We start from the raw sequence: 140,376 nt of genomic DNA on the forward strand, positions 1-140,376 counted from the left end.
CCTTCAGTCTTCAACAGAGTATTTTACAAACAAAAGCTCATGTAAAAAAAAAAAAACAAAAAAAAAACCACACACAACAAAACAAAACACAAACTTCAAAGCTGATACAGTTTAAGACGAGTTGTAAGGAATGATATACAGGGACATACTGAAAGCTATGCTAATAGCCCAAGATTGTCATCGTCTCATACTTCTCCAATTAAAATAATAAACCCATAAAGAAATCACACTGATAGGAAAAAAATGGATATTTCTAACTATACTTGATTTTGCCAAAAAAAAATCCTTGAAATACTTTGTTCATGCCCAGCTGGGAGATCACAATTAACATTCACAATTATAATGTTCTCACCTTTCCTTACAGTGGTGAAATCTAGCTTTTTTTCGTTTGTATTTTACTTGACTTTGCTACTAATTTGTCACCATTCTGCTTTCCCTCCTCTTTTTAGGGTCCTTTTGAAAATATTTTTGCCAGAACAGGCCATTTTTCCAAGCTGTTTTTTTTTTTTCTTACACAGTCTACAAGCTCAGGCAGTAATGATCTTCTTTAGTAAAACTTCGTAATTTCTGATCTTTATTTATCCAGAATCACCTCCTTCTCAAGTTCACAAGTAAGGCAAATTTTGTGAGAAAAGCAGTACTGTTTTTTTTAGACTTGCCCAAGTGTTGAGGGCTGGAAGGCAAGAACAGTATTAGGGGAAAAAAAAGCCTTGAGTATTAGAAAAAAAAACAACCACCCCTTACAATTCTTGCTTTGCTATACCTTTATACCACTATACCTAAAAGATTACTCCAAAATCACCGCATTCCAAAATACAACCCCCCAATACAAGCAGTATAGCCTATAGCTTACATTCTTTCTAATTATATTTAGAATGTCAAGTTCAAAATTTAGGTTCAAAAATAAAGCACAAGTCATGCCTCAAGATACTGCTTTTAGCCAGGAACTACAAAGATGTCACCTGCTTACGCTAGAACGCAATTCTGTCAAATCAGTTTCACTGGTGAAGGTGAAACCTTTATGATCAGCCAGCTCTCATCTACGAACTCTGTATTTTACTTCTCGATATTGTCTTTCATTTCCATTTACAGGACTAACATCCAGATGGCACACCAAGTTATTCAATCAATTTTGTCTCAAGACCTAAGTCTCAAGTTACCATAGGGAGAAAATTCTACGATAAATATGGAAGTCTGGCTTCAAGATTAAAATATGATTTTTTTTTTTATAATGTTGTAATGATGTTAAATGGAAAGTCTACAAGGCCAACTCAGCAAGTAGGTGACGACAGTGAATTTACCTGCGATGAAAATAAATTCAGAATCTTCAGCGTTATTACGTAACAGACATTAAGACTCATATATTATACAAATGCACATGCAAGATAGTAAATGAAGTGGCAAACATTTTTAAATAACATCTTTAATTAAAGTTTTTGCAAAGGCAAAATATTAAACTTAAAATAGGTCTTAGTACATCAAAATACTAAGTTCTCTAATCGTATTCCAAGCATGGCCTTTGAAACATAATATCCTGTATATCACAGAGGAGCAACCTTGATCTGCAATTGTACAGAATGAATTTTACAAACATAATAAATATATTTACCCCCTTACACATAACAGTATATATGTACAACAGCAGTTGACAATAGTAGCTCAGAACAGCAAAAAAGGATATTCCCCCACTCCGTAATCTATTGGTACCCTACGCACTCTGGAACACGTCTCATTGGATGACTGTCCATATAGCTAACCCAAGGTAGTTCTTCCTGTTAAAAAAAAGCTCCTTTTGTTCCACAAAGTCTAATCCACCAAATAATAACTAAAAGACACACTGCATGAACTGCCTGAAAAAAACTAGACAACAGGGAAACCAACGGACTGGTTTTTACACATTTCCCAACCAATTACAGCAATGGGAAAACGAGACTTTAAATGCCAGACACCAATACATAACAATGTGCAAGTTTCTTCATCTTGTATAGTCGTTAATCTCAAAGTCTGAAAAGGAACTCTAATTTCAGTTGGGGGTGCGTGTGTGGGGTGGGGTGGCACACAACTAACCCCACGATGCTATGCAAGGCAGCCCAGTATCGATCCAGTGTGCATTACGTTATTGCATTCTATTAGGAAGCTTTTGCTTTGGGGGAAATTTTGGTGGGCCTTCTTGTTTTTAAGGGAGCTTTTACAAATTGAAGAAATTGAATCAAAATGAACTTTAGTTAACAAGGTCTTTAACTCCTTCACTGGAATTAAGAAATTTTACTCTGGTAGTGTTATGTGGTGACATAATTACTGCTAACTGTCAAGAGGTGGAATTATTTTCACAGAACTCAAGAAATTTTACCTTAACACTTCTAATTGTGCAGCAGAAATAGAAAAAAATATTTATAAAAAAATCTGTTACATGACACAACATGTTCTTTGCTCTTTTCTAGAAACTGTGCTTCAGAATCACATATCATATTCTTGGAAATAAACTCTGACCACAATTATCACGTTAAATCATGTTTAGGAAACTGAAAGATGTTCAAATGCAACTTGTGAGTACAATGCAGGAACAAGGAGTATGAAGCCTCAAAGAAATCTTGTCACTAACCAGCAACTGAGGGGGAATAAAAACATATTTTATTTAAATAGTCCAATATAAAGTTCCTTATGTGACTAAATTCTCTATTATCTCCTTAACAGAAAACATATTTCAATTTGTTTTCAACTTAGATGTTTTTAAATGATTGCACACACTAAAACCCAACAGAATTAGAGAAAAAAAAAGTTGCTTTTCTGATTGAAGCACTGCAGGAAATTTACTTTCTCAGGAATCAAAAAAAAAAAGTGTTGTCATACTGGCAAAACAGGTATTCTGCAAACTGAAAAGGCACGAGACTCCCAGTTTTGCCCAGTTGCTCTACAAGTTTCCATCAGCCATCATGGTTATAATTATGAAGTTATCTTTCCCCATTTTTCCATCATAAAAAGGTGCTCCATTATCTGTGCAAATTTTAACATAAGCCCTCTTGAAATTATTATTTGTTTTCATAATACTGAACTATTTAAATGGGGTGGGGCAACCAAAAAACCTTTTTTGAAGGGGGGGGGGGGGCGGGGGGGGGAACAATCATTTATGAACTACGAACATGGGAATCCCTTGCCCTCTGAAAGGAATGGTTTCTTTGGAACCTAATGAAATGGTCTGTTCAGTTACATTGTTAAAACCATGATTAAAAATTCAAGTACAATAATAAAATTAAGCAAACTACATTCTTACAGCAAGCTGCTACAATAAAATGAAATTAAAACATGCTTTTTGATTTAAAAAAAGGAACACTTGATGTAGCAATAAGAGCACAGTTTGGTATGTTCATGTTTGACTGGCTTTCTGACAACTTCACAGGTATTTGTGTTTGAAGACAAAACTTCGTATCTGAAGAGCATACCATACAATTAGCTCGCAAGAAACTGTGCAAGTTCAGAAAGCTTCTAACATCCTTCAGAACAGGCTAAGCTTAAGTTACCTTTAAAGTTCTGCTATCCCTTAAAAATAAATAAAAAGGCTATGCAGCTTCTAGTATATGTATGTGGGTGAGAAAAATCACTAAGATGTACAAAACCGAAGTGTTGTACAAGTAAATCTGGGTTCCAGTAGTATAAACAGGAATCTATAGCTAAAGGGATTTTTTTTTTTTCCTTTTATTGGTTTGGTTGTGCAGCGTTACGGGAATTTTTCTGAAGTCCACTACTTAAGACTTACTTGGTAACAGATATGGAGAAGATGAGGGAAGGAATTAGTTGGTACATTATTGATTTCATTGCAGTTGTACATAGAAGTGTCAACAGTGGTAAAAAAATAAAAATAAAATATCCGCTTTGTTCAGAAGAAAGCAAACATCGATCACTTTGAGATACCTTGAAGCCCCAAGCCAAAAATGCACTCTAAATGACAATTCTATTACTTAAGAATGAATTAGAAGAAACATCAATTAACTTTTTCATAAAGCCTATGTATGTGGATGGCTTACTAACAACCATATGGCTCTAGACATAGCCTACAGGCAGTTTTAGTCTGTATCAATGAGAGCACAGGTGTACAAAATCACAGCAGAAAAAAAAACCTCTTTACAATGTGTTTTGAGTTTTCTACATACTACTGAGCCTATGAATGCACTTGGAGGCAAGTAAATCAGAGAGAATGAAAATTAGAGCAGTCGTTATATACTGCTAAAATACACTTGTGACTTTGTTAAATAATGTTTAAAAAGTTTCACTCAAGCAAAACAAGGTCAGAAATCATGGTTCAAATGTCTGCTTCTGAAAGTCTTTCCCAATTTAGTTAAAATTATCTTTGCTGTGTCCTTTTTTCATCATCTTTCCAAGCACCTAATGAAACAACATTATTTTGAAATGGTGAGCCACATGAACATTCCTTCCTCAACAGTTTCTGAAGTATAATGCCCATTCCCTCTCCTCATTCAAAAGTAACTGCATTTCCAAAAGCAGGGTTTGCAAGAATAACCTATGCATGAAGGAAAGATGTCCACTTCTCAGGAGAGGAAGGGAAGGAGGGGGGAGCAACTTTGTTGCTTTTCACCAAAAAAAAAAACCAACCCACCACAAAACCACACCTCTGGGAAAGGCAAGTGAAAAAGTGACTACACAAGGTTTAGTGCATCTGACTGCTTGATTTTTTGTTACCAAGACAGCCTAAAGATACTCTAAGAAAATACGTGTTCTCAAAGCTGTGTAGCTCTCTTCATGAAATTACACGCCACCTGGAAACTTTAGAGATATTAACTGCTGCAGGTAACTTATGGCTATACTTTTTAGTAAAGCGGATCTTTAACAGATTTGCAGCCAGGATGTTAGAATTTTTATGTAATTTTCTATATTAAAAATTCGGTCCTTCTTGTGGTCTCTTGAATTATTTGTGGCTGTCTGGACTACATACGTAGTAAGCAGGTGAAGGAATGCATCTTTTGTGCCATTACCTACACATTTGATTCAAAAGGTCTCCAAAGCCTCTTAAAAAAAAAAAAATCAAGGGAAATTATATTATTTGTTTCAGTTCAGTGATGCTGAACCACCACTAAACCGCAAGAATATAACTAACAAGTTAAGCAATCTGACTTTCGCGGGGGTGGAGCTACAGGTGCTTAGTATTTAAAAATACAGCCCTAAATAAAAGGTATCACACAAAATTAAAATAATTTTGAAATATAAATGATCATTTTACCATTTTGTAACTGCTAGGAACAACAACCTGTTTATGGGGAACTGAATTGAAAACAACAAATAGATATAATAATTAATGAGCATATCAGAATTAAAAATATTTTCCTTATACAAGTTATTTAAAATTTAACACCTTAATTCTTACCCTTCTGTACAAAGCTTGCACGCAGTTTAAGTAACATTCTGACCATCCTCACTACCAAAAGGAAGTGTTCAAAGCAAAGATTTGTACACACAATAAGCATTTTCAGATTAATAACCTATCAAAGGGAAGAGTTCCTTCAATCAGTGGAAGAAGTATTTTAAAATCTTAAATCAAGGGAAGAAGGGGGGGGAACAAAGCCTTACATGCTAAATACCAGCTGTAGGTACCTGTATGTAGAATTGATAATTAAGGTATTCCTAACACACAAAACCAGCTCCCAGACAATGCTATATAGCTGCTACAGTCCATGGCTTGCTCATCTGAAGTAGTGTCTTTGTTGCCACATTTTACCTTTGTTCCAATACTTTTGTTTATTGTTTATTTCTGATGTGCAGATACACATTTTGATTGGAGTATATGTCCAAGTCTCAACCTTTTCTGCTTTTGATTTTTTTTTCCTTTTACAGGAGTTTTTTATTTTGTTTTGTCTTTTAAAACTTCACCATTCTGCGTCCCCAATGGCTTTGGAAAATACATAATCTCTTCCATTAAGATTCATGATGCCATCTTTGAGATGAAATTTCCATTTGTTTTTACTTCTATGAATCTAAAAACAGGAAAAAAAGTTGAACTATTACTCTGCATCAGAAATAGGTAATAACGCGTAAGTAAATCATAAGAGCAAGAAAAAATGAAAATAAACTACTAGAAATACATTACTAAATTACTACAAATATCCTGCAAATCAATTTGGCATTTAGCTATGAAAAACAAAAACTAATTATGCATATAGCGGTTTTCATTTTTTAAACCAGGGACAGCAACTGGCACAAAACCATGCAAGAACAGGGGCATTCCAAAATCCAAAGCATATAGCATATTTTTAGAGGTGGTTGGAAAGGAAGAAGGGAGATACATCCACCTGTGCTGCTTTAATTTGATTACATTATCTTTGATTATGACAGCCACGACACTCCACTTTAAAGTCAGAAATTGCCATTTCAACCACTGTAACAAAACGACTAACATTTTAGAAGTAGCCCTGAAAGGGTCAAACGCTGTTTTATTATTTTCACCTCTTGTCTAAACTCCATTCTGCATGAAAACTAGTTTGATTATGTTATGTACAGATAGAGAGATAGCAGGCTATTCAACTTTCTACTTCTAATATTAGAATTTGACTCTGGGTTTCCCAAAGTTAAGTTTTAGTTAAAGGGCAAGTGAGTTATTTACAAGGTTTTCAGTCTGAAAATCTCTGTGGTACAAAATGCACAAGCTGGTAGAGAATATACATACTGGTCTTATATGCTATAATTTCTCCTTAACAGTGAGTCATTGTATATGATTTACATTCCAATTCTCATTGTAAAGTGTCAAGTGAGAAAAGTAACATCTCCAGTATTAAGGATGATGGCATGAAGCTTCAACTTTAACCTATAGCCTTCCCAGTTAAAATATTGGCCCTTATAAGGCTTTGTTTAAAAGCCTTATGGGAAAAATTACAGGAGCCTGTGACACAATGGATCTTCAGGTTTTAATTGATATTCCTGCTGACACAGGATAAGACAGAGAATAAAAAAAACAGTTTTATTCATATTCTCTTTACAAAAATATTCCATACAGAAGTAACTCTTCATTCTTCATGCCTATTGCCAAACAAATACTACCTAACTAGAGGAAGCAGGTTGACCAATACGGTGAAGGACATCAGAGAAGATAAAAGAAATAGCTGTAGCATTGGAAGACTTCATTTATCTTATGCCTACTGAGTAATCATCAAAGTGCAGCATGGAGGCTATTATACAGTCAAGACCTACTTCATGAAGGAGCTAAGTCTGGAACCCACAAAACACACAATCCTTTTCTCAGTTCAAGACAGTAGAACTAACAGCAACTACGCAAGACAAACATTTTCCCAGGGTTAATAAGAAGTCATTAAATCCAGTAGAAGAGCGTTTAAGTAAATTTATGTTCTTATGTTTAATTTAAAACTGAAGGAAAGTGAACAAAAATCAGTCTAAAGGTAGAAGAGTAAATTTTGAAAAAACAACAAAAAACCAACCCAAAAATACCCCCCAAAAACCACCACATACCGTAAGCACAGAGCAGATAAGTACCTGCCACCTATCAAAAAGGCCATCAGAAAGAGCAAAAGATCATATTCTAAGAAAGCAAAGATCTTTCAGAAAGCTGAAATGCTGTCCAAAAGAGAAAAAATTATCACAAACTGTTGCAGATAAAACATAAGGATGTAATTAGGTGATGTACCAAAAATTTAAGAAAATTTTACAAGAGGCATAAAAAAAAAAAGGAAACCCCACTGCAATTTTTCAATTTCCATCAAGGACACGAAGTCTAATAACCTACTACCAGTGCTGTAGAAACACACATAAAGTAGCACCAGAACAGATATGACCATAGCACGCAATCAATCTATTATTGTTTGGTTATTGTACTATAGTTGTCTTTTGTGTCTATTACTGTACTATTGTTGGCTCTGTGTTCACTTTAAGCTAAAAAGTCAGTGGCAACTGCAAATAAATGGTCAAGGAAAGGTCTGGCTTATACACTTGCCCTTCCAAATGGCATTCAACAAAAATCCCTCATCAGAAACACGTGAGCTGCCACGAGGTAAAAAGGAAGATCCTCAGATGAATAAATAACTGAATAAAGATGGGAAAACAAGGGTAAGAACACTGTTTTTACAGTGAAATGAGATCATTCCAGAAGAGTTGTGCTGGCTGGAGTCGGCATGGTTTAAGAATTCACTAATCATCTGAAACATGACAAAACGTCACTGATGATACAAAAGAATGGTTACTGAAGAGCTGCAGAACAATGCTACGGCCCTAACTCATTGTGTAATAAAACAATAGTGGCATTGAATGTATATGATAGTAATGACGGAAAAAACAATTTCAACTTACATGGATAGAAAAAATGATGGGTTTGAGTTGACAATTACAAGTCAAGAATGAGATCCCAATGGTCTAAGACTTTTCCATGAGAATATCAGTACTGTGTTCAGTGAGGTCAAAAGCACACATGAACTATTGCAGAACATTGCTACACCACTTAATGAATTGAGTGTTCACCTGTGTTATGAACAGCTCTGATCCCCCCTCAACCTCATCTCCCTGTATTAAATAAGATACGGAAGAATAAAACAGATCTGGAAAATGGAAATGAGAATAATAAAATGTTTGGACAGCTGTATGAATAACAACCAAGCAAAGAGTAGCTCTGATTTCAAAGACATGACTGAGGAGGGTTATGATGGTCTGCAACATCATGAAAGGAACCAAAGAAAGCAAAGAGGAAACACTCTTCTAAATAAAGAACTAGGAGGTATCATATGAAACCAATGGGTTAAAAACTAGGTAATTCTCCACACATCGCAATTCATTTATGAAACTTCTTGTCGTAAGACAAATTTTACAAGGATCCAAAAAATAATCAAATTAATTTCTGACAAATTAAGGAAGAAATCCCCTGCTAGCCATTTGATACAAAGCTGATATCTCTCCCTCCAAAGACAGTTCACAGAAGGATGGTAAAATGCTCTACATGAGTATCGCTACCTGTTTGCCCTTGTCTCATTGTTCCACAGGCGCCTGCCATCAGCTGATGCAGGACAATGTGCAAGAGGGAACTCTGCTCAGAACAACTGAGCTAATCCTGTGTATTTTATAGAGACAAACTGAACGATGATTGTTTGATAAGTGATGAAGCCCTTTCAGTGCACATGGCACTAGAGATTAACAATGGACACTGCTCCCTACTGAGTTCACATGCTGAACTTTTAAGAGGGTGAGGATTTCAGAGTAGTTCCTGTTGCTCAGCTTTCGTAGCTCCCAACAAGCTTCTCCGACAGCTATTCTGAGATCCCTCACTATCCTCATGAACTGCCTCGAAACTAACAATTTTGGATTACAGTCTGGAGGAGACAGATGGCTGGGACATAGATACTGATACCACTTTCTTCCATCTTACATTCTATGTTGAATCTGACAACAAATTTAAGTACAGTCTGGGCATAACTGAAGATTTTCTAACCAAGCCATTCTTCACAATGGAGAGGTTTTTAGTCAACAATCTTACAGCTTTCTTTCTGCTTTAAAAAAGGACCCTTATTCATTGCAGTCCTATTAATCTAGCACAGGAAAAGAAAGAAAATCCACGTTGAATAATCTTTGTGCATACTACCTCAGTAAAAAGGTTTCCGATATCCTTTGGACACATTTAAAACCATTTCAGACATGGATGAATCCTTGCATATTCCAGGGCAAATATGTAAGAAGAAATTAGTCATTATAGAGGAGGCAAGAGAGTTCAGCAGAATTTAAAGCAAAATAAGTAAAAGCATTCCACATTGCCATTTCAGTAAAGAATGCATAGCACAGAAAGGATGTTCTCCTCTGATAACCATTAACTCATCAAGAAGAGATATTTTTAGTGATCAAGGAAGAGTTTTCCACAAACCTAAATCATAAGGACAACTTCTTCCACTCATGGCCACAGCAAATGTACAACTTACAATAGTTCCCTTCTGAGCTCAGAGGACTGACCTTTTGTTAAAGGTTACAAAAAGACATATGAAGAATAAGAAAACACAGCCAAATTTTTCTAAGCTTTGCTAATTATGAAATTTAGTACAAACCTGTCACACAAACCTGTTTAAAAAACAAACAATAGCTAATTCTTACATTAACATTCACATTAAATTCTTTATAGATCTACCTGTCCTTAACAGTCACAAAGATATTACTTAAAAATTATGACTTGATAGGAAGAACAACAGGGAAAGCAGAATGTTTGAATTCTGTTCTATAGAGATTACCTTATCATACTGGCACACAACAACATTTTCCGTATCGAACAGTTCTTGTCCTTCCTCATCGCTCACATCATCTTCACTGTTAAGAGGCTCCTGAAAGAAACAAATGCAAAAAGTTATGCTGTTTAGTAAGATCAGAGTAAATCTTACTTTGATTACTCACACAAGGCTACAGTCTGCCCATGAACTACAGGACCTAAAACGTATTTGAGGTGAGGAATAGTAGGCTTTCCAGCAGGAGGCCAATATACATATACTTCCTTCCTACCCTCCATCCTGAGAAGATATCCTTACCAATTTTAGTCTGGAACATCAGCATCCAGGTACTGTAGCCTTTTGTCACCACAACTATTCTCACTCCTTTACTGTAAATGTTCTGTAAATGTCTTTTAAAAAAAAAAAATCATTATGCAGATTTTCTAAAGCATCTAAGCAGTGGAAAGGCAACATTAGTAACATCACTCCCTATGTGCCATTAAAAGTAAAAACTCCATGACTCCATCGCGTTTGATGTACCATAAACAAAACCAGACCTGAACACATACAGAAAGTTTTTACAGGAGGGGGAAAAAAAGTGCTTTAATATTATCTTCTATAGATACATACAAAATAACTTCTCCAGACCTTCTAGAACGTATTTTCGCATCTCTTAAAAATTACTTTCATTTTTCCCTTTTTCTGCTAACAGTCTGTTCCAGCAGAAATTTGGGCTTTTTTAATCTCATGTATATAACAAACATTTTAAAAGCTAAAACAGCCTCTAATAAATGCAAAACACCTTTTCTGAAGTGTTCTGTAAAATCCTCATCTTCCCACCTCCCCAAATATATAATCTAAATAGGGGAGATGCTAGCGAAAGAAGAAAAAATCGTACTAGAGGTCCTAATTCCTTCCGAAGTAATGCTATATTTAAGTGACTTCAAAAGCTTTAAGGAACTGGTCCACTCATTAAGTAGCTGCTGATGAACAAAGGTATTAAAAAATAACAGGAGATCTCTGGTACACTGATAATAAAGTCTCGATATATAAAAAAAAAAATCCACAAGAACACTAGCAAAGGCACTATTAAAGAGCACTTAATATTTAAGCATGATGACCTATACTTAAGAAAACAACTATTAAAACATTCAAACTGACATCAATGGAAAAGTGATGTAAACCCAACCTGTAAGTCATAACAGAAAAACACTTTTAGACACCACTGTAGATGTATCACAGAAAACCTGATTTAAATCACTGGTAAATGCTACATATGCCTCTCATACGGCCATTTTAAATGGAATCTTAAAATAATTGCAAAGGTTGCAGAGAACTGTGGAAGTGATCTGGCAGTTCAAAATGCATTTTAGGCATAGATTTAGGGAGTACCAAGTTTCCTGTCAGAGACTGAAATAACAGCACTTTTAGCTCATTAGTATCCCCCCCTCCCCTTCTAATTCTTGCGCAGCTTTTTGGTGCAACACACCAAAACTTAGTAAGAACCACTGGCTCAAGTCCAAATCCAAGCAAATTTAAAGTCTAAATTAAGCACATATTGTTAAGAAGGCAACAAGTTACTGTCCTGGTTTGAACAATGCAGGATTAATTTCTCTTTCAGTAATTTTACTTTTCAGTAAGGTCACTTCTAATGCTAAGAAAAACTGCATTTTTAGAAGACTCTGGTGCCTGAATTTGTGAAATTATTTACTTTATAGCCAGATACAGTATGTGCGTTTCAAGGTCTCAGTGTTTTTGAGCTAGCCTGGTGCCGGGACAAGGAGAAGCAAGGCCCGGGCACTTGACCAAAGCTGTCCAAGAGAATGCCGAACCCCTGAGCCCTTCCCTTCCTCCCAAAGCCGTAGGGCTCGGAGTGTCTGACATTTGCTGTCCACTGCTGGGAGTGCACAGTTCTTATTAATATAATTGGCTGAGTATAATCCTTGTATATTTTACATTGGTACCAGGTTCTTTAGTATTATTAATGTTAATTATTTAGTCTTATTCTATTAAATCTGCTTATATTTCAACCCTCAGGTTTCCTTGGTTTTTTCCCCCGATTCCCCTTCCCGGGTGGGGAGGGGTCATCGGGTGAGAGAATAATTGTCTAAACCACAACAAATTGCTGTGGATTCTTCAAACCATAACAGTTACGAATAATATTCACTTCTGCTCTTATCTCCTGATTTCATTAAGTCAAGGCCAGATGTGTTTCTCGAAGGTGCTTTATAATCAAATTTGAGTTCTCAGGCTTGGTCTAGGGTAATGGAAAGCAATGGAATAGTCAGTAGGATACAGGTCAGACCACATCTATTGGTCCCCTCAGTGAACTAAATATACGCTCTCCTTCTTGTCAGTCTTCCTGAGACCTTGCTTTTGTATGCACTCAGTCCCAAGTGGAGTTGACTATTTCTGTTTTCTTATGAAGGTTTCATAATTTCATGGCTGACCTCTCCATAACATCAGAAATATTACCTCTGAAGTTTTTAAAAGGGCATTGATGACAATTAATAGGTTTTTTGCTGTGTCCCCCACCTGCATTTCAAAGTGCTTTGCTGATATACACAGTTTCCACAACTTTAATATGGGAGATAAAGAACTTGAAGTACCGGGATAAAAGTTATTTTCTCAAAATTATTGGAATATAATATTATTTGGAGCATATAGTTTTCTTTCAAATATTGAAAAAACAAACCAAAAAACCCAAACACAAGCACGCTGCAGTCTTCTGAAATAGTGTTAAGTTTACCTCTTCAACTTGGCCATCTTCACCCCCATCTTTTTCTTTGTCTTCTTCTTCATCATCATCATAGTCTTCTTCCTCATCTTCTTCTTCTTCAGACGATGTGTCCCCTGCTCCATCAACTTGGAGAACAAGTGGTGCTTGTGGTTGTGCCTGTTGCTGTTGTGGTTGCTGCTGACCAGCTGCAGGAATCTGTGCTTGAGCCGGTGTAGGGGCAGCCACTGTTGTAGGTATGACTTGTGTTTTATTTCCTGTAAACAGGATCTGCTGAGGCTGAATAATCACTCCTGTCTGCTGGGAAATCCCTCCAGGGATAGGAGCCAAAACCTGATGGAATATCATTGCAAGTACTGTGGCTACTTCCATAACAGACTACCACATCACTTACTCACAGAAAACAATTAAATATCAATCTGACTTGCACTAATTAGGAGAAACGAGTTACAAATATTCCACCTATATCAGATACATAATTTAATCTTCAATAACATGCCTTCTTTCAGTACTCCCATATTCATTTTCTGCATTTTGCATTGCTAAATCTAAGAAAACCTATTGTCTTTCCATTCTAAAGTGCCAGTACTGCCACCACACTCGAGTTCCAAGCACAGAAGAAGAATGTCTAAATTCAAGTAAAAGATTATTTTTAAACCTTCTCTATAAAACATTTAACTTTAAACCCTCTACAAATTGTTATTCAAGCTTAAACTGCGCAACTGTGACACAATGCTAAATTAAATGCTTACACAGTCTGGACACACAGTTGACCTTGTAGCTAAACAAAATCCTCATAAAAAATACTGTATTCATTAGTAAAATAAAAGAAAGGGGGGGGGTGGTGTTTGTTTTAGGTATTTTCTTCTATATGTTATGTGACAGAATAAATTTTAACTGATAAACACATATTTAAAAGTACGTAGACTAGCATTATGCACAAAATATAATTGTCATCAGGGGACATACAAAAGAAATTTTAAACTGCAGCCAGTCAGAATTTGGCAAGAATAAAAGTGACACTGAAAACTGCATTTCAAAATTGTTCATTAAAAAAAAAAAAAAAACCAAACCCACCACTTTTTAACAGAATTCCCTTTTTTTTTTTTAATATATTGATTCTGACTTTGTATTCTATTTCAATTTGCTCACAAAAATGCAAGCCTCTTCAGTAATTACTCTATCTTTTTTCTTTCAAGTGTACCCATTCAAAAATTTTCTTTACCTGCTGTATAACAGGTGCTTGTACTCCACCAGGCTGCATTTGTGGTATGACCTGCTGCTGTAGAACAACTGGCTGCTGTGGTTGAATGATATACTGAGCTCCATTTGCAGTTCTAACTACTTGGAGGATCTGGCCTATAATAAAATAAATATCAAATTAATCAAATATAGAAATTCACTTTTAAAATTATTTTCATTTAGAAGCTTGTTTCCTGGAAGCACATCAATGACAATTAAAGGAGAGCATTTATGTTTCACTTTCATCAGTGAGAAGACACTATGCTATAGCTGTGTCAGAAACAAAGAACTAATAGGGTTGTTTACCATCTAAATATGATAGTGAGCTATGCAATCCAAAAATAAATTTACATATGCAAGCCAGAGTCTAATCCTTTAACGCAGCACAGTGTTTCAAATATTAGTTCCCACTTATGAACATACCTCGTTTCAAAAGATAGATTTTACAGATGGAAAGACACATGAACATACACCAAAATAGGAATACAAGTATTTACACCACAAAAATTCTATCCACTGCTAACACTGCGGTATTTCCAGGGTCCTGTCAGATGATGTCCTTCCCTCAGACTCTTTTCCCTCCGATTACCACATTACAAGAAATTCCTCTGTGCATAACCTTCTTTTCAATATTAGTGTGCAGTTGCCTTTTTGAAAAAAATCTATTCTTACACTCATTATCCACCTCTCCTTTCTGTTCTCATAATGCCTATATTCAATTTTATTATCTTAAAGCTTTATCATTTTGTACCTTTTCTCACTTCACAAAATACGTCTAAGACTCACACACCTTTGGACATGGTCTCCAACTCTGAAAAGCAAGAGCTAAGATATATTCCAACATAAGTTTCTCACATTCCTAATCAGAAATATGGAGGAAGAAAAGAAATTAAATAATCCTGAAATTCATACATTTCCCTCAAAGACTGATTTGATTCCCTGTTCTCCCTCCACAGCAAATGCAAAGCCCTAATTACTGAAATAACTAAGTATATCTGAAAGCAGAGACTACCCTTGCCCCTTGTTTAAGAAAACATACTATAAATATTTGTAACTGAAGACAAAAAAGTTATGACCATAACAAAATTAACAAATGTGAGCCGCAGATTATTCTACGCTATGACAAATATAGATGTGCTTCCTTAAAAATTGGAAATATTTGAATTTCTGGAACAGCTACACATTCAAATTTTATTTCAACCACATATCTATTAAACATTCAAATGTTTAAAGCAGGGAGATTAAGTTCCAGGTGATTCTGAGCAGACTAGATGAATTACTCTGGCAAAAGCAGCAACTGATTCTAGAACACAAGCTTTCTCAGATCTTTCTTTACTCTTCACATAAAACAGATCTAGAACCAAGCTTATAAAATCAGCATAATACAAAAGTACATGAAGCATCAGATATGCTGTTCATAAAAGTGACATTATATTCTAAATGTACAGCATGACAGTATTTAAAAATGATAAATCTGAAATAAAACTAGCATTGCTAGAAAATTCCACTGTGTGTGTTTAGCCAGTACAAGAAACCTTAAGACATTCCTCATCTGAAGTCACAGATGAAGTGCTCTTTCATAACCAGTCTAGTATCTGTACTCAGATCATGCATCACAAAGCTCAGAAACACGCGAAGTGGAGAAACGGCAATGCCTGTCGTCTTGCTTCATGTGCTTCTCTAACAAATGGGGAAAAGATACACAGAATCTAACCTACATCACTGTTAGGTCAGAACCACAGGGTTCGTAAGACTACAAGTCAGTGAGCAAGAGACTCCAGGAGTCTAGTGAAGAGATTACCCTACCTTGTAAGGGCGGATGCCCAGGTTCTGTTTTGTAACTATATATAGCAGGGAGGAAAAACCCATAATTTCTCCCTCCCAAGCAGCCTCAAAACCATTGTTTGATCTCAATGTTAAGACAGTTACCTGAATTTGTAAGTATCTGCTGAACAGGAGTAACACCAGCAGGGAGAGCCAACGTAGCTGCAGTGGCTGCAGCGCTCTGAAATACAAGAAAATCTTTTTAACAGACGTTGTTGCCAGTGTTTCATCTCACAACATACTGCCTGAAAATATGTACCTTTTTACTGCTGTTTACAGTGTTTGCACACAAGTTTCTGCAGCTATTGAAATGCAGGCATTAATCAACTGTACGTTATACTACATATAAAAATTATTTTCCTTCTTCCTTAATAGGAAGAAGCCTGAAGCAACAATCACCGAGCATCACACCTTAACCCAGCTCCACGTGGTTTCTTGGTTTATCTGCAAGCTCAGCACATTTTTTTTTCCTCCTCTGCCTACTCTGCTGAGTACAACACTGCATCGCTCACATGGCAATTTTACTTACACTTTTTTCAAAGAAGCTAAAAATATGGGCCCACTAATCTGAAGAAACATAAGGTACTGATGCAACGATCAAGTTTGCCTATCTTGTTTTCACAAGGAGTAGTAATCAGGTTTGCACTTTTCTTCATTCTGTAAATGATTTGTATTTCAAGTCCCACATAACATAGCTCTTGTAAGTGAATGTACTCATACAGTGCACTGACTGTTTGCAGAATGACTATTTTTCTCTCAAGACAGCTGGTTAGAAGAGAAAGCCAAAGACTCTCAATGGGTAATGATTTAAGCTTACAAGAAAACTGAATTCCAACACAATTATGGGACCTCCGAACACAAAAATCTGTATTAAGTCCTTAACTCACAGAAGGAGATGGACTTCTCCAGAGGCCTCTCCATGTCAAGGGTCTAACTTCAGCTGCCTACAGAAAAGCCTCCCTTTCCCCGCTATAAAGGAAGCATGGCCGATTACTCTTTGCTACTGAAAGGATTTAAACTTTATTACTGGGTAGAGTGCATATTTCCTGTTTATAAGAAATATGATCTCCCCGTACTGGCTGGTCAATATAGTAGTTACTACTGCCAAAATTAGAGTTCACCAAGCAAAACTGAAAAATGCTCGTCTGCATCCTCATGTCCCAGAGAAAGGCAGATGAATAAACTCTTATTACTCTCTGCCTTCTAACATATTCAAGGTCCGTCAGATCCATTCTTTAATACCAACTTGTATCTTTCTACTAAACACACACCACAAGAATTCCAAATCGATTCTGTAACTATTTACTGAACAGTAGTCTTTTGCAGTATACAGTTCATCTACATTTTGACAGCAGCAGAGTTCTAATAGTATGGCATACTCATTTTTGCAATACCCATCAACAAGATCTAACTGAATGAGACAGGAAAGTGTTTAATTGTTGGACTTGAGAAGTTAGAAATCACACCGAAATGGTTGCAAAACATCTGAGAAAAAGGTAGACATTAACGTGCTCTTGGCCTCTACGTAAATCATACTGTTTGAATAACAAACTTCAGGTTATTTTCTGTAATAAGGTCACTAGGTAATGGAGAAGCATTTAAAGCAAGATAAGATAACCAAAATTAACCTATAGAGATAAAAACTGCAAGAAAAGGGTAAATGACCAGACTTGGTTTTATATGCTATTACAAAATTAGTGAATCAAAATAATATGACCATAAAAGATCAATGTGATTTGCTAAATAATCTCTCGTTTGATATAGGCTTAAGTTTCAGAGTGTTCTCCTGCATCTAGCAAATTGAATATGCTTGCATCAGTTAATAGCCTGGTGTTGGTATATGACGACCACATCATCATGCAGATTCATACCAACAGTACTCCAATTTCTGATTAAAAAAAAAGTTTTGGTTATATATACTTAAAGCAGAGGATCAAGGTAAGAGTCCTAGATTTTTTTATCAAAACTAAAGTCCTGGATTACTGTTTCTAGACTGCCAGTGCAACAGGAAAAACTCAGGAAGATGTCAGACAGCTTTACAGTGTCCTAAATTACTTTTATGCATCTGATGACTAATACCAGATTTGTGGTTACTATTTAATCAAAACAGCTTACATAATGACAGTACATGCATGGAATAACTTCCGCTTTTCTTACCATGCCCGATGCATTCATGTGCGGTATCAGCTTGGAATCTGGCACAATAACTTGCTGCTGAGGTGCTAGAAACAAAAAAAAAGCAGCATTTCATGAAAACTACACACAGCTCAAAGTAACATCCAAGCCAGAATAACTTAGAAAGAACATCACCCAAACATCAGCTGAGCTTTGTAACAAAAACAGCTAGTGAGCAGTCTCTGATCTTATTTTTACTCTCAAGACAATATACAACAGCAGCTGGCTATTTGTGCTTTCCAGATCTTAATTTCAATGGCTTCAGTTGCCTATTCTGACCCTAAGTAATGCAAGACTTAAAATATATTTCTGTAATTAAATGTTATTAGTGATACATTGATAAACTTGCTGATGTCCAGTATCAAGAGTTCTCCAAAAACATCAATGTTAACCATGACAGTTAACAGACTTAAGCAAGGACTGTTGCAAGATGAAGACTACGTTAACAGGATGCAGCAGTTAGCTTGAGTTAGGGCTCACTAGCATAGCTGTTCGCATAAGCTCAGGATCTTCTGTCTTTCTAATGTAGCAGAAGCAGATGAAATATGATCAACCACTTGTCCCAAACAACAAAATAGTTTTGGTGTGCTAAAGGAAACAGATAGCTAAACTATGCAAACAATCTGGTGATCATCTAGAAGAGCAAAAGTGACCAAGTCTATGGAACAAGCAGGTTATCAGCAACAGCACATTGGAAAACGACAGAGCAATTTGAACAAACTAATCATCAACAAGGTATTCTCTATCCAGTCTTACAACTAAGAACACTTAAGAATACTGGGGATAACTGAGAGTTTCTGGAAAAGATTCTGGGCTGGGAAGCCCCACAGCCTTGCACCAGGATCTGAGGCCATCTCTCCAACTTTCAAGGAACCCAGGGATGGCAAAAAGTGCTGCTCTAGTTGAACCTACTTTGGAAGGGGGGCTGGGCAAGATTGATCTCCAAAGGTCTCTTCCAACCCCTACCATTCTGTGATTCTATGAAAAGAGCCCAAGGAAATCTCGTGACCCTGTGCCAGGACCACACACAGGACAGCAGGAATCGCCATGCTGATCATCCTGATATCTCTCTAGGACTGCACCAGGTCATGCAAGGAAGTATTACGCCATCTTCCCCATGGAACAGGAAGTCAAGTAATTCATAAAATTGCATGTCTGTGATTAAAGTGCTTTGATATTCTAAATTTATTTAGCCTCCACACTGCCATTTGGTCATAAGCCACAACATTGGGCAACAATAAATCAGTTTTAAGTGTATTACTATAGGCAGGATCTCATTCTACCCTAAGGCACAAACGGGAGGACAGGGACCTCCATATTAGTGGAGGGAAACCTGGTCAGTAAAGTCACAGATATTCAGCTACAGAGCCACTACAGGTCTCGGTGAACAGACTTTGGAGGCTCTGCTGACCAATTTGAGCTGAGACACCTGGATCATTTGAAGCCACGTGTATTTAGGGGTCTTAATCTCAAAATGAGTTTTATCCCAACAATCAGAACTGATTTATGTCCAGCCAAAATACAAATAGTACTAGAAGAAAACAAATAGAAGAAAACAAATAGAAGAATAGAAACAATAGAAGAAAACAAAACAAAACACAACACCAAAAAAACACACCACAGAAAAAAGCCCCAGCAACAGGTTCTTGTCACACTATTGATCTCCTGTGGGTTTGGGGGTTTTTTTGGGGGAAGAAGCGGAGGGGGAAATGAACTCATAGCTATCTTTTGTGCCTCTAACAACATAGGTTCTGATCCATGAAAATCTAATAGAAAGACTGAGACTGACTACCCACAGATAAATATTTTAGGCAATAATTTTAACAGCACACTGAAAGCTCAACTCAAGCATTTCACAGGTGGCAGATTTGTTTACACAGCATATATGCAGTAAAAACCAGTAGTATTTATCTTAGTTTTCAAATGAAATTGTAATTGGTGAAAATGCTTTCCTTAAATTATTAATGGAGAATACACAAGACAATTATGACAAGAAACACTACTGTTACGGCTAGCTAAAACATACCTTGAACATCCCCACCTAGACAGTGTGCAATCTTTTAAGACCACAAAAATACCCTGCCATTATGCTTTTCACTTGAAACTTGTTCCAACATGAAAAACCATCCCGTACATATACTCAGACTGTTTTACAAGTATTTTTCATGTCCTAGCACCCACTTATACTAAACAATAATACATTTTTTTAAATGAATTTGCCCCTAATGACCTTACTACCTCATGACTAAATTGTGGACTGCATATGTACATTGGCTTGAAATTACAGAGCTGACAATGGATTTTTGACAGAACCTGAAAGGCATATACTCTGAAAACATACGTAGTAGAAAAGACCAAGAGAAGAATTCAGCCTTTCCAAAAATCTTCTGAAGAATATGACTAACACAGAGATATTTCTCACCAAGACAGCTCTCTTGGCCCATTAAATAGGGGCAAGTAGAGACAAAGTTTAACATAGAGACACAAAGTTATCCATCAGATAAACACCTTGCCCTAGATTTAGAATACGCTAAGGAGCTGGTCTAACTTGAAAGTCTCTTGCCAGAGAGATTAGAGAGTAAGTCTGACCTTGCTGAGATGCTGGAATAAGGACCTGTTGTGGCTGAGACTGCTGCTGCACAGTCTGCTGCGGCTGAGGTTGTGTGTGATGGTGGTGGTGATGATGCTGCTGTTGCTGCTGCTGCTGTTGCACCTGCAACAAAAGCTGCTGCTCTTCTGAATGGAAGCCATCTACAGCTTTGGACTGCATCAGCTTGTTCTCCCACAGCTAGTTTGGAAAAGGAAAGAGAAGTCTCTGTTTACGACTTTTACTTGACAGGATTTGTAACGATATAAAGACAGTACTCCAAAATCAAATTTGTTTTCACTGTTTATCTTGTGCAGTCTACTTAGCCAAAAAGCCCTTAGGCAAATACAGACTTGAAGAGACAACTCCACAGAAGTAATGTTTTAAGATGAGGAATTAAATATCCCTTAAAATTGCCAGTCCAAGCTTAAGCTTGAACATTCGTTCTTTCTTCCAAACGTGGAAGATTCATAACAATCCTATTAGAAGCATGAACAGAGATAAACTGGTAACTTTCAATGAGCCATCAAGATTTCACTTATCTATTTTATTTCTTTCTTACCTTGTTAAACACAAACATAATTCTGTATTACAGCTTTCCCCAAGCCATTTCTTCTGGGAACTCCTCAATAAAAGTCGCTTGAAGACTACTGCCTCATAACACACTTCAACAGGAACTACCAGTATACCTAAGATAATACCTCTTTATAATCATTTACACAGTTTCTACAATATCAAATTCAGCTTCTCTAGCCCTTCAGTTCTTGACATCAGCTGACACATCTCCCAAGAAAAGCCACAGATGCAAAAAAAAAAACAAAACCCAGCTCCTGCAAAAAGATAGCAATGCCAAGTATTTTGTAATACATCAGAGTCAAAAAGACTACAGGCACCCAGGACTCCTGATTTCAAATCCTGCTCAGGGCTCCCTTCGTCTTCCTCTTCAGGCCTTCATTTTTCTTCTCATCTCTTTCCTCATTCAGTCTTTTCTGACATCATTTGCTGAACACATCTGTGACATGAACATCGAGGTGCTTTTCTTCTAGCACTCACTCTGTTTCCACCAAGCCAGGTCACAGTTTCATGGAAAAAAGTCTTCACCTGTTTATGCCTAGCCAAACTCAAAATTCCTTTCTCACTCCATCCATTTTTTTAACACTTCAAATATACTAAGACTGCGTGATGTCCTGCTTTGTGAAGAAGTCCTTATTCAACAGCTGAGATAAGCAAGCACCTACTTTCCCAGTTTCCTTTATTTCTTCCCCCCCCGACTTTTCTCTTTCCTTTTGAAGGGCTGCTTTTACTCAGGAAGGATTTGAAGAAAGCCATAGGAAACCCATTAGACCTCAGGTCAACATCCTGTGTTTCTTTTGGACTCTTGGTAACAGTTCAAACCCACTGTAAAGCAATTCTGAATCTGAGAGCTTCAGAAAAGTGGGATGTACACAGCGCAATTTATTACGTACCACCCCCCAAAAACAATACTTCTGTGAACTACAAACTATACATGCAAAAATCTGACAATGCAACTCCTCTTCTTCAGGAAAACAAAAACATCAAGCAGAGCAGGCGTTTTATTTTTCCTGCAGAGAAACCTTAAGAATTGTCTGCCTCTAAATTAAACATATTCTGTCCTTTATTTTTAAAGATATAATGTGTCGGGGACTGAAATAACACAGTGAATTTGGATGCCTGCTGTTATAGTTTATGTCCAGTCTGACATGCCAGATTAGTGAAAGTAAACAAGGTGAGCAGATCTCTCTATACAGCAGTGTAATTCAAATGATATGGGGCTACAGATATGCAAAATACTACAATGCTTAGCTAACTAAAAATTAGTATTTTTACTGTGTACAACAGTAAGCAGATCTGGAAGCCAAATGCTACTAAAAAGATCTTTTAAGTTGCAACTTACTGTTTTGAGTTCCATAAGAACTTGTTCATCCACTCCTTCATCCAGAAAAACTTCTCTAACATCATTGATGACATCTTCAATTACAGACCTGTACAATTTAGGCTTTTAAAAAAAAAAAACCAAAAAGTAACTAATCAGCATTGTTTTGAAAAAAACTTATCACTTTAATGTTAAAATAAGATTTCCCCCCACAAAAAAAAACTCTTAAAACTGCATTACAGAATACATTGCATGTTTCCAAGTGACTAAAATATCCAAGGAGGTATAAATCAAGAACAGCTCAAACAAGGTGAAAAGGGAAGGGGCTGTTTGCTATCTTCTGTGACATAACTACAGCACAGGAGTTTTCAAGCCATGAGGAATGTAATTCAGAACGGAGAAAAGGAGATTGTTTTCAGTAAATTTGTTTCCTGCTTGCCAATGTATATACTGAATATGCAAGAAGATTTGCACGTGTGCAAAATATTCATGTCAAAGAACTTTAAAAGTTCAAAAATATATTAGATAAATACAGAGAAAAGAAACTTGTTAGTGCTTGCTAGTTCAACAGGAGCCAAATACAGCTCAGAATTATCTTGATCTAAAAAACACTGAAGGCTCAGAAAACTGGAAGTATTCACATGAACGTCCTGTTCTTCCTTACACATCTGTTTACAGAAACCATAGAAGACAGGATTTTAAGCTAGACAGACTTCTGTTTTCAATCGGTACTTATGTTTTTACATAAGAAATTTTTCAGGGTGCAATTGTACAAATACATTATTATTCTAATACGCTGATTTCATGCCTAAACTGCCAATAATAAAGTGAACCGTCAATTCACTTTAGGTTGCCAAAAGAAGTTGTGGAGTCTCAATCCCTGCAGATACTGACAAGCTGTCTGGACATGATCCTGGGCAACCAGCTCTCAGTGGCCCTGCTTGTGCAAGGGGCTTGCAAGATGACCTCCAGAGGTCTCTTCCAACCTCAACCATTTAGTGAATTTTAAAATGCAGGTACAATTTTAAAAAGGGAATATAAATACTTAATTTTATCATTTAAAGCACAAAATTTAATTCATAGGACCATAGGACAACTGTACTATGCACATGCTGTACCTCTTAAACAGCACAGCTTGGACCTCTCTACACACGTTAACCTAAACGGCACTTCCGTTGGGTTTAAATATCTGTGCTATCTAATTACAAGGTACCACTACAAGTTCTAAATTAGGGCTGATCAATCTGCAGCCTGTGAACCATATATACTTCATGGATCAAGGCTGTTCCTTGATCTAGGGGTAGACCAATTTTAAACTGATCTGAAAGTAGCTACAACTTTCTGTAAGCTGACATCGTCCTCTACCCCATTCCGTAACTTCCTTAAGCCATAAATCCCAAATGATGCCACACACATCAGAAATGCTGAATATATGCAAAACAATCATTGTGTACTTGTGCAGTGGGTTTGGCACCCCAAGAGGGCTGTGACTCCAACAGACATGCAGAAAACCTGCATCAGGCATGTGCAGCTAGTCCAGCAGTGCTGGAACTACACAAATTTACTGCACACACTTGAAACATTTCTTTTATACATAAGCAGTTGCTTAATGCCTCCCAGAAGTGTTGAATTTGTTACAGATATGCTACAGATTACATTGTACACTTTACAGAATTGTTATGCCTATGTTATGGAATACTGAAGGGAGAAAAGCAGTACATGGTTTACTAGTCCAGGAAAAAGATGAGTGGCCCATAAGCACACAAAGAAATTTAATATCTTTGCTTTTAAATGTTTAAAACAAACAAACAAAAAACAACCCAAAACTTTAAAAATTGCACTGATATTACAAGAGGAGAAAAAAATCTATTTGGAAGCCTGGAACTAAGAACTAAGCAGTCTGGTGGCTGCTTAGTGCATTATGCCCTTAGTGTTTAAAACAAACTTTTCATTGGGACATACTCAAGTGATTTTCTTACAAAAAACACAAAACCCAAACAAATAAAAAAACCAACATATTACTCTGTTATTGACCACACGTCATTATTTTGGCAAATGGCGTGCTATCAGCACCCTATTTTTTTCTTCATTTTACATTTCATCAGTTTGCCACTTTTCAGCTTTAAAACATGCTGCTGCAAATCAAGCAGCTGAAATGTTAGAATTCACCCTTCAGTTACTTGTCTCTCTCAAAAAAAAAAAAAATTATGGCCTCAAGTAACAGGCTAAGTTTGCCATCCTTGAAAACTACATTTACAGTACCTATATCCAAAACTTAACTTCTCCAAAAGAAACAAAACATACCAGACTACTTCCAGATTTTTTTCTTTCAAAACAATACTGCATGCTCACATACCCAGGCTTCAAGTTCAGCATTAACTGTGCTTATAGAGACATTTGAAAGACTTTCAAAACCAGAGTACTTCTGAGCCCCAGTATTTTAAATCTGCGTAGTGAGTAACTTAGAAATACCAAGCATCATTAACAGGATTATTTTCCCGCCTAGATTTAATTCATAGCAGATGCAAAAAGACATTCTACTTAATAACATTAAGTCCTATTATTTCTATAATTAAACAAATTGTATAAAGCTTATACAATTCAACTGGCACAGAAATGCTACCTAACCTATTCCGTATATTGTTCCTTATCGTATTAAAAGCATCTGTTTCTTTATGCCAAAACCACATTCTGCAAATAAACATACTTAACCTCAGGCATGTAAGTTACTTTACTTAAATCAAGAGAACTAACTCTATGTCTGAAATGACAATAAAAATTCTTGCAGGATGGAGACTGCATTTTGTCCTTAAATCCTCCTCTCCCTCAATCATCTATTAGGTCCACTTTTCTAGTAAAAGAGATTTTACACAAACAGGCCTTAAGAATTTCCACCAGCAGTTACCACCTCCTATCTCCCCAGTCAGGCATTTTTGCAAGGTTTATTTACAAAGCTTCCTCAGTCTATAAAGCCCTAGGAAAAAAATATCAACATTCAGATACAACAAACTGACCCTACAGCCCTAAAGTCTGCTTGGGAATGTTTCCTTTTTTCCCTGTGGAGTAAAGGAAAAAAAAAACAAATTCAAAGAGCAGGATACTGGTTTCTAGTGTCCAGCATTAGTTCAGCAAGAGAGCAGAGGCAGGTTAGGAGCACAGATGTTCGCTCTGCCATTGACACAGCATCCTTCTGCACAACTTCCAACAGCCCAAGCAAGTGGCTAAGGCCCCCAAAAGGCAATGGCACCACAGGGGTGCAGTGAGCTGAGGGCAACACAGGTTAACGAACCACAAGCAGTTTGTACAGGCATGTATCTCTCTGCATGAGCCACATAGTGCACTGGATCTAAAAATGGGTCAGAATTTTTGGACGCTGTTCTAATCACACAGTGTCACGATATATGATAGACTCATGGCTGCATGATTAGAAGGCAACAGAGAAGAAAATAGCTGCATGCTTATAATGAAACAGTGTCTGTCTGATTTTACCTGTACATGTTTACATACTACTCAGAAAACTCCTGAACGGTTGAAAACATTCTCTTGTGTACACTCCTATTGAACGTGAAGCCCAGGTCTGGGCCTTCAAGAGCTATCCATAGTGGAATTTTGAAGAATTTCACACAACGTTCTTCTCCTACCAACAGAGGCAAATCCAGCAAGTAAAATTAAAAAATGGCCTTAAGCCCAGTCTTTAAAAGGAAGTACACTGTATTGTTTTAGATATACACTAAGTTGGCTTTAAGCATTATATATACGATGTTCAAGCTGTTTATACCAACCACCTAAGACTCGAGTTGAATGACAAAATTATTTTCATACACTGCTAACTCAAAAAATAAACATGGTAATACAATTACTGAACAAATCTAAAGATGGGACAGCAGGTGAGTTAAGCTTTCCAATAAATTTCTGCATTCAGTCAGAGAAAGCAATGAGAACATAATGGAAACTTTAAAGATTGCTATTAAAATAATCATGCTTTCATCTGGTTTATATTAAAGTGCCTCCCTCATAAAGAATACATTGCTGTAAACTTCAAGCTCTTTTAAGAGCAAAATACTCAAATCACTCTTCAATAAACACTATTCCAAACACTTACTATAGATTAAAGACAACAATTAAAATTCCTGATTTATTAGATACAACCACAAACACATAGAAAAGATTTGAAATCTAGTACTTCCCCCTCTGGGAACATAAGGAAACGATTATATTTCACTTTCTCTGTGCATCTTGTAAAGAAAACTCCAAGTATGGTGAGACTGCTACACAGACGCACACACACTCCAAATCCAAGGAGCAACCAGCAAGCTATTTTAAGAAATGCCACGTGCCTTTGGGGGCTTACACTTCCTACATTCCTTCAGTTTCAAGGGTACAAAAAAAATGCATCTCTCTGTAATTATTATCACAACACTTGGGATTTTCAGCAGTTTGGCTTTCCAATAACCAACACATTATGGAGAGATATACCGCCACACACTTTGTGCATTTGACAGTAGTTTGTTCCTGCTTGCTTCTGCAGGTATCCCTGAAATGTCGCTAATCTTTCTCCTGTCTGTGCAGTTACAGCTGGAAGCTAGCTATGGGACAGCTACAAGAGCACACTGTAAAGGTAACTAGTTTTAGTCACAATTACATCAAAGGTGCGTAAAAAGAAGTAACACATAATCTACATTGTAAGCATTAAAATTAGAGCTTTTTTTGTTGTCACGGACTTTTACAAATAAATTACCTCTGTCACCTACAAAATCTTCTATTGCATGTAACTGTTAACATCTTATATTTGTCCTTTATTAGGAAACACAGATTTCTAGCAATTCAGATTTGATCGGATACTGACGTGATCCTATTGACGCATTAGGCTCAAAGTCTAGCTTCCTAAAGTTATCACCTGGTTGCCGTATTTCAAAATGTTACTATTCATCTTTGGTAACCCTAGGGTAAGCAGCTATTGAAGGAGACCCAAATTTGATGAAGTTGACCATGCACTACTGCCAGGTTTCACTACTCTACTGAAAATTTGCCTATTTTACTGAAAATTAGCCTAAAGCATACCTATTTGAAGCAGGCTTATTTTAAGCTTGGCTTCTGCTATTCCAAACACAATGTTCAAAGACAGACACCTTCCAAGAGAACTTTACAGAAGTTACGCCAGTGCAGAAATGCAGCTGAGAGAAAGTGAGTCTTAGTAAATTTTTGAATCAAAGATATTTACAAGTACTCTGGAGATCGTTCAGTGTATATATATAATGCTATTTAGTACTACCTTGGTCAAAAAAGAGAAGCAAAACCTCTAATTTACTATACAGAAACATAATTTTCTTGCAATCGAAAAATAAAGCCAGAAGTTTATAAACAGAAGGACAACTAACAGATTCATATCACACACATTTGATGCGCATCCTACTGAGTAACTGCCCTGCATGTAATGGCTGACTCCTTTCCTAAAGTTTTCTGATACAAAATTGGACAAAACATCAAAGTAATGATGCTATTTTGCAATTGCATGACCCTAACTCACAGGCAGGTCTGTAAAATTTCAGCTTTGGAAAGGAAAACTAGGATGCTTTGCATTTGTTTCTGTATAATGTTTTGCAGTATACCAAATACTGTAATTAAACCAAGTATTAGTGAAAATCCTAAAACCTTTGCTCTGCCTGGACTGTAGTAAAATATTTGTACACCTGTTGGCTTTAGTGACCAGAAACGCACAGAAATCACAGAGTAGTATCTGCAGCCCACCACTCACGGACAAAACTTTAATACCGATATTACTTTTAGGGCAACAGCTGTAGTCAGACCTTGGCAAAGAGCCATACAGTAAGTACCACATCTTTCCTTCACGTCGTGGCTAAGGGGCCATTTAAACTCTTACTTTCCCCACCCAGCAGAAAAGGTATTTTGAAGAGGTTGCGGGAGGCACAGGGAAGGTGCGGTAGCTGGATGCTACGGACAATAAGGACAAAAATAAAAAAAAAAAAATAAAAAAAAAAGGAGGGGAAGAAAAGGAAGAAAAAAAGGTAAACCGAAAAAAATAAAAGGTAAACCAAAAAAAAAAAAAAGGCAAACCGTCCCAAATACAAGAGGGGATGAAAACATGAAAACTGTCTTTATGCGATGCGTAACAGCAAGGGAAAGTCCATTTACACCGGCTAAGAGCCGCCCCCGCCGGATCCGGCAGAAAGAAGCACCGGGGCTCCGCAGGCCGGTGGCGGCGGAGGGAAGGGACGGGAAGGAAGGGAAGGGGAAACCCGACGAAATCCCGGCCGGCATAGCAAGGAGAAAGCCGAGCCACCAGCCTCCCCGGCGGAGGCATGCACCTCCCCGCCCGCGCTCGGCGGCTCGCTCCCTATTTAAAGGCTGATGTGGTGTTTAAATGGAGAGGCGGTGACGTGGGGCTGGAAAGCACCTTCCCATCCGAGCAGAGTCTATATTAGAGAGCGGCAATAGCTCTATATAAACAGGGCAGCCACAGGGAGGAGGAACACAAGGAGCGGGGAGGCAGAAAGGCAGGGGGAAGCCATGATGGATCTGAGAGCCACAAACAAGGGGGCCGAGCCCGCCGCCGGGACGCCGGGTTTGTCTCCTCCAGCGCTTCGGGGCGGGGGGTCGCGGCCGGGGGGGCGCGCAATGGGGGAGCGGAGCGAGCGGCGGCCGAAGGGGGGCCCGGCGGCCGCGCAGGTCTGTGTGACTGCTTGTTGCAAACCTCTGTGAGTACAAGTGCAGCAGCGAGCCACCCGCCAAGGTGCAGAAAGCACGAGAAGGGAACGGGGGGGAGAAGGTTGGGGTTTGGGGGTTTGGTTTTGGTTTTTTCCTTTTTTTTTTTTTTTTTCTTTAAATAAATACTGCCTCGCTCGCCAGTGAGGAGTTGAGGGCTTTCGCCCGGCAGAGCCGACCCGGCCGGGTTGGGAGAAGTGCTTTTCAACCATCGTCTCCTTCTTATAAAAGCAACATAAAATGGCTCCAGCGGAGCCCGGGCGGGCTTCGCCGCCACTGACACCGCAAAACCGAAACCTGTCTCGGGCGCCCGCTTCCCCTCGCCCCGGGACGGCGGCGGGGCGGGGGGCGGCGGCGCCCGCGCTCCCCCGCCACTCGCCCCTTCCCCGGGCGGCTCCCTCCTCCTCCTCCTCCCCCCCCCCCGCCCGCCAGCCCTTCCCCTCCCCGCCGGACCCCCGGCCGGCGGCGCGGTCCCGGCCTCCCCCGCGGGGCTCCGCCGCCCGCCCCACCGCCCCCGGGCCGCCGCCGCCGCCCCGCTCTCACACACCCACCCCCCCCCACCACCACCCCCGCTCCCGCCGCCCCTCTCCCGCCGCCCTCGGCTCCGCTCTCTCTCGCCGGGCGCCACAAGTTGGCTCCCCGCCGCGGACGGGGGAGGCTGCCCCGCGAGCCCCGGCACCCCCCCCTCCCCACACACACCACCACCCCGCCGCCCCTTCCCGCCGGTGGGGGAGGGGGCCGGGACCGCTCGAGGCGGGCGGCGGGAGGGAAGGGAGTGCGGGGGAGGGGGCGGCGGGCCCCGCCGGCCCCCTCCGCCCGCGCTGCCCCCGGGGCCCCCCTCGCCCCCCGACCCGGTCCTTACCACGGGGTTTGTGTTAGTCGAGCTCGCCATGTCCCGAGCCCCCCGGGACGCCCCCAACCGCGGGGGGGAGTCGCCCCTAAAACAATAAAACCTGCCCGGCTGCGTCCCCCCAGAGCCCGCGCCTTCCCAGCCCCGGCTCACGGGCGAGACCCCGCGGCCTGGCCCGGCCTGGTTCGCCGGCCCTGGGGCTGCAGCCGCCGCCGCCAGCCGCCCGCTCTGCCCGCTTCGCCCCTTTATATAGCGAGAGCCGAGCAGCTGCGCGAGCGGCCGGGGCGAGAGGGGGACGCGGGCGGGGGGGGGGGGAGGGGGGTGGTGGCGGCCAGGCACCGCGAGAACTGCGCGCGAGACCTCGCCGGGCCGGGCGCCGTCACGTGAGGCGCCCGCCCAACTCCCCTGCCGCCGCCGCCGCCATGACACCTACCGAGGCGGAAGTGAGCCAAGCAGCTTGCGGGGAGGTGTGCGTAGAGGGGACGACCTTACCGAGGCGGAAGTCTCCGCGCCTCGCCGTCCGGCGGCGCGGGGGCCCCACCCCCTCCCCGCGCGTGACGCCACGGCGCCCGCGCGGCGGGCGGCGGCGCGAGGCGGTGGGGCTGAAAGCCGCCTGGGCCTGCCGGCGCCAGGCTGTCCCCGGGCCTGGGCGGGACGCGATGTCGTAGATGAGGCGGCAGCCTTGAAGGGGGAAGACGGGAACCGGGACCGAGGAGGCCCGTGCTGCCGGTCACGGCCGGCGCCGGGCTCGGGAGATGCGAACGCACCTCAGTTCTGTGCCCAGGAGCTGCTTGCTCCGTGGCGATCGAGAGCTGCGGCCGCCTGATTCAGGGCAAGAACGGCTCTTCCTGGCCCGCAAGAAGCGGGTCTTGAGCCCTGCCTCGCCCGGTGAGCGCTGGGGCCTCCCCTCACAGGCGGTTAAACAAAGGCCCCACGGGCCCGGGGGCCGCTGCTGTAGGCCGCAGGCCCTGCAGCATTTGTGGGCTCTGTGCCACCATCCGGACTGTTAACTGAGACAGGAGGTGATGAGGAAGAGGGAGGTAGCAAAATCTATGAAATTACTGATATTCTCCATTAGGGTCTCGCTATGGCCCACGGGTGCTCACTGATTTGCAACACTGTTGCTTTTAGCAGTTCCACACAGAACTGGTGGCAATAGGATCTCCCAGCTGTGCAAGGAGTTGTCACAGCCCTGCCAGCTGGCTTAACTTGCATTTTCCCCTCTTATTGCCTTCTCTTCCTTTTCCATTCTCTCTCTTTATCCCCTTTCTCTATGGCAACCCATGAGACGCACATAATACAGGAAAATCTCAACCATGAGTATTGTTCCATCAAAGTTAACATCACTGCTGGCACCACTGCTCAGTCCTTCTTAGCAAAACTTCTCAACCTCATCCCTTAGATCTCCACCAGTAAGTCACCTGTGTAAGTCCTGCTCAAGCATAAATGAAAAATAGCATTGAATTCTGACTCAGCATACGCAAGGCATAGCAGGTTACATGTCTTCAGTAAATACTGTGGTGCAGACTACACTTGTTACGTTACCTTCAGCCTGAAGTCCTACCTATTTATCAGCCCAAGTAACAAGTTCAGGAACCCCTGTCTGGTATCTTTTGACGGGAAGGAGTTTGTTAGTGGGTACAGGAGACCTTCCCCTCCCATTCTTCAAAACTCTTCACTTCTACACTAACAAACACCTTCCCTTCTGGAGTGCAGACTGCATATAGGGTCATGACTGGTTTGTAGTGGGCCAGCTGATAAAGCCACTGTTTGCTGTGCATACTGCTGGAGCCCTGGATAAATTATAGCGTAGTTTACAAAGTTTTACTATTCTCAGCTGTCAAACTCCAGCTTTTTGCTGGAGTTTTCCACCTGCATAGCACAGCCAACAGGACTGAAGGGGGTCTGCCTCCTCAGAAGCCATAATTCACAGTCCGATGAATGAACTACAGGGATTGATTGAGCTGCTAGTGTTATTTGACTTCCAGTGCCTCTGATAAGAAGGTAGTAATCTCTCACAGAGAGTTTGTACTTCACTGTGAAGTGAAACTGCTGAAGTGACTGGCATACCACCAAGAAGGAATCAGATTGCCATTCATACTCTTGCTCTTTTTGACACGAGGCACTGGATAGCTACAGTTTCCTTCTTTCCTAGTCCCCCCTCCCTGTTTTTCAGAGTGGCTTACTGAATAATTATGAAATTTAACGTATGGGCATGATAGCAGTAATGGCTCAGTCTGGTATCATGCTCCTTTCTGTAGTTTGGCAGACTGTCTTCCCAGAAGGTAAGACCTGTGTGCGTAGCCGTGTCACAGTTTCCCAGGCACCAATATCAAGTTGTGGTGCAGCACTGCAAACCCCCTGAGTGCCTCTAAAGAATATTGTTGTGAACAAAACCAAGCCCTCGTGAGAAATGCCCCATTGAGTTAGACTAATGGTCCATCTAATTCCTGGCAATTCCGCTGCTGCTTGGGGAGAGCAAGCGAGGTAGCCGCCTGCTGAATGCTGTTCACCTTGGTTTTGCCCAGCATCACAGTTGCCTGCTGTATCAATGCTAGGGGATTCTCCTTCATTTAGCATTTTGTTAGACTGGAATAACGTACATGTTTATGTATAGTGCAGTAGCAACACTAATATTCTGGATAGCATCAGTAGGCATAAGCAACATAACAGCATTACTGTTATAGTTAACTGTATTTATCTGCCACCATTCTCTTTTGTTTACTAGTCAGGCATGAATCTCATTAAATTTGTGTGTTATCCTGTCTGCTTTCTCCCTAAGGTTCTACCACTGACAACTCAGGGTGGCTTCACCAGGTTTAGCAATAATGTCAGCTTTACTCTTGGCTGGACACTATTGTTTTAGCCATTGTACTGTCCGGGCCTGAACTCCACAGTGATGATGGACATTATACCCAGAGCAAAGACGATGACATTTGGGTAAACTTTCTCCTTTGCTGCAAAAATTGTGCCAAATATGGGATAGTGTAGAGAAAAGCACGTTTGTGCGCAAGATCAAAAGCTGATCCTTGGGTGTCCTAGAGGAGGAAATAAAATAAGAAAGTTCCCACTGAGTCCTAGGCACGATCATCTTTCTTTTTCTACCAAATGTTTGAGACAAAGACAAACAAATCATCTTTTATAACCAACATTCAGAGGCACACAGTCTATATGGAGTGCCCTGGATGATTCTGTCCTGTTAGTACCAGAAGCTTCCTTTGCTTCTCCTCAGCAGAGCAAGTGACTTACTACTGCAACAGTAGTTGCTAAGTTAATATAAAGGGTCTAGGATATGGAGATGTTTTTAGTTCATCAGAGAACTACATCTTTTAGAAGAGATCTCTGAACTTGTGAGTAGGAAGCTGGGGTGGGGAAAGCAAGAAATAAATTTTCTTCAGTATGATTTTTGGGTTGATTGCACTTCCATTCTAAAGTTCTAAGCAAGTACTAATGCGTTGTTCTTCACAGCATATCTTTTAAGAAGGTATTCTGCAAAGAGATAACTGATGGTATAAGTATTTGCTAATGGGGGGAGGGATGAGACACATTTGAATCTAGAAACTCAAACGTGCTAAGTACCTGTGATTGCCACTGAAAGCCACCAGCTAGCAAGTCAGCTGAAAATAAGAACCATGAAATCTTGATGCTAAGTCAAAACACATTAAAATTGTGATCTTCAGGTTATATTTTAGGTGGTTGGGTTTTTTTTTTTTGCTTATTGGGGTTTTTGTTTTGTTTTGGTTTGGTTTTGTTATGGAGGTTTTTTAGTTCATCTGAAAATGGTAAAAAAAAAATAAAATAAAAAAATCCAAAGCTACTCTTCTGCCTCCCAGACCATGCCTGATCTCCTACATCTGGAGAAATCAGTACCCAATCAGTGTCAGTGTGCTCTCATTTTTCTTTTAAAACGTTTCTGGTCATACAGCAAACCATAGAGTACCTAGTATGAGGCATCGCTGACACAGTGGTTTATAATTTCTTCAGAAAAGCTTGTTAAGTATGATCATGTCAACTGGTTCACCCCAGGGGGTGTGGGGGGGCGATTAAGCAAGGAAAACAAAAGTTTGTCTTAACTATATTCCAGGACTGCAAATCTTAAGATGACAGAATGAGGGTGGAAGCCTACAGAGGGTGGAAGCAAGGACAGGTAGCCTGGGAGGAACACAGGGAAATTGCCCGAGCAGCCAGGTTAGGAAGCTAAAGCCCTGATAGAATTAAATGTGGCCAGGGGCATCAAGGGCAACAAGAAAAGCTTCTACAGGTATGTTCAGTGATAAAAGGAAGATGAGGGAGAATGTGGGCCCTCTCTGGAAGGAAACAGGAGACCTGGTTACCCGGGATATGGAGAAGGCTGAGGCACTCAACGACTTTTTTGCCTCAGTCTTCACAGGCAAATGCTTTAGCTACACAGCCCAAGTTGCAGAAGGCAAAGACAGGGACTGGGAGAATGAAGAACCGCCCACTGTAGGAGAAGACCGGGTTTGACACCTTCTAAAGAACCCAAAGGTGCATAAATCCATGGGAACCGATGAGACCCATCCGTGGATCCTGAGGGAACTGGTAGATGAAGTTGTTAAGCCACTATCCATCATATCTGAGAAGTTGTGTCAGTCTGGTGAAGTTCCCACTGACTGGAAAAGGGGAAACATAACCCCCGTTTTTAAAAAGGGAAAAAAGGAAGATGTGGGGAACTACAGGCCGGTCAGTCTCACCTCTGTGCTTGGCTTTTTCATGGAGAAAACCCTCCTGGAAACTATGCTAAGGCATATGGAAAATAAGGTGATAGGTGACAGCCAACATGGCTTCACTAAAGGCAAATCGTGTCTGACAAATTTGATGACCACCTATGACAGGGTTGGAGCCTTGGTGGATAAGGAAAGAGCAACTGACATCATCTACCTGGGCTTGTGCAAGGTATTTGATACTGTCCCACACGATATCCTTGTTTCTAAATTTGAGAGACATGGATTTGATGGATGAACCACTTGGTGGATAACGAGTTGTGTGGATGGTCGCACTCGAAGAGTTGCAGTCAACAGCTCGATGTCCAAGTGGAGAGCAGTGACAACTGCTGTTCCTCGGGGGTCAGTACTGGGACTGGCGCTGTTTGACATATTTGTCGGTGACATGGACAGTGGGATTGAGTGCACCCTCAGCAAGTTCACTGACAACACCAAGCTGTGTGAAGCAGTTGACACGCTGGAGGGAAGGGATGCCACCCAGAGGGACCTGGACAGGCTTGAGAGGTGGGTCCGTGTCAACCTCATGAAGTTCAACAAGGCCAAGTGCAAGTCCTGCACCTGGGTTGGGGCAATCCCAAGCATAAATACAGGCTGGGCGGATAATGGATTGAGAGCATCCCTGAGGAGAAGGATTTGGGGGTGTTGGTTGATGAGAAGCTCAACGTGACCCAGCAATACGAGCTCACAGCCCAGAAGGCCAACCACGTCCTGGGCTGCATTAAAAGAAGCGTGGCCAGCAGGTCAAGGGAGGTGATTCTGCCCCTCTACTCCACTCTGGTGAGACCCCACCTGGAGTACTGCATCCAGCTCTGGAGCCCCCAACATAAGAAGGATGTGGACCTGCTGGAGCGAGTGCAGAGGAGGGCCATGAAAATGATCAGAGGGCTGGAGCACCTCTCCTATGAAGACAGGCTGAGAGAGTTGGGGTTGCTGAGCCTGGAGAAGAGAAGGCTCCAGAGAGACCTTATAGCAGCCTTCCGGTACTTAAAGGGGGCCTACAGGAAGGATGGGGAGGGACTCTTTATCAGGGAGTGTAGCAATAGGACGAGGGGTAGTGGTTTTAAACTGAAAGAGGGTAGATTTAGATTAGATATTAGGATGGAATTCTTTACTGTGAGGGTGGTGAGACACTGGACCAGGTTGCCCAGAGAAGTGGCTACCCCATCCCTGGAGATGATCAAGGCCAGGTTGGATGGGCTTTGAGTGACCTGGTCTAGTGAGAAGTGTCCCTGCCCATGGCAGGGGAGGGGGGTGGAACCAGATGATTTTTAGGGTCCCTTCCAATCCAAACCATTCTATGATTCTGTGATCATGAGGCTTACCGTCAGCACGCCTTTCAGATTTGTCATTGTGAGTGTTGTCCACATTACCAATCTGCTATTCTAGTTGTGGTGGCAGGGTCTCCCACTGTGGGCATGAAAACAACATACAATTTTCACCCAGTATATTGCATTTGTTCCTTAAAAACAAGCTAAGCAATTGAACACTTTTTAGAAGCCTTTGGTGACATTGTATTATTATTAGTCAAGGAAGTAAACTTTCTGCCCCAATCTCTGAAATGGTTTTTCCAGAAGAATGAGGAGAAACACATTTAACTTTAAATTACAACAGCATGCTTTGAAATGATAAACAGGAGCATACACAGAACCAAGTCACTCTAGAAAATGTTTACAGGAAAAAGCTGCTTGAAGTTACGCTCACACATTGTGAGTTTAGAGCTTATGTTCACCTCTAAGTCACTCTTGCTGCTTCCACTCACTGTACCAAAGAGAGAATATAACCTTAAATAAAATTTGAGAAAATGTTTTTTTGTTTGTTTGTTTTAAGTGTCCTTACAGACCTCAAAAAAATGGTAAGTAGCCCAAGCCACAATCCAAAGTTTTGAGCATAGGCAGAAATTACAACAGAGACATCATACCGAAGCTTTTCTGGATGCAACCAGCCCTCAAGAATCAGAAGACATGCTGACACATAATGGAGCTTATGTGATAATAATTTCAGGCAGTGTTCAGGTGTTGTATAAACATTATTTCATTAGAAGGCATATAAAAAAAAAACAAACCATATATTGAGGGACATTTTCCTTCGAACAGCCTGCTTGCCATGATCTAGTAGCTGGAAACAAAAGCCAGTAAACATACCCTTCTTGCCTTCAGTACTAGATTTCCTCCCAAACATTTTTAAGCAAGGCAGAAATGGAATGAAATAGCTCCCACCACCCTTATTCCAAGGCATCTGTATTTTTCTAGATGGATCTACTCTCACATCTAGAATTTGAAGCACAGCACCATGCTTTCCCAAAGCACGCTAATACCATCTTTAAGGGTCTAATATATGCACAATTCAAGTGCCCTCCTCACAGCCCACAGAGAACCAAACCTTGTCACCCTAGAGCAATGTGGTTTGTCTCTAGTTACCTTTCAGAGGGCAGATATTAACGTGGCGGCAAATTCTCAGCTTGGAGTGCAAGAGCAGGCAAGGCTTCAGGCAAGCTTGCTACACATTAAGCTTCTATTTTACAATTAGACTTTCAGGGTCCTAGGCTTGCTCTGCTCTTACCAAGTGCTTACTCAAGCAAAGTAGGAAGCACAAAGAGTTTTTCTTTAATATAGAGTGAGACTGTTAGAATACATATAGTTGTTTGAAAACAACTTACGTACACACACCTTTCTCATTAGGGCATGTCTAAACAGGACAATAAAACTATGCGCTTAGTTATACAGTCAAAACCACATAGCTACCAACATTAGAAAGCCATCTTCCCTCCTCCAAACAAGTTGCATATAATGTAGAAGACTACGTTAGCAGGTGGCCAGCTACTATAGTTCTTTTGTTACCGTAACTCCTTCTGCCCCCATATATCTCCAACAGACCACTCAGGCCTTCAAAGACTGAGGAACACCACCACAAAACCCAGAGGCCTGTACACCCATCAGAAGACTTTCTTCTAAAGCTGCCACTAACTGCTAGACCCACTCCTCTCGACACTGATTTCTCCTCTAGCAGAATCACAGTTCCCTCTCTGTTTTATACACAAACTCCACGGAGGATAGGCTGAGAGAGTTGGGGTTGTTCACCCTGGAGAAGAGAAGGCTCTGGGGAGACCTTATAGCGGCCTTCTAATGCCTAAAGGGGGCCTACAGGAGAGCTCGGGAGGGACTTTTTACAGGCCATGTAGTGATAGGACAAGGAGGAATGGCTTCAAACTGGAAGAGGGTAGATTTAGATTAGATATTGGGAAGAAATTTTTCACTCTGAGAGTGGTGAGGCACTGGACGAAGTTGCCCAGAAAAGTTGTGGAAGCTCCATCCCTGGAGGTGTTTAAGGCCAGGCTGGATGGGGCTTTGAGCAACCTGGTCTAGTGGGAGGTTTCCCTACCTATGGCAGGGGGGTTGGAACTAGATGGTCTTTAAGGTCCCTTCCATCCTAAACCATTCTATGATTCTATGTCAGATTTTGCAAAACTATTTCTTTTCTAGGACCACTTGTGCCTCCTCTGCTTAGGGAATTGCCTTTCCTCAGCCTCCCTCAGCCCATCACTCCAAAAATCACTCCACACAGCTGCACCATGGTCTTTAAAACAGTGGTTTCTAGTAAATGATCAGTTACAGCAGGAGGAGGCAACAAGCTCTTTTCATGGCTGTTGCCATGTGCTGCATTTATTTACACCTTAGCAGAGGTTTCTGCTGTCATAAATTTGTGGATGGGAGATTGTTTCTTTCATGTCTCTTGTTGACAAAATTACGCTTAGTTCGCAAAGGCAAAACTTAATTGAGACACTGACCCCATCGTTCCCACGACCCCCGAGCATTCAGTGATAATGAGGATTTCAGGCATTCGTACTTCCTTCCCATACCACTGTGTGCTCCTTCCGTCCCCGTGCCACCACGCTCTGCTTTTGCAGTTGTGCCAGTTCCTTGCTGTGCCATTTTTATTTTTTTTTTCTCCTGTGCTGGCTAATTTTTAACCTGGATCGGTTTCCTGATCTGGTTCATAGGGCAGCCCCACAAAAGACGTGTTAGTGCGACTGAAAGAGCTGACAGGAGTAGAAATAAGTGACCAGAGGAGGAAATGCTTCAAAACAACATTGTTGCCAAATGCTTTGTCATGTAGAAAAGTCTCCAGGCTTCCATTTATTGAAGAAGAATTGGCCATTACTAAAATGCACACCCCGCTTGCCCTAAGCAAGCTCTAACGCTTGTAGTGGGAAGATTCCTGGTCTTAGGGCAGAGACCACCCCTTAATTTTTTGCACGTGTATACACGTTTGACCTAATGCTTAGGGCTCTGCAGACTGAATGAATCATAATTGGAATACAGAGTACTGATTCTTAAATAACTAAAAAAAGCCCCTAAAATTCTGAAGGCAGAGCTTCTCTGCAAGGGTTGAGCTAGAGGAGTGCCCTCAAGTTACACACTTGTAATTACTACCTTGCTTAAGGGCTTTTTAAGTAGTAACATTACTCACTGGGACCGCGACTGTTATGTCACAGCTACTCAGCTGTGATGAGGTTCTGACAACAGCCAAAATATTGCTGGCTCTGATCCAGGAAGCCAAGCGGCAAAGAAGTCAGATAACAAAAAGTCTGCACTTAAAATGCCAATTAGTCTCCCTACACACGATGTCCTACATCACTGATCTAAAGCAAAGCTTTATGCAGCAGGCTGATAAATGTTTCTACTGATTACTGCCGTATAATCCAGCCAGCGGCTATGGTGTGCAGAGGTCCGCAGCAAAACTGAGTTCACTTCAGCAAAGTTATTCCCGATTTACACACAGCCATCGGAGAGTGAAACATTCGCAGAGAAAAATTTGCACAGAGCGACCCTACAGTGTGCCTCCTCAAACCTCACGTACCTCAGGCTCCATTGGGTGACTGAGGATAAAGAAATCGCCCCAGAGCGTGCCAGAATACAAGTACGCAGCCTGTAGCGATGGCATGGTGCTGGTCTGTGCGCGCGATAACCCCGCGATAATCCCTTGGGAGCCCGCGTGCGTGTCTGCGTCGCCTCGGCCGCGGCAGGGTGGGAGGCTGCGCGGGGGCGGCCACCGCCAAGCACAGACGGGCTGCGGTGTGTTCTGCTCAGCGGTTTGTCCCACCGCCACACCTTCACGTGTCCGTGAACTAAAAATGCTTTTGTGCAAGGCAGCTTTGCTCCACTTCGGCCGCTCACTGCCTCCCCATTAGTGTGTCCCTTCCTCTGCGCCCAAGCGAGCGGCCTTGTAACCACCCAGGCTTCTGACTTGCTGAGGGTCTTGTAGAGCTGCTTTAAGGGCAGAGAGGCTGCAGCTTTCATGGAAAAACCATGGGTGTGCCCTACACTTTACAGCCTATTCAGAGGTGATCCTATGTCCCCTCTGGGACCCAGCATGAGAGGCATCAGACAGACAAGAAGAATCTTTGCTTTTGTTTTGGTTTGGTTTGGTTTGGTTTGGTTTGGTTTGGTTTTCCCCCTAGATGACTCCTAGGGTTGTTTTTCACAGGACTGGGTGGAATTTGCAGGAAACTCCTCCAGTTCAGTTTTGGCTGTGTTCAGCCTTCCCACTGAGGAACGGTGAACATGCACTCAGTTGTGGCCAACCTATGGCTTATGAGCAGTTAATGCGCAGTTCCCACGCTGAGGCTAATTACCTAACTGGCAAAGCTGTGCTAGTGTGAGGAGTGCCGGGCAATCGGAGTCCCTGGCTTTGAGAGAAAGGGAAATAGCAAGAACGAGCCGGCCCAGTTCATCCTGTAATGGAGCTGTAGGACCCTAGGCATTTATTGCCATTTCTAACCTGTGACCCATTTCCAGAGCTCTTCTCCGCTTGAGCCTTCGTGCTGAATGACGTGCGACCTGGGAGTCTTGGGCATACAAAGATTTTGACAGCTGCAAACGTGTAAAAAAATGCGAAGCTGTGCTTATAGATGGAAGCTCACGTTTTCCCTCAGCTGCTTGTTCCTACTCCCTGCCTTGCTGCTTTGGATGAAAGATTGTTTTTCCATCTTAAGCATCATCTTCCACTACACATCTTCCTAGATTTGCAATATGACCTGCTGTCATCAGCCATCTCACTTCTCCCACAGACTGACTCTAGGCAGATTAGTAGTCAGCACGTCTGTGTCTCTGTTGAAAGAAAACATTTCTAGCGAGGCACCCCATCGCACCCCCTGTACCTGCAATTTTGCTTGCACTCTGTTTTATGGTCTGGGCAGAGCACGTGATGAGCAGAAACCAGCACTTCCAGTGTATAGTGTTTTCAGGCAGCTACATTTGTGCTGGAAGGGCCGATCCACGCTCTGCCCCATCTGGCCAGATGCAGACGCAGTATTAGCAGGTACAGGGCGAGGGCCCAACACTGCCTTTATTGGATGTGGTCTGTAGGCACCAGGGATGATTTTTCCCAAGAAGTTCTAGCTGTTGCTGCTGCCAGCCCCTGGCAGAGGCTGTACGGGGCTGGGCGCAGCTCCCGTCAGCGTTTTCACTGGCCAGCTGCCAAGGAGGTGCTGATGGGTATCATCTAACGTGAAGCAGATGGGAGTACCCTCAGAGCCAAAGTGATGATATCTCTATCCACATCACCCGGACGGTTACATAAATGTACGAGCGGTCCAAGCAAGTCCCTTGCCCATCTGCCAAAGCCAGCTGAAACTGGAGCTGAAGCTGGAGGATGCAACCAAGTAGCAGTGGTGGAGAAATAGAGAGTCACTTTCTTTTAGACCTAACAAAGCAAGAAGACCAGCAGTGGTGTTTAAGCTGTGCAGTTTACTCTCTTTCCTTTACTGTAGAACTCCGCTACAAATTTCCAGGTCCCTCCTGCCCAGTTTCCAGCTATGGCTTTCAAGACACAATTCACAAGTCTTCCTGAATGTTGCGGCAGGCAGTGTGCTACACCATTGGTATCAGTGTAAATTGCTAAGGAATGAAGAATACAAGGGCACAGAGCAGAGACACTCAAGGTAAACCATGCTACAAATGCTGCAAGTCTGCTAAGGACCTTGGAAGGAGATGTTCTGCTGGGTTAGGGAAACAGTGGAGGGACATTAGACCTGCATTCAGCTGGGGCTGTATCGTTCCAAGGCTGTGATTTAAGGCTATCTTAGTTTTCTTATCATCTGAGAGGTACAGTCTTTTACTTCAGCTAACTGTTCAGATAGCTTAATTTCTGAATTGGAAAAGGACTATGTGATATTTAAATGTAAGGTGATAGGAAAGGACAAAGTGATAGCCTAAAATGTATGGGCCATGAGTTTTTGCACTACTTGAAATTATCACATCACCTGGAATGTACCTTAAAAACTCCTAGGTGGAGCACGTACATTTGGCTGACTTGAATCCGATCATTCAGAATCAATTACAAAAGGTAACCAGCATGAATTACCACGGATTTTATCAAACATGTTCAGTTGTTCCCACATGAAAGTGAAAAAGAATCTCTCTGTTAGGTAGAAAGTTTTTGTATGGGAGATTCCCGACATAATGGGGCTTTTCTAGCAAACTTTCGGAGGAGGCTTATATCGGGAAGATAACTATCATGAACTTTGTGGCTGCACTGTAAATGTTTCTTTCCTGAGTCAAAAGTAAAAGATGTAGCCACAAGAGGGAGGCAGAACTCCTGTTCTGGTATAGTAACCCCAGCAGAAAACGTAATAAACCAGGGAAATATATTTTCAAAAGTTCCCTCTTTTGTGCTAAAATAGCCCAGTAGCACTCTCCTTGAGAGCCATGACTGCTGGCCGTAACTTCTCTAAAAGTAGGTTCATAATGCGTAGTAAATATTAAATGCTTAACGGAAGCTGAAAATTAGTAACTACTACATCTTTTTCTTAAACCTAAAAATTAGGTAAGAAATTACTTGAGAACAGATTGAAAGCGATTTTCATGTGCTTTTTGTGGGTGCTGGGAAGGAAAACTGTCCCCGTGCTGCACGGGATTTATTTCAAAGGCATATAGTTGTATTCTTGCCAGGCTCTAATACAGAAGGATCATTTTGGTTCAGGAAGGAGGCTTTTTATAACAAATTACTGCTTAGAAAGTACAGCACAAGGATGTATTTAAACACGTCTATTTCCATAGCACCTCAGCAAACAGATAGGGCAATATCCTCAAATGGTGCTGTTACTTATCCTATAAAGGACTTCCACGGGGCAGCAGGCTGCCGAGGTTCAGCGAGCTCAGCAGAGAAAGAAATTTGTCTGGAGGGAGAGGGCAGGTTTGGTGTCCAGTTCCTGCTCCAAGGACTATCTCTGTAATTTACTCAACATCATTTCAGACGCTGCAGCCAAGGGGTGACGGACCTGGTCAGTACTCTAAACACTCAAAGTCTTCAGTCCCTCTTTTCAGTCTTGAACTCTCCCTACCTGTGTCGCGGCCCTCTCCGTAGCCTCGAAGAAGGAGGCGTAAGGAAGCCAAACCCCGTTTGCAGTGCAGTGCTCTGCCCGGTGAGCGGGTTTCTAGCACACAATGCTCCTTCTGAGCCCGGCAGCGGGTTAGAATCCTCGAGAGAGGGAAGGCAGGAGAACGCTGCCAGCTTGAAACCCCAAGCTGGACTGGGCTATATAACCGTCTAGGACTGCGGTAGTTTGAGGCACGCACAGGAGCGGTAGGCGTGTAGACATCTTTCATGCAAATTTATGACAGCTCTTGGGAATTTTGGTACTTCCAGAATGAGGCACGGGGGTTTACTGGCTGGGAGTAGTGGGCTTGGCTGCCCAGACTTGGGCTTGGCCCCCGTGGTGTACCTCAGGGCAGTGGGGGGTGTCTTGTCTTTTAAGAGTGGCCAGAAAATACAAAAGGTCAAACTACTGTTCTTTCCATCCTACAATGCATAATTGTATCGGCCTATGCATGCCTATACAGCACACGGGCATGCTTTTGTTTTTTAATAGACAGTAGTTAAAAGTTATCCTTTTACAGCATTTTCTGTTGGAGGTATTAAAAGTGCTTTATGGATGTTTATGTAAACTGAATTCTGTGCATGACTGTGCAGACAGGTAAGGACTGCTCGGGTGAAAAGAGCGGTCCGCATTACTGAAAAATTAATTTGTCTGTTGGCCTTTTCTCAGCTGAACGTGGAATCAATTGAGGTAGTCAACTCTTACACCAACTGTAAACCAGTTGGTGAGATCCGACTGGTTTTCAGTACGTCAACAACGGGCCAAAGCTCGCATGGCGTTCACAGCCCTGAAAACCAGTGAGACTTGTGTTTCCTTGACTCTGCCTGATGCAGCCGGGCAGCGGTCCAGGCAAAAACCTGGCAGCTTCCAATGGCCACTAGAGAGCAACAGTCCCTTTGCTCGGGCGAACCCGGGCAACCCCAACACACGGCTAAACGCCGCCTCTTTCCACTCTGCAGTTCGCTTCTCTAGGTAGGACCCATACCACAAAGCAGAGCTTACCACGATGCAGAAACATCACTGCCAACTCACACTTTCATCATCGCGTGTCTTTTAAGTCCTCTGGCCCTGTACAATTTGAGAGCTGATTTTGACAATGTGCTTCAGTTCCAAATCCAATTCTATTTGTTCACATAATATTCACACTGAATTTTTTACTATTTTTTTCCTTTGTTCCCAGGACCAGTGTTTGTAGACTGGGATTCCCCACGCCACGTATTTTTCTCTGTTGAGACTGTAACTTCAGCGTACGCTGTTTTGCCACCCGCACTCCCCTGGTTTCTCCTCTTGTGCCAACTGTCGCTTCCCGACTGCCAGGGACATTTCTTCCTCCTGGGCAAAGGGTATCTATAACAGCTTGGGGGAAGGGGAAAAAAAAAAGCCTGCTGACTGATGCAGTGCAATTTAGGCAAGATTTTGATCAGGGACGGAGGATGCCGTAGTGATTGAGCTCTGCTCATGTCTTAGTTGAAAACTGTCTGCAATTTTGTTTTTGTTTCTCTTGACCAGAAGCCAGTACTCTGCGACAGTTCTGCCTGCATCTCTGCACTGACAGGAGGTTTTCCCGTTTTCCCATTTAATTCCTTTTTAATCTGAGTACTCTCTGCATTAATACAATTGCTGAACTGACCATGCCCTAACAAATTTCTTTGTGTCCACACAGAGGAGTAGAGCTCTCCTCTTCTGTTCTGCGTAAGGGAAACCTTTACAAAAGAGGCTCTTACCTTAGGACATTACTTTCAGCTGTATTCCTCCTGTATTTCACCCTGTATTCCTCCTATCCCTTCAGAAACTCTCCAGGCTAAGCCGATTGCTCCCAGTTTATCCATGGCCCCTGGGGCAGTAGCAACTGGGAGACTGTGGAAGCTCCCTGACCAGGGAAGGACCAGTCTGCCCACACCCCCTGAACCCCAGCACGTGTCTGCCGCACTGTGGCACCCCAGTGCAGCTGCGGGCAGTGGTACAGTCACCCCTCTCCATCAAGCTTTGCGGTCCCATCATTCAGGGTTGAGAAAGACACCTTTCATAGCTGGTGTTTAAAACACTATTCCAACTACTTTTTTTTCTTTTTTTTTTTTTTAATATATATATATATATATATATATTTGGCAGTTGCTGTTAGGCTTCTAATACTGTGACCAAAAGGACAGGAGTTTTTTTCTGGGAATAGTGCACTTTGTGTTTCAGACACATCTGCTGTGACACAGACCTGTGCCTAACCTGAATCAATGAGCTGCTTTTCTGTCTTTTGCTTTACCTCAGCTGACCTACAGCAGCTTTTGTCCTCCTCATAAATTTACAACCTATCATCTGCATTAGGTGGTAAAGGCAATCATGGCAAGTAAGAGCACTGAAAGAAAACTGGTGTTTTTTTCTCTCCAAATTGTGCTATCTCACTCTAGTGGTGTCTTTTGTTTGGGTACACATTGCCCTGGCACTCGAACTTCTCCATCTCTTGTAGGGTGTTTTGGCTTGTCTCGAAGGGCTGCCCTATTGCCAAGGAACTTTGAGCTCCCTGGTTTCAAACTTTCAGCTTTTTCTGCAACTCTCTCTTTTTAAAACCACGTTGCATATTATCAAGCTATCGTGGTTAATATAATCCTAGCCTCCCAATTTGATAGTACCATTTCCAAATGTCACTGAATAGCTGAGTTGCAGTACTGCTATTTCTAACAGCCCCTGAATCTTTCTATGTAACTTTCCTTCTTTCTTCTGGCTGACCTGATTTGCTCTTGAATAATGACATGAGGCATCGTTCCCCATGTACCTCCCTTTTCTTATACTGTAAAATGATTGACTTACTGTCAGTTGTACTGAGGCATACTACAGAGACTGTGCTGGGCTTGGAGCAATAGCCTGAGCAGCCCTTACGATGGGTATCTGATTTTCTTTGGTCAATGGGACTGCCCAGCTCTTCAGTCTGATTCAGGGAGTGCTTTTGAGAAAAAAATATGATACATGGCTTACTTGAGTTCGAAAGAACACAGAGAATCACAGCAGAGGACTCTGTAAATAGTTCAGACCTTATCTTTACACTTCCTTTGCAAACAGATGTTCTGATTACAGGAAGACCCTGCCCTTGCACGTACTCCTGGCTTTAGTGGTCAGAGAACAGAAGTAGAAGAGACCCACTAAGCAGAAGCTTCAATTCTCAATTACTTTGTTTCAGGAAGGCTTCATTCAAGTGTTGGATTCTCTTCTATACTATGTCAGCGCTGCTCCACATGTCTGTTACATGGCTCAAACTCTAGGACTGCTCCATCTCCTATTGTTCAGTCTGGATGATCAAATGAAATGATCTCTTTTCAGTATATAGTCCCATTACTTCTAATTTATGTCCTTCTTTATGCCATTTGAAACACTCCCTTTTCCTCTTCTGAATTAGCGACTTCTGACTTATCAGAATGTACAGCACATACGACTTCAATTTCACAGTGAAAATATGGATATGCTGTTTCATCTAACATTTATTTAAGTTTTCCCATAGTTCAAACAAAACATGACATCCCATTTCAACCGATAAAATAAAAAGAAAAAAAATAAACCACTTCTACAAAGTTAGCCAGTGTATAGACTCTTATTTTACAAAACAAAAAGGTAGGAACATGTTACAAAATTATCATCAAATCAACCAATGTCAATAGTGCAAAGAATGAACTGCAAGTACAGGAGAGAGAGGGATGGAGGGTAGGACGGATGGGAGGATGGATGGATGGATGGATGGATGGATGGATGGATGGATGTGTGGGTGGGTGTGTGGCTGAACAAAACAGGAAGGCTAGGAACAGCTAGGCCTGCTATCACACAAAGTTTCATATCTCAAAACACTCACGATGAATATTTAACTTCAGTGGCAGAAGAGGGTCAGTATTTCATCCATAAGTGATCTCTGTGTGCTGCAGATTCTTGCACTGGCCGGTTCTGGAGATGAATACAGCTCTAAACATGAGCTGCTAAGAGTCACTGAAAGGCATTTTTCACCCTCTGGAACAGAGGTGACCTCTCAAGGGCTTGATTAGTTTGTGTGCATCCAAGGGCCAAGGCAATTACTGAGAATTTCATGCAAGCAACAGAGTTAAGTACCTCCAGGCTTAACTTTGTATACCTTTTTCTCGTGCTTTCACGCTCTTTTGCGTGCAATTGCTCTCTATCCTGGGAGGTGACTGATCAAAAGGGAGTTTTAGCAGTTACTATAAGTCATGTGGAGAGGTAGACCAACAGGTCTTGGACGTACTGTCAAGCAAACATGTCAGCCAGCAACCCACCGGGAAAGGTGAATTATTTCTGCAATGTTTCTTATGATACTGCTACAATGAAGAACCTAAAAGCTGTCTCCTTCACAGGATGACTAAATTTGAGTCTAAATAAAATAAAGGACAAAAATAACATCAGTCGGTTACAGTAATTCTCCGCTGAATTTGCCCATTTTCCTTTGCTAGCAGAGTGTCCATAGTTAATAAATGTAAGAGGCATTCGCTAGATTAAGCTCAGCTGCCCAGAGATGTTTTTCATCTTTACCCCTTGTGATCAAAGACTGTTTAAGTTTACTTTTCTAGGCAAAATTCCCTGCAATACCTCAAGTCTTACCACAGTACAAAAATGAAACAAGACAATGAGAAATAGAAAGAAGGTTGAAAGTGGGAATAGCTTCAGGGAGTAACTGTATGCTTACCTTGAAGGCACGTTTCCTGCACGCAGTGTTTGAGTACTACAGAACTTTCAAATAAACCGAAGGACTGTGATTATATTGTTCTCAAAATGAGTACTAAACTAAAACTATTCAAAGAGATTTTTTTCTCCCCCAAGATAAAAAAAAAATAAATCATCCCGACTACAGGCATAGCTTGTATCAAAATCATTTCTACTACTCTAAAACTGACAGAACTGAGCTCTTTTCCCCTCACTCCTGTCAACAGTCTGTCCAAATTACTACTGTACCCCTATAAATGAAGAGTATATGGTTCATGTAAATAAAGTTCACACAGTGACAGTATCTAACGCTGAAATATTGGCACTGTTTAATCGAACAAGAACAGTGGAAGCCTCAAAAAGATCACTTAGGATCTCGGTGTTCAAATGCTCAGTGCCTGTATGGGTGCTGGACTGAAAAGAGAATTCAGTGGTGATGCCTGGTGATCCCAACACTAGAATATCGAAAAGATTTTGGTTGTTAGTGCTCTTTTGAAAAATCAAACGACTTACTCTATTGCTTCAATAGGAAATAAGATCTTTTGAAACTCTGGCCGAGGTATTAATCCTAAACTCTTGAAAATCCAGTGGCAAGTACACCTGAAAGATATTCTCCAGAGATCAGAATGGATTAAAATAGCTGTTTTACAAACCAGAACACTTTTCCAGTTTTGCCTGCATAACTCCATGAGGATTGGAAGAAATACGTCTGTCATATAACTAACTGCCTAAGAGAGATCAGTGTCAGGCCTTTCTTTCATGCACTTTGAATAAAAAACAGGACCAGTGATGGAGAGGTAGAGAAATTAAGTAAATCCAGAAACCTTTAATATGATCATCTTTCAATTTTGGGGGCATGAAATATTCTGTGGCTGGAGTATGATAGAGACTGAATAGTTTAAGAATTCAACAGAGATGGAAAATGACATGCCTTTGAATTTCTCCCCTCTTTAAGGAGTACAACATAATTTTGTTTATTTGCTATTACTTATTTGTGTTTTCCAGGGCTGGGGAGCAATAGGCAAAAAATTCAGACACCGAGCCTGCAGATCAGAGCAGGGGCTCTCCTGACTGTTTCTTTCACAAAACTTTCTCTCACTTCCTCAGCAACATCTCAGCACTCCTTCAGCTTGGTTTTGTTGGATTTCTTGCTGAAACTGTACACTAGGAGCTGCAGTGAAAAACAGGGAAAACACCCAGAAGTTCTCTGAATGCCTCTGAAAAGAAGAGTGAATTTCACAGAGAGGAGTTGCTGTGCAACTCATCACAGCCAGACTGTAACAAAGCTCAGAATCACTCATGAATTCAGCCCCGTGCTCTCAGATATTTCACAACCTATACAAGTTATCACCTAATAAATAATGATTCTTTGCCCTTGATCAGTAATTTTAATCCACTGATCTCGGAATCCTTTGTAAAAGTTAATAGTGTTTCTCCACGTACAGAGAGATGTTGCAAATGCTGAGTACTAACTGGCGTGCTCCGAGCGAGGAGCTCTCAGTAGGACTACCTGTAACAGATAAGTACATGCTTATTAAGAAGTCTTAGAAGGACTGAGACTTTACATACTTACAGTGGTGTACCTGTGTATATATAAATCACTAGGTTGATCTAGGCCTGGAATTTAGGTGCATATAAAAAGGCATTTAGACGTTCCCTATAATTTGTTTTAAATTCTACCACTATAATTAATCTCATGTTTTATTTGGGATCTTAACATTGTAGTGATTTTGATAGGAGTCACAGTGCACGTAGTAATTTTCTGTTATATGAAATGTAAAATAAAATAAATTTATAAATCTATTAAAAAGCGCTTTATTTTTAATTCCTTATGATTTTAATTTTCATTGGCAAGGCTTTCCAAATGTATGACTTTAAAGTCAGCAGTAACCTTTCAAGAGATGAACGATTTAATAAATTACTTTTCTTACATTTAAAATTCCCTGGAGACAAAATATTCTGCAAGCCATGGAAACAACTACGAAAAATGTATTTTGAACACTGTTTTATCTGAAAATATATATGAAGGAGTAGTTTTTGCCTTCTGCATTTTTATTTAGAAATAAGGTTTAAGACTTGCTGTTACTTTCAGCTAAATGGAGATCAAAAAATCTCCATGATGGAAGCTTGGTTTTAATTTTTGAAAAAAGATTTTGGGTCCCAGTTAGGGTGGGGTTTATAAAGACACAAGTTACTTATATTGTAGGTTCAAGATAGAAGATGAAAGTATTGCACTGCAAGCAAGGACAGGCTTCCAAGGAGTTTCAGGAAGGCAAACAACATTGTCTGTTAAGGTAATCATGTTCTGACATTTTCAATAACCATCCACCTTACCCATCCAGAAAAACATAAAAAAACCTACCCCCCCCCAAACCAAACCCCAATGTTTTTCCCTTAAATATCTTTCTAGGCAGGAATGATCTAATATTATCAAAGTCCCTCCTGTATCACCTCTATTATAACACACATTCCCTGTTACTAGCAGCTATAACCATGTTCAGTCAAGATAACAGAACAGCCCAGACTCACAAATAAAAATTTTAAGAAACTGCAGAGATTTTCTTGTAACTTGTGCAGCCCCCATGAAAATGGGCACAATGACATGTTGTTGTTTAGAGGATGAGACAGGAAAGGGTGAATAGAAGAACAGCTACATAATTAGCTGTCCTGCCTGTAGTTCATCTGCTTGCCCAGCTACTATGTTTAAGATGCAGAGTTTGCTGATTCTCCAGAATGATGCTCAGGGTTTTCACTCTGTTGACAACTTCAGAAATGAGATTTTGTATCATTTGTCACTGGATGCTCCCCGAGTTTTATTTGGCAGTTCAGCAGGAAGCGAATCTGCCAATGACCAAACCAACAGGCACACAAAAAAACCGCTTAACGTAGGAGGGCAAGATTGTAAGTGAGATAAAGGCTGCTTTCTGGTTTGGCTGTGGTGGTGGCCAGACCATACTTCAGTGCAGAACCTAGACAGTGAAGAGGCAGAAAAGGCAGGCTTGACTGAAATACGAGTCATTCTGTCTATACTAACTGCACTTAAATCATTCCAGCAAAAGCCCATGGGTCCGTTCCAAACAAACCACTGGCGAGCTTCTTCTCAAAGTATGGATCATCTCAAAGAAAAATAATACTCTTCAGAGAATTATTTTAAAAGTAGTACTCCATACTTCTTAAAGAAAAATACCAAAACCCTGCAAGTCCTTTCTTCCAGGTCTTTAATTTGACCACCCCTCTTGGGACCAGCAGACTGATCTTCCTTCACTGCGTAGCACATTCATTGACATTTGCAGTATCTTCTCCCTTCAGATCCTCATTCAAGCTTTTTTTCTGCTCTATTTCGACCTGGCAGAGGAAAAAAAGGGAGAACATTTGTAATGAGAAAGGAAAAAAAAAAAGATTCAAAAATCTTCCTTAGTGGTGATTTGTGTCCTGCTCAGGTGAAGAAACTCTTGGTAAACTGAAAGGGTTGTGAAGAGACACAGACCGAGGAAGTAAAACTGGATTTGATGTACTATAAGTGTTTTCAGTCTAACACAAACGGTTTTATGATTTAACAGTGTCGCGACATCATTTGTAGAAGAGATAACGACATGCAGAGAACCAGTCTCACATGATGTTATATTCATTCCCATACCCAGCTGTACTCTGAATCCAAACCCAGAACCAAATCTGCAGAAGATAGGTGGCTTCCTAAGTGACAGCAGACGACCAGCCTCAGTTTTAAACTCTGCAAAGACTGATGTATAAAGCAAAGAGATTAATTTACAAAATGTACATCTACATTTGTGTTCTAAATTTCAACACCTCCAAAAACTCATGGATAATCCAATGTTTAATTCTTAAAAGGAATACTTAGGAAATTCAAATACCATCTCCAGGGATTTTAAGAGACTACTAAAAATGGAATTACAATTACCATTAAAAATATTTGCCATGAGAATCTTTTCAGTATCTCTCATCATAGCCCTTAAAGAAGGCAGGTAGGATGCCAATTTCTCTGCTGAGTGATCAGCTAACATGCAAATGTTGGCATACTGAGATTCTTGGCAGGTATATACATACTGCATTTTCCCATCTGCTCCCCTCCTCAGGGCAGGCAGGAAGAAGAAATATTTAAGCACAGAAATAACACGATCCTTTTGTCTGCTGTAGCACTCCCACTGTAGTACTCCCATGGTAGCTGCTATGAAGTGCAGCAAAACTCCCTGTTCAGACCGTTATCATATCAGCTAATCCCCAGTAGCTGGCTGGGTGTATGTGTGCACTCTCTGTCGTGGTTTGGGCTGGGCTGGGCACTAAACGAACGACAGATGCTCTCTTTACTGCTCTCTCCCCCTTCCCAGAAGAGAAGGGAGAGAAAATAAGGGAGGGACTTATGGGCTGAAAACTAAAACTACTTTAATGAAATATTAATAATAAAAATAAAAGATAATAATATATATATAAAAGAAAATAATGAAATGTATACAGTATATACAAAACCAGTATGGAGCTCCCAGGATGACGATCACGTCACCAGCAGGTACTGGGAAAGTCCTAGACTGGACTCAGTGATGGACGGGAGCTGAACTCAGGATCTGGACTCAGGAATGCACGGATCAGGATCAAAGGCAGTTGAACAGACATGGGTAGGTACTGCACAGAGCCTGGCACGTGCCACATTCACACCTCATCTGCCCATGGCATTTTATTTGTCTGCCCACACTCTTCCAGACAGCATAGCACGCACAGTAGCCCTGGCAATTGCCACATGCTCAGTTTTACCTTGTAACTGTAGTGTGCTGAATAGTTGACCCACTTCCTCACATCGGTCTTGTCCTCAACAGAGATGGACCGAACAGTGGCTTTGGACGCAGAAGTGGTGGGCATGTCAAATTCCACATCTACATAGCGGACAAAACTGGAAGGCACTTCCCGGTCAGAGCCAAGCTCTAGGTGACAGAAGAAGCAGTGAGGATGGCCAGAAACTGGAAAAAGAGAGCAGACAGACATGAAAGTTGTGCTGGATGGATCAAAAAAGACAACATCTAGGAGGAAGCAACATCACAAAACTGCAGGAAACCCAGAATCGGCCTAGGTGAACTACTTTGCAGCAAGTGACAGTATCTTACCTGCTTCAATAATGTTGGACTTCCCAGAGGAACTGAACACAATAAACTGCAAAAAGGACTGATGATCACTCTAGTTTGCTTTTAGTGGGTGAAAATACAAGATGTAAATCAAGCATCATGGGGTAAAGGTATTTCCCCTCTTCTGATTCCCCCAGTGTACGTAACATGCTAAGTACGTTGTGGCACATCCTTCTGAAATGTCATGTATTGACAGCAAGCAAAGGTGGGATTCAGCAGACATTTCACATTTATTTGAAACTGTTATCCCCATTTTTAGCAAAAGAAATATACTGGAAAAGGTTAAATATTTTTTCTGGTCTCAAAAAGCAAATTTGTGCACAGCTTGGAACTAACTGTTTATTCCTTACTCTAACTCACGACAAAGTGGCTAGTCATTAAAGATGGCACGGTGAGGCAGTAATCGTATTCATCTCTGTCATCTACAAATGATAACCTTTGTCGTCATTTTTTTCCCATTTGTTTCGCTGGACAGCAGCGATGTTTAAAAATTAGAGTAGGGTCTGCAAGTCAAGCTAGGTTGGTTTTATTTCTGCCTGCTGCCAACTCCCTAAGCTCTTGAGCAAGTCATTTAAGGTCTGCGCCTCAGTTTCTCTGTCTGCAAAATGAGGATGAGAGCCTTCAAAGCCACCTTGGGCCTCCTCATTGATGGGATCCTAATATTTAAGTATGCGTAAAAGAAAGTAAGGTATAAATAAATGAACAGAATCCTTGTCTGCCACTGTTCCAGCCTTTAGGATTTCTGACTACTTGTTCATTGGGAAAGTTCTTCTCCATACAGCTCAGCAAGGTGTACAGGACAGAGAAAAGGAAGGAGGAAGGCAAGCAGAGTGAAAAGAACTGGATGGGGAAAGCCCAGAAGCTGCCCCTGGCAAGAGGAGGAAAACACTGCCTGTGAAGGACTTGCAAGCCTGGGCCTTGAAAAGGAAGTCAGCTCCTCATCCAGAGCTTAGCCCAAAAGTCAGCCTGGTCGAGCTGAAGCTTGAAAAGCAACATGTGGGCTTTGGAGATGTTACTTGTCCCAACAGGATGAAATGGAGCAGTCTTCAGTGGGCATAGGCATTGCAACATCCCACTTAACCTCTGAAATAGAGCTGGAAAAAAATATCAACATGGTGTAAGTCTGGGTAAAAATTTCATCTTGAGTCAGCCTCGTAGTTCCAAACAGTCTACCCAGAGTTTTCTCACAACTGGAAAGTTTATAAACTTATGTCTGTGCGGCAAATCCAAGGAGAGGCTATGCAGTTCAGCAGAGACCACAGAGATATGCAGCACCACCGCAGAAGCCAAGTTCTGAATGAGTGGGTGCAGTATCAAGCAGATATAAAAGCTTGAGTTCTGCAAGCGTTAAAATACATCACTCGCTTTTCATCTGGATTAATTATCCCAAGCACAGTTGCCCTGGCTCTAAAGCGAGATGGGATCTCTCTCTGACAGTACTTCCCACCTTTTCATACCTGGCGCACAGTTTTTCTGGATAAGAAGCAGCGATGCACAGCAGACCTTCAAGATGATCCCACCCACCGTGGGCTAGCAGCAGCCCCATGTGCTCTCATGGAGAACATTGTGCCCTCCAGCACGGCAGGGCTTTTGCTTCTGCCCAGTTCTTGAGCTTGGCTGTGGTGGGCACACCTGTGGTGGCAGTGCCTTCAGCCCCTGCCATGGGATGCTTGGGTGCTGCTGCACACACCTGGCAATCACTGCTCTCTGGCATTGTGTTATGAAGATGTCTAAAAATGAATCATCCCTGGCTCAAAAATTCTGTGTTCAGCACCCAGTACTGGCAACCAGCTCCCAGTCTCAGGCTCCCCATCCATTCCTTTCTCTTTCCTCACCCTGTACCAGTCTCAGCAGACTCCTCATTGTAACCCTGCCTGCTCATCTGCTTTCCTGTGCTTTTCCTCTGGTTTCCCATGGGTTGCTCCCTCCTTCAGACTGCCTGGCTTGCGGTGGAGGCCCACGGCAGCCCAGGAGAGGCGGCTCTGTGCCCCATGGCTACAACATGTTCAGCTTGTGCCGCTATGCTCCTGAGCTGGTACGTGCTCAGTTGCTTTGGGGATGGATGCATGCGAAGGTAACACTGGGAAGCGTTTAACTGGGCTTGAACACACCGTGTGACAGCTGCTTTGGAGATCTGAGCTTTTAAACTCTTCATAATTTCAACTGGACAAATGGAACCAGCAACCACTCTTCTAACACATCTGAATGTTGGTGGATATTCACAGCCTCCCCCCCTCCAAAAAAAAAAACCAACCCAAAAAGGAGGGGGGGGGAATATAGGGAAAAAAGGCAGAAAAACAAAATTAATGCAGTCCAATCAACAAAGCTATTTTTCAAGAATTTAATTTCTTCTAGTAGGAGTACCCACTAACAGAAAAGACCATGCACAACACTAAAAAAATTATGGACCATATTAATTTAAACCAGCTCATCATGGTAGGCAACAAGATGAACTGATGAAGAAATCAGCTCCTCCACCAAAGCTATAGCAAAAATACCAAGCATATCAGGCTTCATTAGTGTCCCGAGCATAAGGCACACAACACACAACTTCTGTAGACCTGTTTGCTTAACAGAGTCATTCAGAGCTCTTTCTCTAATGGACAGGTACGCTTTTGAGTAAAATTAGGAGGAAATTGACAGACTGCTTTTGTTTTGCATCTCTTGCTTCCTTGAGCTACTAACATTTCATTCTGACAATCAAGGATCTGAGAACATAGTTTTTATGTATGCACAGGTTACCATGATTGGAAGGAATCTGTTCCAAACGACTCTGATGTCCCAACATGTTTGGATTAAAGGATTTCATTTACTTCACAAAGTATACCAGGCAGCATGCCTGGGATCCACAGCCAAACCAGGCCAAAGTTCGAATAACCAGATCCAAGGGTTTGTGCAGGGGCTACATCCGTGCTCTGCTGGAAGAGCGTTTTCCCACGATCGAAGACCGGGTGGATGTTTTCCTAATGTTCTGCTGGAGGATTAAAAAAACCCAAACATGCGGAGCCCAGCCAGCTGCAACTGGAGCTCTGCAGAGCCTGTAAATAGGCTTTCTTTATCAACTGCTTTGATCATATTAATTGTGGATATGAGAAGGGCAATAAAGTTTAACAAGCTGTTTTGGAAAGGATTTCAGCAATGTGCTCAGCAGAATCCTGTCCATAGATTTTTTTTTCTAAGTCAGACCATAGTCAGAGTACACACAGTCCTTCATTTGTCTTATGCTTTTCCATGCCCAGTCACAAGCAGATGCTTTGGCTACAAAATAATACAGCCAGCGCTGATAACACGTTCCTAGAGTGAGAGTGCAAAGGGCCCCATCCCATTAGAAAGCACAAAGAGAAAATGTTTGGATAAGACAGCGAAACTGCTGAAATAATTCTTAGCGATCTGGGTGCTGGGATACTCCAACCTGAATGCAAGCAGTGAGCTACGGGAGGGACCGACTATCCTCTCCGCTGCGGGGCTGTGGTGCTGCCTGCCTGTCAGGACAGATCACAGGCAGGGCTGATGGTGTCCTGCACCTCACGTCCACGCAGGGCCCGCACCCGTCTGCATACAGGGAACGAAGCGCAAGAGGTCCAAGTGGCTAGCTGGAGACCTCTGGAGATGCTGGGATCGTGTTTGCAAGGGGTGAGGTGTCAGGGCACACAACGTGGATGAACAAAGGGTCCCACAGTAAGTCTGTGCCTACGTATGTACTTCTTTGGTAGGCACATGGGGCGGGCAGATGGGCACGTGTGCTGGAGGCAGTTGTGCAATGCATATGCCCCAGGTTGCGTAGACAGGTTGTGTGGCCTCTGGAGGCAGGGCGGAGCTGGAGGCTGTGGCTACCTGTGGCATTTCTCACCAGCCACAGTGTGATGCCACCACCTCTCTCCTGCTGTGGAGTCCCAGGCAGCAGAGCAGCTCATTAGCAGACCAGACGTTTACAGAGGAACCAGAGTGCTGTTTGAGGTGCCACAGTAAGAGAGCATGAAGTGCGAGCCAGGGGAATGTTTTTATACTTAATGCATCACTTATAGAGACTTCTGCAAATAGGTGGAGGTAAGTTATTATATGACTTGTGGGTAGGGCTAGATACAGCCAAGCATGCACAAGGTTGGGAGTAGACCTACACACATCAGTATCATGGGGTCAGAAGTGTATGTGGTCCATCAGGCAAATCTAAGGAGTGGGAATCAATGCTTTTGAGTACCATCCATATCCCTCTTTGTCTGCCATATACTTTGAGTAAGGAAAACCACAGGACAAGTACTGTCAAGAAATGTAAACAGTCATTGAGAGGCAAGGTCAGATTCAAACGACACCTGGCCTGCCCAGTCATCACTTTGGGATTCCGTCTCTCTCATGTACCTCGTGTGTCCTGGCCAAGGCAGTGCTTGCAAGGCCCTTCCTTTCCCTGAAATTACATCTGCCCTGACCGAAGGGGTGAGGACACTCTCTTCCTCTCAGGATGTAAACAAATACTAACTGCCCTGCTTTCCGCACAGTGACACTGATGGATGGATGCTCTGTGGCTGGGCTCCAACAGCAGCGCCAAGTCTGTGATGCATTTCCCCCTGACACAGGGCATAAAAGCCTCACGCTGGGAGAGACGAGATCCAGGAAACAGGAGACATAGATCAACATCTGCCTCAAAGTCGCCATGGGTAAGGGAGCATCACCTCGCAGGAGACAGTAGAGCCAGGACTTCTGCCTCTTCTCCTGGTTTGCTACTGGTATGTTCTGTGATTGTGTTAAAGTTTAGAGGCTTTCATTTCCCCAGCTGTAATGTCTATACGGTATACAGAGATCCTTGGAGAAAAGATGCCACAGAAGGCCCAGTTTCACAGCATCTCGTTCCCAGAGCGCATGCAGATGGCATAGTGAGATTTTCCTCACAAGCCTGTTATTGCTCATAAACAGCCCGAGGTTAATTTTTCATTGTGATATTTCTCTCGCGTTCCCAAGCTCTCTTCTTATGCCCTGCACTACAGAAAACACAGAGCCTTCACTTTTGTCAATGATATCCCTCCAAATTTCTAACCTATGGTGTAACCTGGCATCTGTGGGCCGAAATACGATCCAAAAGATTAGAAGACTTGGATCACTGTTTTGCTGACACTACAGTTCAAACTCAGCAAAAACATATGTCCTTAGAAAGTGCCAAATCTGGTACAACACTGAACTTTCAGGGAACACTGAATACAGAAACCCACCCAGTCACCCAGCTGCATTACTAAAGCATTAATACTAAAAAGTGCACCTCATTTGTAAAAACTAGGCTAGAACAGAGAAATCAAGAAGCAGAATTCAGTATGAATAAAAATAAACCCGAGTTGTCTGGCTTTATTCCCCACCATGGATGAAAGGCAGGAAGTGGAATGACTGGCAGCGATGTCCAAAGGGAACAGTAGCTTGCTCATATTATTTGAATGTTTAATTATGATCACGTTTCTAGAAATACAAACACTTGTGGGTTTTATGTTGGTATTCTCTCTTCAGGTTTAAGCTGTATTTACCTGTCTGCACTGATTATAGGAACATAGCCACAAACTGGTGTTTGGAATTTTTATTTTTTTAATGGTTGCACAATGTCTTCTGTCCTTTTTCAGTCCCCATTCCAGACAGTTGGGAGGCTTTGGTCGTGGGATACACCTTGAAATATATAGCACTGGCTCAGTATGCTTGGCAATACATGGAAATCACATGTGCTGGAACTACAGCAATTTATCTGGTCGTGTCATTCAGCCCCGTAGCAATAGTATCTTGCCTTTGCAAGTTACCTGAAAAAGCCTGCTGCCAATAACAGTGCTAAGCACACAGAGACGTTTGATGCCTAAGTCCCACAATGTACTCATAAAAGCAGAGACAGAAGGCATATTTTGGCATCAGGAAAACCTAAACCTGTTTTTATCATTGGTGATGTTTGTAGGATATGTGAAAGTACTGCAATGAAGGGCCAGACAAATGCTCCATGCAACTAACTGATGTCCTTTGGTATACTACAGAGGGTGATTTATCCCTCACCGTGTAAACACAGTATTCCCTATCTTCCCAAATACATAACTCCTTTCACTTTACTCCTGCAGAGACGGTATGCGCCACTCACCTGAGTTTTTGTCAGGCAGTCGGTTTATCCTCCATACGATGGAATTAAAGGCATGCTCGTATTTGGCAGTTCCCAAAGTTACTCTCATTACTGGCTCAGAACCAGACAGACTGGTTGATCCAAAAGTGGCCCCCTTGTTCACCTTGGCTTTCAAAGATTTCTCCCCCAGGACACTCTCCCTGCGGAAGTTCTTCACCCACTCGTTTGGCACTGGGTAGCGGATCATCACATTTTCACAAGGGACCTGAGTTAAAGGGTCACGGTTGGAAGAGAACCCAGTGGACATCATCAGCCAGCTCTGCACCTCCACCTCCGCACCATTGATGCTGGCAGCTGTCCTCAGAGTAAAAGGCAAAGTTTTCTCAGCAAAGACAGTTCTGAATCGCATCAGTTCAAACCGGCAGGCATCCAAGGGGTTGAACAGGATAATACGGGAGTTATTAAACATATCCTCATCTACACATGAATGGAACCGACAGCTATATAATTTAATCCACTTAGTGGTAGTAGTGGGCATAATATCCTGCCTTGCAACTATTTCATTCCCTTTGATCAGAATATCATTAAGGCCCAGTCTGCATTCTGCCAGGCCAGAAAGGAAGCTGAGAACATAGATATGGGTCAGCACACTGTGCTGGAGAATCACACTGTCTCCTTTGGCCAAGATACCACGAAACTCATCCCTGACATCAACTGTGATTTCTTCTTCTTGATAGTTTAGTCCCACCGTGCTCAGATCTGTTGATGAGGCTGGCAAGTTCATCAGTGTGTCCTGCACAGCATTGATGAAGCTAAGGAAGTCTTCATAATTTGTAGTCCCGAGCTTGATAATTTGCTCTCTCTCTGCTGTGTGAGCAATGGCTGGCTTAGGCTGATACTTCTTTTTCTCCTTGTAGGTTGTGCGGTCCAACCGCACACTGTGTATCCTTCCATTCTCATCATAGTTCTGGAGTTTGCGCTCTGAAATCTCATGATTGATTTCAAGTTTGAATTCCCGGAAAGGCTTCTCCAGTCCCTTCTCATAAAAAAGCTGAATACATCCACTGTCAGTCAGCTTGACGTATATTGGTCCCCAGTGCCTGGATGACATAATATTCTTCTTCTCTGGGATCCTGAGCATCATTGGCCATCCATCCTTTGGCTGAGCTGGTGCCTGATTAAATAAGGCTGCATCCAGATCATATGGCATCATGGGGTCATCGTCAGGCAAGGTAGGGCTGCTCACATGATCTGGGTCTCCAATCTGGAGTTGCTTGAGCTGCTCTACAGCATCTGTGTGGGTTACACTTTTGTTTGCCTCATGGAAACTGATGGTATCAGGCTCTTGATGGAGAATAATGAGAGAATCTCTTTGGCTTTTGCCTGGAGCACTGGAGACAGAGGAACTTTTGGAACGCCTGTCTCGCTCCTCGAAGAATGAGCTGAATGGATTGATGGGTGAAGGCTGGACATCTCGCAGAGATTCGTCCAGGAAGGGATTAGTAGCACTCCATGGTGGTGTTTCAACAGAAGGCAACTTGGTTAAAGAGGAGAGATCTAGTTTTTTAATTTTGGAGAGGTCACCCAATGTGCTTTTAGGACGTTCTCTTTTCTTAAAGGATGTAGTGACGTTAAAGTTAACATCTGGAGTCTGTGTTTCTGCAGGTGGGGTGTCTGTTTTCAAGGGAGAAAGGTTCTGCGGTGAAAAACTGACTTCATTGTCATCAAAAGTCACCCAGCTGGGAAAGCGAACTGTGGTTGGGGTAGATGAATGCCCATTCACAGAAGTGTTGTTCAGCTGCCAGTTGACAGCCTCCATATCTACCTCTTCATCTTCCTGGAGAGACGAGGAATTGTCTTTAAAAAAAGAGGGGAGGGGAGGAAATTTCAGCTAATTATTCTGAAGTTACCTAGTTCTCTCCACTAAAAGAAAAACACAGTCTGCATAATAGTTTGCATGCTCAAGAAAGGCCTATTCATATGCTGGGCAAGAAAGATAATCAAAAGACTTGACTAAAATGCTGAAGGGTCTGGCAAGAATGAAGAAATTGGTTCAGCCAGTTTTAAATGGACAGTTTAACACAGAAAAGGAATGCAGGAAAAAATATGAAAGGAATGACAGCAATGATTGTATTGCTCTCACTCAAACATAATGACCTAAAAAAGAAACTTAGCCTCCGTGTTATAGTTAAAAAGCTTCCCTCTCTAAACTTTCAGGCTGCATTTCTTCTCTCCGCTTATCTTCTGTCATTTGCCTGTTTTGTTCCCTCTCTCCCTTGTTCTCATTTTTTTTGCTTTCTGTCTCCATACCCTTTTTCTATAGAAGAATCCAGTGGGGAGAGGGAACGAACATTGAGGAAGAGCACTTCTCCACTGTCCCCACATACTTGTCTGCACATTCTCCATTATCACAAAAGCACACGGGGGTATGGTGAAGGCACCATAAAAGGTGCCTAGGTGGCATTTTTGCCCAGGATGCGTTTAGCAAAGAGACTCTTTGGCTTACCCAGTGGGAAAGAGTCTGCCAGTCCTTGAATATCTCCAAAAACTCTCTTGGAGGAGGCTGTGATCTAGGCATGTATGTTAGGATAAGGAAAAACATATTTTTGACTTGTACTGTGGAAGATGTCCTCATCCTCTATCAGGACATGGCACCTGATATTTTCCCAGTCTCGGGTTTTGCCAAGACGCTTCCCAGAAGCCTGCATCATACTGTGCAATTTCAATCCCAGCTCTATCTGGAGGAGATAGAAGCAGTGCTAATAAGGTGTTTTCCAAAATGTGCACAAATTCTCAGAGTTCAGAAATTAAAAGGTTTTCTTCCCATTTTCTTCCTGCTGGGCTAATGAATCAGAACGCTACTCAAAATGAGCAGCCAGCATGAAATTATACTCTGCATCTGCACCATGGGTTTGTCTACATATGATACAGCAGTGCTAGCACTTCTGCCTTTTGTTTCTGATAAATCTATAGATCCCGTGTTTTACACAAGTCACTGTTCTTCAGTACAGGCAAAATGTGAGTGTAAAATGTAGCCCTTTGTTATGGTTGTACACCTGTGAAGTGAGCATATTTTACAATATTAACAACAACAAACTATTTCAAGTCATTATTTGTAATTGCTACTGGTTTGCAAAAAAGATGAGCTTGATTTCCATTCTGCCTCAACCATAACAGACAATTTGAATTTTTATTACAGTTACCATTTAGAATATGAAATAGGGAATATTCATGACAGCCAAAATCCTGCCGTTAGCTCATTATAATTTCTTGGGTAACTGGATTTTCTGGGCCCCTCAGCCCAGCTGTATGGAAGTTCACCCGACCTTTTAATCTAAGGACAAAACACATCAGGCAAATTTTAAGGGTTATTATAATTGAGAATTATATATGAAACTGAATGATACCAATTTGTTTTTCAGGCCACAATAATAACAAAGCAAAACCAAAACCAGGTAGCTTTTACAGACTATCCACGCATTGCAAGGTGTATTTGAAAGGAAGTGGCACTACCTCAATTTCTCAGTTTTTCTTCTCTACCCTGCCCTTTCACTTTTCACTCCCAGCTTTGCATGATGCCTCTCTGGTGTCCCTGCTACTGGTTGCACCACTGGGTACAGTGGTGGGTCCTTTATCTATTAAGTTTTGCCACAAGACTATAAATAGATTTGGGGGGGGGGGGAGAACAACACCAACAAGCCAAGCGATTATCATCCACAACCACACCCTAAGAAAGAAAGTAATAAAAAACCCAACAAGAATAACTTATGACATTGTTTTGATCCTCAGGTCCGCACCAATACCTTCTATGTTGTCTCATGCCTTTCCAGTACTTTGGTTAGCAAGCACGTAATCCTCTGAAGCAAAGTAAAGGCAAAGGAAAGATGTGATAAGAACACCACCTCTTTGCCATCTGCAATTATAATTTTCCCTTTTTCTGTATCTTAGTTTTTGAATTGCAGAAACCAAATCTGATTCCAAAAATAAAAGTATTAACACTTATGGTAAGTTTGAGAGAGGCAGATGAGAAGACCTCCTTGAGAGTCCCTGTGAAAAGAAATCACCTGACAAAATTTCTTTCTAAACTGAACGAGTTTTATAAAATAAATTGCTTATTTGATCCAGATGCCCAGAAATACAGAAGAAACATTAAGAGAAGCTTTATAAATGTAAGCATTTTTGTAATTTTATTTTCTAGAAACATCAATAAACTGTTATTTGATTTGATATGTGGAAGTGTGAAATCTAAGAAGTGAAACAATCTTTCTTTCCTGAACTAAAATCAAAACTACATTCCTTCTGCTGCCAAAGAACCATATAGTTGGGTTTACAAATGTTTGAAGAAAACAGAGGTGGTTCTGGAAAAGACAGGTTTTTAGCTTTGTCTGTAAGAGAATGACTAATAGCAGGGAAGATAAAAATAACAATATGCTAATGCAGCTAAGCATCCAAAGAAAGTTCCTAAGAACTAGATGAAATAGCATGTATATTCCAAGAGAAATATTGGCACCTCTGCTGCAAAGGCAAACACAGCATGGTGAAAAATCTTGACATTGCTGGAGGTCGGCTTAGACAATGATTTGAGATTTTTCCCTTCTTGACTTTTGATGAGTTCCTGAACATGAGTGATAATGTTTAAAATGTGAATGTCTTTCAATTTGGCAGCACCCCAGTAGGTCTGGGAGAGGACACTGAAGAAAGTGATTCCCTAAATGAACGTTAAGTTCATTATTCTACTTCTTGCTTTTATAACTGTTTTCAAAATTCCTTCCTCCAAAATAAATCAAGACAATAGCTTGCTGATGGGGTGCAGACAGTCTTCAACCCAAAGTGACTCCTGACTGAGAAAGACTGATCAGATTTAAAAAAATTATCAGAAGGATGGAACACGTCTCCTATGAGGACAGGCTGAGAGAGTCGGGATTGTTCAGCCTGGAGAAGAGAAGGTTCCAGGGAGACCTGATTGCAGCTTTTCAATACTTGAAGGGCTTATAAGACAGGGAAAAACTTTTTATCAGGGCCTGTTGTGATAGGACAAGGGGCAATAGTTTTAAACTAAAAGAGGGTAGATTTAGACTAGATACAAGGAAGATATTTTTTACGATGAGGGTGGTGAAACACTGGCACAGGTTGTCCAGAGAGGTGGTAGATGCTCCATCCCTTGGATGGAAACATTCAAGGTCAGGTTGGATGGGGCTCTGAGCAACCTTATCCAGTTGAAGATGTCCCTGCTTATTGCAGGGGGGGTGGACTAGATGACCTCTAAAGGTCCCTTCCAAACGCTGTGATTCTGTGACTCTATGAAAGACTAGATCTGCATAAAAAAGGAAGTGATCAAAACAAAGCACTTGTTTTTTCCTTCTTGACCGACTGACTTTGTTGTCCTAAGCAAATTACTTTGATAGGTGTTTACTTTGCAAAATTAAAATATCTTTTAATTGCCTGACCTTGCCAGATTCCAGCCTGGCAGGTTGCTCCAGCCAGCTACAAAAGATTTACCAAGGAGGTGAAGGGGACAGTAGAGGACAGTAGCTCTGTCTTCTTTCCCAGTGACACCAGCAACATGTGAGTTCAGGGGCAAGTAGCCTCTGGCTGCCCACACAACTATGCATCTCTGCATTCATTCCCCCACATAAGTGGTGCCTGCAACCAGCACTGGCCGCACATTACTACATACGTGCCTGAACATCATTACCAAGCCATGAAAGAATTTGGAAGCTTAAGTCCCTGGTGAACAATAAAATGCCATCCTGCACTGGATGTAGAACATCTCATTATGATCAGCCTTGTGACTCACTACAAGGAAAGAAGGCTTTCGTTCTCTTTAATCGTTTCATCTTTTCTTTTTTCTGTTTAAATCATTTTGGCCAAAACCACCAGTTAATGTCATGTTACTTATGCCTGCGGGAAAGGCAGCCATCCAACTGCTTAAGGACACTGATATTGCAAAATGTTCATGACCAAAACTGTACCACAGAAGTAGGAAGAAGATCTGAGAGCATTACGCACTTTCAAAAAGAAAGGCAGATAACAACTTTAAGAAATGGATCTGAGCAAAAGCCTGGATTTTGGAATTTCTGAGTACTCATCTATTTTGCCTCTTGACAGAAATTAGTTCAGAGCTTCATGGTGTGACTGTTTCTGTTACCTGAATACATTAATTTACATTTAATTCAGATAGCACTACTTTACACTTCAGTCTGTAGTACAGGCATACCCGTAACATGGTCACACCTTCCAATGGGCTTCTCCCTTCCTGGATGTAGCCAACACCAGTCCCTCAGATTAAGCATTGCTAAGTTTTCCATTGGCACAGCTGCATCTATTCTAGGACACTTGCTGGGAAACTAATCTACATAAAGTCCAGCAGACGTTGATATACAGGCAGGTAGTAGTACTTCAGACTCGGCCTTTAAAGATCAGCCAGGTCAAGAGGATGCCAATTACAAAACCTGTAGCGCCTCTGTATTCATAAGCAGTGATAGAAAAGCTTTCTGCGCAGGCAGACAGAACCTGGGGGAAATCATGGACTAGGCTGTTGTGCCGTTATCTCTCCATGACAAAGGTTATACTTTCACATTCTTTCTGTGATGTCCATATCTGGTCATTTCCTTGCATTTCTTTTCCATATCCAAGTCACAACAACTGTCTGTACACTTTTTTTTTTCGGTGATTTGTCATGTTTCTGATCTGCCCGAGACAGATAGTGTAGTTTAAAGTGAGTGGGCTATTGTTCTGAAGTGATCCAACCGGACTCCTATTTCCAGCCTGGCCACTGACCTGCTATGTGGCCCTGAGAAAAATGCTTCATTGCTTTCACTCTCACAGCTTCTGGTTCTCTTCCCGCTTTTTGCAATTTTTGACTGTGAGAGTGTTAAACGTGGAAAAGTGACTGTTCCTCTGTATCCAGCACGTTTCTAGTATCTAGCATGTTTCATGACTCTCACAGAACACTGCACAAGTGTGTAAATGTCACAGAATTGGACAGAAACCTATAAACTGATTCAATGAATATTTCTGTTATATCTATGCACCTTCAAAGAGTTTCAAGTTTGGTACAAGCCATGAAGCCAGGCCTGGTTTTGCAAGCTTTCCTGTTTATCACAGCTCTGTTACTGGTGGAAGGTCAAACCTGTTACTGCTGCAGACATCAGCGTAACTAGCTAAACAAAGCTACAGCAGAAAAGTGCCAGGGAAATCAGTTACAAGAATCTGGAATTCAAAGCACAGAAAGCTTCTTGTCTATGGGAAGTTACTACCTGCTTATTTTGCATAGAGGATATCCCTGTGAGGGTAACAGTTATTATCTCCACGTGCTTCCTGGGTACCTATGGTATCAACCAGCGTATGGTAACATTAAGGGAATACCTAGAAAAGTCCAGCTTGCAGGACCCTTTCTTCCCATGAGCTTGAGAACAGACTTCAGAGACAGAAAAAGAGGCAATTACCTTGCCTCCTTGAAAGAGGATCATGGGTAGGGGCTGGAAAGCCCTAAACCCCTTGAGCACCAACACCCGACGGGCTGGAAGGTACATTTATAAGCATTCCTGCAGATTTTGAGTGTCTCTGCAAGATATGACGCGTGGAAGAGATGACTGCTTACACAGTCCTTGCCCTCTACTCCTCCCGCTCAACACACCACGTACAAAAACCTAACAGCAATCTAGTTCTCCAGCATGTTGAATTATTAACGTAAAAACTAAGATTTTAACTTTATACTTTATGGCACAGCCAACAGACATTTCAAAATCATCACAGACTAAGCAACCAGCAGAAGGCACAAGATGAAAGACTGAAGTCACAGACGTGATCTCTATGGTTCCCTTTCTTATTCCTTCTCCTTTTCCCACCTGACAAGCTTCTCAGATCATGTTGAATGGATGCATCCTTAGATAACTTTTGAGTTCATCATATTTTGTCATATTCTATCACTACATCCCTTTGAACTTGGGTATCTAAATTTAGGCCACATAAATCAGTGGCCTGATTAAACCTAGTCTAGTTTTATCCCAAATCTGCAGTAGTTCTAATCTGAAGTACCAGTCTGTTCCCAGCAGTGGGTTAATGACTACTTAAGTATGACTCCTGATGCTTGGTTAACTATTGCAAATTCATGATAGGTCCTAAAAGAAGTTTAATTGTCAAAAGAAGTTAAATCGTCTGAAGTTACAAAGAAGTTATATCACAGAGCTTCCAGCTCTATTTAAAACACAATGCATTTCATCTACATTCAATTAATTTATCCCCATGAGTCTCTAATCTTTATAAGAACTGCTACATTTCATTTCAAATGGAAGTCATGCAGATCTTAAACTGAAGATGAAATACAAGCAAATTATGACAGCCCCTCACATCTCGATTGCAGCAGCCCTCAGATTGCAGGAAAACTGTTGAAAAGGACTGTCCTCCATGTACTATCCTAAAGGACCCTAGAAGTTTTTGTGGACTTTTTTTGTTGATGTTTTGACATTTTCTTATTATTCTATAGCTACACAAACATACGTATTTATAAGACGGTAGGACTACTGCATTTCAGGCATCGGTCCTCACCATGCTTCATTGCCCTAAATTATTTGCCTTGTGCCTCCTTCACTGACATTGCCTCTTGCTGCTTGCAGACGGAAGAGAACATCTTCCCAACAACCAAGCTTGACCTAACCATTAAAAAACTGTCATCAGAGTACCCATAAGAACAGTAGTAGTTGCAGCTGGAAGTTTCATTGCAACCAGCTATATATGATGCTAACTGAGTGCCTTTTTTTTTGTCTCACCTGTTTTCCACTCCTCTGTTTATCTTTATTCAATTGGAGAAGCTAATTAAATGAAGCTGAGCCGTGTCATTATTCCTTGAGTAAAGAAAATGTTCAACATAACAAAATCAGTTTGCAACTTAGAACTTTCCCGCATTATTGAGTTTAAAAATACTCAATATTTTTACTGTGTTATGTTTATTGAATAGTTAAAACTCTGGCGTATGAAAAAAAATAAATTCAGATGTGACATAGAATAACTGAAACAGTATTTCAGCAACTCATAATCTCTGTACAGTTAACGCTCCTTTTCCTTGTACAGATCTCACCTATGCCATCTGCTCTCAGCTATAACTACAGTTTTGTAAAAGTTTCTTAGATGTTCTTCAGTCTTTACTGTGCAGTGGATTAGGCAATCAGAATGGATCTGGCTCGGCTTAAAACAAACCCAAGTATCTGTAATACACCTCGTGCACAAATCTGGTAAATTGGATTCCTACAGCAGATGTCCGTATTCAGAAAATGTGCTTTCCAAATATACTGTTTAGGTTTTAGTCTGTAAACGCTTAGAAGTTAGTTTGCTAATACTCTTAGACAGAATTACAGTCAAGAACAAACACACAATCTATCCAGAAATCACCAAAACATTGCAGCAAAGATAGATATATAGCTTTGAAATGTAAGTGCCTATATGCCTGGGTCTCCAATTAATACAAATTTATCATTTGAACAACAGATTCAAAATTAGACATAGTTCATGCAAGTCATGGACAAGGTTGTTAGTGTCTTGAAGAAACCGTTAGATCTTCAGGTCAGGTAGGAATTAGGTGGCAATAAGTTAGAGGCAATAATGAACTTTAAAAGGGCATAAAACTCTCCTAGCTATAGCTAGAAGACATTAGGTACTCTAAAAAAAAGCATTATTTATCATTTAAACCCAGCTTGCTTTGATTTTTCTCAGTATAGAAGGCTACTTTAAAAAGAAATTGAAGTAAATATATTTTGTTCTTGTAACATACTTACAAAAAGTGGAGTTCTCTTACATGTTAAATAATGGTAGTGAATGTGTCCCAAAAGGATTACACAAAAGAAGGCTTTTTGATTTAAACCCATTTGAGAGTCTCAGATCTAAGAAAGCGCGTGTTTTTCCTGAAGATCAATTCATGTGCTTCCATTAGCTGGCCAGAAGGTGGTACATTAAGACTGATACAATGAGAGGAAGTCTTGAAGATTTTTACAAGATTTAGACAAGACTATGACTGTTCAAAGAATTCACAATATATATGTGACATAATACTTTTGCTTTATAATTAGGAATCACTTGAGCCAAGCTGTGAACAGATCTCAGGCATGCGGTGGAGAAAGCATTAAAACCTGCTTGTTTATCCTTAGAAATTAATTCTATTAAGCAAACATAATATACTCATACAGTAACCATCTTGGCAACTAAGCATACCTACATGATTCATTACAAAGCAATGCTATTTCCACCCCTGAAGACATAGCATAGATACGACTGACATATTTTTACCACCATGTCGTCTAACTATGTTCTCAGCAAGGTGTGCTCTGTGCAGAGGTTACCAAGACTATGACTACACCCCAGCCTTAGTCACTGTTACTACCAGTGGAGTACTGACGTCCCCAGTTTGGCCAGGCCAGACACAGCCTGTGCGTGAGGGGACAGAGCAGAGCTGGGAAATGCAAAGCCGAGCCTGTTCCAGCAGAGGAATCGGTAAGAGAGTGACAGGTTCTCTGGAGAAGAATGAGTCCCTCTGCTTCATCTTTTATCCAGAAGGAGAACAAGGAGCAAACGAGAACAACGGAAGGCACGCGCATGACATTTTTCAAAAGCGGTTCCTTTCAAAGTACATGGGCTAAGATAAATGGAGTCAGTTTGCCTCTGAATGTACTTTGGACTTTGCTTCCACCCACAGAGGTCTGCCTCCCTCTGATTTTAATCAGCAGTACATAGAGCATATCCTTCAATAGTGGAACTGCCACTGAGACAAGACCACGGAGCTCGTGAAGAAATATGCTGAGAGTAAATAAGGAAAGAGAAATGGTCCTGCTAGCCCAGGCCCAGGAGGTTTCAGGAAGTTCATGACATTTTGAAAGCAGAATAAATCTGTAGCCAATCCTACAAAAGCAAAGGCAATCCTGCTCCATCTTGGAGGAGCTGATACTAGCATGGGCTGTTGAACAAGCTCTTTTGCAAAGAGCAGTTACATAAATCTCTTACACACAGAGAATACGCTACTTCCTTATGTCGTAATTTTACAAGCAAAACATAATGGACTGGTAGCAAAACGCACACCTCTCAGGTTTTGTCTTCAGTGCTTGAGGTAGTACCATGTGGAATAGGCCTGATATTTGCAGTGCCCAGCTGCAGGTGGAAACGTGCTAGCTGGTGGACCCTCACACAGTTTGGGATCCCATTAAGCAGCATAACCTTTGACTGCAAAGCTACACACTATGGCCTCACGCATCAAGTTATGGATCCAAAAAGGCAACTGTAGGATTGCATGAACATGGGGATCTGGCTCTGTCGAGTAAATGTGAGAAATGTTCCCACAGCCATAGGAAAGCTGAAAGCAGGAGACCATCACGTGCGTCAGATGTCTGAAAGAGTCTGCGTTTGCTATTGCTAGTCCATCAATTCAGAAACCATACTGGTAGTGACCACAAATGGTAACACCAGCTGATGACAACCTGGTAGTGGGTGCAAAATAATTGGCTGATCTCTGATTCCTACGTGGGCAGTTCCTGCGTGATTGTAGCCAACATCACCCCAACTATCTGCTCAGTCTTGATTCTGTAGCAAAAAAAGACAAGTCAGTACACAGGGATGTCAAATAAGCCTGTTCCAGTGCCCAATTCACTGCTAACAAAAATAAACACTGATGTCCATACCTGCACATCATTTAGGAGGAGGTAGGACAAGGTATATCAGGGAGAGAAGGAATGTATTTTGCTCGATGACTGACATAAAGAAGTACAAAATTAAAATTTATATTGATAGAAAAAGATTTAAACCTCTATACTGCAGAGAAAAAAGTGATGGGGGAAAAAGGAGAAAAAGCAGACATTCGTTATTTTACATCTTCAAAATGCACTATTGCCCAACACTTCTGGCTCCCCACAACATTTAAAAATAGTAGCACTAACTTCCTCATTCCCGCACCCAAGGCATTTCCCAGGATCAAGTTTTATGTCATATCAAGTCAGCAGCTCACATCCTGTCTGCCAGATTTGTCTGCATATCTCAGGTTATCCGGGCAAGAGGTAATCTCGTATTTATACTACTTTTACCCTGAGCAATATCAAAATGATTTACAAGTTATGCCACTGCTGTTATTTCAAAAAACCCAAAGACTCACTTCCCAATTTCTAATGTAAGGTTCTGCGGAAACTTCAACTTCAGCCACATATTTTAATAATTCAGTTGCCTGATTAACTGTAAAGACAGATTTGTTCCATAGACAACACAGCTGATACATACTTATAAATTATGGAAGTTAACAGTGCTCCACTTCTACCTGAAGCTTATGTTCATTTTTCATCCCTGTAGCTTGCCATGAAAACATTGTCTGTTTAAAGTGCGGAGACCATGTAACTGTGAGAGTAGCCAGTCTGGCCAGTCCTTCTTGACTCAAAGCATGTGGGAGCTCCAGGCTACAGTCAAATTTTATGAATTAACAAGTGAGGTGCTCAACGCAAAGGTGAGAGGAGCTACAACAAAGCCATGTGTAGGCAACGTTAATTTTTTTTTTTTTTTTAATTCCTGGAGGGATTTATGACACATACCATGAAGGACTGAAGGAAACTAGCTGGAAATAGTGTGAAAAAAACAGAAAGGACAGCCTGATCTACATGTAACGCCTGACCCATGTAGACGTGTCTGAGGATGTACCTGCCAAAGCAACACCCTCACCCTCAACAAATAATGATGATTACAGGTGCCCGAGAAGCATCATGATGCAAAAGATCATGGAATAGGAATGCGCTGCAAAAGGCCTAGGTGCTAACCTGAACTATGTGATTGTCTAAGTGACCTTCAGCTAGCAATTTACGCCCTCTGTTCCACAAATCTTCTCTCTGTAGCAAAGCAAAAATACTGATGTAATGCAAAGTGTTAACGGCTGTTGTCAAGTGTGTTTGATGAATTGGCTATCATAAGTCACGTGAAAGCTTGTGGGCTTTCTGGGGACCGTGCAGGATAAATGGAATAAGCAAGGGAGCTCCTGTAGGGAATAAAATAATCAGAGACAGTAGAAGCTGTGGCCCATGGCTGAGCAAAACTTAACTCCGTGGCATGGAGTTTGCTGGTGTACTGGCTGCTTGCGAGTAGGTGTATCTGGAAGAGAACAAATAGAAAGGTGGAGGAGCTGCAGTAAACAGCTAAGACTGGATGCTCAAGTAGAGGACTGGTTGTGAACTGCAAGGAGAAATACTGGGACTTCGCTTCTTTCTGTTTGTTCCTCCCATGCGCTGAAAACAGAGCACTGTCCACATTATTTACAAGCGAGAAGGATTCCACCAGAAATACTGGAGCCAAGCCAAAAAGGCCTCTAGTACCAGTCAGCAACACTCCCTCCTGAGATCCAAGTATGACAAATACTGTTTTTTCTAAAGAGAGTGTGTGTGGCACTGCTCCCCCTGCCAAGACTGACTTGATATTAACTGGGGGAAAACCTGATGATGGATAGAAAGAACATTTCTTACCAGCTCTCAACAGAAACTAACATATGAATTAATGATTTAAATTACAGTTATTTTTAATGCATTTGCCTTGCACAATGTTAGACCACTAAAAATTATGATCCGGCAGATGTGTTCTTATACAAAAATAAAATACAGAAAATACCCCTACGATTTTGTTAGAAAAACCAAAGTCATGCCTGATTTTGCTTCAGGTAGGCAGCAATGACTGGGACAAAGAAAGGCCTGAGACACTGAGACCGAGTGGTAAGGTGCACTGGAGAACATTTATAACATGAGAAGAGATTTGGGAGTTTTTCCAGGCGTGTAAGGTGAGCATGGGTTTGATCCTCACTCTGTGACTATAAGGACATGAGGACTACTTACACCCACTCTTAAACTGTGCATCTGAAAGACCTAAATATTTACTCGGGCAGAAATTGGGATGACAAGAATAGGGGCCGTGGGGTTGCTCAGACATCACAAACAAGAAAAGCTTTGCATTGAGTGAAAATACTGAGAAAAACCCTGGAGTTTCCAAACAGTTACCGAGACCTTGGAAAGCAGACTCCGGCTGCAACAGATACTGAAACATGCTTCTTACAGCCAGATACACACCACTTTATTCTGGAAATAAACCGAAACTGTGTCTTCAAAATCCATATTACGCTCTTGCTAAAGCAGCTGCAGGGTTGAGTCAGGGTGCTGCATTGCTGTTTCTCATCTCTTGACGCCTTCAAAGACATGGTTTGGAGATACACTGAGCAAGATGGTTTAGGGAGACGGGACATAGTAAGAAGAAATATTCCCACCAGTGGTAACCTAACATTAGCCTCCTTTACAGTAACACTTAAAGACTGTTCTCAGGTTTTGCCTGTCCAGGAAAACTACAATAGTGTTACAAAGGCTGGCTTGGAGAGTGTTTGTAACAGCACGGCTGTACCAGCAGAGCACACCTGCCCTGCCAGCCTGCCTAGCACAACCACACGAAATGACAACTTCAGCCAACCTCGGAAATGAACGGAGATGACCCAGCTCACCCTTTGGATGCACGTAATGAAAGGACTCCAAAGGACGGCAGAAAACAGAAACCTTGTCATGATGTTCATCTAACTACATTTGAGCTAACTGCTCCTGCTAGAAGGCCTCTGACCCAGTCTGAGGGTCTTGTCATCATCCCATGGTGCTATCAGCACCTCATCTCCAACCTCAAGGCAGCTGCTGACCAGCCCGGGAGGCTGTTATGAAGGAATGGCTTGTTTTACAACCTACTGCTCTGATTGATGAGGCCGTTTCCACACTTATCTGTTCCAGGTCCGGGACTCCCTTAGCGCAGCCTTTTCCTTCAGCCCAGGCTCCCACCATAAAAGCCCAGCTGTTGTGCAGCTATTCACAATTGCAGGAAATCAACAGAACCGAATACTGGGCTGTTATCTTTTTTTTATGTCATTTGGAGTTTTGTTTTTCCTTCTTTTGTATCTGCGTGTGGAGCCACCACAGCACACGGGATTATTCAGGGTCACTCCACAGAAGCAGCCAAACTGAAATGGTCCAACGAGCCGTTTCTTCCTCTTTCCCTTGGGCCACGCTGGTGTGATTACAACAAACAGAAAGGCAGGGGCCTCACTGTTAAATGGGAGAGTTTGACCAATAGAGACCCACGTGTGAAGAACAGAAAGAAGTAACTCAGAATGTTATTCCAGTGCTCTGTGGTGAGAAGCGAGAAGAGGAAACCCACTCCTCTCCGCACAAACTGTAACTTCCCATCTTCCCATCTCTAGCAGGCATCTTCCCTCCAAGATACTATTCTGCCTGGGGGCAGAACACAGGGTATAACAGGGCCCAAATTCCCTTATGCTAGTCCTGCATAACTTCTCAGCCACGCTGATTTCTTTTCTTACTGTGAAGTTTTAGCTTCTGCCATCACTGCCTAGTCTTAGCTGAATGTCCTCTTTCTTTCCCAAGTGATGCTCCCCATTCTTTTGCTGGGGGTGCAGAGGGGAAGGAATTCAGCTAGTGGCTTTGCCAAGTCATTTCTTTTTCTTTGTAAGATAGAGACAAAGAGTGGAAAACGTTACAATAATCCTGTGCAGAAGTAAAGAAGAGGCCCCAAATGTCAGCCATCTCAGTTAGTGAGCCCCTTGCCATATAAGTGTATACACACACGCACGCAGACATGAGAGAATAATTTGCCAGCTTTAAAGGTGATGAACAAGGAATCCTGAAAATTTCTGTTCTGGCGTAGCAGTTACTAGGAGTTACAGGGGCCGGGTGGGATGAGGTTCTGTTAGTGTCAGGGCAATCTGTCTACGAAATACACCACAGAAAGCTAAATGGAAATAAACTTCTGCATTGTTTAAATGTGGACAAGACCTAGCAGGTCTTCAGGGTCCGGGATAGGATTAGGAAAAGAAAAAAAAAAAAAGGGACAATGCAATAGGAAACCTTACTGCCTGTATCAGCAAAGTGCGTAGCTGGTTTGGTGGCAGCTGAGAGACAAGAGCTGAGCACTGAATGTGACCGATGTGAAAGAAAACAACAGGGGCCTCACAGCTGCTGTGCCCTGTAAACAAAGCCCGGCTTTCTGGACAGCCATGTGAGAATTTGCTAAAGAGCCCTGAAAGAACCGAGGTCTGCCCGAAGGAAACAACGGGGACTAGAGAAATGAGGAAAATGGGATAAGATAATATGAGGACTTCATTGAGCTTGAAAAGAAAGGTATTCAGACTATAAAATGGAAAAAAATAATTATTAATCTATTTCTATAATCAGATCAAATGGACATTCAAGAAATTAATAGGCAACAAACACTTAACAGGTAATTAAAGTACCCCAAAACAATATCTTATTATACAGTGGCACTGACTGTTGCAGGAGATTTGAGAGGAGCTGCCTAAGAACACCACCACTGCTATGGACAAGAATGGCCACCCCAGTTCACTAGTGAGCGTTATATTCTAACGTTTCAAAAAATAAGCTGATCACTTCCTAGGAAAAGAGATTTTTTTCCTTCATGAAATCATGTTGTAGAATTGTTTCAGTATGTTATGGAAATGGAGGGTGGAGGGAATTTTTTTGTGCCCACTGGCTTACTCGGGTACAGTGGATAAAGTAGTCAGATAAAGTGTCAGAAATAGAAGTCAGATGAAACTGTACCATCAGCTGACTTCTACTAGGTTAAGAAGTCTGGAAGAAATATCTAATGGAGTTTAGGAACATTATCTAATCTGATCTTTTGTGCTGCATCTCCCCAGTTCGCAGGTTTGTACCACTCATCTGGGTCACACTGAGGTCAAATAGTGGAAACAAAAAAGCCAGTCATGTGGAGAAGGACATGCATCTTATGGAAAGCTTCGAATTTAACATCTTTTGTGAAACGGCATTTCTTGTCGGATTTGTTAAGGAACACGCATATGAGAGCTTGAAGTCACAAAGCAGAATTCTGCCTTCGCTCTGGCTTAATGAAAGTGTGTTGCTGCTTGTGACAAGGAAAGAAATTGCACTGGAAGGAAGCGTGTTTCTCTGAAACATAATTTTAATGCTCTAGAAATGCTGACAACTTGGAAGATTAAATCCTGTATTTACTAACTCAGCAGTATCCTCCCCCCTAAATTTCCCCATCATTGGTGCACCACAACGTAAGGGGGCAACCTTAGAAAACAAGATATCTAGTTGACACGTGGCGAAATCCATGCTTGAGCTCACCGAGCGGGATGTGAACAAAACCGCTCCTTGGGTTCTGCTGGTGATTTTAGATGTGAAAATTGGTTCACCTGTAAAGCAAATTGAAACCCAACTCTTTTATTATAGGATCTGGGCAGCTGTCAGCAGCCTGACTGTGCTGGGGTAGAAACTGTGACACACAGCCCTGTGGGCCAGCCAGCCTCCTTGGAAAGAGCTTCACCAGGCATCAGGAAGCAATTACCAAATCCCCGCAAAACCTAATTATGTCCCCTCCCCTCCTTCACGAACTATCATTTAGGAGAAGCCAGAATGATTTTTTTTCCTCTCTCCCCTACAGCTAAAACATAAATTACGGGATTTTTTTTTTTCCCTCCCCCCCTTTAAACTTTTAGCCCCGTTTAGTCCCTTCTTTGTGTCGGGCCTTTTGTCTTCAGGGATGCGGCTGCCTTCGCTGGAAGCTGATGGAAAGACAACTGCCGGCAGACAATAAAGCTGTCTGCAACCCAGCCGTGTCTGAATGGAGGCAGCCATGGCCGAGACAGCGGCATTCCCACCCTGTCGCTGTGGCAGCGGGGTGAACGGGGCAGGACTGCCTGGCCAGTGGCTGTGTCCCCTGTGTGTGGTGTCCCCTCGGGGCTGCCCCACCAGCCACGAGCATCAATGAGTAGGGAGAGATGTCAACCCCTGCTTGCCCTCTGCCAGCAAGGGGAAGGAGGCAGGGCTGCTGTGCTGGGGATAAACGGTAGCTCCTCTAGATGGGGAAGGTAGGGGGGAAGAGCGGATTTGAAGCTGCTGGTGCAGAGTGGGTGCAGGGTAGCTTTCATGAAAGGCGTACCTCTGAAGTATTTGCTTGTACGGACAGGCCTTGGTGCTAATTACAGAATTTGAAAGAGATCAAAATAACAAGCAGCAAACAGGTGAGAAACGTAGCATGCCTGGAACTGGCATCCTTCTGGGTCCACCAGCAAGAATAACAACGTGAGTGGAAAAAGGCACGATGTCCTCGGACGGAGTAATTTTCCAGGAAGCTGTGGCTGATCAGGGATGCTGACTGGTGGGTTTGCAACTTTAACAAACAGCTATAACTAACCCTGCATATTTTATCTTTCTCCTGCACAGCATGCTACAGTGTGAACCATTAGCAAGTCATTTAATGGAAGTGGCAAACACTTCTCGAGCAGAAAGAACAAATATAGATAGCATTGGTAGCATTATCCTCTGTAAATTCAGGGTAGAGTTTAATCGGAGGGCAGTTACTGGAATCCCGGATGCTTTAACTCGTGGCTCTCAGCATCAAGTGCACATACCTCTGGTGCACGCAGATTTATAAACTGCAGAGCAAAGACTCCCTGTCCAAACTGAAAACTTCTGGTGGCTTTTGTGATAGGCAAGACATTTTTGATGATATTTGTTGAAAAGAAAAAAAAAAGAAAAGAAAAAAAGATAACTGTTACCCTCTTATTTCCCTTTTTATTCTCTGTAATGCCTGGGTACAGAAGTGGAGGGAACAACTTCCAGCGGAGACAAAGCAAATCCCTTTTCAGCCAAGAGCAGCCTTACTTTTGATTTGGTTGGAGGAACAAGGACCCTGCCTGCAGCAGCTGTCTACTCCAACGGTTTGCAAACAATGTTCATCTAAGTACACCAAAGTCTGGGTGTTTCTTCATCATCTTTTTGGCCTGCAAAGCAGACTAAAAATCTCCTGAGAACAGGAGCTCTCATGAGAGTATCTGAACTTCAGGTCAGGACAGAAAGTCTCCTGGATCAGCATTCCTGACAACATTTCAGTGATTCTCTGTTGGTCCCAGCTGGAACCTGTACATGCTGAGGCAGCTGCAAAACAGAAAATAAGCTAAGCTCAACTGAACAGCTTCCAGCTTCGGGAAAGCTCTGGAGTTCAGCTTAAATTTGGGAAGGAGAAAGTTCAGGCTGATTCTTCTCATCTACATTACTTCATTCATTTCGTAGGAAGGGATCACCTGGAAAGGGGATCGCCGTGTCTGCCCGTGGATGGCCAGATGCCAAGCAGATTTCACTGCTCAGCGAACAGGCTCCTCGGCTGGTCAGGCTGTCTGCACTCTGCACGATGCAGCAGATAGAAGAGATGTAAAGCAGAATTGCAGTATATTGTAAGCAGCAATTTTGCTAAAGAGGCAACAGGGAGCCTCTCTTGCCACATGGAGCCAGTAGGACCCACTTTTAGATGGAAATAATACTGTACATCTCATTTACTGTTGCCTGGAAATGTGTTTTACCGTGAATGGTGTGTTCAACAGTATGTACTTTGGGAAAATGTGCATGGATTTCACTCAGGTAAGGAAGCTCAGAGGAAAGTAGGGCAACATTGTGGGATGGAGGGCACCTTCAGAAGCAGTGATTCTGGAAAAGATTTGTATGATTATCACCTCCGGTGCAATCCTGAGGCTAAAAGAACTGATGCAATATTAAGATTTAGGAAGAGAGAAACATGAAGCACAGAAGAGAAATCATTTCACTCGCAAATGTAGCATGGACTGGTTCCCAGCAGACCACTATGACCCCATCTTTTGTCTGGTATTCAGGGATGTAGAAAAACTGAGGAGGGTTCAGAAAAGATCCACAACAACTATAAATTAATAAAAACCTTACCACACAGCAAAAGACAAAAGCTCAATCTATTTAATCTGTGCCGCAGGAGATTCAGGAACAATCAGTCTGTAAGCACCTACACAGAAAATTATAGAAGAAAAATTGCTGTGATCTAATAAGTGAAATGCGATAGTTGGAAGACAACATGGAGAAACTGAGGTTAGAAATCATGCAGAGTTTTAACAGCAAGACCAATTAACCACTGAACCAATTTACCAAAAACTCTGTGCAGTGAAGTCCCACGTCACGGGAGTGCTTTAGGCAGGTAAGATTATTCTAGTTCTCACAGGAACTAAGTCAGGGATATGCTATGGTTTGCGATACGCAGAAGCTCCAGCTACATGATTGCTTTAAAGCTTTTTGACCTTTTAATCTGCATGGGAAAAAATACAGCAACGGTTATTTAAGCAGCTCCATCTCACTCCCCTGTTATGTGGTGAATTTAGAAATAGCTGAATGAATTTTAGTGCTGCTCCCTCACAGAAAAACATTAATGTAACTAGATTAAGTATGGAGAGTTGATGTCGAATTGAGCATTTTGGAATTGGCTGTAAGGAATGGAAAATAAAAGTTACAAAGAAAGCCAGGCCAGTATTCAGAAGGCCAAATATAATCATATCTGTGAGGATGTCCTCGCACAACCTGATCTTGAAATGCTCAGACATACATGCTCCTACACATCATAATACCGTATTACAAACTGCTGTTCCAAAATAACAGAGCAACAAATTGGTTTCCTGTAGACCACAACAGTTAGCTGAATTTTGCTTTTTTCACTTCAACACTCAGTTACAAATGCACGCTTATTTGTAAATCCAGCTGCTTATTCCTGCCTACATGAGGGCAATGCATTTCTTGTGTTTTCAACAAATACCGAAACACTGAAGTCCCCTAACAATGCAGCGCTTGACGAATATGAATTGCTCACTCACCCACTGAAATTCTATACAGAGCAGCTCAGAGCTGTTAATCTCACCGCAAAACCTACTTCCAAATTTTCCCTTTCTTGAACACCTCAGCAGGCACAGACACAGATTTCCATTACCCCTTCAGTAATATTTGGAGAAAATTAATATAGCTCTTTTTTTTTTAATGTTTCAGTTTATCTTCTTATACCACAGAGAAGCTTTTATCAACAAGGAAACAGCCTACTTTTCCTCCATCTGATCAGAAAAGAAATAACCTCCCACAAAAGTTCACGAACCAAACTGCCCTCCTCCCCCACATCCTCCTTGACTTTAAAACACGGTGCATTTGTACCGCTGCAGCAGGCACTATGAATAAGGTGCAGGAGGACGTTACATGCTGATATATACAATTTACAATCCCCCTTTGAATCACTTGTTCGCGAAGGACCAAAAGTCAGCCCTCTGCCTCGTCCTACCAGTGCTCACAGCGTCAAACTCTTCCCGTAAATAAAACTTTCCCAAGTCAGCGGTATCGTGTTAGAGGTTCCCTCGGACTTTGTGGGTTGCGACATTTCTTCCAGTCTTCCCTCTCTGTAGCTCATCCATCAGCCATCCTTCCGTCCACCCACCCGCCTCGCCAGCCACTTACCGGCCCCTGCTGCTACAGCCCCTTTCTTCTAAATGAAGTTTGTACGCTCCTCCTCCCACCCGTATGAAAACCCAAATCCCAATCACTCAGCTGAATGGATTCTCTCCTCGCCACACTCACCCGGGGCTCGGATAACTTTAGTTTGGCGGTGCCAGCGGCTGGCGCGTCAGTGGGGCTGGCTGCCTCTGCCTGCGTTTGTCCATGGCTGCCTGCTGTGGGAGCTGAGAGGGGAGGTATGCACCCTGCGTGCCGGAGCAGGATCTGTGGCTCGCCGCCTGCCAATCCGCCCCTCTCCGCCGGGTGGGCAGGGCGGGGAGACGGAAGAATGTACAGGTTACTGTTCAGATTTGGCACACCCAGCAAAGCGGGAGGTGGGAGACGGGCAGAAAGGCTGGGAGCAGCAGGCTCAACGGGTGAGAAACTTCATGGCAAACTCTGCCAAACAACAAAAAAAACCCCTTACGTTTTGGTTTTTCCTCTTTGGTACGAAAGCTCCCTTTTGGGTGGCAAAACTAAACCAAACCAAACCCAAAAATATTTCAACTGATCACCTTGCAAGAAACGAAGCAGGCTGCTCCCTGTGTCAGCCGCTGAATCACCGTGTCCAGTTAACTCTTCAGACACCAGCTGGTTTTAGGACTGGGATTTTCCTTTGTCCCCTCAGGTGAACTGTTTTGGATTTCCTCCAGTTTGAGTAAACACAGAGATAACTTTTAAATGCAAAGTACTTACCGCATTTTAAACTAGTCAGTCAGTCATTTTTAATCTCTACTTTTGCACCTCCTTGGAAATATTTTCCTATGACTTTCTCAAACTAAAGGACAGAAATTAGAGGGCAGTCTCGTGTTGTCAGAAGTATGAGAGATTCTAGTGCAGTCTTACAGAAGGAAAATGAAGAGCATAAAAATCCTGTTTTTAAAGACCAAACAACAAATTTAGGACAATGATAACAGGATATGTCCACTTGTGATAGGACTTCACGATCCAGGAAGTTCTTTGCCAGTTCTTCCCATAAAAGCCAAATGAAAGAAGGAAACCTAACCTACCCACCAAACAGCCAGGTCCACCAACACGGAGTGCTCCACCTGCCAGATACACCTCTAGGTCTTCCCAAGAGTGCCATTTCAGCCTACGTCGTCTCCGTCCTTGCCCTCATCCCTGCCCCAAGCAGTTCGGATGTAAGACTGAAAACCACAGGGACAATCTGTCAGTGCCTCTGAGCAACAGCCAGCATCCTTCCGCTCCGCTGTGACATTTCTAGGGTTACTCAGGTTTTTCTCATTTCCCCTTAGTGGTTACTATGGAGAAACAAAACGTATTTGGGATTTTGACACACTAAGGAAAACAAACAGATTGTTTGAAGGCAAGGTTATCTGGATAATTTGGAAATTATGCCAGAAAGTATCTGGCTTACAAATAAATCACTGATTTGACATTTAACCATTAAAATAAAATCATTATAGAAATTATTTTAAGGATGCTGAATTAACTGCAGAAGGTAAATGGCTTTATGGTTTGCATGGTGGAATGTGATAGTGTGCAGAATCAAGAACGAAAGACCAAGCTATGACTTTTGGGTTTTGGTCTAACAGATTAAATGATGAAGGGGAGCCTACATGATGGAATGAATGACTATGTGATCAGGTACTGTAGGGACAAGTGTGTTGTACAGGAGTCTTTTGGGTGGGAAAGGTGCAGAACAGTATGCAGCAAAGCCGGTGCCTGCCAGCCTGCAGAAAGGACATGACTGCCTTACTAATGGGGTACATTTGTGCTGGCAGGTGAGGGGGCAGAATCCGTGGTTAGATGCCTCTTCTCAGGAAAAAAACCCACAAATTAATAGTGGCCACATACTGTCTCCCCTTGTGCCAGCTTCTCCATCTAAGCCTTTGCAAATCTGAGCCTATACTACTCATCTGAAATGAGAGAATTAACAGCAGAACAGGAACGTTTGTTTTCTAATACCCCCAGGTCTACCAGCCGTGAAGCTGTCCCTTGTGCAACGCCTTCACTGCTCACTCCCCTCCTGCACCTTGTTGTAACTGTAACAGCTTCGCATAGCAGATAGGACTTGCTTCATCCGTGCAAGAAAAAAGCACTTTTTGTTTCACAGAGGCTAAAAATTCCCAGGCTCGTAGCAAGTTGAGGCTACGGCAGAACGAGATGGAGAAATTAGCCCAAGGACAAACTGCTTGAACAAAAACTTTTAAAGGTGTGGGGCTTAAACAAACACGCTGGCTGGAAAAGATGGAAACTCCGATCTGCTCTCGTGACTTTCCAGATGAACAATGATCCTTTTCTCATTTTATCCTTCTTCTCCTCTCCTCAGTCAAGGGAAACCTTTATGTAGATAATTTTGTCTGGTGTTCTGTCTGTTGCCTTGATCTTTTTTGTGTGAAACAGCAATGTAAGATGAGCAGGGAGATGAAGTCATCTTCCCTTAGACTCCCTCTTTTGTTTCTTGTTCCCAATTAAAGTCCATAATTAATCTGGCCACCACGACGGAGCACTGCATGGGGTGTTGGGATGTTGTGGATATACTGAAGCAAATTTGTTTCTCAGGAAACAGAGCTTTTTTTTCCTCACGTGGTATTGACCCTTTGTCTGATAAAAAAACTTTTTAAAGTGTGCACAGCAATTAACTCAAATTAGGAGCAGAATCAGATTTGTGGAAAAAAACCCAAAATCTGCTTTCCAAAGAGTACATGCACTAAAGTGCTGTTGTTATCTCTAAACTGAACACCTCGAAGACTCTCAACAGCCTTTGTAAAAAATCAGAAGGATAAACTCACTCCAAAAAGCCCGTTAGGCTGGTGACTCAGGCTTTCTGCTTGGCTGTGGGAAACCTAAGTTCAACTCTGTTCTTGTTCACACAAGACCTTCATGCCCTTCATCCTAGAGAAGGACCCTACCCACCCTGCTGTTGCCAGTTTGGGTCCAGTCTGACAAAACCCCACCTGGGACCTCGATGGAAGTTCTGTCAAAACCAGTAAGGCCACAGAACTTTTCCCAACAACCCCTGCAGAAAAACTAAACCCAGCTGATCAATATCGGGTGTCTAGTTCACCCCTTCCAAGATTGTCCTTTTGATGTTTGACACTTCTTTGGCAGACATTGTTGTAGATAGCTAACCAGTGGAGCTTCTGCTGTTACTGCTGGGGCCTGTTTGATACCCTAACAGATCTCATTGCAGAACAAATTGCTGAAGAGCCCCTAAGCTCTCCCATTACCTATGACCAGGTCTATTTTTCATCACACCTCACCAAGCGTTATTCATATTCACCCTTACAAAATATGAAATGTGGATGAAAGTCTGTTTCAACTCTCTTTCCTGAGGCATTTGAAGCATAGATAACAGATAAGGACTTGCTCTTCAGCAGTATCTTGTCACTGCTGGCCTGTGTTCAACCTGCAGCAATTGAGAAAGAGAGAACAACCAAGCCCAGCCTTACCATTCAGCTGAGCACCATCCCCTGTCAGCCGTGTTTGGCTTGCGTTTATAATCTATCTCGCAACCAGCGACTTCTGAAGAGGAGCCATCCCAAGATCCTTTTCCTGGGAGAAAAAGATGGCAGAATTAAAGCTCAGCGGCCCGGAATGTGTTTATGGAGGACCATCCTGGCAGGACAAGACAGTTTAGGCCAGGATATATTCAAAGCAAAAAAAGCACATAAGGAATGAAAGGCATCAGGATACACTGGGAGGAAAGATTAACTGAAAGCCAGATAATCCTCAGCTATATAACACATGGCTCAATCCAGGCACTAGTCAGAGCTAAATACAGCTTCTCATGACCGAAAATATGAACAGCCAAACCCACTAATATCCGGGAGCTCTATGAGACATGGTCTTAAATGGGTTTCTGCTTGTTACATGTTTCCACATGGCTGAAGCAGTGTTTTTCCAGTAAGCGTTCAAGGTCTGTGAGAAGAAGAGTGTGTAGAGAAGTTCATAGGCCACAGACCACCGCCCAGCTGGTCCAGTTCTCATGCTGGGAAGACTCAGAGATGTATCCTTCACTCCCAAGGGTGCCCTAACCATGCCTGCCATTCAACTCCACGCCAACCTTGCCGTGGCTAGAAATAGATTTTCCTTCGGATGCACCTCTTATCACATGTAAAAAAGCCCCTCTCTGACTCCAAGTTGTAGGCCGGAGCTCTGTCCCCCTCAAAGATGAGGCTGGTTCAGAAGAGTTTGAGAATGTTTGTTTTCTCACACACTGGTTGGATAACACCTGACCAAAAACGGTTCTCCTGGTGCTGTGAAGCAATCTGTGCTCTGGGCTGAGAAGACCGGGATCTGTGTGTGTAGAGTGGGATGGAGATGGGCCAGAAAGCCAGGGTGGGACAGGGGTATTATTTGGAGCACCGTTAAGACCTGTCTGATTCCACAGCCGCTTGGTTGGGTTTGTCTGATGCTCGCCCATCCCTTCCAACAAAAAACACAACTTAGATTCTTGTTTGATGTCCTGCAAGTATCTACAAATAAGAGCATGTATATATGCACACACTCGCATATATAAAAATATATATAATCATATGCATAGACAAATAGAACGAGGGAGCACTCTGGCTCACCTGCTGCATGCTTCCACCGCCTTGTGACTTTAAGGCACAGAAAAGGGAAAGGCTTCGAAGCTGTGTAAGCCATCGCCTAGGGGAAGAAACCTGAAATCTTACCTCCTGACCATAATGAATGGAAATCATACCACTCCCTCCAGTGCAGTAACACCAAAGGGAAAGGAGACCTAATTTGAAGAAGCAGCAAAACCAGTGCCAAAGTAAATGCATCATCCTCAGGATTTATGATGAAGAAATACAGTGTAGAACTCTGGCCTTTCATTCTTCTGGAGCAAAGCAAACTCCGACATGCTCACGGAATTACATACTTGTGAAACAACTCGTAAGGCTTTAATGACTATTACAAAAAGCTGTCTGCTTTATTTGGTATTATTTGTAGTAACTTTATCTTGAAGTGGAAGGTGAATTTTAACCAAAGACTTATGTGTAGTCTGCCATGCTACACAGAATTCACACCTACTGTAACTTACTCACGGGTGAAAAAAGAGGTGGGAACATCTGGACCACAGTGTTTGGAAGTGGAGAAAAGCCTCAGTCACCCTAATGACAGACATATTGCATAACTGAGTTTCTTTACACCAATTTGAAGGAAGTTTTGGCCTATTACGTTTCCTAGCAGGTTGCCAGCACAGACAATACAGAGTGACTATGACAACGGGGTGTAACCAGCTTTATCCTCATCTGCCACTCATTTCCATGGCATTGGGAGTTATGTGGCTAAAATCACATGCTACTGAATCAATCAAGGGATACTCCAACTGACTTACCTTGAGAGCAGTAGTTACACCAAGGGACAGCGTCACCCCACCTTGTCCAAGGAGATGAGCTGCAGAGGTACTAATTGTGTTAAGAATGCGAGAAGCCAAACAAAGGCTTTTCACATCTGAGGCATCACGGTTGATTTGTCCAGGTCATGGTCTGAACGAATGATGGGGCCAAATAAATTCTCCAGCCCAGCAACACGAAGTTTAATGAAGACTTGTTCAGTCAGCCTTATTAGCAAAGAACTCTGCAGTGTCTAAGGAGGAGGGGCTGCTCTGCTTTCAATAGGACACAAAGGGTGCTAATTTCTCATCTCTGCTCCACTTGATGCTCTTTAAAATTCATAGCCAAATTATAAAGTATGAGAAGCTGAAGAAAAGAAACATGCAGTTGATAAAGGCAGTCTTTGTATTCAAACTTCTGCCAGAGAAACCACAGAGTAGGAAATTATGTTGGAGGATCTTCACCGTTCCCACAATCTTACCTCATCACAAGAATTAAAAATGACTTTATCCTTATGCTGCTAGTAATAAAGAGAATTATCAACAGTCCTGCCATTCATCACAGAAGGCAGTGAGATAGCAAGGAACATACTGTGGCTGTTCAAGTTCTAGTTCATTGCCTTAGTGATTCTAGCAGTTATTTTTCAACAGTATTCATATTTTCACCGTTTTCGCTATTTGTTCACCATTTTTTTTTACAGGTGTTAACCTGAAATTTACTTTAAAATAAACTATACTGGCAGATTTGGCACACACCTTGGAGACCTTCTTAAACATTTCTGTATATTCACCATTGGGTCCTCCTCTTTTTAAACATCCTCCCTTTTGGTTACACATACCTAATGTGGAAACTGACTTTGTTAAACACATCGCAAAGCCAACTCCATTTATATGGAAAAATACAGAAGATAGAAAATCGCAGCTACGTTTGGAAAATGCTGAGTTGAAGGCTTTTAAAACAAAAAACTAAAAGGAATATAAAGGGAGTGTTAGGTTCTTAAATTTTTGAGGAAAAATAGCAAGGAATATTTACCTACTGACAATTACTATGCAATTAAGAGTAAAAACGGCACAAGAATTTATTTTACAGTTTCCTTTTGGTTATATGACAGGTTTGGTGCGACTCTAGCAAATTTGCCTGCATTATGTGGCTCTCTAGCATGCTGCATGGGGCACTGTAGGTGATCACACTGTTAAGCATAGTGATCAGTGGCCTCCAAAACTTGTTCACTGACTTGAGTGACATTTTCCCAATTTACGCTAATTTAAGTGGAACTAGAGTCATGGTGTTAGTATGTAGGAAATAAAGATATTTTTGGGGGTGGGGGAATTTTGAAAAATTAAAATATCCATACCATTTTCACCCAGAAAATTGAATTTTAAAGACAACACATTTTTCTTATGCAAAAGCAGAAATCCAGATACAAGAGTCAAACTCCTAGAGCACAATACGGAAGGAGAAAATGGCTAGAAAAACACTGCAGTTTCAGATTCCTGTGAGATGCAAAAATTGTCATCATGGATGAAATCTAAATGACACTGCAGGGCACTTCAGTATAGCATTAGCTATACTATACACTAACTGCCTGAACTGGTACGTGTTTTCTCAGAGAGTACCATTACTCCATTAGTTTGCCACAATGCTACTGTAATTATCCAGTCAACGAACAGCAATTTAAGTTCTTAAGTGGAATATGAAGAAATTCTTCTGCACGCAAAGGGTCTTCTGCCAAGTAAAGGGGAATGACAGTCCCTTTACCCATTTTACCTTCACTGCCAGAAGGCAAGATGCAGCAGGTTGACCCACTAGGAACAAGCTGAAGCCACCTGCATCCCACTTCTTAAACATTTAAGTTATTTTAAATTGGAAAGGAATAGAAATAACGCAGCATCCAGAAGAGGAAAAATGGAGGAAGAGGGAAAATCCTGAGGTGGAAGAAGGGAAAGGGACCTTGTGAATAAAAGAGCATTTCTTAGAGGTAGGCAGTGGATTTTACAGATTTCAGCAATTGAAGGCAAAGTTTTATCTCTGCCCAGAATCTCTCTGCATCACAGGTGTATAAAAGTCACATAACATAGCAAAAGAAATCCTGGACACCACTAGAAATTTGGATGAAGCCCACAAAGGTAGAAGTTTTACCCGGCTTTGTTAAGATGGCGTTTCAGTGCGGTTTGTGCAACAGACAGGCTGTTGGGCTGTTCTGAAATTGTACTAAGAGTGCTTTATTAAAATCTTGTAAATGAATAAGGCTGGCAATTCTGGAGGAAAAGAATGACCTCACTTACGATCTTATCTACATAAAATACAGCAGTTTCCAACCAAAACTTCACTAACTGAAGTATAAGCTTTGTATTGTGAAAGAACAGTCACCTCTGAGAAAGAATACAAAGTCTTTCTAGAAGTATACAAAGATCAGCAAGTGAAAAATAGCTCTTTCTCCTTAAAACAGCAAGAAGATGGAAGGAGGCAGTATCATTTACAATTATCGTACGCGAAACAGAGCTGCCTTTCACCAGGAAGCCTTTGCTGGCTCCCTTTTCTCTTCAGAAAGTACTGGCAGCCAGGAGGCTCAAGAGCCACCTTGAAACTTTTCTGTGAAGCAGGGGATGGGCTGGAGCATGTGGATTAAAGCTGTTCACTACTTAACAGAGTGAGAAAGAATTCAAAGTCAGAAAAAGTATAACCTAGCCCTCCATCCTCATATTTCCTTCCTCTTCATGTCTTCCCTGGAAAAAGAAATAGAGAGGCGCTTGTGCTGGGTTTCCAGGTCTGGGGGGAGAAGCCTGATGGGACCTGGTCCCATGTTGTTTGACTTGAGATCTCCTTGGAAGCGAGCCCCGGGAATTAATGGGTTAATCTCAAGTGTCTTTGCTCACTGCAGAGCAACTCCTCTCCCTGCCATCTGATGAGGGATGTGTTGATTCCTACCGACCTGCTTTTCCTTTTATCCAGCAGACAAGGAGCTACTGGCTCAGATAAAACCCATCCTCCCTTTACACCTGTTTGCTCCATTAGTTCAGCCTTTGGGTCGTCCAGACACATGAGACAAACTGGTTTTGTTCTGTGGAGGCAGCTGGGCGGTCAGTCTCAACAGAAGGCTGGGCGCAGCTTGGCAGGAGGACGGAGGGCAGAGCGGGACCCTTAGCTGCAGGCAGCAGCCAGCTCCGCACAGGGCCAGGGCAGCCCTGCAGGGCCGGGGACACAGTCGCAAGCGTGCCCACAGCTCTGCGTTACAGCCTCTAGAAACCAGCTGTGCCTGGCGTCCCTCACTGCACAACTTCTGCAAAATGCAGGCAGCCCTAATGTCAGCACACAGGAGAAACCGCCCGGCTCTTCAGTACCGAAGTCTCTCGCTAACTGAACCGCCTGGTGAAAGCAGATCACACTCAAGACACCCTCGCTGTATTTCCTTAACCCCCTCACCCTCCCAGTATCCCCCCATTACCACCAGCATCACTCTCATGGGAAAATCCATGTGCCTTGCCTCTGACTCTGCTCCCTTATTGAGATGCCATCTGGTGTTGATGCCTTAACTACTGGCGGGCTGACCTCTCTTAGCTAACCTGCCTTGACCTTTATGGAAGCTCAGTTCATCTGACGCTGCCCATCTCTGGACACATAACATGACTAATCGGGAAACAGAGTGCTTTTCACGATGTTTTAACTATGCTGTGACAAATAGGTTGGTCCCTACAAGTCCGGGACACAAATCAGCCAAAGGAGCTGAAGCAGATTTCTGAGGAAAATCATTGTGTCCTGTAATTTCAAACTGCGCAGAGATGGAAAGTGTACTTCCAGGGTTTGACCACATCCTGGGGAGGCTCTCATGGCCCTCATTTATATCTAAAGAATTTGCAGGGGCACAGGTTTTAGCAGAGACGCATGATCTTAGCAGAGCCCCAAGCACGTACCCATGTTGTTAGTCTATGTCACTGTGTCTTCACTGCTTTTGTAGCCATGCTAAATCAAGCAGAAAGCTGCTCATGAATGACACGATCTGTATTTACCTTAAGACCAGACATACCCAGAAAGCCTGAATTCTACCATCAGCAAGGACTGACCTGTGTATACAGAGATAACAAGCGCACAGCCCTGCTGAAACCTTCTCAGCTCAGCATAGCAGATTGCCTGGTTTCAAATACAGCCTTTAAAGCAGTGCAGCTCAGTGGCTTTACCAAGAAAAGTATGTTCTACTGACTGAGACGAAAGAGCAAGATGAAGACTGTGGAGTCCAGTTACAGCATTTGCTAAAGAGACACACCAGCATTCACAGGGGAACAATGTACATGCAACTGCGTCGACAGAGTGAAATGCCTTTGTGTCTCTCCCTCCTTGGAGACCAAGAACTGAAAAGGTTTGCAGGGAATCCTGCAGGTCTCCCAGGATACACCATAGTTCATGCGAATAATGTGTTGCTGGAGGCAACCAAGCCTGAACAAACAAATCAATCCGAGGCAGGCGGCATGATGGGTTCATGAAAGCAAAGCCCCCAGTAAAGTCCCCCTACCTCTTTTGTGTCAAGCTTTCCCACCCAGATCCCAATTCTGGCCGGCTGGCGAAGGGCCGGCTGCAGAGGAAGCACAGCCAAGCACCCTGGGCCAACCTCGTGTCCCACTTTTGGAGCCAACTCGCTGTGTGGGAGACGGGGCTCTGCTGCCCTGAAGCGCAGCGAAGCAGTGAAGCTGGTGTGCCAAACGCACCAGCAGCCTCCCGTTGTCTGCTCTGCTGCATGAACCACGTGCCTCTTGGTACCCTGCGCGCTGGCACGTGCTCCCTTTCCATCCCCATCCCTCCGGAAGACTCTTGTGCCTACCACGCAGCGCACAAATGCACGATTAGGCAGAGGCAGAACATAAAGGGCGCAAACATGTAGAAATCCTTTTGCTTTTTGCACTGAAGAAACATTTCCCTTGGGCGTCTCAGGAGGAGGAGCAGGCTATACGTTTTGATGAGCAGTCATGAATATTCTTGGTGCTTATGCAAGAACATGAATTTATTTCACTTCATTCAAAACTGAAACTCTTCTTACCACATGTTTCTTGTAAGAACATGTATATCTCAGCATCACACTCACCATTATGAAACTACATAAATTTCTTTCAGGAAAAGAGGATTAATTCCAAATTTGGGACATAAAAAACCATATGGAAAATTACCTAAAGCTTGGCATCAGCCTGTGCTAGGTACCTACTTTTTGTGTAAAGACAGAGTTGTGCAGGTAGTTGTACAGATTATTTTAACTACTATCAGACATCTCCAGTTAATGACAGTGTGGCATATACCCCATCTTTTCCAAAGACTCACAGATCTACCAGATCAGTCTGAATCCAGACTCAGAGCTACCCTGCTCCCCCCGGCTACATCAGTGTTGCTGTGAAGAGTCATGCTCTTCATGTCACCAGAAAACCAAGACTTTTAAAGGTCCGTTTTAAGACAACCTGAAACCTGGGAAAGCGGCAAGTCTAAGCTTACACATTATCTGCATTTCAGATAATAATCAAAACAGCTACTTGCTGAAACACCTACTTCAACACGCCCATTTTATATTATGTGTTATCTTTGTTATTAACCACTGATCTTCTCTTGTCCTACACTTCTCACATCTGGTATGGAGCATTGAAGACACCCAAGTGTTAATTTATCTGTGTTTATGCTCCTCATACATTAAATTATTCCATTGCTCCGAAATCTGCCTTAGGATGTTTCAGGAAACAGTGTACTTTGTAATTACCGTGTCTGTGAAAACAATCAACAAGCCCTAGGGTTGGAGCCACAGGGTGTCTATTACAGGCACCTTACCTTCTCAAATGCTATCAACACAGAGATGTCAACCAGTGAGGAGGTTCCTGCAGGCAGCTGCACCCACAGAGGTCACAATCTCACAGCCTACGCTCGGGGAGTTTATGCCTCTTCCGAGTGCCACCGTACACGTTTGTGTCTGTGTGTGCAAAGCCAGCTAAAAGCAAAAACCAAATGGCAGCCAACGGCAGGGGACTGCCACCCGTGGCAGATTGCTGGCTGCCCTGTGCCAGCGATGGAGATTGCTTGCTCTGCCTCCAACAGCTGATTCCGACCTGCCGCAGCCCTCTGGCCCTTGCCCCAGTCCTGCCAAGGGTATGGCAGGTTCTCCTGCAAGCAGCAGTTCCCACACCCTTAACAGGAGGTGGACCAGAAAGCCTCCAGCTCCTGCTCTTCTCCTCGTCTTTCCTGGCCTTGCTTCTCCCCTTTCTGCAGTGAAAACAGACCCTGGCACCAACTCCCTTCATGCTGCCACCCTCCATTATGAGGGTCCAAACACGGGATGCTGTGGAGATGGGCCCTGTATCCTCAGGCGTGGTGAAGCAGAAGGCAGTAGGGAGGGGAAGAGAAGCGGAGGAAGAGCGAGGAGGGTCTCCTGACCACATCCAGAGCTCCCTGGCACGTCAGGCCTCTCATCTGCGTGCAGCCCCTCTTCCCCACTGGCAGCCACCTCTGCCCACACTGCCCACCTCCAGCTCCTCTCCCTGTGTTCCTCACCCAACCAGAGTGCACAGTGTGCGGTAATACAGTTGTGCCACTGCACTAATATAAGTGTTGACGATGCCTTTCTTTCCTTCACTCCCAAATGTTAGTTTAGTTATGCACATAAACCTGACAGAAAGGCATCCTGCCCTACTCTTTTGATTTTAAAAGCAGGTTGAGCTTCATCCCTGGTCTGATGTTTAAGCCACCAAAATGAGGGACATTTTTGTTTCTTGCAGAGATGACTTATTTTGTCAGTCCGCCATTTAATTCTCCCCTACAACTAGAACGCTTATTGAAGATAAAAGCTGAATAAAGCCGACACAGGACTAGTCAACCTGGAAATCTGGGGCTCAATGGGCCTTACCTTTCTCAGAAATAATCTTTGGTGGTAATGTTACATACCGGAGCTAAAGCAAATCACACATATCCATATGTAAAGAGCAAGGAAGTGGGGCTGTGGTGATAATTAAACATTAACACACCTAGACATTGTGTCAAAGGTAATGAATACTTTGCCACTGCTCTTTAATAAGAACGAAGATGAAGAACACAGTGGTATGTGCACAGGAGGCAGGCTAGACGACCAAAAGGAGGGAGTGAAAATGGAAATTAACATCCATAAGGTAACAAAACATTTTGGAGAGGTTACTGTGCTCAGATCAGGAGGTCTGATAAGCTCCATTCCTAAACTCTGAAAGAACTGACATATTTAAGTTCAGCTTTCATCACAAGGATTTTAAAAGAACCAGTTTAGATGGGGATGTTACCATACAACTGGAGAATTGCATATAGAGTAATTATATTTATAAGGGGTGAAAATGACTTCGGAAAATATAAGCTGAAAGTCTGACCACAATAGTATGCAATACTTTGGAAGGAAAAAGTGAAAAGCATAAGATAAAAAAGGGGATGGAAGCTAGATTTAAAAGAGGTAGTTTGTTCCAGCCAAAGCTAACACGTTTCTTGACAACTAATTTTCTAAAGAAAAAATAAATCTGTCTGTATTAGAAAAAGAGTTTAATGTGGTGCCATCTGGGAAGGAGTTAAAATGTGATCTGATACCAGTATTAAGAAAGAAGTGAAAACCAAGCTAAAATGAAGACAGCCATTGAGTTTTAAGAGAAATATTAGGTTAGAGCAGCTACAAGTAGAATTTCTTGATTAAGACTACATGACTAAGATTATGTTTATCCATATTTTAAAATAACGATCATGGTAGAGAAATGAACATGCTAACGGTATTTGCTGAATGCACAAAATTAGGAGGAACAGGGTATATAAAGAAAGCTCTGAACAGCATACCGAAAGAAGTGGTTCATCTTGAGGAATGAGGTAACAGAAATGAAACGAAATGTAATAAACAATATAAATTTCACAATAAGGCATTTAAAGACAGATGCATTTGTTATAATGAAGGAACTCATCAATTATGTAGGAGAGAAAGTGCTCTAGGATATAGATGGTCAATCTGAATAGAGTGAAAGGGTACTTGCCTGATGCACTAGTACAAAAAGAAGTAAGATCCTGGGATGTATCAAGGAGAGAATTCAGAAGATGGGGCAACAGTAATATCTTGATATCAGGCTATGGTGAGACCTCAGTCTGTGCACAGTTTTGGTCAACCACATCCAAGAAAGATTAATTCAAACAGGAACACAAGCTGAGAAGGGCTTGCTAGCATGAGGAGAAAAGAGAACTAGAATATTAAGACCTTGTCTCATTCGGTCTAGCAAACTAAAACAGAGAGGGATATAATTACACTGTATAAATATATTAAAGGGCTTACACTGGAGAGGGCAAAAAGCTATTTGAAATATTGGCACAGGAACACGTGGATAGGAAATGGTCATGAATACATTTACACCAGTGTCCTGGGAAACAGCTTCCATTCCTATGAGCTTAAGTGAATCACGTTTAAAGCTCTCTGAAATACACGTGAAAATACACCAGCTTCAATAAACCGATGATTAAATCTGCACTTAAATGGCATAATTTCTACAAAGCCTGTAACGTGCATGAGGACACAGAGCTACAGGACATACATTGAAAGGATCTCTATTCTCCTTCTCAGCACTAAACTACATGGCTAGATTTGGAGAGAAGTACACAGAGCTGCAGCTATTTGAAAATTTTGCTGTGTCATAACAGGGACAGCTGGGAACCTGAGTATTTTAGAAGCAGTTTTAGGTGCCAAACCTAGATCTGGACTCCTTCATGATAGGCGCTAAGCACTTGAAGAGCTTTTCATAAAAGCTCTACTAATCCTAAGTGATTAGTTCAAATCAGTTTCCATGAGATTTAGTGCCATATCATTAGGAAGTTTAGGACAAGTAAATCAGGCTGGCACCCACATCACAAAATCCAGGATCACTCTTGGTAACCAAGATCAGAATGAAGAAAGTAGCATGAAGTCTCCTCTTCCTCTCGTGTAACAAGCAAGGTCACAATGCAAATACCAGTTTATATCTGTTCTAAGATTAGGCAGAGGATTTTGGTCTCATCTGTCAAACGTAAGGACAATTAAGACCAAATTGCTTTTAATAACTGATGAACAATCTCATTATGCAAGATTTGTGTCATATCTGTGTTCCAGCACCATTTGGTTTGATCAAGGGTAGATAAGCTAGAGATCTACCCTTCAACATCTCAATGGAGATGTTGAAGTAAAGGCATACATCAGCAATCTCCCTACAGTACTCATATCCAACTCAGTTCATTTCTGTCTTAAAAGAACAGTGTTACACCTTTTCCCTAACATTGGGGCAAAACAGAAGAATAAAGGAGGCAGAAGTTCTGATAAAAATGGACACAAAAAATTTCCAAGTGCACACAAAAGAATAAATTGTCACCATAGAAGCTAGAAGTTTTGCTTAAATGATTCCTACAGTCTTCTTGTTTTTAACAAACCTGATTCCCATTTTATCCCACACTGTTCTTTGAGAAGGCAACTCTATAACTGATCCCCTAAAGGCATTCAATCAGCACTTTTCCAATTCTCGTGCTGCATAGTCCAGTGATCCCCTGAGCCTTTCTTAGGTTTCAGATGGTATCACAGTAAGGGAAAAACAAGCAAATCCGTGCATTTGGGTATCATGAAATTTCTCATTCTTACTTGCTGTCTGCTCCTGCCAGCCTCCTCACCTGCTGATTTACACTGCCAATTCTATTCAGCCGCCTTCGTATTCAGACAGGAAATTCAACACAGGACTGGGATCTCTAATTAAGGGCACACAAAATGATTTACAGCTCCTGTTAATTAGTACTACCACTGAAACCTTGCTTACTTCTCTGCCACGTTGAATTAACAGTGAAAAATAAGAGTTCTCAGGTGTGTAATTTCTCCATGCAGGGAACCCCACTGCTGTCAGAGCTGTGGAACTGGGTTCCCTGGGGTGCAGCCAGCTCCACGGGGCACCAGCTATGTCACCATGCAGCACGGAGCTGGGACAGTGCTGCACCACTGCTATATGGCTATAGCGCCATTTTCACCTCCTGTCAGTGGTACAACACAACAACAGTGGCAAGCTGCCAGGAGCTGAACGCAAGAGGGGAGATAACGCTGCTGAAGATTGCTGCTGATGTTTTCTGCTTCCGAAGAGCTGGATGTGGGGAGATGCCTTGATGCTTTTCCCTCCCAGAGGCTTTAAGTCCAGAAGCTATTTAGCATCCTACAGAATTGCTCCAAACCAACCTAGTCTTTCAACACAGCAATCACAGATAGCTGCTGCACTTAAGCATTCCATCTCCAATTAAGCTTCAAACTGAAGTGTCCAGCTGCAAAATCTCTACTGAACTGCTCTGGCTTATCACACAGGCATGTGGCTTTCTGCACTGCATTAGAGAGCAACTGGAGCCAACGTAAACACCGTGGCTGAGGAATCACAGCCTTACAAACACAAACAGAGGGCTTCATACCTCCTAGTCTGCCTCACTGGCATGAGATAAACTACAAAGCATCTACCCTACATCTATTCTCTTGGGATACTGCCTTCATAAAGGGAGATCAGCAGGTCAGTCCCATGACTGAGGCTGGAATTCTGTATGCTTTCCTTTCAGCTCATCTGTCTATATAAAACCATCAGTGGATAGGTGTGGAAAGAGTGAAATTCATTAAGAACACCATGTAGGCACAGCGGTCAGCTCTTTTTTAACAAAGTCTAACTATTCTACAAATCCACAGTTCCTACATCCTGCACTTCAGAATAGCCATGAGGAGAAAATGCAGCACCTCAACTCAGAGATGCTCCTTAAGCAGTCTGCAGCACACGGCCAATGACATGGATGAGATCAGAACTGATTCTATGCTGACATGTGGGCAAGAAAACACTCCAATTTTTTTTTTTTTTTTATTAAAACAGTTCTAAGCAATAATGAAAATCAGACCCAGTTCTTTCAAGTTACCACTTTCTCCTCTCACACTTTGCCTCTTCCCAGTCTTAGACCTGGAGCTCTCAGAACGCAGAGGAGCAAGGGAGGCCTATTAATTCACACGAGTAAGCAGCATAAGACTCAGCCTAGTAGAAATCAGTAGGAGCAGATCCTTTTGAGCTTTCTTCTAATTCCTTTCTTACTATGAGGGCAATGTTATATCCCCTCCTCCAGTGCCCTGAAATTCCTTATCATTGCGGAAGAAAAAGCAAGAATCTGATAGTCCTACAGCAGCTTTAACAGCTCTTCTTTGGGCAGTGGAGTAATAGAGAAGATATCTATGCCCCAGAAAATAACACTGATTAGTTGAGGCAGATATTGAACCTTTTGAGGTTAGGAGAACACATTTAGTCTCAGCTGAGGACACAAGAGCAGGCAGAGCTGAACTCAGTGACAGCTCAGTTCTGCTTTAAATATTATCACTAGAACAGTCCTTTCTAAACCTGAAGTTTTGAAGGGTTAGAGATGGCTGAACAGGGACAAACTGCTGCAGTTGGTGTTAATCAGAAAAATATTATGGAGATACTTGCTCAGGATATGCTGTATCTTGAACTGAAGTTATGGGTTTGGTGCAGAAATGAGTGGGTGAGGTTCTTTGGCCTGAGACATGCAGGAGCCCAGATTAGATGATAATAATGATATCATAGTCCTCCCTTCTGACCTTCAAGTCTATGAATCAGATGACTGCAGACCAAGCTTATTTTGTAATTCTCTCTACTGAATAGACAGAAATAAACTTTTGCTTCCTGTTTCACCTGTTCTTTCCTTGCTCTAACATTTCCCCCTTCCTCCTGACAGATTTTCTGTGCCTTTCCTTCCTGCCATAAGGAGGGACTGAGACAGTGACTCTGGTCCACTTCTTATACCTGCAATCTTCAGCTGCTTCAGAGAGCAAGACTGCCAGAATATACAGCAGAGACCATTTCTACTCCACTTAGGTCCCACTCGCACAACTGAGCTGCAGGCTCGCCCCCTGCAAAACAGGGATGAGGATTCAACACTGCTACAGAAGTCACTGGGATACTGTGGATTCCTTTAAAGCATCAATGATGCTTTAAAGTGTTGAAGAGGAGCTGATTTCCAGTACACAGGTCCAATCTGGGATCAAAACTTTTCTACTGCTGTGAATTATCTAGACCTAGCTTCCCAGCTCTGCCCTACTAATGCATTACTCTTAAAGAAGTTAGAAACGCCTTGAGAAAATATGGGATGACAACTAGAATATAAAACTCCTGAATTGCAAGCTGCTGGCTGGTATCGGACATGAGGAAGAAAAAAACACCCTACCTCTGGTGCTGAATTTAGCCCCTACAGGTTGGAGTTGTACAAGAACACATTTTAGGTGCTATTTGCTCATGGTATTTTGGAGTCCCCTCCTCTTTAAAACAAGGGTTTGATGTTCCTCTCTGCAGCCTCCCCAGCTGGCTTTGGCAGGCTCTCACGTACAAATTTTTTCATGTGTCTGGGACAAGTTGGTTAATAGTTACACAGCATAACTGAAGTGCAGTTACGGGTGTTAACCATCAGCATATGCTATTTTCCCCCCTGCTCTAGTAATTAACATGGAATATCTTCAGAGTTTGTAGCCTGTTTCTGGCATTTAGTGCAAACACACTATGCAGGCGTATAATCTGTTCAAAGTTGCTCTTTTGAAACCTACAGAACGCCATTTCTGCAATCATCAGACCAGGACTCAGTATCTAGCTGGCTACAGTCAAAACATCTGTAAGAGAACTACTGCAGACAAGCGTTGGGAAAAGGTTTGAAAAGTTAGCACTTGACCTCCATTACCTTCAAGAAATAGCTGGACCTGAGCTTGCCAGAATTGTCATTTCCAATTTTTAAAATAGAAGCAGCAGAACCCCCTTAAACCATACAATTTACTTTGAAAATAACAACATTCTCAGAATTAATTCCTTGTGCTATTTATTAACTTTCTGGATTTTGAGCAGTTAGGGGTCACACATGCAACCTTCCATCTCCAAGCATGCAGATGTTCTCAGAAAATAACAACATAGTGATTTCCTCAGTATCCCAATAGTCCCAGAGCTTCAGCAGAATGTCAAACAGAACAACCGGTCAGCAAATTGAACCATCAACATCAAACATGGCATGGCTGCAGCTCTACTAAGATACAAATCAGAACAGCAACAGAACTAGCAACAATGCACCTAAAATAGCTATCAGAGAACTTATGTCTGCAAGGCTGATCAGCTTTTTATATATATACACACACACACACAGAGCATTATTATATAGCATAGATAAATTCTATTTTAAATTTAAAAGAATATATAATAAAATATAGTTTATATGTATATATAAATGCATCTTATCTATTTTATTATGTATGCATTGAACATATAATTATTTTAATTTTGTGTACAAGTCAATATTTAATTTTCATTTCTATAAATAAAAATTATTTTAGAGATGAATAGTGAAATGCAGAAAACCAAATCAAGCAGTGAGGTATCTGTGCGCAATCTCAGAACAGATCCCAGTGCTTCCAAATCTCAGCTCAAATTCTCAAATCACTGCTACAAGAAGGCCTCTCCCTTGCTCCTCTGACATGTAGATATTTGGCCTTTTTTGAAAGCTGAGACAGGCATCTGCTTCAGAATGAATAAATACTTGTATTGTATCAGTAACAGAGATGTCCTGTGTTACTTATCTTGCAGAGTAAGGCACAACTGCCAAATGTTCCCGCTTCTTTCCATGCTCATTGATCCAAGCTGAGCCACACGGCGATGCATGGTAGGAAGCTCTGAGGCAACAGGCCACTTCAGCAGCACCAAATACACCTTCACACACACTGTGAAACCCCAGCTGTTGTAAAGTGCTTGTTGTTATAACCATGTCAACATGCACACTTTAAATGGGCAGTCTGCTATCACTTGACCCAAATTTATTGGCTAGCTGCTGCAGGCTAAAATAGCCCCCTGTGCCGACAAAGATGAAGATAATATAAAAGGCTTCTTGGTGCCAGAGTTCAAACTAGCACAGGCAATGAAGTGCAGCATCTTCTAGTTGCACTTTGATTGAAAAGCAAGTCTTTTTCAGCTCTGCTCATGCAATGTTTACCTTCAATGCCGTGAACTCCACTGCCTTTACAGGACATCACTGAGCTTATCCTGAGTCTATCAGTCAGGAGGTTTTCTGCAGTCCCCCCACCCTGTTGTGAGGGTATACTCTCAGGTTGGGATCATTCAGGTCTCTACCATCTCAGATTTCTTCCTAAGCCATATCTTACATAAACACATGCACTAGATAAAGCTCAAGCCCATGCAATTGTTTTCCATTCAAATCTTGTGTTAGCTGTGAGAAAGTTGATTCCTGGCCAACTTCATCTGCTTGGAGCCTACCAGCCCTGGACACCAAGTTGTGCCTTCTCACTGCTGGGACTCGGCTCCATCTACACCTGCAGTCAGACCTACCTCAGGCTTGCATCTGCTCCCATGCAAAACCCCGTGCCCCAATCTTTGACAGGCAGCTGATGCTTAAGCATTTCACGTGTAGGATAAATTCAAGACAAATGGTGAAATTACAGAACAGAGTATCCTGGATTCTCTTCTATGCTGTTCAGGCAATAAAAATTCACAATGGCTATAATAGTTATTTTACTCAGTGTCTGACCACTGAGTAGCATTTTTTACGCTTTTCTCACCAATAGGTTTTCCTTGCTTGAAACAATACTAAACCTGAGCTACTCTTATAGACCTGATTCTTTACCAAGTTGATCAAAAATTGATTTCTTATTTTCATTAGGTGTTTTAGCAGTCAAATGAATCTGATTTCCCCCTCCCCCCTCCATCAAGCTTGACCTTGGTGTCAACATACTGGCTAACAGTCAACCATCACATAGAGCGTAAGGATTTCTCTCTTTTCCTTCATGGAAGGAATGTTATTTCATTGCCTTGATGGAGCCTTCAAACTCCACTACAGATGGAGGCAGCCAGTCTTTTTAGAAAAGAAATGCAAATCAAATGCTTGAATCAAGTCAGGTTTGAATAACTGAATTTCTGGAGAGGGGCCGAGAGGATGGAGAGCAGGGAGGGATCATGCTTTTTTGTCTGCTTATGCACTGTGAGGGTGGGATGAAGGAGGAGCAAACAACAGAAAAGCAGCCAGAACTGCACAACAGTTCCATGGCCACCAGGCCCTCAGCTCCCGCACCTCCACAAACCTTGCCTGATGCCGGCAGGCACCCCAGAGGTAGGTGGGCTGTGTACCATCCCATGAACGGGAACAAACAGATGCTCTTTGCTCATGCTGCCCTTTTGCAAACTCCACACCTGGTGGTAGGAAAACTCAATTTATTTCTTACTTCAAGTTCCAGCACCACTAAGGTAGTGCCTTATGTTTTAGCTAATGACACAGCTTTGCCTATATTACCTATTTTTTTACTTATAAAAATTTATAGGTGATAGGAATGGGGTTTTGTACCTGTTTTGCTAATAAATATGTCAGTTTGTGGCTGACTGGAAAAGAAAGAAGAGTAAGAAGGTTGTATACAAAGCTTTTACTGAATAAGTATCAACTTCTCTTTTGAACATATATAGCAAATAATTCCATACGCATGCCAGCGATATACAGCAGCACTTTTGCATTTCATTTCTCTATATGATGCAAAGTTATATATAAAATGGGCATCCCTCATTTCCCTTGCTCACATGGAAACAGTCCCAGTAACAACAGCCAGTCATCCTTTGGGAACCTATACCAAATCAACAAAACAGGAATATCCAGCACATACTCCAGATGAAAACTCTTACACTTCACCCTAATAAACATAAGCTCATCAGAATAGAACCGGCTGACTGGAAGGTCCCAAAGAGTGGTGCTCAATGGATTTAAATCCAGCTGGCGGCCGGTCACAAGTGGTGTGCCTCAGGGCTCAGTGTTGGGACCATTTCTGTTTAACGTCTTTATTGATGATCTTGATAAGGACATAGGGCATATCATCAGCAAGTTTGCAGGTGACACCAAGCAGGAGTGTTGATTCCCAGGAGGATAGGGAAGCTCTACAGAGAGACTTAGATAGATTTGATCATTGGGCCAACATTAATGGTATGAATTTCAACAAGGGCAAGTGCCAGGTTCTGCCCTTGGGCCACAATAACCCCAGGCAGTGCTACAGGCTTGGGGAAGTGGGGCTGGAAAGCTGCCTGGCAGAAAGAGACCTGGGGGTTCTAATTGACAAGCGGCTGAATATGAGCCGGCAGTGTGCCCAGGTGGCCAAGAAAGCCAACATCATCCTGGCTTGTATTAGAAATAGCGTGGCCAGCAGAAGTAGGGAGGTGATTGTGCCCCTGTACTCAGCACTGGTGAGGCCACACCTCGAGTATTGTGTCCAGTTTTGGGCACCTCAATACAAGAGAGATACCGAGGTGCTGGAGTGAGTGCATAGGAGGGCAACGAAGCTGGTGAATGGCCTAGCAAAGAAATCATATGAAGAGCGGCTGAAGGAGGAGGAGGCTGAGAGGAGACCTCATCACTCTCTACAACTATTTGAAAGGACACTGTAGAGAGGTTGGTGCTGGTCTCTTCTCACAGGTAATTAATGACAGAACAAGAGGGAATGGCTTCAAGCTCCAACAGCATAGATTTAGACTGAACATTAGGAAAGAATTTTTCACAGAAAGAGTGGTCGGGCATTGGAATAGACTGCCCAAGGAGGTGGTTGAGTCACCATCCCTGGATGTGTTTAAGAGATGTTTAGATGTGGTGTTGGGGGATATGGTGTAGGGGAGATCTCTGTAGAGTAGGATAGATGGTTGGACTCGATGATCCCAAGGGTCTCTTCCAACCTAGACGATTCTATGATTCTATGAACTGATGCCCATGCTGGCATTCAAACAGCAGCCACATGGTGCCAGCTTGCCTATTCTACCTTTCTACCTGTGGTTTCCAAATTCAGAGGTACAGACAAGCAGAGTATTCTAAAATAAAAACCATCAGACAGACTTATGGGAACTATATTATTCGAAGAAAGAAAAGTCTCTACTTTAATCTAAAGTAAGTACTATTTTTCCACAAATTCTTTGTCTTCAGCACCCAGCTGGTACCTACCATGCTGTTGTTTATGAACCTGCCTCAATGTCCAACCCAGTTTCACTGAACCATCAAATAAAACTCTTTTCAGGTCATCTATGTATATGTTTCTTATGGAAGGGACACATGACCCCAGTGGGGCTTAGGAGTCCATTCTCCCAAAACAGATCTTATTTCACACGTATTGTTATATTCACCACCTGAGAGAAAACACATTAAATACCTCACACATCTGAGCTATTATAACACTAGTGAATCAGTTTTCATCACCAAACTGGGTAGCTGCTGACTTTCCTCAGCTTGGGGTGAACAGCTTCCAATGTACTGCAGGTGCTTCCTCCTGGAGCTGTGTATTTTTTTCCTTTTTGTGTCCTGATATGCCAGCTCTTTTTATGCTCCGTGAAAATCTGCTTTGTCATTCAGGAGCCCTCATCACCCCAACTCTGCATGACATGGGTGGCACCACTTTGCTTTATTTCTCCTGCTTCAGAGATTATCTAGAGTACAACCGAGGAGCAACGAGCTACAATGCCATGCAGCATATTTTTCCACAGTCAGGACACCATCTGAATAGATCCCTATAAGGTCAGGTAAAGGATCCTTAAATGATCAAAATCTGCTACTGAATCACCCTCTGTCATCTCCTACACTCTCTCTGCATTACTTTACACTACCAGTGCAAACGATGCATCCAGCAGCCTGGATCTGTGTCTTGGCACTCACTGAAACAGAGAAGGGCACGCAGAGCACTGGACCTGCCTCAGCTAAATAAACTGGTGAGCGAAGAAAATTTCTGCATGGAAGTTCAGGAAGGTCAGCCAGCTTGTCCCACAATATACTGAGAACTAGCTCCTAGATCAGTTTAAGCTTTTGTGGTATGCAAAAACCAGAAATGCTCCAATATTTCACTCAGCCATGTCCACCAACATGTACATAGTTGCATTTAGCTCTTACTTTGGGAGCTTGCACATATCAGGGGTGTGTCAAATCCAGGTGTGATTTTTTGGGCATTGGACTACAACAAAGTGTTAGTCTGCCTAATCCTTGAGTTTGTTCTGCTTTGGATCCATTCCCTGTAGTCCCCTTCTGAGCAGTGAGTTTAAGTAGCATCAAAAAGATCGAGATGGAAGCTCAAAGGCTTCCCTCTTACCAGCTGAATCTGCTGCAGACGTTCCACCACTGGTCAAGTCTTCGGTATTAATTGACTGCAGATCTGTGTAGGAGGGAGCAATGCTTGGGCTGCTGGTGTCCTCTGAGTTGGTTGTCCAGCTGCTCTCTGAGGCATGGGCTCGCCTCTCAGAAGAGTTGGAAGAGGGGGAAGTCCAGCTGGGTGCTTTTGATGGAGACACTGGATGCAGAAAACAAATGGGTATCAGTTAGAGACTTACAGGGCAATCTTCCAGAAGATCACAACTATTCCAAAGATGCACTATATCAGTCTACTGAGACTCTGTAAATATAAATTCCAACATCCACAGCAACACAGTTATTTTATAACAAACACACATCAACTGAATTAGTGCCTGGCACTGTTACCCTCCAGCACTACTCAGCTGTCTGCCTTAGATCCCATACTGCTGGCAGCTGTATGTTTTCCTGTCGTTCAAGTTTTGTCAAAACTGAGACTTTTTGGAGCAGGAAGATTTCATGTTTCTGCCACTGCTGACAAGATCTGAATATCTGTGTTATGCAACACAGAGGAGTTTTTATAGTACCACAGATTTTTTTTTAAAGTGGTTTTATTATATTTAATTAAGCATTCCCTATCTGTGACACCCACTCAAATGTAGTCATCATTTTAGGAATGCTTCACATGGGAGGAGTATAAAAATAAACTGAAATTGACCAATTGATGTGCACTAGAAATGGCTTTTGTTTCTGAACATACAGAATGGAGTGCTCCAGTCTGAATAAACTGCATAACATTTCTGCTCAGTTTAGGCCCCAAATCCTGTTCTTCTCACTTGCCAGAATTGCATGTCAAAGAGTATAAGTCCTGCCTAACCATCATCCAGAGTTCAGAGTAAGATCGTGTTAATCTTAAACATCCACTGCTATGGATGTGTATTGTATACACTTTGCCCACAATATCACTAAAATGTTAGGAACAGTGGGTGACTCTAGTGAGGAAATAAAAAAAAAAATGCAGTAAAGAAGTCTTCCTGAACTAAGGAAAGGTGTATTGGTAGAAACTAATTCTAATTTAACATCAATATAATAACCATTTTCTAAGTTAGTACATCTATGTTTATCTTTTAAACCAACAAATATCTCAATGCACCCCAAATCTTGCAGTTACAGAACAACCAGTGATACAGAGGTTCTCTTCTCCACATATAATATATAAACAACCCTTATTAGGTTGACGCATACTTTGGAAGAAAATGGCAAATTAATCTTAAAAAGTATTTATCTCTCTCTACTCCGTCAAAGTGGTGTGACAGGACACCATTTCGTTATGGAAACCTTGTTGTGTGCACAGAGGGACTACCCAAACAGAGCTCCCTGCCTTGCCAGTTCAGAAGCGCAGATTTATTTTGTATAGCTGCACCATTACCCTCAAGTGAGCCGGCACTAATATATTTGTATTTGCACAGGTGGGAGCCTATGTACTGAGCTGCTTCTGACTAGAGTCATCCCTAAGGATGAGGAGCTGAAAGTCAGGAGATCTGTCTCCTTACTGCACATGTTGACAATTGTCTTAAGAGTGACATGACCACAAAACCCCACTTCTCTCTCTCCAGTAATTCTGTGCTCAATGCCTGTAGATAAAGGATGACAAGTGTATGCTTATAATCTGTCAGTCCCTCTCTCAGCTTCTCTGTTAAACATGGCATGAGGCATCTGCAAAGCCACCCTTAAAACTTCACCTGAAATTGCTTTGACAGTCAGAGTTCTTTATTTGGACACAGAGGACAAGCTGAAAAGCTGAGCTCCATACGTGAACCAGAAGGAAGAGTGAAATATTTTTTTTTGTGTTGGATATCTGGAATTCTAGAGATTGTGGAATCATTTTGTAAAAAAAGGTCTTTGATTTGTAGTGTTTCTTCTTTTTGTTTAAAGTCAGTCACAGCAATATGAAAAACGTAAGTTAATTTAGAAACACATATGACTTAACTCATATACTGTCAACTTGTTTTGTGCTTTCCAAAACCAATGTTTGTCTAAGAGGAAGAGTGACTGGAATAGTGTTGCAAAATACGTCTATATAAGGGCAAATTAATTGTATTCCAGATAAGTTGTGCTACTTTAGAAAAAAAAGAAATAAATCCTTCCAAAGAAACAGACTTGTACTTTGGAAAACTGTAACCATACAGAGCTTTTTCTGCAACAGATATTCTTTAAAGTCTCACCACAGTCAACTTCCACCTATGACTGTTCTAGGTTCCCCAACACTAACCCTTGGAACTAGTAAAAGTCAAACAACTATTTATCAACCTCAAAAAGCTAGACTACCAAAAGTAAACATCTACACATGTTTAGGTGCCTCTTCAAATGCTCCTGCTGCTCTCCAGATTCCTGGAAGTGCTGAAACCAAATTCCTAAATGAGGTATTTTTTTTTCCTAGATGTTTGGAATTTGGTCTCTAATGTCAATAGACGCAGAGTCACAGCCTTTCAACTGCAGGAATTTCTCAGAAATCTGTTTATGTTGAAAGACCAGTGCCAGAACTGTCCCTAACATGCAAATCCTGTAGCATATGTAGTATACTGAAAATCAACTCATTGTTTCCCAAACTGAAAAATGTTTCCTTCCACATGCCTTTTATTTTCTTGACATGTATGCTCCTGATACAATGGATTGGCTTTCAATATGCAAATTTACCGTTAAGCATTCATTCCACTTTGATGTTTTGAGGACCTGTTCTGTGATCCCTACACAGTATTACAATCAACACTGTTGGCATCATTTCCTTTCCTATCACATAGGACCTCAGATCTTTCTGATTTTAGGAGAGCATCACAGTTGGTCTAGATTTCAGCTGCTGATCTCCTGTTGCATGTACTTCCTATTTTTAGACAGAACAACACAAAATGGTTAAACTGAGATTTGCTTTACTGTGGGGTAGCCTCTCAAGGGACATGGTAGGAGTCCAAGTTACTTGAGCCATTTAAAACCAGACAAAGCCCTCGGGAAGAAGCGAGGGGGGGTGGGGTGTGTTGTGTAGAACAGATGATGTAACAGATCTTGCCTTGCTCTAATTTTGGCACTTTGCTGAATACCTCATTGAATTCAAGAGTGCAGCTAACACCGATAGAATATGAGATTGCAAGCTGGAGGCCCATTGTGTAACAAATGCAAATGTTATGTCACCGGCTGGCTGTGATCATTTACAGATTATGTAACATTTGTGATAGGAACATTTGGGCGAGCCTAAAAAGCTCATTTTTCACTTTTACAGTATAAGTTTGACTAGCCTGATAGTAACTATAAGAAAAATCAAATTTCTTCTTTTCCCAGCAAAAGGAAAGAGGAATAGGGCTCCACAATGCATCGTTTCTGTGACTAAATATTTCTGTGGCCCCACTCAAGAGTTACTCCTCCCCAGGGAGGAATCCACATAATTTGGCAGCTGTCAGTTATCTAATCATAAACCTGAAAAGCAGAAATATTTTCAAAGAAAGATTTTGCCTAGCATTTACTATGCCTGAACAAGGTTGAATGGTTTACAAGAATGCCCTAAATGAAGATAATTTCCACTACGAGGCTCACAATGGGTGCTTTTCATTTCTAGACCTCAAGTTTTGACCTTTCTTCTCACCTCCTGAACTCTTTGCCTGTGTTTTTAGCCCTGTTTCTGGCTATCAGTTCCCTTGCTTGCTGCTCCCCCAATAACGCCTTCACTCTTCCCAGGACAACAAGGGTCCAGCATTAGCCTTGGCTTTCTTTCAAACATATTTCCTATAGGATAACCACTACATGGCAGTTGCCTTTAAATTACTTTTTTTTTTTTAGACCCTGAGCACTTTGGGACAGAGATTTGCATTTGGGGGAACCTGTGCAAAAATACTGTAGCCCTGAGGTCAGTGTAAGACAGCATCTCTCCCTCCTAGGGCCCATCCTGTCTGCTCTCACAGCACTCTGGAAATGCCACTTTGTAAGCCCTTTTCAAAATGTGTTTTCAGGCAGCCTGGCCATCAGCCTGGGTAATTATCTAGTCAGCTGTGCAGCTGCTTCAGCGTGGACAGACAGACAGACGATTTCCTAACAGCGCTGGAGGCCCAACAGGAACGCGGCCAGAGGTGCTGAGCCTTCAGGACATTGCTCTTCACAGTTGCCTGCACCGGAAACAGATTTCAAACATCTCCATCCTTCTCACACTGATCTGTCTGTCTATACTTGGCCTTTATACTCACCCCCCCATCTGGCTATTTGCTATTGTTCTTATGTGGGCTGTTTGCTACTGGAAATGAATAATTGCTGTCACCACGGGCTTTCCACTGAGCATGTCAGTGTATCGTGGTTATAACACAAAGTCTCCAGCTTTTCTGCCGCCCATAGAAAAAAGACGTGACCTGCAGACTAATTGAGAACAAGGCTGAAGTTTATCCCACCTCTTGCTGTCAAACGCCCCTCAGAGTAGAGGGCCAGAGACTTAGAGCTGTCATCCCTTCGGCCCCGTGACCTTCCCTTTAGAGGCTGTCAGCTGTGCTGGTCTGGACATTTATAATACAGGGTCCAGAATAGGAGTGGGACTAGCTCATAAATAAGGATTTTTAAACATCCACATCACTTCCTTAGGGTTCCTACATAGTTAAAGAATAATAGCCTCCCAACACAAGGAATACATGGAGTGCATCCTGATCTGACTACATCCAGGAATCTCACTCAGATGCTAAAAGTTAGTGTGTAAATACCCCACCAGTGGCATGGATCACTTAGGACAAGCCTTGGCAGGTGTCATGGTTTAGGCCAAATCCACCACTGGGGACCCGAGGGACCCCAAACAGGACCAACAGATGCTCCCCTCTACCCCTCTTCAAAGAAAGAGGCAGAGGAGGAAAAAGACACTTATGAGTTTAGAAGAAACTAAACTACTTTTATGAAATATTAATAATAAAATAAAAAGAAATAATGAAAAATATATACAAAACCGTATCAAGCTCCCGAGATGACAATCACGACACCGGCTGGCACTGGGACAGTCTCAGGCCAGACTCAGTGACGGACGGGAACTGGATTCTGGATCTGGATTCAGGATCGGGATCACAGGCAGACGAACAGAGTCCTCCTCAGACGTCGGCCATTGAAGGAAGAGAGAGTGACCCTTTGATCCCTCAGCTTTTATACTGAGCATGAGGCAGATGGGATGGAATACCCTGTTGGTCAGTTTTGGGTCACCTGTCCTGTCCGCTCCTCCCTCCAGGTGGGACCCCACTATGCTTTTCCGCTTCCGACCCTCCAACGTGGCAAATAACAAAGTTGGTTGGCCTTGGGTGTTATAGCAATAAGTATAAGCAAGAGCCTCTCTGCATACCATTCCTGGGCATCAGCTATAAACATAGGTCTTATCACTCTGAGAGAGCGAACGCTGACTGCACAATATGCAGTTAATTTCAGTAGTTAGAAGAGGCCCAGCTAAGAAGCAAAGTTACTGAACAAAATTGGTTCTGCTTTACCTCAAACCAGGACAGCAGGGACACAAGTGTGTGCCTTCTTCAAAACCACAATGCTTTTGTAAAGTCTTCTCTGATCATCTCTTCTGGATATCCTAGACCTCTGCCTACAACCTAGTGTCTGCTGTGACTGAAAACACAAACCAAGAGACAGTGCTTTTGCTAAGCACATACCTTAAGACAGGGACACATCCCTTTAAGGATGGGAAGTCAAGCAATACACCATAAAATTAGTCTTATGGAAGCCTCTTTGTTATGGCTAGCTTTATTTAGGCTGAGCAAAGAATTTTGTTTTGTTTAATGAGAAGGTGCACTTTGAGTTTTCTAGTCAACAAGGACATCACAACATTAGGAAGGAAATATGGTGTCAGAGCAACCAACAGCTCCATTTGAAAAAGTATGTGGCTGTATGAGTAAGAGTAAGGATCACCTAACCATGAAATTAAATGAGCGAGAGGTAGAGCACCTCGATTTTATAAATGTATAGTTATGGGTGTTCTTTCTTCTCTCCTTATCACCAGGATGAGTAAGTATTTACAACTAAGATGACTAACCAACAAATAAATGTAAACATAAGAAGGTCTGAAGCAGACCTTAAGAAAAACTTTTTGCCAGAAGATTCACCCACTTGTCCTACACGAAAGTCTAACCACTGTCTCAGACTAGTCTGTAGCACCCATAAGAAGAGCAGATGGAAAACTGTTGGGTTTTACCCAAAACCCAACCCGAAGCTGCAAATCCAAGTTTTCTGACAGAAGTATTATTCATGTCACCGGGAATATCTGATGGATTCAGTGAGTGGAGTAAAGCTATAACTCTTTAAACTGCTTTAATAACTAGCAATAACAAAGTGGAATTAGGAAGACAGACTCCCAATCTAAACATGAAAAAGTAAACCAATGTTTTCTTGGGCAATTATTCCACAGCCTCCTGAGGGGAGGGACAGAGGTCTGTACAGAGAAACTAGAAGCTCATACAGCCATATCAGTTAGCATAAGCTGAGGAGGCAAGCCAGTGGCTTTGCATGCATGTTTAAAGTATGTCAGAAAGAACTTCTACATTTGAAGATAAGCATATGCAGTCCTGGAATCAGGATTAACTTTAATTGGCTTCCAGCTGCTATACCACAGCAAAAGACAGCAGAAAGTACTGATGGGCACTGACACACTAGTTGTTGGTCTCACTAAGCTTCTGGCAAAAACCATATAGGGACTATGAGCAGATAAAGATTACGACCACAGAGGACAGTGATCACCATTCTTTCAGTTCCAGATTACAGAGGCAAACATGGCTAAGACTCTTTAGATGGCTGTTCATACCTGTACATAGGAAATGTCACTACTAAAAACACCACTATACTCTTTCCCCATGAATGCATTTTGGAAATCTCCAGGTTCAAGACATAAGTGGAATGAATTCAAGAAGCCTTTCATTTCCTTTACCAATAGAAAATACTGCCAGTTCAACCCAGAATGAAATTATGAGCCCTTTTTGAAACTCTGATAACATTAATTGTGTTAAAATGCAGTACAAACTAGTCAAAGTTCAATCTTTGCGAAATCAAAGAGCAACGGCTCCTATAGGCTCTTACTATACTCTGTTATGTTGCTGGAATGGACCTTTTCATGCATTTGCCTCACCTGCTTGTGGGTGGGTTGATGAAGCGCTGGTCCACGGTGCATCTTCAAACTGAACCCAAGCACCAATGGATGACGACAAATCAGTGCTAGGAACCACATGGTTCCCAAGCACAGCTGAATCCACCTTGAGTTGGTCAGCTGCATCTTCCTGCTCTGCGTGGGAGAGGTCTTGAAATTCTCCATCCGCATTGTGGTTCTCTTCTGAGGAGGTGTCTGAGGAAGAAAAACATTTCTCCAGAGGCTCCTCAGTTCTACCTAAAATAAAGATGAAATAAAAAGATTATAGGACTCACCATTACTTCATTGTTTTTTATCAAAGTATCTAAAATATTCCATTAAACATAGGTAGAAGATTTTCCTTCACCTAATGTAGTTTTTAGACTAACACTGGGCATAGTTTTGCACTCAGTTCTAATAGGTGAGACTTCCTCCATGGTCAATTGGATACTGTCCTGAATCTCAAAGGACAGATCCAAACCCTCTAATGGACCTACACTAAGGAAATCTCACATTAAGAGAGTATTTTACAATTTTGGCCCAAATTCTCCTATTACATAGGGGTAGCAGGAGATAATCCAACCTCTGCACACTCTGGCAAGCTCTGTGATGTATGACAGTAGTTGGTCCATTTCAAACAAAGAAAGTCTCACAAGGGTCAAAGAAAACCAGAAATAGCTTACCTCGTGGGTTAACAGGGAGGAGCAGCTCATCACTGAAGGACACCCACTCAGACTGGTGGGAGGCAATGACACTAGTCAGAGACGTCATATTCACAGCAGACTACTCATCTTCACTTGGGATTGTAAGGAGGAAGCAGAATGGGAGAGAGGTACAGTGAAGATGAGCCAATAGAGGGAAACAACTCCTTTGCACTTTCTTTTTTCTTCTTTTCAAGTGCTGTTGAGATAAGAAAGGAGTAAATTATGTCTTTTAGAAAATTAAATGGGAGAAATGAGTGCAACCATTTTAATGATACAGAACATTAAACCAATTTATGTATGACAGGCACAACGCTGTCAAAGTACTGCTGCCTTTGAGATAAGAATATCACCTGTGTTTAGAGGAGGGCTACACTTCAGTGACTCCTTGATTAAAGCACCTGAGAAGCCTTCAAACATCCTCACCTTAAAGCAGTCAATCACCAAAACCAATGTTTTATCCCTTACTCAGGGATCCATGCCTCTTATAACCCCAGCAAGAGAGGTGATGAGGGGATTCTCCCAGGTTTAGCATATTTTGCTTATAATGTAACTTAATCCTCATCCCAAAATGTCAGCATGTCCCTGCTCATCTTGCTGCTTACAATGTCTGATCCCTCTTAAGGGCAAGCCATAAACTGCATGTCTCATTATCACTAACATCTATGTAGCTCTGGGATTGGAATGGGTTGCCCAGCATTCTCTTCGTAGTGTGGGTACAAAGAGATGCTCTCTCAGCTAGCTGCATTTTCAACTCTGCTGCTTGACTGGAACTTCATGTTTTAATTTTAAAAAACAACATCTTAAATCTTGTCTGGGGTTAAGCATGATTTTGCTGTAATGCAGCACATGTTTTCACAGACACAGCAACTTTAATTAGGATGCACTCCAACGGAACATACCGCACACTGATCTGGGAATCTGTTAAGAGTGAATGGGGCACTGCAAAGGGCTCTGATTGTTGGCTACTAACTGGGAAGGACAGGTCTAGGTAGAGAAACTCTCTTTGACAAGCACCCATGACTACCTCAGATTGCAGACCACTTTAAATCTCTCAGAGGACTATTGCCTCCTCTTAGGGGAGGGTGTGAATTCTCCCCAATTATCTCAAGCACTGAAGCTCTTGTTGCCATGGTATTCAAGTACTTGAAAATACTAAAACTCAGACTTGGCTATTTTAAAGAGCTTTAAGTAGCATCTCTTGGCCTGCTGTCTCTCACCTAACTAAAGGGGTTTTTGGGGTGACACTTCGTTTTGGTGTACAAGAACAGATATTTTGCTGAGACTTCTCTTGACCCTACATTAACAACATTTAGGTCCAAAGAGCAGACTGGTATTTAAACGCGTTCACTCTTTAAGCATTTTCTGCAGGAAGTATATCATGAAATGGCTTCCGGTATGATTATTTTCTTCAGGGCCACAAAGTTATCAGTCTGCTGAAGGCAGCTCAGCAAATAAGACCTGCATGAAAGAGGTGAAAACTTCAATTATCTGGAAGTCACAAACCAGCCTGACACCCAACAGAAAGAATTCATGGGTCCCTGTTCATTGTCTGAAGATGAACCTTTTCAAGACTAAACAAAAAATGTAGTTTCCCGCAAAAACAAACAAAAAAAAAAAACAGGATTCCTGCAGACAACCCTGATGGCTAAGTGCAATTTGCCAGAAGGTTGATCCCCTCTCCGTAGACTTTCCAGAGCCTATGGCCACCTGCAGCCAGTCACGCCTCATGTCTTTCCCTTGTCTCACAATCAATTCCTTAATGCTGGAGCAAGAGCTGCGCTTGAGCCCCAAGCCCTCTTCCCCCCCTCTCCCATGGCAGGACATCTGCCTTCACGCAGCATGGGCAGAGACCTTTGCCTGCCTCACACAGCCTCCAGGGTGGGTGCTATTAATAGAAATTACAAGCTAAACATAGAAGCAAGCTAAGAGAAAAAGAATAATCAGATGTTTAGGGTCACTCGGACTCCATATGAGGGAAGGAGAGGAGGACTTTGGTATTTTGCTTTCCTCGTGTGACCAATTAAGCTGTTTGTTTGGGGCTTGTTTAAATATCTGTAACCAAGTCTTCTTTTCCCAAACAACTGAATACCTACCTCTCCTTTCTCCTGGAAAAGTCCTGACAGAAGCATGAAATAGCAGGAAATGAAAAAAGAAAACAGTTTATCTTGTGTTAATGCACAGAGACTCCAGTAGAGCTCCTCCTTTTTTTTTTTTTTAAAAATGTCAAGGCGGGGGGGGAAAAAAAGCCATGAAAGGCAGCAGGAAAGTGGACTGTTTCAGCTGTGCAGGTATGTGGGAGAATTATACCATTATTTTAGTATGGATTTGCTTTTTTACCCTACTGCCCCGTGACAAGCATACTTTTCTAAATCCACTCGGTACCAGACAGCAAAACTTAAACACCTTAAAATGGATAGTGAGTGCTATGAGCCCAGAAAAGCATCAGAGTACCATGCACTGCAGCATGAAGCACATACTCCAGCTATACAACTTCCCCACAGCTGGAATTTTCTACAGACTTCCCAGTTTGGTAAATAAAAGACATTGTGTTGACTTATTGGGGTTGTCACAACTTTTAGAGAAGCAGCCTGAAAGAGAGGAAAAGTCAGCCTGAGTAGATCATAACATCAAAGATTCTCAGAACAGAGGCACTCTGAGGATGCATGTGTTAGGACGAAAAAAAGTAGAATCATAGAATGGTTTAGGTTGGAAAGGACCTTGAAGATCATCGAGTTCCAACCCCCCTGCCATAGGCAGGGACACCTCCCACTAGACCAGCTTGCCCAAGGCCACGTCCAGCCTGGCCTTGAACACCTCCAGGGATGGGGCCTCAACAACCTCTCTGGGCAACCTCTTCCAGTGCCTTACCACCCTCAAAGTGAAAAGTTTCTTCCTAATGTTTAATCTGAACCTACCCTCTTCCAGTTTAAAGCCATTCCCCCTCGTCCTATTGCTACACGTCCTAATAAAAAGTCCTTCCCCAGCTCTCCTGTAGGCCCCCTTAAGGTACTGAAAGGCTGCAATAAGATCTCCCTGGAGCCTTCTCTTCTCCAGGCTGAACAGCACCAACTCTCTCAGCCTGTCTTCAGAAAAGAGGTGCTCCAGCCCTCAGATCATCCTCATGGCTCTCCTCTGGATGTGCTCCATCAGGTCCATGTCCTTCTTATGTTGGGGACTCCAGAGCTGGATGCAGTACTCCAGGTGGGGTCTCACCAGAGCGGAGTAGAGGGGCAGAATCACCTCCCTCGACTTACTGGCCACACTTCTTCTGATGCAGCCCAGGATACGGTTGGCCTTCTGGGCTGCGATTGCATATTGCTGACAAGAAGCTCAACATGAGCCAATCAGCACACCCGGGTCCTTCTCCTCGGGGCAATTCTCCTCAGGGTGAGTATTAAAAAGATATAATTTTGCATTCTCTCAGCTTTCACAAAAAAGCATCAATCCCACCCCCTGACCTAAATGCCTGTACAGAATTATGATTCATGTACAGCTAACTCCTGTGCAGACTATGTGGAAAAGATACAACTTTATCCCCAAATTATTTTTCACCTCTCTTCACTTTCCAAAATCCTCCTTAGAAGAAAACCTAAGCCAACCCCATGGTGAACCAAGGAGCCTTAGCCAGCACAATACCAACGCCACTGTGCATTCAGTTAGCACCATGATGATGCGATTTGCAGAACTACTACAGAGGTATGTGCCTCCAGAGGAACCATCTGACACCGTGGATAAGCCTCAATCCTCTCCATAGCAAAGTAATCAGTACCCACTATTTAAACACTGCAGTGAGTTTTCTGCAAGTGATTTTGGAGTTTTTCCTCCCTGTCCTTCAGACTTCTCAAACATCCATGGCAGTTCCTAGAAAAATGGATTTGGGAGCCTACAAGGACTAAGGGAACAGATGGATCCTCTATACTCAAGTGAGTTTCAGTTAAAGCAAAAGTTTATGCTGTACAGCCCAAGCAAAAGGAGATGGAAACACATTTTTGGAACAAGAAATTCTCAGGCCAGGCCAGCATTACATCTCTCTACATGAATGGGATTTCTATCAGTGTAGATTTTGTTACTTCTGGATTTGTGTTATCATGTTCATTGAGCTTTCTGGCGCTGAACTGGTTGAAAAAAAAAAGTGAATTTATCGGATTTTTGTTAACAAAATTGTGACTCAAAAGTTTGCTACTATTACCTAATAAATACAAGGCAAAACAGATGTTATACATGCTGACCCCAGTGACCCTTACCATCAATTCCAGTGCAGTGATTTGGCCATGAGGCTACAAAACTCTAAGAAGCTGACACGTCTACTTCAGGCGTCCCTTTTTTACATTACAGTTTCACAGTGGGACACGTACATCTGAGTGACAAGTGGGTGACAGTTATTTCCAGTTCTCCAAAGGGCAGAGATCATACAGCTGGAACAAAACTCCTTGCTTATTTAGTCCTTCTAATGTTTTGATCAACCACATTACATAATCCCTTTTTAAAACTGATGAAGGTTCCTTCTAAAAGGACAACATTACTTTGATAACTAGAAACCTTGTCTCATTTCAAATCTATGTAAATAGATTTCACAGCCATTTCTTCTTGTGACATGTTTACCTCTCTGCCCTTTTGTACAACTCCGGTCTAGCAACAGATAAAAAGAAACATCATCATCCTCCTCCCTTTCTTTTGCTAAGCCAAAACCATATATTTGAGCAAGTGACAAAATTATCTTGTGCCAGAAGTCTCACACCCAGCACCCTGTATAACGAGCCCTCAATTTAGGTTGGGACTTTTACAAACGAGGTGAGTACAAACACCAACAGTAGTAACGGGTCATAGCACTATTGAGACATTTTAGAAGTATCTGTAATGGAATGATGTTTTTGTAAACATACCATTCAAAGAATTTAATTACTCATGTGTTTGGACAGCAAACTTGAACGTTGTTTCTCAGTGCATTTCAACTGTGCTCAGAAGAAACAACTTAGCACAGTTAATTTTAAGCACTAAGGGTCACTTCTCCAATTGCTTCAAGTTACATACACACGATGCATACTGCAGTAGGCTTTATCACCACTACTCAGAGTTAGTTGATTACAGTTACACTGAAGAACAGAAAGAGAAAAAAAAATAGAATAAAAATTGAGAGGATTAAATTCAGGTTTTGTTTTGCACCACCAAAAAAATCCCATAATCCACAAAGTTTTTCTTGCTTATACATTCCCTTAAAATCCCATGGACCTAAACACTAATTGGTTACTGTATTTTGTGTTTAGTTATTGTAGGAGACCATGGAAAGGAAAACAACTAGACAAGCTCTTAAGTTCCATGTAGCGGAAAAAGAAACTAAGCCAAAGGGACAGTAAAAAAGGAAAGACTCTGATCACGGCTTTTGTTTAACAATAAAGTTTCACTAATACCGGGAAAGTCTCAAGGAAAAATATGTAATTTTATCTTGACCACGTGCTTGGCAAACCTGTACAGACAAAAAAATTCTAGTAGCATGAACTGAGGAATGATTGCTGCCTTGGGCAAATTTCCAAATGAGAGAGAGCTCAGGGCTCTTCCTCTCAACTTGGCCCTGTAACAAGCGCTGACCATCATCAGCACATCATGACCTGAATAATAAACAAACTCCAAATGGGAAATCTGTTCTCAAGCATCAAAAGAAAGTCCCAAGTACTTCAGGGTGCCACAGCAGAAACAAAACCCAGTGACAAATGACAGGAAAAAAAGCCAAAACTTGAGAAACCCAATGCAATAAAGGAACTGGATTTGGATTTTATTACTATTATTGAAAAAATCATTGCACCAGCCTCTGCCTAAATGCCTGAGCTAAGCTTACTTTATGAATGACCTAGATGATGACAGGAATAAAGTCATATTTGGTTATTAGATTATTGCATTCTTAATATTGACAATCCCATTTTCTCCATGTACACAGCTCCTCTCGCTCATAAATCACCCTGAGAAAATCTCTGGTAACCCCAGGTTTTAGAACTTACATGAGTTTTACTTACTCTGACTCATATGTGCTATTAAATGAGCTCTATGACTTCAGATGTTACTTAAGCAGCTCAGCAAGAAGCTCAGCAACTACCTGGTGCATGTAACACTCACTTGTATGAAAGCTCTCAATATGTAAGGAAGAATTAGGGCTGAACAGGAGCCAAACAGACAACCCTTGTGAAACTCCTGCAGCCTCTCTGGGAGCAAGGATGGCTTTGCCCATTACAGATGACACCTAAGTGAATAGTAACAAGAGCCTTGGCAGTGCTCTGTCCTCAGAGCCTGGTCAAATCCACTTTGTGCCATTACAAGGTTGGTCATTACTACTGTCCCCTGGCAATTTTAGACAGAGATGGCGTGGGTCAGAGTGTGGTACTGAAGATGACTAGAGCCATCTGGCACGCTGCATGACAGAAAAGCAGCAGGGGTCTCCCTGAGCACAGGACCCAGTGCAGACACACTAATTAACGGCCATACCCAAATACTCCAATAGATAGAAGTGATCTCTCTAAATCCACACTGCAAGTCAGTGGGAGAAGCAGTGTTCAAGCTGAGGTGACCTGGAACGCCCTTATTTCCTCTAGGCCAGAAGAACCCAAGCACCACAGATAAAACTGTGTCCCACAAATACTCATCTCAGCTCTGCTGAAAGTTCACATTTCCTAACAGTAAGATACGAGAGCCTGTACAGGATGTATTGGTAAGAAAGTCATAAGCATCTCCCTCAGGAATATTTGCATCAAGGCTAATATCTGAAACGTCAACAAGCTGCTGTTTTCTCTACACTAGTTTATCTGCCACAGAAGCTCCTCTGTTTTCCAGAGAGAGAGAGAGAGAGAGAGAGAGAGAGAGAGAGAGAGAGAACACCTAAGATGTTCTCCTGCAGGCAACACCAGGATATTTGGGCAGTTCAGAAGGCAATGGTCTCTCTCCTTCTGCCAAGACCATGACTTAGAAACACTTCATGGGTTCTGGATGCCCCATAATGAGAGCTAGTCAAACAAGATACTGTTTAGAGGGATGCAAAACCTGATACTGGAGGAAAATTGTACAACCTCTTTCTCTATTCCTTGCACTCCCAAGAACTTGACAAGTGTAGAAAAGCACTGCAGAAGAGCAGCAATACAGAAAAAGAATGGGAATCTAATTTTATTTTTTTTTTATAATTAATGTAGAACACGTAGAAACCAAGGGAGCTTGCCAGACAAAATGTTTGGCAGTGATAGTTCACATCCCCAGCCACATCGGGAAAGTAGAAGCTCTACATTTCAGGACTTTAAGTATAGCTCGCTATGGGTCCATGGTGCATTCAAAGCGTAACTGAAGCCTCCAGTCAGATAATTGCATTAAAACTTGAACGATAATTTCCCAAACTGCCAGCCTTCCAACTCAAACTAGAATCTGAGGCAAAGATCAGTCAAATGCTTCTCTTACAACACAGAGCAACAGTGCTTTAAAACTAGACTGGGAAAAGATCACAGGAAAGAGGCAACATGTCAGCTTGTTCAGCAGAACATCTTCATCTCTAAAATCTGGTGGTGTTTTTTTTTCCCAGTCAGTATTGCACAAACAGGAGAAAAAATGCTAATTTAAGGGTTTGATTTCCCAAGGGCTAGACTAATTCAGAATCACTTTACAGATCAGGTTTTTCTTTGTTCAACGAAATTCTCTTGGTAATAACAGTAGGCGACAAAAAATCTAAATGCAGTAGGGGGGAGAGGTCCGCAGCAGCCCCTTAGGAGAGGGCAGGTGCACGGTCTTTACCACTCTTCCTTGTCTTCTCAAGGCCTCCACAAGGCAGAACTCCAAAGCATCACCCCGATCCCAGACTTCCACATCTGACCATTACATGTGTCACAGACTTTCCCCACTTCAGGATGGTGAATTTGCAATAATCACAACTATTCCACAACATAACGCTACAATAAGTGATATTCCTACCCATAGTATGGGGAGGGAACCCTGTTTAACAACTGGTTTCTTCTTTCAAACCTGAAAAGGTGAATCATACAAGGAACGTTTTTTTCAGAAGAAAGTTCCCACTAAGCACCCTGGTTTGCACATCTGATACTGATGTTTTCATATGTTCTTGTCTAAATTGCACACAGACAAGCTAGCCAGATGTATTCCATTTATTGAGGTGTGGTTTTTAACTTACCTCACTGATGTAAAAAGCACAGTGTTCCACAATTAATCACTCTTGAACCAATAAGGTCATTGCAGCTTGACATCACTGAAGATGGCCATCAAGAGGTGAATACAGATCATAAAGCCTTGTCTGTACCTATCCTTCTTCTAAACTGGGACTTATGACAAAAGAAACAGGCAAGCAAGCCAGTGATCATAAGTCTACTGGAATATTGTGCTGGATGATGCGCGCTCTTCTAATAAACACACATCCTGGCTTGCATGAAATGCCATCCTGTTCTGCCAGGTACCAATATTCCAGCATTGCCTATAGGCATTGCAACAAATTACTGCTTTACCAGTATTCACTCTATGCTCAAAAACTGATCCTGCCTTCATTAGTAAAAAGAGTAATTCTGCCTGTGCCTCAGGACTGGTTCCAATTGCACAAATGAAATATTACAACTAAGTTCATGCTAGAAGTTAGGTGAAAAATCTCCACTGAAAATGCTGAGTATAATTAGTTGCCATCAATCAATATCAGTTAAACTCATTTTGGACTAAGAAAGTTGGGAGGAAAAAAAAAAAACAACCACCAAAAAAAAGAACCAAGAAAGAAAAGTCAAGCCCTCAAACACTAGCCACATTGAAGACAAGGGAGAATTTGGATTCTGCAGACAGAGATGCTTCACTAGAGGCTGTATGCCTACAGAGAGGGATGGGCATTCATCTAGCTGAGCTGTGAGTATGCACAGAATGGGAGAACAGATTTCAAGCAAGGGAAAAACACAGAATCCAACTGTGAAAGCATCAGGAAGACAAGGAGGATTGAAGAAGCGATGTAGCACTGAAAGAAAGCAAAGAAATTTTCCTGTGCTGAATCTTGGCTGGAAAGGGAGATTAGGAACACTGAGCGAGAAAGCCATCTTCTGTTCAAGGCTTCTCTGTATTACCATATAACTAACAACTATACATATATAAATAACTTTTATATAATTGTACTTATGTGTAACATCTTTTATAACTTCTAAGCTGTATCAGCAGCACCTTTCCAAGGAAAAAAGTTTAAAAAGGGATTTCCATTATTAGGGAGATCCTGTTTGATGGTTATGTCTAAAGGCAACCTTAAAATGTGAGGCTATCTCCCAGTTTAAGGAAGTACTGCTTGATTATTTAAAGCCAGACAAAAAAAACATACTCTGGAAGAGGTATGACAGGGAACAAGCCTGCCCTGGCAGAAAATTCCTTGGATGATCCAACTGGTCTTTCCTCGTTTCCAGTGTCTGGAGAGTCAACTGAAATGATGCAATTTAGTGTGATGCCAGGACACTGCAGCCCTTCAGGGCAATCCACAAATATCACGTTTGTTGTCACTCTCTATTTTAGACACTCTAAATATAGGCCCATGAAACTTGATGGTGCTGTTAGTTTAGCATGACTACTCCTGTTTCAACAGAATGAAAAGCAAATATAGAAAAAAAAAAAACCACCCAAAAACATGCTTGAGCAAAGACTGAATTTAAAGGGATGCAGTATTTTATATACTATTACAAAAAACTACATATGAAGTAGAAATAAAGATCTTGACAAGTCAAATTCATACACAGTACAAAATAGTATGTTCGCAATTCTATTGCCTAATACATTTGTGTCTAATTGTCAAAATATGAAATAAGAATGCATGGCATACTAGCATGATGTAGAACAGAGGGTATGAGGAAATTCTTCATTTTTTGTTGTTTGGTTTTGAGTTTATTCGTTTTTTTGTTTGTTTTTATTATCACATGCTAATAAGCAGTGTTAGTAAAAATAAAATCTTTCAGGGGAGAAAAAATCTAATCTTTTTTGTAGTATCTCTGTCAGCAGATCCATACGTAGAGAGTAGGTTTAGTAAGATAACAGTAGAGGTAATATTTGTTTCTGTTTCTTACTCATCTCTGGAATTTCACACGGAACAGAACACAAGAGGTGGCTTTACTCTGGTGCAAAGGTATAGAGCCCTTTGCTGAAAAAGAAGTTCAGAATACTCTGCTTTCCAACCACCAACTCTTTGGCATCATCTGGTTTGGCAAGCAGCAGCTGCTCGTCTTTATGGTACTACCCCTTTGATAGCGCTGCCTGTGAGACTGCAGGCAACCTTCTGCATTCCACAAGAGGAATCTAAGAAACGTTGCCACCTATCTACATGCGATCATGTAGGTGCTGCAGGGGTGCACAGTGAGAGGCGGACCCCTGTGGCATACGGAGGCAGCAAATCACTCAGTTTATTACGCCTGATATTTTGCTGAGGAAGCTACAAGAGGAGCCATTGCAAATTTGAGTATCAACAGCACGAAGACCAGTACCAGTTGTACCTCATGTTGAACAGCATCAAATAGTTAATACCAACATTATTGTATGGCTTCCATGAGATGCTCATCTTTTAATCTGACACAAATGCCCAGGGTGTTGATAAATATGCAGCATTATACATTGAAATTCATATGAATCAGCTCCCGCAGAGTGTGGCACAGTCCCTGGTTACACCATGCTTAGAATGGCTCAAACAAACAGTCACTGCACAAATGCATTTGCGAGGCTATCACCCAGTAGATCATAAAACAGAATGATTAAGAATAAGAGACATGGACAATGGCTAATCACTCAATGGTTGGGGCATTACTGTCAAAGTAAACTGTCAAAACCGGAATAGCAGGGAGCACTGCACATCAGGTACGCTGACAGAGCTGTGCAGACACCCTGGGGAGAAGGTCCCCCATAGACCAAACTGTTTGCTGGGGAAGCTTCTACAATGGCAGCTCCTCATAGGCCTGCTTGAGCCAGTGGTACACAAGCACTACAAATATATGTACTTGCACATACTTCACAGAATCTAAAACTAAACAAACTGCTACTTATAGGTGCATGAAAAAAATCCCCAGTTTTCACACACAAACAGGAATGTGACTTGATCTTTCAAAATTCCATGTTTTAAGGATATAGAATAATTTAGCTGGCTACACCAAATCAATACTCAAAAAAACCCACAACCCCAAACCACCAAAAATAACCAAACACCCCCCCGAAACAAAAAAAAAAAAAAAAATCCACCCCAAAACAACCCCAAAACCTACAGTGAGACATCTCAGTATTTTTTCCTTCTCAGACAACTCACTCTTCAGTTTCAAATAGCAGACATTTCTTTTTTCACTCAATCATGTAAAGTTTAACTGCATTAGGTGACCAGCCATTCTATATACTCAGAAGTATGCTCTCCTTATGTACACTTTCAAATTATGCACACGGAAACTGAAAGTGTAAGATTAAAGTCACATGGTAAGACAAGTGAAGTCATGAACATACTCGGCTCTCAACTGGACATGGGTAATGCAATATCTTGCCTCCCAAGTTTTTAGACAAGAATTTCATTCATGCTACATTTTAAGGTGCTGCCAGACATTGCATAACCCAAAGTAATTTTCTTCAAAGGAAAGCATCAGGTCTGGTTTATGCATGACTGTTTTGTGTTATCTGTCTGCTTTAGTAGAGCAAGAGCGTAAAAAAACCCCAACAAAACACAAATCCCAAAACCACTAAAAAAACCCCAACCTCAAAACTCCTTTCCCACCCAAGCCCCCAGAAGTTTAAGACAGGGTTACTGTTGCCTTGAATACTCTGGAGTCCAGTCAGGAAAACAAAGCAGAAAGAACTTTATGGAAATTTCACTCACTTCGTTGAAAAATCAATATAAAGCACTGCAGACATGGAGATGGATGCTGAGCACTCAGATACTGGCAAGGCCTTTTTTTTTTTTTTTTCATTAAAAGGTTTGGAAATCTGAGTATCCTCCTCTATGCAATCCCTCTTAGGTACCACTACGGGCATTGATGCGATTTGGCAGCACAGCTGTTTAATGAGCCTGCTCTGGAAATGGCAGTAACGCAGTCAGGTCACCCCACCTCCCCACCCAACCTCACGAAGCCATAAGTGACCATAGTTATTCTGCTCCTCAGCCCATGACACAGCTTGGTTGCGCAGCATTATGATATGTGGAAATACCAGTTCACGTTAATGCAGTATTACAGCTCTCTTGACAGCTCTGGGGAAGATGAGTCCAGCCAACCTTTGTCAAAGACTGACTTACCCTACAGACAAGTTTTGGAAATGGGAAAGAGACAAATAGATTTTAAGATATTTGAGATATTTACCTCCCTCTTTCATAAAGGCACAGACGCACAAAGGGACTGGGACTCTGTTTCTGTTACCAAGACTGGCAGTGATTCACTGTGGCAGAGCTGTAAATTTGACACCAGCATAATTCACGCAGACTCACACAAAAGCTTGTTACAAACTACCAAAAATAAGCAGAATTAGAAGAATTTTAGTTTTTTTTCAAGACAAACTTCCTGACAAGAAGGGATTATTCACTTGAAAGTTAGTGCCTGTTTCAGTGTCACTGAAGAGCTTGATGCAGCTGTTTGGAGTTGCAGCTCCCAAAGGTCTGTGGCCACCCTCAATCAGTCTTAGCTCCAAGCACATTCGTATCAATAACCTGGATTGAATACAAGGAGAATTTGCAGTCTTTTCTGGGAAAAAAGTGAATGCTGGTGCCAAACTCTGAGCACACATGTAGTGTGCTAAACTAGTACAGCTGCTTCCATTCAGAGAGACTTGAACAATTTAAATTGCAGAGGTCAGAGATGAGTTATTCAGGAGGGGAAAGCCCACATCTGCCCAATCTATTCTCCTCAGTTTTATCCCCTTCAGTGATGTTTCAGATTCTGGCAGTGAATACCCTCAAAAAAATCCATGCACCTATCTTATTCCTCATGTTAAACTCACATACTTTATAATTTGGAATGAGATTTAAGAACATGCACTTGATGTTTCCACCATATATAATTTTCATATATGGGATATAATTTTTAGCCGGTAAATATTTGAACCCTGGTGAACTGGAAACAACATAGCAAGGATCAGAGAGAAAGGAGCATTTTTGGTGGCAAGTTTCTGTCCTCAGGAGCGGCTAGCAATTAAACAGCAACTAGTCGTTAAACTTCATAGGCCAAATTCTTCCCTACAGCTGTTTCATTGAAGCTACTTTACTAGAAAATAAACTGGCCTTGTGCTGTGGAGCTTGACCAACTCAAGTTTCAGTTATGCAGCTAGTAATACTTTTTCTCTTCAAAAATGCTTAGTACTGCTTTTTCCATGCGTTTCCATCACCCACACAACCACAAAACCACCATGCAGCTCTGCAAAATGGTACTTTCTGTGCAGAAGAGGCCCCTGGTTCAGATCACAAGAGAACAAATTACCATATCATATACCCACCCCCATTTTCAAAAGTAAATTAAAGATAATTCTTTCATTTCATTTCACAGCTGGCAAACCCAAGAGCCCACAGAGAGAATTAGTTTCTATAAATATTCATGTCTATAAATGCCAACTAAAACTTGGCCTAAAAGAGCGCAATGAAACAAGAAACACAGCTCAGCAAAAAGACATCCTTTCTTTCCAGCTCACCAGGCAGGTCTGCTGCCCTTGGACCAGGAGCTCCGCTTCAGGTCTCAGCTCCGGAGCACACTGCCTGCCCTTTGAATCTTAGGATAGTTTTGTACTACCAGAGCACCTTCATAGGGTCCCAAAGCACACCGGTGGGTTCTGTCCTCTGTTTCAAGCTGAAGGAATTGTGCTGAGACTTTTAGTTTGGTTACCTTAATAAAGCAAGATGAATCACATCTCATTTAACTCCGGACGCCCAGTTAGACATCCGAGATAGTCATCTGATGCTCTGTTTACAGTCAGGAGAAGGAACACAACACCTCCAGATGATCCTTCGTCTGATCTATTTTCAAACGAGGTGAATCCCCCTCCAGAAAGACTCTGGCAGCTCACTTAGGCTTGCATGTCTTTTTCACACCTAAATTAAGACAACTGAATCACAGCCAAAAATAACGTGGTACCAATACTCTATTTCCCCTTTCACTGATGTGCTGTGTTTGTTTAGGTCCTCCCCTCTTCCAAGGAGTTTAACTAATTCCCCAAACCCTACAGCACACACTCCTCATCTCACAGGGCTTCTATGCAGATTATTACTAAATAACCTGCACACACACACACACACACATTTTCAGGTTATTCTCCCATGCTGCTTTTTGGCTTCCTCCTTTATTACTTCTAGGGCTGCCATTTGTTTCTTTCAAGACTCTTTCCTATGAGTTTCACTTAGTTCTGTCTTCCTCGAGGGAAATGCCTGCAACAAAGCTTAAAAACCACATTTAATATTCAAGATAAATGACTTTACACAGTAAAACATATCAGTAGGATCGCCATCTGTCTATCCCACCTTCCCTGCCAGTATCAAACACAGAACAACTGCCTCACTCTGCAAAGAATGAGCAAGAGGCACTCCAGCAATGGTTTGTAACTCAGAGACCTATTTCATAAAAATGCCCCTGAGCGAGAGGAGATCGAATCACCAAGTGCTGATCTGAAGTAATGGCACAACTAATCAAGACGTTCTTACAGCATGGCCTCTTCCAATAAACAAAAAAAAAAATCAAACTTCAAGAAAGTCTTACACATATTTCTAGACATGTCACTGGAGTGGATTGATAAGCCTTAATATATCACTGCTGAGAAAATATTTTCAACATTTTAGGAAATATTTACTGCCACAAAAGTATCTACTGAAGGATTTTTGGGAAGGGTGAGGGCAAAAGCTCTTTACTTTCATACCTCCCTTCCACCAGCTGTATCTCTATAGAACTGATGTTTATGAAATCTACACATTTCAGTAACCTACTTCCTTTAAGGGTATTTTCAGTTAATAAAGCACTATTTGTTTCTATAGTTATCTAAGGGACACATCCATTGATGTCTTCTCTTAACTTTTTTAACATTATGACATTTGTATTTTCCCTTTTTTTTTTTTTCCTGTAAATTTATACTGAGGATTATGTTACATTTAAAAAAAATGGTAATAAGTTGATCAAGAAGTTGTATCCTAAGTTTACGCTAGCAAGCAGTGTAAAACCTTACCAGTAGGAGCACAGCTGTAGCGTGAGATACTTGGCATTAAGGGTGTAGCTTTCACACTACTTTTTTGCAGCCTTTACTTCCTGTTATCTCCAATCTGATCCTGTAGGCTGAATTTGCATGAGCACTTGGGAGTACATTAAAGGAGCTCCTGCAGTTCTTCTGACTCAGTTTTATCCCAAACCAAATTAGTTTATGTGCTCTGAGATGCAAACTGAAATGCAATAAGTGCACATGATCAGGACATTCATTTCAAAAGTGCATTTCTGCTCCAATGAACGCACGAAGGTATTGGCATCCACAGTTTTTCAGAAAATAAGAGAATCCTGGAACCCTGATGCTTGTCCCCTGGTATCTGCACAGGACTGCATTTTCTCAGTTTTTTCAATTGCAACCTCTGATTTGTTGACGTCCTTAAGTTTTGAAAGAAATGGGACCTTCCACGCCATTCGCCTTATTTGCACATTTAAAAGACAGTGAAAATTGATTGCACAAGTCAATAGGGGATTCATAATCCCTACCTGGGAAGCAATCTTACCCATACAGACACTTTCAGACGGATTTCTGGCCCTGTTTAAGGTCCTGGCAAAACTTTCACCATCTACAAGGAGCAAACATTTAACCCCCAATGTTTCCAGACGCATGAGCTGAGCTGTAAGGCTTCTAGCTGTGTTTCCTAGGACCCAAATTCACCTGGTCACAATTACAGCCACAGTCCTGAAGACGACACATGCTCATACCCAACACATACAAAGAGAGGCATTCCTTCCTTGAGGTTAACCACTTGTGAAGTTATTACATCCATTAGCAGAACTTGCAATCCTTTACGAAACCATTCAGCGTGGTTAGTCTCCAAAGAAAATGCATCAAGAAATCAGAGGACAAAAAAAATAATAATTTGGTTTTGCCATTGAATACTTCATGAATTTTTATTTTTTTATTTTGTAATGCAACTAACAATTCAGACAAATTGCCTGAGAACTGTGTTCTGAAGGCACTCCTCTCCTAGCTGCCTGCAGTGAGCTTAAGTGATTAGCTTAGTTATATCCAACTTTTAGATGGCCAAGATTACACTAGATTGCCGCCACCACCACATGAAAACTTACAGTTCTGTAGCTTATTTCCTGATAATTTTTTTTTAGCTCTCCAACTTTCAAAGAGAAAGCCAACATTGTTGCAAGGCTTCCAAGGTGAAAACCTTTACTTTCTGCCTGCTTTTAAGAACACGGGTTTTCAACAATTCAAAATTCACTTCTTTTGTTAGTTTATTGGCAAAGATCATGACAGGTGCTTTGCACAAAGCCTTGGTGCAATACCTGGGTTGAAAACCGCATGAAGAAAGGGTACTACTAAGAGCAAAGTGTCAGAGCAGGAGAATCCACAAGCCATCATCTTCTTGTAGCTGATGTCACCTTGGCAACTGCTTCACTGACTGGAAAAGTCACCACTTCTACAACATGGGCAACAGAAGCCTTGCAGAGCAGAACATCTTGTAACACACATAGATACCATTCCTCATCTTCATTTGCTGATGCCAGACTTGAGATAGCTGAAAATTAAGGACTCTATAAACATGATGTATTTAGCCCACTCACAATATGGTTTTAACCCCCACACAGTCTGGGTTTCTCAACCATACCAGCTGCCAGTTCTTAACAAGATAGCTGTCAAGGCAGCACAAAGACTCGACATGGGGAGTCGGCCACTACTGAGATGTAGCTGTTGCTTTTTCACCTTGCGTCCCTTGGAGTGCTACCTAAACCAACCACACAGCAGAGTATTAATTCTGCCACTGATGTAACGAGGGATCCAAGGAACTCATGTAAAGCAGAGACCTGTAGTTAAAGACCAAGGTATGCTGTTAAGTTCTTAATAACAATAAAGGGCACGAACCATAAGAGAGTACAGCTAGTCAGAACTGAGATACACTGCCACAAAAAAAAAATCTGACCTTCTCTCTTATTGGGAACTTTAATGGCCATACTCTTGATGGCATTCATATTTAAAAAAAAAAATATTAAGAGCTGCAACTATAAAAGAGCATTGACCACTAAAGTTGCCAGCTGTATTCCTATACCTAAGGTAAACGGTATGCTAGATCTGCTTGGGAGTTTTTGCTACTTGCTTTCTACTTGAGATCTCCATAGGAACATCATGAAAAGCCTTCATCACGTTAAGCCTTTAAACAGAAAAAGTCAAAGATTTACCTGACAAAAGCATGATATAACAGATTAAACATAATTCATAGCGCATACCACTTTATGTTCTAATCAACCAAATTTGAAAATTCTTGGAGAAGAGAGAACCTAGCCATTTGGAAACTAAGTATTTAGGAAATCCACATGTACTGCATAATCCCATGTAATACATCTCACTTCAAGCTTTTCTGTGATAACACAACCTTCGTTTATGAACATAAACCTGTTTATCTGGAAAACATTAAGGCAAAGTCCAGAGCTCACTTGTCTGGGCAACACAAGGTATCACCAGTCATTGCAGCAAAGAAGAAAAAAAGAAATCAGTCACATGCCACAATTAACGAACACAAGCATTTTGCAATCAACCTGTAGTTTGAAATTTACTTGCCCAAACTAGTAAGTTTACAAAATGCACATTTCACAGAAGACAAGAATGATTCATAGCTGATTCACAAGAAAAGAAATGTCAATGTTTGCCAAATTTTTGCCTTGACAATACTAAAAATGCCCTCAAACCAATATTGTGAAGTTATTCTAAGGAGAATTCCCAGCCAAATGTGCAACTAAGTATGAGAAGACGAGCTTTAAAGCATTGCGGGATCTAGTCAAGCAGTTGAGTGGGTTTTTTTTTGTTTTTGTTTTTTTTTAACTTGTTTCCCTCTGAAAAACTCAACTCTGAAAAACGATTAAACCACGGGAAAGAAAAAAATCAGAAAAGTTGCGTCTGATTACAGTCAATTAGTCAACAAAACAATTAACAAAAATAAACAGAGAAAAGTGGAGGTACAGCACAGAAAGGATATTTAATGCATGAAGTCGGCAAACGTGCAGGGAAGGGGCTGTCTGGTCGTGTATCAACATAAAAATCCGCTTTGCTCGGAAATATGTAATTTGAGCTTTTTTAACCTATAATTTACGTAGCACGTTCAAAAGAGATGACAGAACGCTGAGTGGCGATTTTTCTCCTTTGCCTTGCAATATCTTAACCACGGGAGAAAACAAAACAAAACCAAACCGAAAAAAACCAAACAAACAAAACCAAAACCATTTCAAAAGCAGCACAATTCAGTCGACTCCAGAAAGGGGGAAAATAAATAAATAAAAATCCAAAACATGAGTAATCGCAGAGAGCAGCTGAGGGGTAGGTGGCTACAAGCAGCTTCCACACGCTGCTGTTAATGACTTAATTAACCCTTGGGCAGCCGCAGAGCAGCGAGGTGCCGTAGGGCTGTCAGGGACGGACGGCGGGCGCTGTACGGGGGCTGAGGGGAGGAGGCGGCCGGTGGGCGGCCGCGCTGCCGGCCCGGAACGGGCTCCACGGTAAACAGCCTGGACGGAGGGTGCAAGGACCGGGGGGACGGACGGACGCGGATACAGGCTGAACCGCGGCGGGGAGCCCCGGCCAGGGGAAGGGGCGCTGAGGGGAAACTTCGGCTCCCTCAGGGCGCACAGTCGGGGCCGTCTCCCGCTGCGAGCCGCCGAGAGGGCAAAGCGGCAGCAGCCGATGCAATGCGCCCCGGGGAAAGCGGCAGCCCCGGCAAGGACACCTGCTTTCCCTTCAGGTTTCCTGGGCTGCGGTTCCTGCGTGTCCTCCGCCTGCCCCCGCGCCAGCGCGGCCCGCAAACCCGCTCCCCGCACGCCCAGAGCCGCCGTACCCCCTTTTCCCCGGGGTGTCGGGAAGGGAGAGCGGGAGGGGAGGCGCCCCCGCCTCCCCGAAGGGGTCCGGGGCACGCAGCTCTCCCCGACCCCGCGGGCGGACCTACCTACCTGCCGGCGGCGGCGCGGGGAAGACGCTGCGCGGGGCCGCGCTGCCGCCGCCCGCGCTGGCGGACAGCGCGCTGAGGGGAGGCAGTGGCGGCGCGGCCCCCCCGTCCCGTCCCGCCCCCCCTTCTCAGACAGCGGCAGCGCGGGGCCGCCGCCATTGGACGCTGCCCGGCAGCACGGGGGGAGGAGGGGGGAGCACCGCGGCACCTCATTGGCTGGTAGCGCCCCCGCCCCGCCCGGTGGGGCCGGGCCGGGCCCCGTAGGAGAGGGGGGCTGCCGGTTTGCAGGGGGGAAGGGACACGGGGACGGAGCCGGGAGGGAAACAGGCGTTTGTTTCTTTATTGCCGGAATTAACCCGTTTAAATACGTTCAATGTTTTTAAATACGATTGGAAGTCAACGCGCTTCCCTGCCGGAGGGGCAGCCGCCGCTTCTCGAAACGCGAAAATAAATGTAAACGGGTCGATTAATTAAAAAAAAAACAAACAAACAAAACCAAACCAACAACCCAAAACATTCTGCTCGGGGTGATTCAGCTGGCATTCTTAAATGTTTAAATATGACTGTTTATTCATAACTGATGATTTTGTGCACCCACTTCTAATACAAATTAATAGGGGTCTCAAATTCATTCCTGATTAATTTCACGGAACAGCAAAGTATGTATTCACCAGGACTAATACATTTAACCGCAGTGTCTGTGAACCAAATTGTTTTCAAGTTGTTAAGCTATAGTAGTATTACAGACCTAATAATATAAACCCAAAACATTAATCTTATTTCTTTAAAGATTTCAGGTTGCAATTTGCATATGCAAATGTCTTTATGGAGGCTTTCATTTCTAACCCTACCACAGTTCCGAGGCTCCTGATGAAAGGCAAGTTATGGAAAATGACCGTGTGGCATCGTACCTGCCATCGCCAGCTCAGACGCGTGCGGTTGTAGCCACGGGCAGGCTCAGAGACTGACTCCGGAGAGCTGAGGAAGCATCAAGCCACCAAAGAGCTTCCGAGAAAATTGAACCTTGCAAGCCGAGAAATGTTAATAGCCTTAGCATTTGCATTCAACATTATCGTAACAGCCTTAATTAGTAGTGGGGGCTGACTATTAGGGAAAAAAAAAAAAAAAAAAAAAAAAAAAAAGGAGTTACACAAGTTTAACTCTTCTCCAGGTGAACTAACAGTCTAACAGTTTTTAAAGTGCTTGTGTAAAACATGGGGAAAATTTCGAAAAGTGCAACATCATAGAATGGTTTAGGTTGGAAGGGACCTTGAAGATCATCAAGTTCCAAATCCCCTGCCATAGGCAGGGACATCTTCCACTAGACCAGGTTGCTCAAAGCCCCATCCAGCCTGGCCTTAAACACCTCCAGGGATGGGGCATCCACAACTTCTCTGGGCAACCTGTTCCAGTGTCTCACCACAGAGTGAAAAATTTCATCCTGATATCTAATCTAAATCCACCCTCTTCCAGTTTGAAGCCATTCCCCCTCATCCTATCACTACATGCTCTTGTAAGAAGTCCTTCCCAGCTCTCCTGTAGGTTCCCTTTAGGTACTGGAAAGCCACTATAAGGTCTCCCCAGAGCCTTCTCTTCTCCAGACTGAGCCACCCCAACTCTCTCACCCTGTCCTCATAACACACAATTATGATAACTGATGTTAGCATATCTGGTTCACACGATTTTGTCTTGCAGGACCTTTCAACGAGGTTCAAAGGTTTGCTATTGGTATATACTAAGTTGGGGACATGCATTGAAAAGTACCCCACCACTCAAAGAAACAACCAAAGGCTCTGTGATACAAGTGGGGGATGATGTCCTCTGGCACAGAATGCTGACAGGAGTGTCAGCTAGGGGTGGTTGGGAGAAAAAACACACAACTCAAACATTCCCAAACAGTATTTGCAGATCACGCATAGTTTTATCCAGCAGTATAAAATATTGATTTCCCCAAAAAACCCTTAGTCATTAAAAAATACGTTTAGTTGCATATACTGCCCACCGGCTAAGAGGGATTTAGGCTGGTAGCCATACTCATTTACATATGTAAAGGTTGACTACAACAAGGACACAGGATGGATCTGCTCAGGCACAGCTAAGTGTCTTTGTTTCTTCTCATAATTATTTTCTGAGCCAAAAGAACCCCAGAGTAGTTTTCCAATTGTTTCCCTCTATCTTCCCCATCTTTAATAAATCCAGGATCTAGAATAACATCATTGACCTCTGGTGTACTGGCCCGGGAGAGACCCTGACCAGAAAAAGACTCCAAGGCTGTCAGTCCTTTCCTGGGTTTGGCCAAGTCCTGAACTCCACTTCTCCTTTTTTCTTTTTTTCCTCCTTTGTTTTCTGAGTAACAGCATCGGGATCAGCCTTACAGAATAACTTTTCCCACCTGTACGATGATCCCGCAGTCACAAAGGCAGCTACCAATGCTGTCATAAACAGTCCAGCAGTGGCAGGGGCTGCCGTATCTTGCATTGCTGAAGCACACAGCACGAAATTTCATCAACCAGGTTGCAATTACGTCTCAGCATCAGAAATATAAGTTCTGTTTTCCATCTCTGCTGTCCTTTTCACCCCCAAGCATGTTTGCTGATAGCCTTTTAGATGGTTTAAAGGTTGAGGAAAGGGATGTTTCTTCATTTAAAAAGTCATTAAAGGAAAAAGGTTTTCATATAATGTATTGCTTTTTCAGCAGTTTTCTCTCTATTATGAATATTGATTAACAGGCTTAAGCTGGCTCTAGCACTGATTACCTTTTCTGACATTAAGTAAATTGAAGTTCCTGTATTCAACTTCCTTTTAAAATATAGGGGGGTAGGCGGGAAGGGAGAAGATGATTTAGAACATTTGATTCCCTTAAACTATTTATTCCATCAAAGTTATTACACCCATTACCACAGCATCAGACAGCTCTGTTTAATACCATTACTCTATTTAGACTTGCAATAATTTTTTACTTTTTTGTGCCTGAAATACGTATAGGATCTCGAATGGAAGAACTCGCAGGTAACATACCTGTTACAGGTTCTTCTGTTTACCCGAGTCTCCTCAGAATTAAAAACACAGAGAACACTCCTGGTCAGCCCTGAAGTGGTCAGACAGTTGGACAAGACAGATGGTCATTGTAGGCCCCTTCCACTGAAATATTCTATTATGTCAGAGAATCAGAAACAAAATTACTCCATTTAAATAATTATACATTAAATTTTGGCTTAAAAACTGCTATTCATACAATAGAAAGAAAAGTTAGAAGATATTTGAACTTTTTTCCCCCCAAAGTAAGGAGGGAAAAAAAAAAAAAAGAAGAAAGAATCAAATGCACTCCAGATAATCTTTGTTCTTCAAACCAGACTATGTCCTTCCATTTTCTAGAATATGACATAACGTTGCATATTAACCATGAAGATACAGCATTCTACTGCTGGTATTCTGACCTATGTTGAAAATGTATATATTTATGATGGGACTCTACAGGGTTAGAACATGTGAGATCATAACTATAAACACATGTACCAAATAACTAAAGGCTAGAACAATCCCAATTCTAATTTATTTTGAATATACACATCACCTGACTTTTTGTCCTTTCAAATTGACAGATAATTAGGCTTTTTAATGTTAATATTTCATTATAAAGGTGTTATTAATAATTCATTACATCTTGGCAAACTCTTAATTATGCTGTTTTATCCCAATACAAAACAACGATTCTCATGCCAGCTTTACTGCAGATTTAACTGAATTAATCAGTTAACAGAATTAAATATATTTCACTGTATTAAATGATGTGTGGAAATGTGATTTAACCCTTAGTGGTATGCCAACAGAGGCCCAATTCAGAAGTGTACAGAAGCACTTCCAGAATTTTTCACCGATCTGGATGGACCTGCTTCCACAATTAAGTCTGTACTTCACATACTTCTTTATGCCGTATCACAAAGCACGGCCTCACAGGAGTGTTTGTTCACGCGTGCTCCTCAGGCCATGGGTTGACACTGACACAACCCAAAGAGCAGTAAGAGTAAATAAATGTATTGTGCCAGAAGACTGTTAGCTGAGCTTTCTTACCTTGTACCCACGTGGATGCACGTGAATGGTCATTGCTTCAGCCGACACAGGCAAGCCTGAAACGTCATACTTCAGGAGCGGTTTGTGTAATTGCACATCACAGTTATGGCAAGATTAATTTAAAACCAATAGCCTGGGGACAAAAAGCGCCTTTTCCAGCGTGGTAGGACATCACCTTCATTTCCCGTTCATAGACTGGGCATTTTCCCCAAGGAAAGAAATTGCTCAGGTGTCCGGGCACCTTTGCTTTGCCGTGTAACAGCAAACCAAAGTAATCCATAGCTGCAGAGCACATTCTGCCTGCCATTCGAGCAAGTGAAGAGTCTGTAGAGGAGCAGTGCCAGGAGTGTTACGGCTAGCGGAAGAATTTGGAAGCATCAAATACTTATTATAAAGAAACACAGGCAGAGTTAAAGACTTATCAAATGTGTTCATTCATGTAATTTGAAAACTTCCTTTCCTGTGGCTGCAAGAAAGTCATTATGGTTTGGCATCTAGAAATCCTGAGGAGACAATGGAAATGAATATTTTAGTTGCTGTGGTTAGATAAGGAATAGGATTTTAAGTTGACACAGTCTATCTTTTGTTCTAGCACCTTTCACAGTACCAAAGAGAAGACTAATAAGATGCTAGATTTGAAACGTTAAAAAAGGGGATTTATTTTTAGTTTACTTTTCTGTTCATTTTCAGTATTTACCATACAGTTTTTCAGTTTTCAGCCAAAGGATTATTTGCAAACTATTGACTCTAAATATGAGAGCTGCGTTTTATAATGCTGAACTAGTATCACCAGAAACATTTAAAAGCATTTCCTATCAATCTATCTTTTGGAGCTGAAGTAGGAGTGACAAAAGTAGTGAAGAGCAAACTTTTGGGGGCTTGGAAACTCAAATGTAATAATTAGGCTCCAAAACAAAACAGTTACAGAAAGACATTTTGCATGCGCAAAATAAAAATTAAGTACTTTTTGTATCTCTATGGAGCTTTTCACTGAATATGTAAAATACCAGAGTGGGCAAACAGAGTTAATATACAGCATTTGCTAAAGTGTTTGTTAGTTGAGAGGTAATACATTAATGAAGAAACCCTTCTGTCTTGCTCTGTTTTGAGAAGTTCCTACCTACTTGCACCCTTTGCTTTCCGCGGAGTAAAAGATCAGACTCCTCGTAGGAAACTCAGCAAGGCTGTTTTTTTAGCAAAGGGGCAGAAAAAGCCAACACAGCTGCATGCAGTGAGATCACCACATTTATCTCACTGGGTCTGAATTCTTTTACTATAGTCGCCTCCCTTCTGTGCAATGTTTCCCAGATTTCAACAATCAAGTCAGACTCAAAATTATTTGTAAAAGATATGAAATCCTTTAGTTATCCAATTACAGATGAACATTTAACATTACACTCTGGATTCCACAATAAAAGGTATACATATTTTGGTGTGGCTATTCTTCCTAATGGACTAGTATATATAATCAATTTGATGAGAACCAGAGATACAACTAAATACAACCTGAGAAGAATTAACTCGAGTCTACTTCATCTCACAGCATCAGTAACGAAGAGAATGAGCTACAGGAAAACTCACCAAACGTAGAATTTCAGGCCTTTAGCCTTTGAATTCAAAGCTGGATATTTCTCCAAGAAGTATCCTTTTTATAATCCAAAGTCATAAGCCTTAAACTGGAACATACTACATATTTCTTTGGTAGTTTTACCATCAGCTGTAATGACTTTAAAGTCTAAGAAGTGTATTTGATTTTTTTTTTCTTTTCACACATCCATTTTTAATACTAGTAATGCAAGCAAGCTTTTCCTTTAAAATGGTCGTTGAATAGATCTGGGGAAACTTTCCAAATAAAAAAGTCTTATTTAGAAGCACCTAAAATGCCATTAATTGGTGTAATTTCAGTATATAGCAGAGTCCAGAGCCTACCAAATTTTAAAGTAAGCTTGGACAGAAACAAGTACTGTAAAATACAGATTTCAAGTTATTCGGATAGCTCAAATATTTCACCAGATGGTCTCAGTGAAAAAGTAATTTTAAAAAGAAATCTTCATCACCTGTCACTAAGCATTTTCACTTGCTTTAGTGGGAAAGAATTTGTACTCTAAGAAAATCTGGATTTAACTTTGCAAAAATAGCCACTGTCCTGGAAGCTGTGCCCAACTAGTCCACACTTTATCTGCACATAATATTCCAAAAGGGGTTGCAAGACAGACTAGTACGACAGCAGGTTGCTGGATATACATATTAAAAAACGCTTTAACAGTCCAGGGAAGGTAATTCTCTACCTGATTTTTCCAGAAGCTACAATGATTTTTAATTTTAGACTTTTGCTCTACAAATATGAGAGAAATAAGAGCACTGAATTATTTCATTTTGATAAGTTTCTGAAGTTCCTGCAATCAAACACTTTCTCTCTCAATATACATGCATGTATGTGTATATATATACATACGCACACACACATATGTGTAGATATATATAAACATCCTCCCATGATGTGACAATGACTAAAAGTGTGGAAGTTACTCCTTTCCTAATCTTTTGAGAACTAAAATTTTTAACAAATCCGAGTCATCATTTAATATCTGATGCCCCCTTGTGGCTACAAACACACACCCCAGGTACAATTTTTTTTTTCTTTTCTCAGCAAAAGCAATTAATTATAAGCAATAAAAAGAGAAAAAATTTAGTATGACTCTTGTACAGAAACGGAGCCACATTCATAAATAACAGATGGGAACTGGGTCATCTAATTTTACAGAACAGTTTATGCCTGTGTTTACAAGGATAAGTATGAAGAAAAACAAGCATAGAAAAAAAAAAAAGAAATAAATATGGAAAATGCCTGACAGCAGAATTGGAGACATATAATTTAAGTGTTCTGCGACACAAAAAAATAATATTCTTCCAAGTTATATTCAAAAATCTGGAATTGCAACCCATGTTATGTGGAAAGACGAAGTAGTTGGGTAGCACAGAAATAAAAATGTGACCAACCTATCCCTTAGGTGGAGGTCTGCCTGAAATGCTGCTGCACTCAGAAAAGCTGACCAGAATAAGCAGCAGTGCCAGTGATGCTTTTTGGGGTAAAAACATTCTGTCTGAGACTCACTACAGAATTCAGTTACTGTGCTGTGGATGTTAAATCACATTTACCTCTCACTACCTGAAATGCAACTACAGTGGTGCTCCATCTTCACTTATTTTTCTTTCTGAAAATGAAAATTGAGACTAGATGTTAAAGTATTCATTACCTGGATAGATACTACACTTCCCTCCCTCAACTTAGGTTTAGGTTTGGAAGATGTCATTTACAGTCTTCTGAATTATTTTTGCAACAAGTAGACTAGAGTGACCTTTTTCCTCAATAATTCTTTATAAAAATAAGAATTAAAGTCAGGTTTCAGAAATGCCATTAAGCTCATGATCACTTTGAGATGAGGAAGTACATTTTGGCATTGTACCAAATAACACATTCTAATGAAACGGGTGTTTCAGGTTTACAAACTATACTTTCAATTAATATTTTAATTTTAAATGAAGTGTTTTAGTCTTGGACTGAGGAGAATAAAGCCAAGTAAAAAAAAAAAAAAAAAAAACAAAACCAACTGAGTCAGGAAACCAAAACAAATATACTAGTTTTGGATGAACATTAGTCAGTGGTTCTTTCTTTAACAACAAAGAAAAAAAGAACCAAAACCCAAAACAAACACAAAACAAGAAAACCAAAACAAACCCTCAAAACTAACACCCCCCACAATCGTTTATATATGTGGTACTCTATTCCCATCACAGCAAACAGCTCCCTGTTGACTACAGGCTACAAGTAAAATAAGGTATCTGCACTTCTGCTCCCATCTCACTTGAGCACATCAGCAATCGCCTCTCAAGCCACGGGCTGTTTTGGAAGGTGAGGGATAACCTCATTAAGCTTGAGCTACATCGGTGAGACTCCAGCTGGTTTTAGTACCAGCAGTTCTGTTTCCTACCTGGAAGAAGTGCTATTGGCAGCAGCAGACAACGTGAGAAGCCTCCAAATACTTCAGAAAACAATGTAACTTGGCCTGATGCCAGAGACAGTTCAGCTATTGATGCCTTCCACAGCCGTTATCATTGCTCCCTCATTCTCCTTACTTTCCTTCTCCCTAATTGTTCTCTTCCAAATTGATAGGCACTTTGGAAAGCAAACCAACATAATACATTTATGAGGGAGGACTCAGAGTCTCAACAGGTGGAACAAGCAAACTTGTCAGCCTGGAGTCCCTCCCATGGTATCTCTTTCTAGTGGCTGTGTTATCACTGTATTACTATTGAAAATGCAACAGCAATCCTAACGTTACTGGTCACTGCTCTCAAATCCCACAGCAGTTGTGTGTCTGCCACACAGGGTGCAGATGCTGTATGCACTGAAGAAAGGGTCACACACATACACAGGCACAGGGTGCAAGTTTCTAGCACTGCGGAAGATACAAGGTATAATTTCCTATTCCCCTTACTATGCCCGTCCTAAATTAACAGATTTATTTTTTTGAAGAGTAATAGAAGTGAAAGAAGTGCGAACATCCTTATAGGAAGGGATGTATTTAGCAGTAGCATATCTCAGTGATACAACTAACAATTGACATCCTCTGGTATCATAACCACTGTGAACACTGAGGGTAACCACACAGGTGGTATCTTTATTTCACAAGATTAAAGATACAGTACAAAATGAATCTGTACATCTTTCTATTAACATAATTTGTTTACACAATTATATTACATTTGACCAGCCTTTATACTGATTTTAAATACAAAATAAATTTACAAAACTCCTACAAGACCCTTTAAAGAACTGCAGCTGATAAAAACAAAGGGTTCCCCCCAATAGTCCCTATTTGCCATATGCATTTGCAGTAGTTCAAATCAAACTAAATCTTTTTAGTTTAATATTCTCTGAAACAAAAATAGAATTTCAGTTCATTGTTGCCTATCTAAAAAGGAAGCAACTTGCAAAGGTGAGTGTGATCCCCTCTTATAGGCCAAAACTAGCATATAATAGGTGGAAACTAGGTAATGCATAGTCTTAAAAGTCCTTTCACAATTCATGTTTTAATGTTCTTCTCCAAAAAGAATAACATTTGGTAGGGTTTGTTGTTTGTTTTTTTTGTTTGTTTTTTTTTTTTCCCCCCCTCTAATAAGAGCAGCTGACTTATGGAAAATGACTAAAAAGTGAGTAAAACTGTCTCATAAGAGTCTCATTGGGATGTTTGTATCAAAGGCTTTATCTTCTATTACATCGTCCCATGATGGACAACATAAAGCAAGGAAAATTATTTCAACAGACAGCTCCAGGACAACTTTCACCAGAGTT

General features: G+C 42.0%; 2 protein-coding genes across 2 annotated transcripts; both read right to left on the minus strand.

The window, feature by feature from the left end:
- Window positions 1–4,459: 4,459 nt before the first annotated feature.
- On the minus strand, window positions 4,460–30,331 carry GTF2A1 (general transcription factor IIA subunit 1). The gene is made up of 9 exons (XM_082485363.1): window positions 30,235–30,331; window positions 22,671–22,772; window positions 20,758–20,956; window positions 18,151–18,215; window positions 16,099–16,174; window positions 14,153–14,286; window positions 12,940–13,260; window positions 10,218–10,307; window positions 4,460–5,984 (listed from the first exon to the last, which is right to left on the minus strand). The coding sequence occupies exons 1-9, from the start codon at window positions 30,262–30,264 to the stop codon at window positions 5,877–5,879; spliced, it is 1,125 nt and encodes a 374-aa protein (XP_082341489.1). The 5' UTR covers window positions 30,265–30,331; the 3' UTR covers window positions 4,460–5,876.
- A 20,883-nt stretch (window positions 30,332–51,214) lies between these two features.
- Window positions 51,215–111,914, minus strand: STON2 (stonin 2). Its single transcript, XM_082484845.1, has 6 exons — window positions 111,824–111,914; window positions 111,144–111,398; window positions 104,037–104,234; window positions 59,257–61,092; window positions 52,798–53,000; window positions 51,215–51,375 (listed from the first exon to the last, which is right to left on the minus strand). Exons 1-6 carry the CDS (start codon window positions 111,909–111,911, stop codon window positions 51,292–51,294), a joined length of 2,664 nt encoding a protein of 887 aa, XP_082340971.1. The 5' UTR covers window positions 111,912–111,914; the 3' UTR covers window positions 51,215–51,291.
- Window positions 111,915–140,376: the final 28,462 nt, after the last annotated feature.

This window comes from Vanellus vanellus (assembly GCF_965231255.1).
Source record: "Vanellus vanellus genome assembly, chromosome: 6".
NCBI lineage: Eukaryota > Metazoa > Chordata > Aves > Charadriiformes > Charadriidae > Vanellus > Vanellus vanellus.

What these genes read in the sequence shown, in the direction of transcription:
- GTF2A1 (XM_082485363.1), bottom strand. Translation starts at nt 30,264, where the DNA reads ATGGCGAGCTCGACTAACACAAACCCCGTG. An exon ending in AAGCACCTGTTATACAGCAG is followed by an intron (nt 13,261 to 14,152) that starts GTAAAGAAAATT and finishes ATATTCCATCAG; the next exon opens with GTTTTGGCTCCTATCCCTGG. An exon ending in AAGATGGCCAAGTTGAAGAG is followed by an intron (nt 10,308 to 12,939) that starts GTAAACTTAACA and finishes TGTTTCTTTCAG; the next exon opens with GAGCCTCTTAACAGTGAAGA.
- STON2 (XM_082484845.1), bottom strand. Translation starts at nt 111,911, where the DNA reads ATGACGTCTCTGACTAGTGTCATTGCCTCCCACCAGTCTGAGTGGGTG. An exon ending in ATCAACCCACCCACAAGCAG is followed by an intron (nt 104,235 to 111,143) that starts GTGAGGCAAATG and finishes TTCTGCATCCAG; the next exon opens with TGTCTCCATCAAAAGCACCC. An exon ending in CAGCACACTACAGTTACAAG is followed by an intron (nt 51,376 to 52,797) that starts GTAAAACTGAGC and finishes TTCCTCTGCCAG; the next exon opens with GTCGAAATAGAGCAGAAAAA.